Source organism: Mytilus californianus, unplaced genomic scaffold (assembly GCF_021869535.1).
Source record: "Mytilus californianus isolate M0D057914Y unplaced genomic scaffold, xbMytCali1.0.p SCAF_11, whole genome shotgun sequence".
Taxonomy (NCBI): Eukaryota; Metazoa; Mollusca; class Bivalvia; order Mytilida; family Mytilidae; genus Mytilus; species Mytilus californianus.
The window spans coordinates 30056836-30162589 of record NW_026262593.1 but is presented as its reverse complement, the minus strand read 5'-3'; the positions used below and the strand labels follow the sequence as shown (position 1 = coordinate 30162589).

Genomic DNA, 105754 nt, shown 5'->3' with positions numbered 1-105754 from the left:
GATATGGGCATATAACTTATTCTTTTATTTATTTCTAAATTATTTTTGAAACGTGATATGCATTTTTTAGCTCACCTGGCCCAATGGGCCATGTGAGCTTTTCTCATCACTTGGCATCCGTCGTCGGTTGTCGTCATTAGCTTTTTACAAAAATCTTCTCCTCTGAAACCACTGGGCCAAATTTCACCAAACTTGGCCACAATCATCATTAGGGTATCTAGTTTAAAAAATGTGTCTGATGACCCTGCCAACCAACCAAGATGGCCGCAATGGATAAAAATAGAACATAGGGGTAAAATGTAGATTTTGGCTTATATCTCTGAAACCAAAGCATTTAGAGTAAATCTGACAAGGGTAAAACTGATATTAGAGTTTATGATAAGTCATTGCATTATAGGTTTATTTTATCATATTTTGTCAGATTCAGTGTTATCCATTTTATAATTATTTGCATTGTTGATCATTGTTTATTTTATTTAAATTGTTTATTTTGTGTTATTGTTGATAAAAAGTGTCTTGCATTGATTATAAATCAATAAAACATTTGAATTTGTAACACAGGTCTTTCTTTGGCTCTAAACATTAAGGTATTACAATTTTTAAAATTTTAAAACTATTTTCAAATATAATGTCTATTCCACAAGCACTTGTTTCTGTCAATGGGGGGGATTTTTTTGAAAAATCATGATATTTCGTACAAGTGTGCCTGTGAGTCAACTTTGGATTTGACAGTTGAAAATGCACTATGCAGTCTGGGGTCGGTGAATACTGGTAATTGCCACAAACAAATCCAATATTGACTGTGAAAACTCTTTGATACATGTATTACAATATTGAAAAATGTTCACCCATGAAACTGCATATGCCATCCAATCAAAAGTTGCATCACATGTCATTCCGCTTTAAAATTGGGATTTTATACATGTATGCATAATGTAAAAATAAGAAGATGTGATCTGATTGCTCATGAGGCAACTCTCCACCAGAGACCAAATGACTTAGAAGTAAGATACTATAGGCCAATATTATGCAATTATGGACTTTAGATCAGGTTGATACAATGGTTTATCATCCCCAGAGATATGATATTCACCGAGGCCAATGGCCGAGGTTAATGTCTTATCTAAGGGGTTGATAGATCACTGTATCAACTTATATCAAAAGTCAAAAATTATTTTATTACATTTTGTATATTGCTTTTTATCCATGCTCCTTTTACTAAATGTATTGTCTGCTTTGAATTGGCAGTTCCTAAAATTTTATAAGTTGAAATGGTCAATAAGACTGATTAAAAAAAACCTAAACAAAAATGGAGAAGAAAAATGAGAATGTGCATGCCATAATTAGCCTCATTATTGACGTTCAGCAAAGTAAGATCTACAAATAAGTTCTGATGACCAAAATTGTCAGTTGACCCCTATAGGAGTTATTGCCCTTAATAGTCAATTTTTAACAATTTTTCGTAAATTTTTGTAATCTTTTACAAAAATCTTCTTCTCTGAAACTACTGAGACAAATTTAACCATACTTGGCCATAATCATTATTAGGGTATCTAGTTTAAAAAATTTGTCCGAAGAACCCGCCTTCCAACCATCATGGGTTGATGGGTTACTACCCCTGAGTTAGTAATTTTACAAAAATTTTGCAGTTTTTATACGACCGCAAAAATTAAAAAATTTTTGGTTGTATATTGTATGACGTTGGCGTCGTCGTCATCGTCGTCGTCGTCGTCCGAAGACACATTGGTTTTCGCACTCTAACTTTAGTTTAAGTGAATGGATCTCCATGAAATTTTACCATAAGGTTCAATACCACAAACGGAAGGTTGGGATTGATTTTGGGGGTTATGGTACCAACAGTTAAGGGGCCAAAAAGGGGCCAGAAATAAGCATTTTTGTAACTTCCAGACATAACTTGTGTGTTAGTGTATGGATCTCTCTGACATTGTACCACAAGGTTCCATATCGCAAAGGGAATGCTGGGATTGATTTTGGGGGTAATTGCCTCAAAATTTTAGGAATTAGGGGCCAAAAAAGGGGCAAAAAACAAGCATTTTTCTAGTTTCATGATAATAACTTGTGTCTAAGTGTATGGATCTTTCTGAAATTGAACTACAAGGTTCCATATCACAAAGGGAAAGCTGGAATTGAGTTTGGGGGTAATTGCCCAAAACTTTTAGGAAAAAGGGGCCAAAAATAGCATTTTTCTAGTTTCCAGACAATAACTTGTGTTCAAGTGTATGGATCTCTCTGAAATTGTACTGCAAGGTACCATAGCACAAAGGGAAGGCTGGGATTGATTTTGGGGGTAATTGCCTCAAAATTTTAGGAATTAGGGGCCAAAAAGGGGCAAAAAACAAGTATTTTTCTAGTTTCAGGACAATAACTTGTGTGTAAGTGTATGGATCTTTATGAAATTGTACTACAAGGTTCCATATCACAAAAGGGAAGCTGGGTTTGAGTTTGGGGGTAATTGCCTTAAACGTTTGGGAATTTGGGGCCAAAAAGGGGCCTAAAAACAGCCTTTTTTTAGTTTCCAGACAATAACTTGTGTTCAAGTGTATGAATCTCTCTGAAATTGTACTGCAAGGTACCATACCAAAAAGGGAAGGCTGGGATTGAGTTTGGGGTTGATGAATCATAAGGGGGTTCAAAAAATTTAGGGGAGGGATTTTTTTTTCTTTAAAATTTTCCATTTTTAATTGGTTATTTCTGATTTATATATAAAGCAAATAATAATGATATGGTTTGAATAGGTAAATTAAAAAATTTTAAGTTCTTAGTCCACATTCATTCTGTGTCAGAAACCTATGCTGTGTCAAATATTTAATCACAATCCAAATTCAGTGCTGTATCAAGCTTGAATGTTGTGTCCATACTTGCCCCAACTGTTCAGGGTTCGACCTCTGCGGTCGTATCAAGCTGCGCCCAGCGGAGCATTTTATTTGTTATTATCTTAGATATCATTATAATATCTAATATCTAATAATATTAATTATGATTTTAACCTTATTTTACAAGATTTCCAAAGCATCAGTTAACACAGGTGAGCGACACAGGCTCTTTAGAGCCTCTAGTTTAAATAGGAATCAAGTGACTTTTTCTCAGATTTCTCCCATTACACCCTTTTTTACAATGGGATGAAAGAGTATCTTTAATAACCTAACGACACTTTTCCCAATCTATTTTCGACGATGGACGGTCCTTTTTTTCAAAAGTTTATAACCTCTTGGTCTTGAACGATGTTGAGGTCCCCTTATTTATAGGGATCATATCTAAACTTTGATGTTTCACAGTCTCATGTCGAAAGAGCATTATTTTCTTCACTGAAGTCTTATGTAACTGATGTATAATTAAAAATCAAACTTCTACTGTGTTTTTTATATGAATAAGAAATTATAGGTGGCTCTATGTTATCAAAATATGGAGGTATAAAGTTTTGAATGGTAGAGTTATGTAAAATACTAGACAAATTGATAAAATCAATACCTCTATAATAATGTATTTTGTTTCTATGAAATACTTTTTTATGAATTTTAGGTTTGTCAATTTGAGGGAACAGTCTTATTATGGTGACAAAAAGCTATAATAATACGTGTACACTCATATTTTTGGACTGAAAAACGATATTGTATCACATTTGTTATAAATATTATTTGACCCAGTTTGTATGATAAATGATGTCTACCATTGTTTTCAAATATACACATGTAGATAAAAAATCATCAAATGTTAAATTAGAACGATGTTTTTTATGATGATTGCGGTTAATGCGATTGCCATGCAACCTATGATTGTGTTGTCTTTTATCAACAATAGTCATGATATCAATAAAGGAAGTTTTTAATATGTTCCCTTGGTCCATAATATTATCATTTAGAACTAGGGGATACACTGTGTGTTTTCGTTTAATCCAAGAAAGTTCGCAAAGTTTACAGGAATTTTCAAACTGTTTATGTGATTGTCCTGGTTGTTACTGGATGGATTAAAGTGGTTGGAATTTTATAAATTTGATAATGTGTTTGTGTTTTTCTTAATGTTGGTAAATTAATTTTTTGAATTTCTTAGGTCTGTAGAAGCAGTATAGATGTTCTTGTGTTTTTTTGAAAAATTCATGTACAGTTTGCCCTACATATTGAATACTACATTTCTGTTTTGTTCATATTACAAGATATATGAAGCTTTGGGTTTTTAAAGTCATGTTATATGAAAAGGAGAGAGAAAAAGTTCTACCTTTCACTGATGACCCAACAGTATCATCTGAAGATAATTATAGCTTTTTTTGTGAGCGGGGTCATTCCAACACATTTAGTAATTTTTAAGTTTCTCTCTATTATAGTTTTTAAGATAACAGGCATTATTTGAGGCAATAACTCCTATAAGGAATAGTCTGACAATTTTTGTCAAAGTGCAGAGAGTTTTTGGACCTCAGTGGCTGAGTGGTCTAAGTAGTCAAACTACTGTATAACTAGCTCGTCAACACTAAGGTTGTGATTTGAATCCTGTCTTAATGAATAAGGATTGTTAGTTTTCCTACCAAAGGTCAGTTGTTCTCTTCTGTTAATCCTGCTTCCTCCACCAATAATAAAATGCTTCGCTGAGCGCAGCTGGATATGACCGCAGAGGTCCAACCCTGAACAGTTGGGTCGAAAATGGACACAATATTCGTGCTTGATACAGGTCTGAATTTGGATTGTAATTAAATATTTGACACATAATAGGTTTCTGACACAGAAGAACTTAGAATTGGTTATATGATTTGAATTTATATTCAATTTTTTGCTTTTGTGCAATACACTATGCTGTTATGAATTGACCCCCCACCCACCCCCACAACAACAAAAAAAAAAAAAAAATTATCCCCCTTTTTTTTTGCTTTTGTGAAATACACTATGCTGTTGCGTATTGACTCCCCCCCCCCCCCCCTCCCCCAAAATGTTTTTTTTACCAAGGGAGGTAATCCAAACATAACATTTTACTTTTCTTAATTGTCCATTAACCAGGAAACCCTTGTTTTTCCCCCTTTTTTGCCCCTAATTCCTAAACGGTTTGAGACATAACCCCTCAAAGCCAATCCTTACCATCCCTTTGTGGTATAATTTCAGAGAGATCCATACACTTAAACACAAGTTATTGTCTGGAAGTTACAAAAATGCTTATTTTTGGCCCCTAATTCGGTACCATAACCCCCAAAATCAATCCCAACCTTCCTTTTGTGGTATTGAACCTTATGGTAAAATTTCATAGAGATCCATCCATTTAAACTAAAGTTATTGTGCGAAAACCAATGTGTCTTTGGACGACGACGACACCAACGTCATACCAATATATGACCGCAAAACATTTATTGCGGTCGTATAAAAACTGAGTGCCACAAAATAGCACAACAGTGCTGAAAGTGGTGTTAAACACCAATCAATCAATCAGTCAATCAATCAAAGTGCAGAGTAGTTAATTTTTACATTCTGAATACTTATCTTTTCAGATTTTCTCTATTATGACATCTTTCAAAATAATAGTAAAAACTTGCATTTTATTATTTTTACTTCAATGTTCTATAGTTCCTTAGGTGATGAAATTAAAATCAATCATTCAAAAATTTTACAAAGCAATTATGAGTTGGTTGACTCTTATAGAATATCTATTTCACTGATGACGACTTGTATGTTCCAGTTGTCATAACCACAATCTCGTCCTCTTTTCCTTGGATGTGACTTACCCAATTGGACCATAGATATAATAGGCTATTATATCTATGATTAGACTTATCACTGGGTTTGTACTTACATTAGCAACACGACGGATCAGGTGGAGCCTGATCTGCTTTCCCTTCAGGAGCTCCTGTGGTCACCCTGTTTTTTTGGTGGGGTTCGTGTTGCTCAGTCTTTAGTTTCCTATGTTTCCTTTTGAATACTGTTGTTTTGTCTTTTGATTGTTTACCATTTTTTGCCATAACATTGACAATTTGTTTTTGACTTTGAGTTTGAATGTCTCATTTTGCATTGGTGGCATCATTAAATTATATTCCCCAAGTACGATTGTGACCAAGTATAATCCAAACTGGCATTTAGCCAGAAGTTTCAGAGAAGATTTTCATAAAAGTTTATGGACAATGGACGACAGACAACAACAACTGATGAGAATATAGCTTCACTGGGCCAGGTTAGCTTCTTAAAACAAGCATTCTGAGAGTATTGCATGGCAATACATAGTCCCCTACCGGGTAAAAAATTACATTATACTGGAACAAAATGCTAACTTGTTCTATAACTTGTCATGGTAAACAAAAAGTAAATATCAAGTCATTATATTTAAGCATGACTAAAAACAGTGTGAATAACTGATTATATGAGTGAATTTTTCAAGTCCAAGGACCATAACATGCAGAAAATTATCGGATCAAAACAAAAATTTGAACTTGATCTGGAACTTGTCATGATAAAACTATATACCAATTATCAATCAATATCTTCAAGCATGATGAAAAAAAGTGTGGAAAACACTCTTAACATTGGATATGATTAATAGTTCTCTAAATTAGATATGATGTAATACAATGTATATCTATTTTCAAATTATAATCAAATATAATTAATAGTTCCAAATATTTTTTCTTTCATTTGTCACAAACTAATATAGATTTGTAACTTATCTATAAAGTGTCAACAACTTTTATCTTAACAATGTTATGTAATGAAGTATATACCTTAATAAAAGTAGATTATTATCTAATTAAAGGATTTCACTTAATAATAACATATTTTTATATATATATAGCATTCAGAAAATTAGTTAATACAAAATAACAAACAAACAAACTGGCACAAATTTTTCAAACAATTTACTAAGAATTTCTTTAAAAAAATGAGTTATCTCTCTTTGTATAGAAATATGGTTTAACATAGTATACTCTAACATAAGATATGGATTTTTTTATGGACCATAACTCTGGACTAAATCATCAGAATGGAACAAAATTTGAACTTGATCTATAACTTGTCATGATAAAACCATATAACAAATATTAAATCAATATCTTTAAGAGCGAAGAAAAAAAGTGTGGAAAGCTGATTTGCCGGACTGACAGACGGACAGACAGACAGACAGACAGACAGACAGACAGACAGAGTGCAAACCTAAAGTCCCCTTCGACTTCATCAGCTAGGGGACTAACAAAAATACTACAGATTACTTTATGACAATAATTTATTTTTTAATGCAATTAGTATTTACAATTTAAAAAATCATGTATTTTATACAATCATATTCAACAATATCTTTTAACAGCTATTTAAACATTAAAAATAAATGTAAGCACATGTTAAACTTTCGTGTGAAGCAGATTTAAAATCCTCCTTTTCATGAAATTTTTTTTCACATTTCTGTTTCTAACCAAACAAAAGGATTATAGGGTAGGCAATACTAAAAAACCTCTTTTTAGTTTCCTGATTATAATTTGGAGTTTAGTATGACGTCCATTATCACTGAACTAGTATACATATTTGTTTAGGGGCCAGCTGAAGGACGCCTCTGGGTGCGGGAGTTTCTCGCTGCATTGAAGACCCATTGGTGGCCTTCAGCTGTTGTCTGCTCTATGGTCGGGTCGTTGTCTCTTTGACACATTCCCCATTTCCATTCTCAATTTTATACTCTATAATATAAACAATTCATCAACAAGCTTCCTCTCTATATAAAATATCACCAAATTGTATTTATTAAGTAATGACCCAACTATTTACCCTTCTTAAACGCATAATAAAGAGAGCATTTTTTACAATTACATTGCATTTTCATCTTTATTTTTCACTTGTGAAAAGATTGAAAATTTAAACTAGAAAAATCAATCAAAGCTAAGCTTAAAATATAACTTTTTTAAATTTGCATATACGTGTGTATACTTCAAACAGTCCATATTGTGCCAGTCAGGTTTACATTCTGAGGTTATAAATTATGTTAATTTCCCAAATGAATTTAATTAACACTATGTGTATCATTCACACAAAGTGTGTATATAACAAGTATAATAAAAAGCATCCAAATTAATCTATTTCCTTTAGTTTTCAAATAATTTTTTCAATGAAATATCCTTTTATTCTGTGATCATTTTACATACAACAAGCATGATGAAAAAAAGTGTGGAAAACACTTTAACATTAGATATGATTAATAGTTCTCTAAAATTAGATATGATGTAATACAGTGTATATCTATTTTCATATTATAATCAAATATAATTAATAGTTCCAAATATTTTTTCTTTTATTTATCACAAACTAATATAGATTTGTAACTTATCTATAAAATGTCAACAATTTTTATCTACACAATGTAATGTAATATATACATTAATAAAAATAGATTATTATCTAATTAAAGGATTTCCCTTCATAATTTTTTTATATATATATATAGCATTCAGAAAATTAGTTTATACAAAAAACAAACAAACAAACCTGCCAAAAAATTCTTCAAATAATTTACCAAAGAATGTCATTTAAAAAATTAATTATCTCCCTTTGTACAGAAATATGGTTTAACATAGTACTCTTACATTAGATATGGTCCAGAGTCCATAACTCTGGACTAAATCATCAGACCGGAACAAAATTTCAACTTGATCTATAACTTGTCATGGCAAAACTATATACCAAATATCAAATCAATATCTTCAAGAACGAAGAAAAAAAGTGTGGAAATCTGATTTGCTGGACTGACGGATGGACAGACGGACGGACAGACAGACGGACAGAGTGCAAACCTCAAGTCCCCTTCGACTTCGTCGGTAGGGGACTAATAAGATACATTTCAAGAAAACCATATTTTTTTCAAAAGCTTTTTATTTTTAGTATTGGGGATTTAACTTTTATTTATTGCTCTAAAATCGATAGGTGTCTGCTTCTATCCTATAGCTTTCTCTACCTATCCTTCATCTTTCTTCTGCACAATTATTATTCAAATTAAACAAGGGAAACTCAGATATAATATGCTTTCTGGAAAATATTTTTTTTCCCATTCCCTATATCTTTTATCTATATAAGTTTCAATTCAATCAGGCAAGGGACACTCAAATTACCACCTGGAAACCATTTTTCCATCATTTCATTCTTTTAGTGACAGTGACCTTGAACTAAATGAGAGAGTTCACAGCAATTTAAATATAACAAGCTCCCAAAGACCAAATGAGAGGGTTCAAATAACTTAAATATAACTAGATTAAAAAGACTAAATGAGAATGATTAAACGTGCAATTACTAGTTAAGTTCATGAAAAGATCAGAAATTTCTTGTTTTCAAAGAGTAATCAGGTTATTGACAATTGGTACTTCCAAAATGGACTGCACAGAAGCTGCTGCTTAATTTGATGAAAAGCTACAACTCTATCTAGCTACTGAGAAGTGCTACAATGTTTATATATAAGCAGCACATAAACAGTAACAAGAAAGGCTGTTAACCTGTGAACTTTTAGATGGCAGCAATTTCAATATTCAAAGTTATCAGATTAATGCAGAAAACAGAAACTACATGAGACTAAACAGATTACTGCACTTCCATTAGACCAGTACATCCTGCCCTTACTATGAAATCACATTCTCTCACACGTTCTCTCCCTCTCTACATTCCACTTACAATCATATACCCTAACCCTCTCCATCATTCTATTTTTCTCCCTCCCTTTCTTACCCTTTCACCCTTTCATAACACCCTTAACCACCTACCACCTATACCCCTTCTGCCCGGTGTTAAGTCCCTATGCGAAAATTGGGTTAGTAAATGAATACGATATTATAAGATGTACCAGATATGGAAGAACTTACATTTTAGAAATAAGAATGAAATTCAGAACTAATTGACATTAAACATAAATATATGATACTGAGCCACTTTTAGAAATGAAGTCTTATTTTCTACACATAATGGTCATCATAGCATTCGTACAAAAGATTAACAGCCAACGTTACAGAAAGCCAAATTGTGAAATGTAAATTTGAAAATAGAATGCTATTTTGATTGATATACATTATGAATGCCAAAAGTGTATATTTAACTCTTAATTTTGAAGTGTTTTGGGTGTGTTGATGAAAAAATATGTTGCAAAAAATGAAAAAAACAAATAAAAAATGCCAAATGGTATAAAAATCCAAATAGTTAAAAACATAGAAAGCAAAAAGCCAAATGAAAAATTGCCAAAGTTTAAAAATGCCAAATGGTATTAAAAATACCTGTCTGCTTGTACTAGCCAGCAGGCCTGTGGGTCAGCTGGACTTTAAGGTGCTAGTTCACCAAGACAAATGCCCACAGTAAGACACCTATCTTTTCCTTTTGGAGTACCAGTTTTTAAGTCTCCGATTTGACTTGGGGGCTTAAATTTAACTGAGATAAAATTGGAAAATACATAAAAATAGTCATATGTACAATTTAAAAATTTTGTCATATTTTAAAAAAGTTAAATTTTCCCCATTGACCCCCATTCCCAAATGGATAAAAAAATAGATAAAATATCCCTTTTTTCCCAAATAAAATGTAGGCAAATATTTTTTTTTCACCTAGCTTGAACAGAGCCTCCAAGCTAGGCTAAGACTGAGCCACCAAGCTTAGGCTCAGTCAGACTGAGCTTCCTCACTCAGTTCAGATACTTGATACGTATGACAGGGGACGTTACTATACCTAAAAGGGAGGTATAGCATCTTTGAACCCTAAACACAGAGAGCGGCTTAACTTCGCCATACGTATCATGAATAGTATCCAACTACTTCTTGTACTTGACTTTTAAGTCAATAGTTTATCCTGTGCATTATGTGTCATATTGCATACAACTTTAAAATATACAGATTGTACTTACATAGTTTACACTTCTTATCCTACCACGTACTCGTCTTTCTTCTCTTTAAGCTAATCAATGAGACAAAAACAAATAGATCTTCTCTGCACTACAGACAATCTTTGATATCAAAATCTTATTACATGTGTCACAAAAACTATGTTGAATAAAGGAACAGTTAATATGGGGTTAAGGTCAGGTAATTCCTATCTGATATATATGGTTTATCAACCAAATATAGCTGACCTATTCCCTGAATGACAAGAGTGGTAGACCTCACAACATCTTAGTAATACAATTTGTTTATTGAATCATGAAAATAAGGTCAAAAGAGTGGTAGACCGCACAATATCTTAGTAATACAATTGGTTTATTGAATCATGAAAATAAGGTCAAAAGAGTGGTAGACCTCACAACACCTTAGTGATACAATTTGTTAATTGAACCATGAAAATAAGGTTATAATCAATAAGACTATTTCAGCTCATTAGACATCTGTATATACAAAACTGGATTACTTATATCTATCTTCTGAAAATAAAACTTTAGACAAAATTGTTAACATTACCAAAGGTTAAGCATGTCTCGTCTTCAGTGACTTGAAAGAACTGAAAGAGAGGGTTCATAGTAATCTTAATATAACCAATATATTAGTATACTATTCCAAGATAAAACCAGCTTGAAAAGAAGAAATGAGAGAGTTCACAATAACCAGTTTCAAAAGACTAGATGAGAAACTAACAGCTAACTCATGTGCAATTACTATTTGAGTTCATGGAACGATAAGCCATTTTCACATATTCAAAGAAAAACTCAGAAATTGCAGGCTATCAGCACTTGGCATCATTCCAAAATGGACTGTACAGATGCTGCTGCTAAATTTGATGAAAAGCTACAACTCTATCTAGTCACTGAGAAGTGCTACAATGTTTATATATAAGCAGCACATAAACAGTAACAAGAAAGGCTATTATCCTGTGAAATTTTAGACAGCAGCACATTCAATATTTAAAGTTATCAGATAACTGTAGAAAGCCAAATTGTTTAAGGTAAATTTGAAAATAGAATATAGAATGGAAATGAGGAATCAAAAGAGAGAACAACTGGAACTGGGAGTGATCAGAACTAAATATCGCACGGTTTCTTTATTCATTTTTCTCTATCAAACAGACAAATATATAAAGAAGTCAATCATACCAAAGTAAGAAGGTATATTTTCAAGTTTTCACAGTTTGAATAAAACAAGATATCATGGAAATGGTTTTACTGAGAGAAAAGGTTGATCTTGTATTATGTTCATAATATATAAATTTCTATCTTACAGCTGCCTACCTGTATAGGGTGTGATTTCTTTCTGCAGTATGAGCTCTCTTCCTTTCTGCAGTATGAGCTCTCTTCCTTTCTGCAGTATGAGCTCTCTTCAGTATGGACTTACTTAATTTCTTCTCAATATAAGATATCAATTTGCTGTCTTCAAATGTCTGACACCTGTTGATTTAAACTTGAGTAGCCAATACATACTTTCTACAGACGATTTTAAAGAAAATGAAAATTGAAAGATTATAAAAATCAAAAATTATATTGGTTACTAATCACTTGAGATCAGAAAAATCTTGCGGAAAGATGTTAACCTATGAGCTTTCAAATTATCAGCCATTCAAGCCTTAAATTCAAATTGTGACTGTTGCTTTTTTCCAAATGAACTGACAGAGGCCCCTTTTTTCATTTAATTCATTTCTCAGGTTGGGCCCAGATTTTCAAATCATGGTCTCAATTACGGCAAAGGTGAATGGTTTGTGTTTTTTATTGAAACCCCACCAAGGTTGTCTCTGGGCTTCCTTATGGCTGAAACTGTAAAATTGAGAATGGAAATGGGGAATATGTCAAAGAGACAACAACCCGACCAAAGAGCACACAACAGCCGAAGGTGACTTTAAGTGTAATTTTATTGGCCTGCCTATATATATCTGCCATTGGAGGTGATATATCTTGAACTGACCATAACAGCTCAATAGCCTTAAAATTATAATTTAGTGAAATGTAATTTCCTCTCTTATGCTTTACAAACACAATCTAATAAATTTTTTTACTTTGCAAACATACTATCAAAGCACTGATTCATTTAAACCGTGAAAGAATTACCCCCCAAATAATCATAAAATTTTAATTTTGTACACAGAAATTATATAAATTTAAAAAGTGTCAAATGGAGATATTTTTATAGTACATTCAAGTTGTATAAGCTCAAACTGTAGAATTTATACTGAACCTTATCTGATCAAGCATAAAAAATACAAAGAATTTATACTTCTATATCCAAATACCAGCAACATGAAAATGAGAAGTACATCACAGCTCATTCAAATGTAACAAACATCAGCAATGGTACTTACTTTAATGTTGAAAGTAAAACTGGCTGTTTAAAAATGTTGAAACCAAACATGACTCACTCCAGTATAAAATATCAATTAACTTTGTCTATCTAAATACAAGTTATATAAAATTAGAAGTGAAACAATTCATCAATTTGTATTATAAAACGTTCATATCCTAACCATATTTGGTAAATCATGAATATTTACAAAGTCTAACATATGTACATATATTATAAAACTTGCTGACCCTAGCCATATTTGGTAACTCATGAATATTAATGACCTAAAAAATATGCTCATATTATTTTGAATTATAGCTTTAAGGAAAAAACTGTTCACACTGAATGATCTCCAGTGGACTGTAACTAAGTCATTTTTATAGTTTTTGAAAATTCTTTAGTAAATATAGATATAATTTTAATTATTAATTCTTCAAACTGAAAACACATTTATTCATATTCATAAAACAGTCTGCAATTTAGATTTAAAAATAATTCAAATTAAATTAGAATCTTTAAAAAAATCAAACTCAAGAACTTTATTCCAAAAGTCACAAAGAAGATTTTTAATGCATTTTATTGGTAACTTTCCAGCTAGCATTGCCTGGTCCATTTGGCTTGTGATTTCTAGTTATGTTACAATATTTACAACAGAATGTTAACCCACATTTCAGTCGTATGAAAGATATACTGTTTCATATTGTACGTATGATTTATTAAAATAAGTCGACAAACATTACACAGTAAGTGTTTGTAATTTCACATGAAATATAGCAAAAGACTGATGAAAATATTCTAGCACATTATGAAAGAGCTTAATTTGCAGAGAAAAAAGAAAAAAGAAAAATGAACGTTCAGAATGATTTCTGAAATTTAATCAAGATAGTTTAAATCAGGTCTAACAAAAACTTATGTATATATTCATGCACATTTACAAGTTTATTATTCAACATACTGTATATCATTTATATAGGATCCAAAATATTTGTAGCTGAATCATGTGGTGGAATGGGGGAACAGCATCTGGACAGAAAAATGTTATATTCCCAAACAAATGAACACATAACAAATTTAATATATATATTTTCATAACCCGTTTTTCAATCTCCTCAAATATATCATTTATCAAAACTCAACTCATTTAATTTTAAATCTTAAGTAAACTTTTATTTGTGTTAAGAATTTAATTTTATATAGAAACAAATCTGAGTTATCTCCCATTGTATGTAAACCAGCTGGTCCAAGGACACAGTTATCTTCCTTTGGTTTTCGTTGTCTAATATAGTCCCTAGTGTGAACAGTGTATAACTTGCATTTTTTTTTGATACACTTTCCCATTTTATTTCTTGATGTTTTATGCATGAAATATTAAGTAAGGGGATGACATTACACGTTAAAAAAATTTGGGTGCTAAATCTTTATGTTAAGTAGTGATTTGGTCCAGTTAAAAAAGGTCAAAAATTAGAATGTCTGAAGCTGTCAAACTGAATTTTAGCCCCCCTTAACACAGAATTGTCAATATTTTGAGTTAGAGCTGGTAGAAGTTTCTATAACTTTGATATTATTTGTATCAATAGTAGTACACTACACTGTAAAAATCTTTTTGAGATAGAGCAGGTGTGATTTTTTTAATTTGAATTTATTGTCTAAAAGAAATGCACTACAAAATAACTGTGTTCTCGGGCCTAAGAGATGAATTCCGTAAATGTAGATTCTGTACTTTGGCAACTTTCCTGAATGGTTTGCTGGTTTCAATTTGTCAAACTCAATAAAAGTAAAGGATTTACATCTTTGTTTGACAGAAATTCTGTAAAAATGTCCAATTTTGGCATTATATGGCTAAAATAAGCATTTTAAAGCAGTTTTCATTTTATGCCTAAGAACCATGCTGACTTTCTATCTGACAGCTTTTTATGTTCCTGATATTCATGTTTCTATGCTTAAATCAAATTTAATTAACCATTTGTGAACTCTGAATCTAGAGAAAAGTAGATTATCACAGAAAAAATGTGCAGAATATTTGTATTTATGTCCCTGGTTAAACAGCCTGTTTGATGTATGTGAAATGTGAAGAGCTTTGTACATAAAATCTGTAGTCCATCACAAATATTTCACTAACTCTGTAAAAAAAAAACACTTTACAATGATCAGTACACCCTATTCATTTCATATGCTACCATAATTTTCTTCTTTAGGATAGTAAGTGGTTCAAATATATGCCAATTGAGACTAAAACTACATACAAGTTTTCCATTGAAAAGTGAAAAACTGGTCATCAGACCATACTGTCTGCAAAAAAAAGTTGAATTCAAGAGTCTTTTTGCAATTAGACTTCTTGTATCATGACATCTTAGCATAGAAATGAGCAAAAAGTAACAAATTTCCATTTCTTATAGCCTCTGTGTGCATTTTTATATGTAAATATGGGCTACGGCCTAAATCGACTCTAAATAATTCTCAGTCTTACATGGCCTTAGACCATTTTATACTCATGTGGTATGCTTTTTGTAACTTTTCTTTACATTTAAAGTACATTTAATATATATGGAAGAATAATGTATGGTTAAAAAACTTCAAAAACTTCAAATTGGTTGAAAAAAATGCATGTTTATGTAAGGCTTCCCTTAACTCGAAAATCTCTATTTTCAGGCACAGGCTTATATAAATTTGACTTTTGAATAACTGTAATAAATCTGATAAATCAAATGAGTGTTCTGTTGCTTTTAATACTTATTATATTATATATTCAAGAGTATTTAAAAAGCAAATTTTTGCAATATTAAAATTTTTTAGGCCAAAATCTTGACAGTTGAAAATATTTGATTTAAACGTCAAAAATAAACATCCAAATATCAATATTAAAATGGCCCTAGTTTCTATAATATATATCCTATGGCCATGAAACTTAGCCAACCATCTTATAATTTCCTATGCTTAGGTCATGCAAAGTTTTATTAAAATTGGTCAAGTCTTTCTATCCTATTAGGTCCAAGGACACAGTTATCGTCCTTTGGTTTTCGTTGTCTACGAATATAGTCCCTAGTGTGAACAGTGTATAATTGGCATTTTTTTTTATACACTTTCCCATTTTATTTCTTGATGTTTTATGCATGAAATATTAAGTAAGGGGATGACATTACATGTTAAAAAAATTTGGGTGCTGAATCTTTATGTTAAGTAGTGATTTGGTCCAGTTAAAAAAGGTCAAAAATTAGAATGTCTGAAGCTGTCAAACTGAATTTTAGCCCCCCCTTAACACAGAATTGTCAATATTTTGAGTTAGAGCTGGTAGAAGTTTCTATAACTTTGATATTATTTATATCAATAGTAGTACACTACACTGTAAAAATCTTATTGAGATAGAGCAGGTGCGATTTTTTTAATTTGAATTTATTGTCTAAAAGAAATGCACTACGAAATAACTGTGTTCTCGGGCCTAAGAGATGAATTCCGTAAATGTAGATTCTGTACTTTGGCAACTTTCCTGAATGGTTTGCTGGTTTCAATTTGTCAAACTCAATAAAAGTAAAGGATTTACATCTTTGTTTGACAGAAATTCTGTTAAAATGTCCCATTTTGGCATTATACGGCTATAATAAGCATTTTAAAGCAGTTTCCATTTTATGCCTAAGAACCATGCTGACTTTCTATCTGACAGCTTTTTATGTTCCTGATATTCGTGTTTCTATGCTTAAATCAAATTTAATTAACCATTTGTGAACTCTGAATCTAGAGAAAAGTAGATTATCACAGAATAAAATGCTCCGCAGGACGCAGCTTGATACAACCGCAGAGGTTGAACCCTGAACAGTTGGGGCAAGTATGGACACAACATTCAAGCTTGATACAGCTTTGCATTTGGATTGTGATTAAATATTTGACACAGCATAGGTTTCTGACACAGAATGAATGTGGTCTAAGAACTTAAAAATTTTAAATTGGACATTCACCTATTATGGTCCAATATCCAAAATCTAAATACATGGTTTGATTCAGCATATCAAAGAACCCCAAGAATTAAATTTTTGATGAAATCAACCAAGGTTAAATTTTAGACCCTTTTGACCTCAATGTGGACAAAGTTGATAACGGGGCCCAAAATTCAAAAATCTACATACATGGTTAGATTCAGCATACATGTATCAAAGAACCCCATATATTCAATTATTGTTGAAATCAAACAAAGTTTAATTTTGGACCCCGATTTGGACCAACTTGAAAACTGGGCCCATAATCAAAAATCTAAATACATGTTTAGATTCAGCATATCAAAGAACCCTAAGAATTCAATTTTTGTTAAAATCAAACTAACTTTAATTTAGGACCTTAATGTAGACCAATTTGAAAACGGAACCAAAAATTAAGAATCTAAATACAACGTTAGAATCGGCATATCAAAGAACCCCAATAATTCAATTTTTGATGAAATCAAACAAAGTTTAATTTTGGACCCTTTGGACCTCAATGCGGACCAATTTAAAAACGGGGCCCAAAATCCAAAAACTAAATACACGGTTAGATTCAGCATATTAAAGAATCCCAAGAATTCAAGAATAAAACCCCATTGAAATTGGTCAAGAAATAAGCAATTTATACGAAGTATCTTCTTTTGCACAATACTGTGCAATTAAATATTTCTTGCTATTGCGCAATACTGTACAATTGACAATTTCTTGCTATTGCGCAATATTGTGCTATTGGATATTTCTTGCTATTGCGCAATACAAGATTTCTTGCTATTGCGCAATACTGTACAATTGAAGATTTCTTGCTATTGTGCAATACTGTGCAATTGAAAATTTCTTGCTATTGCACAATACTTATTATATAATAATTTACACATCCTGTTTGGTGTGTATCTCCTACCATATCATTATTATTTGCTTTTAAATATAAATCAGAAATAACCAACTTAAAATCGAAAATTTTAAAAGAAACCCCCCCCCCCCCCAAATTTTTTGAACCCCCTTATGATTCATCACCCCCAAACTCAATCCCAGCCTTCCCTTTGTGGTATGGTACCTTGCAGTACAATTTCAGAGAGTTTCATACACTTGAACACAAGTTATTGTCTGGAAACTAGAAAAATGTGTTTTTTGGCCTATTTTTGACCCCCAATTCCTAAACGTTTAGGGCAATTACCCCCAAACTCAAACCCAGCTTTCCCTTTGTAATATGGAACCTTGTAGTACAATTTCAGAAAGATCCATACACTTACACACAAGTTATTGTCCTGAAACTAGAAAAATGCTTGTTTTTTGCCCCTTTTTGGCCCCTAATTCCTAAAATATTGAGGCAATTACCCCCATCTTCAATCCCAGCCTTCCCTTTGTGGTATGGTACCTTGCAGTACAATTTCAGAGAGATCCATACACTTGAACACAAGTTATTGTCTGGAAACTAGAAAAATGCTTATTTTTGGCCCCTTTTTGGCCCCCAATTCCTAAACGTTTCGGCAATTACCCCCAAACTCAATTCCAGCTTTCCCTTTGTGATATGGAACCTTGTAGTACAATTTCAGAAAGATCCATACACTTACACACAAGTTATTGTCATGAAACTAGAAAAATGCTTGTTTTTTGCTCCTTTTTTGGCCCCTAATTCCTAAAATTTTGAGGCAATTACCCCCAAAATCAATCCCAGCATTCCTTTTGTGATATGGAACCTTGTGGTACAATGTCAGAGAGATCCATACACTAACACACAAGTTATGTCTGGAAGTTACAAAAATGCTTATTTTTAGCCCCTTTTTGGCCCCTAATTCCTTTACTGTTGGTACCATAACCCCCAAAATCAATCCCAACCTTCCTTTTGTGGTATTGAACCTTGTGGTAAAATTTCAAAGAGATCCATTCACTTAAACTAAAGTTAGAGTGCGAAAACTAATGTGTCTTCGGACGACGACGACGCCAACGTCATACCAATATATGACCACAAAAATTTGTTTGCGGTCGTATAAAAAATGTGCAGAATATTTGTATTTATGTCCCTGGTTAAACGGCCTGTTTGATTTATGTGAAATGTGAAGAGCTTTGTAAATAAAATCTGTAGTCCATCACAAATATTTCACTAACTCTGTAAAAAAAAAAACACTTTACAATGATCAGTACACCCTATTCATTTCATATGCTACCATAATTTTCTTCTTTAGGATAGTAAGTGGTTCAAATATATGCCAATTGAGACTAAAACTACATACAAGTTTTCCATTGAAAAGTGAAAAACTGGTCATCAGACCATACTGTCTGCAAAAAAAAGTTGAATTCAAGAGTCTTTTTGCAATTAGACTTCTTGTATCATGACATCTTAGCATAGAAATGAGCAAAAAGTAACAAATTTCCATTTCTTATAGCCTCTGTGTGCATTTTTATATGTAAATATGGGCTACGGCCTAAATCGACTCTAAATAATTCTCTGTCTTACATGGCCTAAGACCATTTTATACTCATGTGGTATGCTTTTTATAACTTTTCTTTACATTTAAAGTACATTTAATATATATGGAAGAATAATGTATGGTTAAAAAACTTCAAAAACTTCAAATTGGTTGAAAAAAATGCATGTTTATGTAAGGCTTCCCTTAACTCAAAAATCTCTATTTTCAGGCACAGGCTTATATAAATTTGACTTTTGAATAACTATAATAAATCTGATAAATCAAATGAGTGTTCCGTTGCTTTTAATACTTATTATATTATATATTCAAGAGTATTTAAAAAGCAAATTTTTGCAATATTTAAATTTTTTTGGCCAAAATCTTGACAGTTGAAAATATTTGATTTAAACGTCAAAAATAAACATCCAAATTTCAATATTAAAATGGCCCTAGTTTCTATAATATATATCCTATGGCCATGAAACTTAGCCAACCATCTTATAATTTCCTATGCTTAGGTCATGCAAAGTTTTATTAAAATTGGTCAAGTCTTTCTATCCTATTAGGTCCAAGGACACAGTTATCGTCCTTTGGTTTTTGTTGTCTACGAATAAAGTCCCTGGGAACAGTATATCTAACGGGAAATGAATCTGATACGCTTTTCAGTATAAATTGATAAAATCTCGGACTCCCCGAGACTTCCCGAGATTTACGGATTTTGGTAGCGTCTGACTGAAAAACAATCAGAACTGCTCAACAAATAAACCACATAACTCTAATTGTAAATAAACACAAGTTTTATCATTTAGTAGATATATTTTGTCATATAAAATTACCAAAATAAGTTTGATTTATTTGATGTGAAGTGTTTTATAATAGTTTGGGAATTTGTAAATCATCGCGGCAATGGCCGCCATTTTTTTATTACCTGGTTTGCATTCTGCACAATTCTGTGATGAAATGCTTTCGATTTTAACAAATTTGAAGTGACAGAATACAAGTTTGATACACTAGCTTCACTGTAAAACTAGTTTGAATGACATTTTATTGATAATATCAAAAATTATTAGGATAATAGCGAGTCCGTTTTTAACACATGTCCGTTTCTGTATCGTATCTTTATTAACTATGGCACGACGATAAAATCGACTACAATCAGGTAGTGTCAAGTCCCGTCAATATATATGTTCCTGATAGTCCCTAGTGTGAACAGTGTATAATTGGCATTTTTTTTTTATACACTTTCCCATTTTATTTCTTGATGTTTTATGCATGAAATATTAAGTAAGGGGATGACATTACATGTTAAAAAAATTTGGGTGCTGAATCTTTATGTTAAGTAGCGATTTGGTCCAGTTAAAAAAGGTCAAAAATTAGAATGTCTGAAGCTGTCAAACTGAATTTTAGCCCCCCTTAACACAGAATTGTCAATATTTTGAGTTAGAGCTGGTAGAAGTTTCTATAACTTTGATATTATTTGTATCAATAGTAGTACACTACACTGTAAAAATCTTTTTGAGATAGAGCAGGTGCAATTTTTTTAATTTGAATTTATTGTCTAAAAGAAATGCACTACGAAATAACTGTGTTCTTGGGCCAGTTGCTCTTATTTGTGGATTCATTACATGTTACAAGTCCCAATTATTTACATCTCGTATAAATTTTTTTTTATAAATATGAATAAGCTTTGGTTTTTCTTTCAATATTTAGCTTTATTTCTTTTTATGTTCATGATGTTATGTCATATAAAAGAAGTTTACATATATCATGTATATCTTGTTGATATATTAATGCTGAATACAACAAATACAGTGATCCCAGGTTCATCAAAGAATTGAATAGTAAATATACTTTTTGGTTAACAGGAAACACATTGCTCCCTAGAGGATTGACTATCATTATCTGGCTTTAAAATGATTCATTTAATCGACAAAGATCAATATGCACTAATGAAAGATCATGGGGTTTGTCTGTTAAATATGAACAAAAACTATGGTTAAAGTTGAGTTGCTCCTTTTTTAATCTTCCTGAAGATATATACTTGTGTTTTGTTTATGATCCCCCTGAAAATTCATCTTACACTCATTCTTTAAATAATGCTATATTAGAACTAATCGGAAAAAAGATATTACAAAATTTTCAGCCGTGGGGAAAATTGTGTTTAAATATAGCAGTAGATCTGAACGCCAGAACCGGTTCAGAAGAATCTGATTTTATCGATAATGATTCCAAAGAAAATCTTCTGCTCATATATGAAAATTAATGATATAAAAGTCCGTTGTAGCAAAGACATATATCTACTCGTGGAAAATTATTAAATGATATTGTGAGATGACAGGTCTCCTATAGTCCTTAATGGCAGAACTAGAGGATACTTTATAGGTCAATTAACCGGTCATAATCCTTGTGGGAGCAGTTTAGTTGACTTTTTTTACAGTTTCATTGTAATTAATGAACAAAGTTGTCTTCTTCAATATATGCATAACTTTTTAGCTGATCTTTCTGATAAAAGTCAGGTCTCTGTAATGTTAAATATTGATATGAAAATTCCTGTTTTAGATGCTTTGATGCTAGATACATGTATGTTTGGAATGAGGAATCAGCATTAACATTTCAAACAGTTTAGGCTTCAATTGGAATGCAAGAGAAAATATTCAACTTTTCGTCAATTCAAACTCTGATTCCCAAAATATGATGTCAAAACTAAACGTGAGGCAGAAGATAAATTAGTCAAAAAAATATGCTCTAGATTTATCTCCTCCAATATAAATACTAAACATAAAAAGAAACAACCCAAATGTTTTGATTTCTCTTTACTTAAAATAGACGAAGGATACCAAAGGGACATTCATACTCATAAGTCGAAAAATAAAACAGACAACGCCATGGCTAAAAAAGACAAACATTTGGTTGAGGCAAACTAAAGAAAGAGAACGGAAATAAAAAATATGGTGGGGGCATAAAAATACTACAATGACCCTATTGTGAGAGGAAATTTCTTGAGCTTTTCAAAATCCTACAGAAAAACAAGGAAAAAGAAAAATAAAGAGTTCCAAAAAGAACTTGTTCAACAATTGGACAATATGAGAGAAGATAACCCATACCAATATTGGGCCTTATTACTTCTACAGTCTCTTAGTAATGAATTCTCCACAAAAGGAGATACTTCTTATATATCGGACTCAGAATGGTTACAATAGTTTTGAAAGCTTAATTAAAGCTCCTTAACTATAAATAAAGAATTAATTGATTCACCGAATAACTTTGAAAAAGATCAAAATTTCAACTCGATAATAATGAATTGCTCAAATGCAGCAAACTATATTTACTCAAATGTTTCGTAAAGCTGTTTACCAAAGAGTTGACAACAGGAAAATTTCCTGAAGTAGGGGTCAAAGGATTTATTGTTCTAATTCTTATAAGTGGTCCTAAAGATGATCCCTCCAATTTTAGAGCCATCAGAATAGGTAGTTGTATTGGAAACTCTTCATAATAGATTACAAAGGTTTATCACTAAAAGAAATATAGTTGGTCCTGACAGGCGATCACATATTGGTACTTACACCTAGATTGATAAATACAAATCAGGGGCAAAAACATCTCTATACCTGTGTTTTGTTGGCAATTTAAGAAAGCCTTTGACAAGGTTTTGCATCTAGCATTATTTTTCAAGTTGAGGTGATTCATTTTATGATGTTATTAAAGATATGTAAAAAAATAACTCTTTGTTAGTCAAAACTTCTTATAACACATAGTCATTTACTGAAAATTTTCCCTCCGATAATATTCGTGTCTGTCAACGGTATAAATTAAGTCCTACTTTGTTTTAACTTTTTATAAATGATTTACCAGGTATCTTTGATTCTAAATGTTGCCCAGTTTTGTTAAATAACAGTACTCTTAACTGTTTATAAATTAATGTACAAATGTATGCAGATGACCACATTATGATTTCTCAAACCTCATCTGGTCTAAAAATTGTTTGAAACTTTTAAGTTGATTATTGCAATAAGTTGGGATAAGAAATTATAATGAAAAAGTCAGTGTTTATTTTGTAATTACACAGGAAGAATATCCAAAGAAAAAATTACATTCAATGGCCAATTTACAAATAACAGCGGTCGCTGATATATTATATAGAGACTTATAAATTATATCAGTGACCGCTGTGGATAGTAAACTTGGAATTAATAGTAAATAGCAAATACAAGTTATTTCTAGCATATATTCATGTTCGCATAATACAGAATAAAATGCTCCACTGGGCGCAGCTTGATACGACCGCAGAGGTCGAACCCTGAACAGTTGGGGTAAGTATGGACACAACATTCAAGCTTGATACTGCTCTGAATTTGGATTGTGATTAAATATTTGACACAGCATAGGTTTCTGACACAGAATGAATGTGGTCTAAGAACTTAAAAAAATTTAATTTACCTATTATGGTCCAATATCCAAAATCTAAATACATGGTTAGATTCAGCATATCAAAGAATCCAAAGAATTAAATTTTCGATGAAATCAAACAAAGTTTAATTTTGGACCCTTTTGACCTCAATGTGGACCAATTTGATAACGGGGCCCAAAAATCAGAATACATGGTTAGATTCAGATTATCAAAGAACCCCATATATTCAATTATTGTTGAAATCAAACAAAGTTTAATTTTGGACCCAAACTTGGACCAACTTGAAAACTGGGCCCATAATCAAAAATCTAAACAAATGTTTAGATTCAGCATATCAAAGAACCCCAAGAATTCAATTTTTGTCAAAATCAAACTAAGTTTAATTTTGGACCCTTTGGACCTTAGTGTAGACCAATTTAAAAAACGGGACCCAAAATTAAAAATCTAAATACATGGTTACATTTGGCATATCAAAGAACCCCAATAATTCAATTTTTGATGAAATCTAACAAAGTTTAATTTTGAACCCTTTTGACCTCAATATGAACCAATTTGATAGCGGGGCCCACAAATAAAAAATCTAAATACATGGTTAGATTCAGCATATCAAAGAACCCCATATATTCAATTTTTGTTGAAATCAAACAAAGTTTAATTTTGGACCCCAATTTGGACCAACTTGAAAACTGGGCCCAAAATCAAAAATCTAAATACATGTTTAGATTCAGCATATCAAAGAACCCCATATATTCAATTTTTGTTACAATCAAACTAAGTTTAATTTTGGACCCTTTGGACCTTAATGTAGACCAATTTGAAAACTGGACCCAAAATTAAAAATCTAAATACACGGTCAGATTCAGCATAACAAATAAATAAATGTGGTGAAAGATTTTACAAATCTAATGTGCCATACTGTGCTTTTTACAACCCCCCCCACCTTTTTCCCCAAAAAAATTCTTTCCCTCAAGATATGGTCATAATCTCAATTCAAATTTCCAATGGAGTTTGCAAACATAATTACCCATTTAAATTTACCATAGTGCTAACTTAATCTATAATAGAATTTAAAATATGGTGTCAAATCTTTCATATGGATTTTTTTGTAAAAAAAAGAAGATGCAACATTTGCAGATATTTTTACTGGTCTTCCTTTATAAATATGCATTTCTTTAAACATAATTTAAAAGCATATAGGGAAGTAATCAAATTGTTGTATTTGGATTATCTCCCTTACACTGTTTTAAATTGTCTTAATTGTTCATTAACCATTACTTTATACATAATTAAATTTAAAAGCAGTGTAAGGGAGGTAATTCAAATGATGTATTTGATTTATCTTCCTTACACTGCTTTAAATTATGTTTTGTACTAAAGTATTTGTCCATTAACCAGGACAACCTTGTTTTTCCCCCTTTTTTGCCCCTAATTCCTAAACGGTTTGAGCCATAACCCCCCAAAGCAAATCCTAACTATCCCTTTGTGGTAAGGAAACTTGTGGTATAATTTCAGAGAGATCCATACACCGTTCCACAAGTTATTGTCTGGAAACTAGAAAATGCTTATTTTTGGCTCCTAATTCCTTAACTGTTGGTACCATAACCACCAAAATCAATCCCAACCTTCTTTTTGTGGTATTTAACCTTATGGTAAAATTTCATAGAGATCCATTCACTTAAACTAAAGTTATAGTGCGAAAACCAATGTGTCTTCGGACGACGAAGACGACGACGATGACGCCAACATCATACCAATATACGACCGCAAAAATTTTGAGGTCGTATAAAAACGTGAAAAAATAATCGAAATCAATAGAAAACAAAAAAATAACATATTTTGGAAAAAAGGGGGGTGATTGTCCTGTCCCCAAGTACCTATGATCACCTAAGCCCCAGTATACTTGGTTATAATTTATCATATTAAAAGAGACTATAAATATAATGAATGATAAACCTGATATGATGCAAGGAAATAAATTAAGAATTTACAGACTTTTAACAGAGACATATAATACAATTGTATTAATCATAGATGTATAAACCTGGGTTTATACATCTATGTATTAATTTATCTTGTCTGTTTTTAAGGATAGGCTTTGAAAATTATTTACTTTTTCTAGAAAATTGTACTGTATGACACTTTAAATGTCATAATTATTTCGAATTAGTGTTCATGACAGGGAAAACACAAAAGTATACTTTCAGACCAAAGATTTGGTATACTATGTACAAATGTATTAATGAAGGTTGTAAGTCTTACGAATGCCTGGCATTTTCATGACAGTGACTCAGTTGTTGCAGCCTGTAAGGTGCCTCATGACTGATATTTGTAACATAAAATTTGATTGAGTGAAAAATAGTCAATTGACCAATCAAATTGAACGTCACATTAAGTTTTTTATGATAATATGAATACAGAGCCTGGTAAGAATCAAGCTAAATTTTTACAATATTTACCATGTTTACTATGATATCTTCGGGTCTGAGATGGCATTAGCTTGACTGTCATTTTATTTTCTGTTTATGCTTCTTTTGACATATTTAATTGACGCGCATTTATTATGAAAAATCATGAAATGAATAATCTTAAAAATATTCCTTTGCGTTACTTCCCTTTGACCTGTCTATAATTTGATTAAATCTGAATTAGTTAGATATTTCTATCCTCAACCACTCAGCGGTCGGGCCATATAGTGACCCTGGATAGACTGTATGGTTGTCACTCAATCGACAATGCCTTCTTTAATGCAACATTCAACAACGTTTGTAATGCCAGCAGATCGTCTTCTCAATCCTTTTCAAGTTAAAATGACACATAATCTGATAATGACATACATGTACATTGTATGAAATAAAGTTATCTCGTACCATTGTAAACTCGTACCAATGTCAACTCGTACCACTGAAAAAAAACTTGTACCAATGCAAACTCGTACCACTGCTAACTCGTACCACGGTAAATTCATACCATTGTAAACTCGTCCCATCTTATTTAAATGCATTCAAATGGTGTTTAATGATGAATATATACTTTAATTTCACTCAATACCTCTTAAGTCTGTAAAATGTTTATAATTTGAAATTACAATGACCAAGTTTACAATGGTACAAGATAACTATTAATCGAGAAAACCGTGGCAGATTGGCTTTGTTGTCTCCCTTGAATAGACTCTTTTTTAAACTTTTACTGACAACTATTTGATTTAATTTTTAATCATTCCAAATCAGTTACATTGAATAGATTTATGTATTTTGGTAGTGTTGGCAGAATAACAAAGAATATGTTTCATTTTGATGCTTTATTTACCACAATTTCAAGAACATTCATGTATAAAAAATTGGGCTTTGAGACAACTCATGTCAGCTTGTGTTTTGATAATCAGGAATTTCATTTAATGATAAACATTATACATTTAATTCCAAGCTGTTAAATTATATAACAACAATCAAAATTTAATAACATGATTAAACAAGTTGATTAGTTTATTATCAACCAATAATCACACAATCAAAGGAATTTAATATATTAATTAGCATGGTGATTAAGAAATTACATTCGTATTTTTGTCTAAGTTTTCATTAAAATCTGGTATAAATTCAAAGATATTTTAATTTTTTATATAAAGCTTAAAAAAATAATCATAAAACATTCATATTTTTGTCTAAGTTTTCATTAAAATCTAGTATAAACTCCCAAGTAATTCAATTTTTTTTATTAAGTTTACCCAAAAAAAAATCTTAAAACATTCGTATTTTTGAATATATTTTTAATGGTACGAGTTTGCAGTGGTATGAATTCTGATTGGTACAACTTCCCAGTGGTACGAGTTTACGTTGGTATGAGTATAAACTTTTTCGGTACGAGTTTACGTAGTACGAGTTTACAATGGTACGAGTTAACTTGCTTCCCATTGTATGAATTGCCAATGTGTACAGGGCTCGACAATAACGCTTGTCCGATTGTCAGGTACCAGAGGAAAAAAAGGTCGGACAAGTAAAAGCTATATCAAGCTTGTCCGATGGGACAAGTTAAATTATTAAGCAGAAAATAAATTTAATCCAACTTTGATGAACAAAGTAATTATAAACAAAAAACAAGAAAAGAAGATAAACACAAGTATTAATTTGACATGTTTACTTGCAATCGATAATTTAAAACTTGTTCTTTGTCAGGTACTTTTTAACAGGTAAAAGGCATACTATTCTCGGAAACCAGTCTTACTGATCCAAATCAGCGTCGTGCTTTGTAGATAAGGAAGGTAACTTTACAAGACAGTTCGTCACCAGCTCGGAAACGATTCGGCTCCAATTTTAATAGACAGTTTGGCACCGTAGGAGACATATTTAATAAACATGATTAATAGACAGTCTGGCAACGCAGGAGACAGGAGACATTTCGGGACCAAGACAAATCAGTACCTCGTTTTCCTACCTTATTCTGTTGCTTTATAATAAATACCATACCGTATTTTTTTTTAACAAAAATATTTTTTAAATAAAAATGAAGAAATTATTTACCATAAAATTCCCAAATCATATTTGATCATATATAGAAGAAAAAACAATACTTGCAATACAGTGACCTATATTTATTAATTTCTGTGTCATTTGGTCTCTTGCAGAGAGTACTCTCATTGGCAATCATTCCTCATCTTATTTTTTTTTTATTGATTGAATTTGAAAAAACTTTTTTCAAATTAATAAACGAGGATACAAATCCAATGAGTGGAAATTGACAGTCCTATCAGACGGTGCCTCATGTGTAGAGTCTGATGAGACTTTGGCATTGATGAAAACTAGAACTTAAGTCCTGTGACATGACTAGATTCAGTTGTTCTGACTCATATTTTTAAAAGGTATTTCAAAAGATATAAATCAAAGTCTGTTCTATTGTTTTAATTCATTTTGTTCCTTGAATCAACTTAAAATGCAAAAAAGGTTATTATTAAGATTTTTGTTGGACAAGTTACAATTTCATTCGGACAAGTAAGTTTTGGTATGTACTTGTCCTACTGGACAAGTTGGAAAAAAAGTTATTGTAGAGGCCTGGTGTAAAGTGTCTAAATTGAGTTTGTCTTTGGGCTATATCAGTGACAGTTGATGAGGAGATGTCTTTTGATAACTTGCAGATTTTTCCAAAATAAGGTGGTCCAAAATATTGCCAGTATTGACCTTCTTACTTGACTTTTTTCTTTAAGTCTTCCCTATACTTAACTTTAGGGTCGGACTTCATTTATGGTTATGATAAGGTAGAGTGATGTTCCAGGTTAGGGTAAAGGATAGTTTAGTATAGCTCTATATGGGTTGGGACCTTTAAAGTAGAAGAAGGCCAAAATATTCTACCAATCTGTATCACTATGTGCCTGTCCAAAGTCAGGAGCCTGTAATTCATTTTTTGTTGTTGGTTTCTGTATAGCATATTTGTTTTCCTTTATTGTTTTGTACAGAAATCATTCCGTATAATATATTCTTGTTTAGTTAATAAAATTAATAAAATTGTTTTACACTTGTCATGTCCAGGCATTTTTATTCATTGTAGCTTGTGGTATCCTCAAAAATGGATATAATCCCATTTATGATTGAAAACTAAGATATGATTTGAAACTATGCAAGAAACTCTTCCAGTCTTTCAAACATTTTGGTCACATCAACATAAAACTCATAAGGCCTTGCAAAAAGGATTGTTGGTTTCCCTTAACCCTGCCTAGTCTACTATAACATTTTTATACACCCGTTTACGGGACATATTATGGCATACAGTGTCCGTCTGTCCGTCCATCCGCCTGTCCGTCGTCAACATGTCGGAAATTAACTCAAAAACACTTTAACCAATTTGCATAAAACTTTGGTGAATTGTTTATATCTATTGACGTGAGCTCCCTTTCGTTTTTTTATAAATTTTAGATTTTACGTTTCCGAGTTATGGGGTTTAATTCATTAAAAAAAGGGGGATTTTCCAGTTTTCGGACAATAACTTAAGAATGCTTTCACCAACTTGCGAGAAATTGTGGTGAATTGTTTATATCTATTGACATGAGCTCCCTTTTGATTTTTATATAGTTTAGATTTTACGTTTCCGAGTTACAGGGTTTTTTTTCATAAAAAAAGGGGGATTTCCAGTTTTCCAACAAAAAATCAAAAATGCTTTCAGCAGTTCTTATGAAACTTTAGTGAATTGTTTATATCTATTGATGTAAGCTCCGTTTAGAATTTTATAAATTTTACATTTTACATTTCTGAGTTATGGGGTTTAATTCATTAAAAAAGGGGGGATTTTCCAGTTTTCGGACAATAACTCAAAAATGCTGTCAGCAATTCTCATGAAACTTTGGTGTGAATTGTTTATAGCTATTGATGTAAGCTCCCTTTACATTTTCATAAATTTCTAATATGACATTGAGAATTAATTGAACTTTAATTGTTTATAGCTATATAGTCTGACAACAGATTTACTAAGTATTGCGCAACAGCACAGTGTATTGCACAACAGCAAGAAATCTTTAATTGAATATAAATTCAATTCATATAACCAATTTCAAGTTCTTTGACTACATTTAGTCAGAAGCCTATAATATGTCAAATATTTAATACAATCCAAATTCAGACCTGAATCAAGCTTGAATATTGTGTCCATTTTTGCCCCAACTGTTCAGGGTTGGACCTCTGCGGACGTATTCAGCTGCGCTCAGCTAAGCAGTTTATTAATCCTGCAGCTCAATTCTTTTTTCTTAAACAGATGGAGAAAAAAAAAGAGTCTTCATACAATTATCAATGATGCTTTAATTGTCTGATAATTTCTTTAAAAATGTTTCATTTATCATTCTTAAAGTTTAAAATAGCTATACCACAATATAGATCACATGTTAAACTCTTTATTTTCAAGAATTTCCTGTCAGTGGTTTAAGAAAAATATCTCTATAGAACGAAACTATATATATATGCCTCATCTGATTTTTCGCAAAAAAAATAATACATAAAAGTTTTTCCTACCTGCCGACCCTTTAAAATTTTCTTGTGTTAGGGGAAACCAACATTCAATTTCATTAGCCTTACACGTGGTTACATTATTATGATGTGAACTTTTAGAATAATTGGACAAATTAGGGTTTTGACCATGTTGACCCAGATTTGTCAATTTCACTGAACATGGAAAAAAAAGTTTTAGGTTAAGGTAGTTTACCTGAAGTTGTGAACATACCGTAACATACCGTATCAACTTAAAACTTATTAAAAATATGTCCATTTAAATGTGAACTTGCTGTTTGCTGTGAACCAAGGCTCTGTGTTGAAGGCCATACTTTCATATTTTATACATTGTGACTTGGATGGAGAGTTGTCTCATTGGCACTCATACCACATCTTCTTATTTATATTTTAACTGTTAAACATTTCTGCAAAACTAAGGTTTTAACCTAGATTTCATGGTTCACCAAACATGAAAATGTGATAATAGTGCTAGCTAAATCTGGGACATAAAGGTCTATGAACACATATTTTTGTTTCATTATTAAATTTTTTCTTTGTCACATATTTTTGCATGGGAGCATCTGCATTGTAGTCTTTCCTGAAATGTCCTTTTTGAATAAGATACATTTTATTTGTGAAAACCTTCCGATTTAGAACTGTAAACAGAACATATAGTTCTCAGTCTCTGTTTTTGTTACATTTTTAGACATGTTAGATACAAAGATGCATCAAGATTGAAAAATGATGTGTAAACTGAGCACATACATGTATCATATCATCATTTTGTAAGACAACAACAATAAAATTATTTTTTTTTATTTCCTTGCTCTGTTTTGTCATAGAGACTGAAATACTAAATTATATAGCAATAAAATTTCATCTGCTCTGTCTTTGATGGGCTCGTCATGGAAAAAATGATGAGTCCCTGGACTCGCCTTAAAAAATCCTTAGTGAGAACTCTGGTCTAAGACCAATTTTATTAAATTAAGGTAAGCAGTCATGACCCAAGGCTCCGTGTTGAAAGCAGTACTTTGACCTATAATTGTTTACTTTTTGCACATTGTGACTTGGATGGAGTGTTGCCTCTAGGCACTCGTACCACATCTTATTTCTAATAAACATTTGGAATGGCCATCATTTTAGTCTGAATATGATGTTAGAAAGGACATTTGGAAATAATTTTCTTTTCCAAGCTATTCCCTAGAAAATTCTAACTTATTATTATTAAATCATGAAAAGTGATGACGAAAACTACATGTATTCTGTTCATGCTAGATTCATACTGATTAATTTTATATGAAAGTTAGAGTTGCAAAACTCAAAAACATGATTAGTTTTATTTTCCCCTTGTAATCGTATGGATGAAACAATTCCAAAAAATGATAAAAAGTCTATGTCTGCCATCAATCATGTATCAAATACATGTACAGATATAATGGACATGTATCTACTTTGAATGACTTCTTATCAATTTCATACAAAAATCTTGCATTGAAAATGAGGTCAAAGTATCAATTCATTGTATACATTGATAGTGTTTAGAGTGTTTTTGCATTGAAGAATAGGTTATAAGTTCAAAAATAGCATATACTCAATAAAACTCGATTGACAACAAAAAAGTAAAAATATGCACTTTGAGATAAAAACTTTCTGCTGTCCAACCCAGCAACTTAACTATTTTCCATATACAAAATTAAATTATTTTATGATTAATTGTAATTTTTGGAATTCAAGATAGTAACTTTTATGTTCTATCTACATGTCATGTATAATAATTGAATACTCAAAGAATGGTTATATGTCAATATTTACTCCCACACTGTACAAAATGTACCTGAAAATAATTATAGTGTCATTGATTTATTATAATGCACAACTCATGGTTTCTAGAATATTTATATATTGATTGATTGTTTGAGTTTTTTTCACATCATTTTCAACACCCTTGTCTATATGATGGCGACCAGTTGCTGAAAGAATAGCTTCCTCTTCTTTAAGTTATTTCCATTCATTTTTATACGCCAGTTTACGGGACGCATTATGGTATACCGTTGACCGTCTGTCCGTCTGTCTGTCCGTCCGTCGTCAACATGTCGGACATTAACTCAAAAAAGCTTTAACCAATATGCATGAAACTTTGGTGAATTGTTTATATCTATTGACCTGACCTCCTTTTCGTTTTTTATATATTTCAGATATACCGTTTCTGAGTTTTGGGGTTTTTTTCATTAAAAAAGGGGGGATTTTTCCAGTTTTCCGACAATAATTCAAGAATGCTTTCACCAACTTGCAAGAAATTTTGGTGAATTGTTTATATCTATTGACATGAGCTCCCTTTAGATTTTTATAAATTTTAGATTTTACATTTCTGAGTTGTGGGGTTTTATTCATTAAAAAAGGGGGGATTTTCCAGTTTTTGGACAATAACTCAAAAATTCTTTCAGCAGTTTTCATGAAACTTTGGTGAATTATTTATAGCTATTGATGTAATCTCCCTATTGATTTTCATAAATTTCAAATATGACATTGAGAAGAAATTGAACTTTATTTGTTTATAGTCTGAAAACAGTGTATTGCACAACAGCAAGAAATCTTTAATTGAATATAAATTCAATTCATATAACCAATTTCAAGTTCTTTGACTACATTTATTCAGAAACCTATAATATGTCAAATATTCAATTGCAATCCAAATTCAGACCTGTATCAAGCTTGAATATTGTGTCCATTTTTGCCCCAACTGTTCAGGGTTGGACCTCTGCGGGCGTATCCAGCTGCACTCAGCGAAGCAGTTTATTAAAAGTTCTTATTCTTGTTTACCACCTACATTTACAAAGATCAAAATTGAAATCTTTTTATTTTTTGAAGCAACATACATTTTTTAACACAATAAGTAAGTAACCTGGTTATGTTGTAGGTGTTTGTTAACATGCAAAAAGAGTAAAGATTTTTTTTGTTATATCTCAAATCCATCTTAAATTAAAGAAAAACAGCTTGGCATGATAATTAGCTATTCAATTGAACATGAGTTGACTCTTGAACTTTTTTTTATACATGTTCTTTGTGCTAAGTCTGCTACGAATTCAATCAATTACTACAGTCATGACTGTCCTATTATTGCGAACCCAATGAAAGTTTTCCACAGTGCCATCTCTATCTTGACCAGGTATTTAAAATTTTGTAAGTTCACCTGTCCTATTGAATGAATACAATAGCTATTGTTCTCCATGTAGTTTTTTCACTGGGACCTTTAAATTTCTTCTAAGAGAAATCTATCACTTATTGATTAATTTACCTCAGTAAAAAAAAAAAATTGTAAATAGAGGAAAATACATATATACTCAAAACTGCATGTGATGTTATATTTATTCAAAATGATAATATATTTTCAATCTGTTGAATGTAAACAGTGATGCAAAGTTGAAACATTAATAAAATATAAAAAATAAGATTTGGTATGATTGCCAATGAGACAACTCTCCACAAGGGACAAAATGACACAGAAATTAACAACTATAGGTGACCGTATGGCATTCAACAATGAGCAAAGCCCATACCGCACAGTCAGCTATAAAAGGCCCGGAAATGACAATGTAAAACAATTCAAACGAGAAAACTAATGGCCTAATTTATGTACAAAAAATGAACGAAAAACAAATATGTAACACATAAACAAACGACAACCACTGAATTACAGGCTCCTGACTTGGGACAGGCGCATACATACAGAATGTGGCGGGGTTAAACATGTTAGCGTTGATTTATGTTATATTAATAATATATTAATAATATATTTTCATTCAGTTTAATATAAACATTGATTCAATCATAAAAAGTTGATTTCCGACAAAACTTTCAACATTGTTCCTTTTAAAAAAAAATTTGTCTGACATGAATAAAAACTTAAAAATTATAATGTTCAAATTAGGATCTTCTTAAATGTTCTCTATAACTAGACAAAAAAAAATCAAATTTCAATAGGAACATTGATAAAACTTTTGATTGAAATCCACTTTTTATGATTGAATCAATGTTTATATTAAACTGAATGAAAATATATTATTAATATTGAATAATACATCATCACACGCAGTTAACGAGTATAAAAAAAGTATTTTTGTCTATATATAAGAAATTTTTTTTACTCAGGTAAATTAATCAATGAGTGATAGATTTCTCTTAGAAGATATTTAAAGGTCCCAGTGAATAAACTACACAGAGAAAAATAGCTATTGTATTCATTCAATAGGACAGGTGAACTTACAAAAGTTTAAATACCTTGTCAAGATAGAGATGGCACTGTGGAAAACTTTCATTGGGTTCGCAATAATTAGGTAAACAATTAAAATTTGGTCCACTTATTTTGGCAATGTCAGAAAGAAAACTGAAATGATTATTTGAATATTAGATATTAGAGTATAGGAAAGGGAATGGAAATAAGTATTCATGGGAATTACTTTTTTAATGTTTTTGCCTGAAATTCCTTCTTTGTGTTTACAAGTATATTCATATCACTCACTGAAATATTTTTCTATAATATGTATTGATGTAAATCTATGTATGTGTAATGATGTATGATGTTTCCCTTCCTAATGATGTCGTACTTGTATGATTACGCACTTGCGTACATGTAGTTGGCAAGTGACACAGGTTGACACAAGTTAACATTAGTAGTCATTAGGGATAGATGTCTTTCTAAGCTAGGTAAGAAATTAATATGTTGATCAATATCAATTCATCTGTTTTGTTATGATGTACAAAAAGTTTATATTATTTGACTAGTGGGAAAAATGCCTTCATTTTGTTTTTAAAATCAGAATTGAAAATTATAAATTAATATATAATAATGTCAAATTTTACAGTATTAGAAAGACTGTCTCGTCATTATAATGATTAAAGGTATCTTGTCTCCTCCCTGTAGCTATGTCTCAAATATTTTCATATGCTTAAAGTGATAACACCATACATATACATTGAAACCGTACACACAGTTTAAAAATCCAGATATACATCTACATGTATGGTAAATCTGAGTGGGACCTACAGGTTATTAGAATTTAAAGGTAAACATGTATGTCGGTCATAATTTAGAGTTGTTGGAATGTCACTTTTCTTCAGTGTTGTTTTTTTTTTTTTTTTTGATTGATCATGGTCATTTACCCAATATGAGCAAGATCTTGGACCTTCAGTCTTAAATGTTCAAAACACAATTAACCACTACATAGTAACATACTACCATTATATAGCCCACATTGATCATACGAGTTATGTCATAGTCAGTACGACTTAGAACTCACAAACATGTTTAACCCCTGCCACATTCTTTTAGGCCTATCCCTATTCAGGAGCTTGTAATCCAGTTGATTGGTTGCTGTCTGCCATATTTGTTTTTCGTGTATTGTTTTGTCATATATCAGGCAATTGGTTTTCTGGTTTGAATTGTTTCACATTTTGACATTTCTGGGCTTTTTTTTCCGCTTACTACATGTATACAGTATTGGTTTTGCTCATTATTTTAAGCCCTATAATTTCTTACAGTTACATCCACATGGTTTGGTCTCGGGTAGATAGTTGTCTAATATATTGCCAATCATATACCACATCTCCTTAATTTTATATAGTGAAAGAAAAGAAAGGAAATCGTAAGGCACATGTGGTGAAAGGCTAAAACCTGTTGTTTTAGTCAGGAAACACATTGTCTATAAAACTGTAATCTAAATTTGATTAAAAACTGTAAATGAACCAGCTGTTGTCATGGTAGTATAAAATGCATTATATTCACCTTGTACAGTTTAATCTTGTGATATAATCATTCTCATCAATACTCAAGGATTTTTAGCAGATTTTTGACATTTAAAAGAGATTATGCAATAAGAAATTTATTATATTTTGGTCCTGTTTTAAAAAAAAAATTTATGTTTCTTATTTTCTTATTTTAGTTTTATTTTTTACATGTAGATTTTTTCATTTTGGGAATTAAAATAAGTGCGGAAAGGTAGTCGTTTTTTTTAATTGTGCATGGTGTTGAAATTATTCTCAATTGGATTTATTACTCTTACAAAACGCTCAGGAATGCTTCAACACCTACCTTTCATAAACCGATTTGTTTTGACTTGGTAAGTTGTATTGTTAAGATTTTAATGTACAGGTGATTTTTCTGTGTGAAAAAGGCTGCAGGTTTGGGAGGGATCAGAGTTTGAGTCTGTTTGTTGACAAGAAATTGATCAACATATATATTAGACCTAATATTTATGGTGTACAAGTTAAAAATTAAAAGATATATATAGAAGTTTATTTTATACATTGTAATTTAACAGTTATAGTGCTGGGATTGTACATACACAGTTTTATGTACATACATGAAAGTTCTTAACATGTTTTTATGTAACACATTGTTATACAATGTGTATTGCCTTTATGACTATGAAGAGGTTGGATAAGGTCCAACACATTTCTCTCTAGTCTGATTAAGATGATGTGCACATTTCACCTTTGAATAACATGATCAACCTGTCATATTAATGATGTCTTAAAGATTGATTAAAACTTTCAACTTATCTATCAACAAAATATGCTGCATGTTTGAAGCATGGGCATGTACTTTATATTGACACACTTTATAGGTTTCATAGTCCAGTCCTTTTTTGTTATCGCCAGTGTTCTCCCCAGGGCCTTTTAGCATCATGGTAATGTGATGCTATATTTCTTAAATGTGATGCTATCTGAAATGATTTTCTTCTAGATAGTGTAATGGATGCTATAATTTTTAGAAACAAGATGGTATTTCAAATTACCCTGTTTACCTTGATGCTATATGGAATATCTGGGGAGAACACTGATCGCTACTACCACACTTTATATAGTTCAGTCCTATTTTGTTATATCCTTTTTACGTGCAGATTGTTTTAGCGGTAGACCTGTTGAGGTCAATTTCTTCTCTTATGTACTTATTTTCATTCCATTGTCTATCCCCTCTAGATCTGTTTTTAGACATGGTGGCCTTGGGCTGTTTTCTGCTCTTTGTTAGGTTGTTGTCTCTTTGACACATTCCCCGTTTCCATGCTCAATTTTATGATTGACATGATAAAGTCTTGCACAATACTACATCTATTTTAAAAAAATATTGATTTTATTGTGGAACTGAAAATTATTACATTAGAATTAAGTGTTACAATTGATATGCACTTGTTTAAATATTTTCACCACCTTAGTATAATAGCAACAAGAGATTTTTTGTCTATCCAGAACAGTGGTTCATAAATTTTGAACAAGTCCTTCATACTCTAAATATATATACTTATACAATGATGTAGGTTACTTTAGTATCACATATCTCTACATATTGAGCCAACATTAAGAGTTGGAGTGTTTCCTCCTTTATACATGTACTTACATATGTACCTTTTAAAAGTTGGCACTTAACTACCTCAGGAATAGATTACCTTAGCTCTATTTGGCAAAACTTTTAGGAATTTTGGCCCTCAATGCTCTTCAACATCGTACTTTATCTGGCCTTTTTAAATTTTTTGGATTCAAGCGTCACTGATGAGTTTTTTGTGGACGAAACGCGCCTCTGGCGTATACACAAAATTTAGTCCTGGTATCTATGATGAGTTTATTTACCAAATAAATGTAACTGCTTTTCTGAAATTATGTTTATAATTAACCCAGTATGGTGAATTATTAGTTCTTGAACTTAGAAGTGGGCCATTTAATGTTCATGAACTGTTCTAGAACATAGTTCTGGAACAGTTCTTGAACAATTTTAAGAACAGTTCTTGAATTCCTCGCAGGGGCAGTATACCCACAGACTCAAAATTTTACTTGTTGTATCTAAAGTAAAACTAATGGGGAAAATAAAAAACAGGGAAAGCAATACTAAGTGAAAAGAAACTTTTTTTTGATGATTTGTGTAGGAGTATTGAGATGGTCAAAGCTAAAAAAAAATGGTCATTTTGAATTTCAAGTACAAATTGAAGGATAGTCTATTACTTTTTTTTATATATATGTAAGTACAATCATGCATACATGTAGAAAGATGTCAATTTGTCATTTGCAAATTGATAGAAAATCATTGTTGATTTGACATTAATTTTAAGGGATGGGGTTAGCAAGTAGGTTACTAGTTCTTCTGGATCCATTGAATTCTGGCCTAATTTATACATAGTTCGGCAATGAATTACAAACTGAAATATTTAAAATTCTGAATGTACATTCATTATTAAACCAGAACTAACACTTTTAAGTCACAGTGTACACAGGGTTATCTATGTTAATGTTCAACTTTAAAGGCCAGTTGTATGATAAAATCAAGGTGTGGTTGTAGATATCATGGGTACTTAGTTGGACAAAAATGTTGCTACTGTGGGTAGTAGAGTCATAGAGAAAAAATTACCAAATATTGTTAAGGTGTTGTCGATATTGTTCTATAAAGTGGAAATAAGTTATTTTTAGTTAGGATTTATAACACAATGATTATTTGAAGGAAGTGCATTTGAGGTATTTATGTTACATCATGCTCATATTGTAGTTTTTGTATTGATTTTGATTTTATTTGCATGTAGGGATGATTTAATAAATATTTTTTTGGTAAAAACAAAAACAATATAAAATCAGTGTAAATTTTAATCTTGAAACCTATAAATGATTCTTGTTGATGCATGTTAAAAAATTGAAAAAAAGTATCCTCCTATTGAAGAAATTTTTGCATAGTAAGTTATAAGCTAATTTTTATGCTTGTGGCATTCAGGGAAAACTGAAATTATGATTAAACATCAGGAATTTGTTTCAGAATAGATTAGGTAAAAATGTACCCTGATGATGTTACATTTTCTTTGGCAGAAAAAAGTTTACCTGTTTACTAAAAATCATGGCCACCAGCATGAGAATGTGGGAAATGTTTACAATTGTTTTTAAACTCAGTTATTTTATAAGATAGAACAATTAACATGATTAAAATAATAATTTTGCAGCATGAAAAGAAGTTCAAATTTGACAAATATAAAAAAAAAAAGAAAGAGAAAATGTTAGAAATTCTATAAAAAATTGGAAAAAAATGCTTAATGATTTTAAAAAAGTGAAAAAAAGCACAAATTTCCTTCAAGATTTTTTAAGTGATGCTATATGCATCTTTCATTTTTGCAATTATTTAAAATACTAAATTCACATCTATAAAGCAGATTGTATTATTAAAGATTGTTAAAGCATGTTCACAACATTGAGACCTCAAAGAATTTCTAACATTTTCCTCTCTTTCTCTCTTCAGGTTGACTACATTTTGGTGATTGGTTGTAGCAGTGTTATCTTTAGTTTTCGGCTGAACCTTTCTCTGTTGGAGTAGTTTTTAAGTTATCCTGACTTTCTGGAGCTTTAATCTTTGCACTTTCTATCGAAAATGAGTGTTAACGGTGATTCTCTTCCCACAAATCATGTGGAGTTGTATGTTCGAGCTGGGAAAGATGGAGAAAGTTACGGAGCTTGTCCTTTCTGTCAGAGGTTCTATATGATTCTAGATCTCAAGTCTGGAGAGTTGAATTATGACGTGATAACGATCAATATGGCTCGTCCACCTTTGGATTTTAAGAAGTTAGCTAATCGCTTGCCTGTTCTTAAGCATGGAGATGAAATCAGATCTGACAACGATGAGATTGTTCAGTACGTTGATGAAACATTCCCGTATCCATCTCTACAATACAGCAACATGCAAGCCCATTCCGTTTGTTTAGACATTTTCTCAAAGTTCTCGTATTTTATCAAGCAAGTAAGCCACTCCGCAGATCATTTACTGAAGGAACTACAAGCCATTAATGACTATCTGGAAACAGCAGATACACGCTTTCTGTGTGGAGACAAGCTTACTCATCTGGATTGCCTTATGTTGCCAAAACTTCAGCACATCAGAGTAGCTGCCAAGGCTTTCAAAGATTTTGAAATTCCTGATGATATGGTTGGATTGTGGAAGTACTTAGCTGCAGCATACAAAAACGAGACCTTCCGAAAGACGTGTCCATCAGACCAGGAAATTGTTTACCACTGGGAGTCAAAACCAGAAACTCCATCACTGTCTGAAGAAAAGATGAAGTTGTACAGCACTGATGGCTACAACAAGCCAAAATTCTCCTTTGACACTCCAATAAAATGTTAAAAAATGGGAGATAACTCTATTGTCAGTTAAGAAAATCCAAAAATAAGGAATATAACTCTGAACTGTGGAAAATTGGCAAGATTTGTTAAAGGTATTATTATATGACTTGATCAGCATTATGAGTTGTTTTATTAAGTATGTCAGAAAAATATAATGTTATATTATTATTAAGAATTCAAAGAAATTTCATTTATAAAGCAAAGACATATGTTCATACTACATACTATTAGTATTCCTCTTGTAGAAAACTTGATAAAAACAAGTCATTTACCTCCTGAATTTATTACATGAAGTGGTTGGTGTGACATTTCAATTTTATTGTACAGTTATAACATCAACACTTAAACTGAAATTCAAATTTCACACTTTTAAGAATTGTGTATATTCACACAATTATATTCTTTTGTTGAATTCATTTTGTTAAGATTTGCTTTGCAAGAACAATGGAATGTTTTTGATTAGATAAGGAATATCCTTTATTGTCAAGCCAATTTTTCGGTAGTGTCAGATTAATCTTAAGATTATTGTCATTCATCTCATATTTTTGAGCTAACAATGAAAAATTTTATTGTCACAAAATTTTGATAAAAGTTTACTAGTAATGGTCATGAACTCGAGGGCTTCCCATTCCCATCCTCTTCAGTTAATGATGTTGTCAATTGTGACATGGATACCTTAACCTTAGAGTTCCTGATTTCAAATCAAACACTGTAATAAACAAAGTTTGTAGCTTTTGAGTTTTTAGAAAAATATTGCCTTGAGCAGAGAGATAATTTTATTTTCCATTAAACATATTAGCAACAATAACGACTTAGTATATTTGAAAAATCCAATCTAGAAATCCTTTCTGAAAAAAAATTACATGTACATACAGGTAAAATAAGGAAAAATGTCTCTTATGCAGTTTTGTTACAAATATTTTTAAGAAGTGTCCTTTTCCAGATTTTTAAATGTTTAATAGATGAGACTTTAGAAATATGATTTTTATGTTGTAAAAGTGTAGTAACTCACAGTTTGTCCTAGCTAAAGTATGAAGCCATATTATGTAAATGACATACCAGTAAATAAGCTGTACTAATATGTGTATATGTAAAACAGTAATATTCTTATAAATGTTGCTTTGTCTACATATGTATCATATATATTTTTGTTGTAGTAAATAGTCATATTCAGCATTATTTTACAGTAGAACAGCATTGTACATAAAACCCACAGGCACTTGTCTCTGAATGTTTTTTTTATCTATATACAGTGTTATATTGAAGTATATGTATTTTTTTTCAGAGACAAGTGCCTGTGCTTGAACCCTTTATGTGTGTGTTGTCAACAAAAATATTGTTTTCAACACAGGGTTATCAAAATGAAAATTAGTTATATGATCTAAGGGAGATAACTTTAAATTTTCAGATTAGAATGGAAGACGTCTCTAAAAAGTTTGCTATCCCTATTTTGTTTCATAGTCCACAACAATGGGTGTTTTTCTTATTTAGCTTCTAGTAGTATGTCAAATAAGAACATTCATGGAGAAAATAAATTATTGCTTTCTAATTTTTAAATTCTTTCTAAAAATCTATAAAATTTACATTTAATGGCTCTTTGTCCAGTTTTAAATTGCTTCATTAGAACATTGACAAGTCTTAAACATATACATGCATGTGCATTTATACATTTTATTAAACTTGGGTTTAAAAGTGCACATATATGTTTTACACAAGGATTATGGTGCTATATCTTGCTATTTATACATTTGTTGTTATTATGTATTGTTGTTATTTACCTATAATTGGTGTGCTAGGTGTTTCATCATGTATTATATATATACTTTAACTCTTTATGTGCAACTTTTAGCTTTTATATACAAGTACTAATTATACAGTTTTGTCTCATTCTTATCAATATTATACATAATGAAGCTGTTTAAGAATTCCAAAGAACAATTGACTCACTCCTGACGGGAAAAGAGTTTCTAATATTTAAATGAAAACAAATTTGTGAAGTCAGTTTATGGTTGTATTGTTGGTATTGTCAATCGGTTAAGTTTAACACAATGTATTTTTTCACAATATATTTTAAGAATAGTTATAGTTGTCAAATCCCTCAATATAGTCAAATGGTACTTAGCTCATTATGGTGATTATATCTTAATGTTCTCTGCAACTTAGATTGATATTAATTTTGAAAATTCTTAAAAATTAAAAAAATTATGAAAGCACCATAATCAGTGTTTTCACTTGTTTTGATGATCACTACAACATTTCATGTGATGAAGTTTTTTCTTTATTAAAACCCTAATTATATTACCATGGTGTATTTGAACAGAGAAGATGTTGCTTTTACAATTCTAGCTACATGTACCAACTTATGGTCAAAAGATGGCTGACTTAAAGCCATTGCAAGATTTTCTGATTAGTTTCTACTGTTACAACTGTTAAAACACTGTATAGTATATGCTTGTATCATGTTTGGTTTATAGTGTGAATTTTGTTTGTTATTAATTAGGGTTTTGTTTTTGCTAGTCAGGGCTATTCCATTAAAATGTATGTGGGAGGGTAGGAAGGGAAGTTTAATTATTGAATGTGGGTCATGGGTCTTTTTTCAGTATGCATCTATTACCATTATACAAAATTATCTAAAAAATGGTTCTTGGTTTTAGGGATATTTTGAAAGTCCCTTCCTGTAACCCTCCCACATACATTTTAATGGAATAGCCCTCAGATATTTTAGATTTATGTAATATATGCTAGTCAGATATTTTAGATTTATGTAACAATTGCTAGTCAGATATATATCTTTGTTTTTAAATTATCTACCTTTACTTACATGAATTTACTTTTTTTTTATTAATTTTAGTTTGTTTAGTTACAATTTTGCCATTTTTTACTTGCCTTAGTTATGTATTTTATCTTGTTCTGTAGATATTTTTTCCTACAGGCCATTCAAAGTTCATGTTGTGTTTACATTATATGTTCACGTGTTACTATTGAATCTACATTGAGGACAGCGATTATTCCCTTTAAAAAGAAAAGGGCCTAAAAAACACAATTAGTTTGAATGGCTTATCTTATTTTATAGCCACAAAATTGACGGAATTTTTTGCTACAGAATGTGAACTTTTTTTGGCTTTACTAACACACTAACATTGAACACTTTCAATTAAGATCAGGGCTCTTTTCCCAAAAAATCTTAAGACAAAAATTCATGGTAAATTATACTGAAATGTTCAAGACTTATGAGTATTTTTTCTCAAAAGATGAGTTGTAGGAGTTTAAAATATAATTTGACCAGGTTGTAACTTGATTAGTGTCGTAACATATCTGTGTTTATATTCTAATCTATATATAGATCTGTTGTTTGCACTATGCAGATATTTGTCTTTTTAAAATTCAGGTGCTTGATTTTTGTTTTATATACAATAAAATTATACAAACTGTTGCCTTCTTTTTATTCATGTTATTGTAAAGTAAAAACATGCACTTTCCCAAAAAATGAAACACATTTATTTTTCCTCAAAGTGACAGTTAAATGTAAGCAGCATATATTTGTTTATTTCAAAAACAATTACCATTTGAGCATTCAATCTAGATATGTCATGAATTACTTTACCGATATTAGAATTCAATTCAGAAAAATATAATCGAAGAAAAGTTGTTACAGAGATATCTCATAAAGCATAGTTGTGAACTGGAAAATTAAAAGTGGACTCAAAACATATAAGAACAGGATGTGTGTACAACAAACTTTTGAAATAGTTAATTATTTTAACTGCACTAGTAATGGTACATGTTTATAACGAATTACTTATATGATTGATTGATTGTCGGTGTTTAACTCCTCTATCATCACTCTTGGGTATATTATGGGGACCAGTTTATATTGGTTGAAGAAGCCAGAGTGCCAAGAATGAACTACCTACCTTAGATAGGGAAAATGCTAGTCCCCTATAAATAAGATTGGAGACAAACACACCTGCCAACTTGCATGGTTCAAACTCACAACCACAGTGTTGAAAGGCTGTGTGATACTGCAGATGAACTACTTTGACCAGTCGACCACAAAGGCCCTTAAATTACTTATAAACTCTCATGATGGAAGTTTTATATCAAGGTCAATCTTTTTAAAACAAGTTTGTCTGACTTCTGCAATCTTCACATGAAACAAGTCAACCATAGGATTGGATGGTTTTAATATTTTCATTACCATGCACTTGATTTGAAGTTGATTCAGGACTACATACAACCTTTCTCTCTCTCTAACATGTCTACAGATGGGTTGAAAGTTTTAATCAGTTGATCATTTTAAAACAATAATTTCAAATTGTAACTTGAAAAAAAATTATTTACTAGTATTGGTATTGTGGAATGGATAAGCATATGAAGTAGATATGTATGAGATGCATGGTTGATTCATATATCTTGAAATGTATAGGTCTAAAAAATGTAAGAACTTACAGAATTGATTGTATGATTTATCTGTAACCAAGGTAATCTTGTATGCATGTATCAACACTGATACATGTACATAAGGAAAACAATAGAAAGAACAAAGACATTCCTTGAAGGTTTGATAGTAGAAAGTCACTGATTAATGTAAATATGATTACTGCAGTTTGTGACAGCTGCCTTTTAACCTGTTCTTTCCTTAGAAGGCCTCTGACTGTGTTCCTTCCTTGTTTGCACGAGGTCGTGGATTCAAATCAGGCCAGGTCAAACTAAAAACTTTAAATTGGTGTTTGCTGATTTTTTTTTTTTGTAAGAATATTATGTCTGGATATGGTTACATTTCTTCCTGCAGAGTAACCTTGTGATCAGCAGACTTGTAGCACATTTTATTATTATATCCAGAGTTTTGAGCCTTTCCAGAACAAACATCAAGTCGACCTACTTTCCAGAATGAAACCTCAAGTTGACCTACTTTCCAGAACAAACATCAAGTTGACCTACTTTCCAGAACGAACCTCAAGTTGACCTACTTTCCAGAACCTACCAGTTGTATTATTTGTTAATTTGTTCTTGTTCTGAATAAGCATGAAATATTTGCCACTGGACACAAAGCAAGCAAAAGTTAATCAATCTTGCATACTTTATGGTATCTACTTTGTAAGATATTCCGCTGTAGATGAGAACAGAATGTTGTGGTTGTTTGTTTTTCTAGGGTTGTTCATTTAACTTGGAGGTTTAAGTATTGTTCATTCCATCTGGTCACTGCAACTTAAGCATATCCACCATTCTGATTAAGATACAGATCTTGCGTCCAAGCTTTGCTTACAAGGATCTTAAAATCCTCTGTTCTACTTTCTGTTTTAAAGACTTTCAGAATCCTCTGGTTTTGTCAGATTAATACACGCCATCAAAAATTTGAAGGCTGAAATTTCATTGGCTGATTTTATAATTACCAGAACAGAAAGTAAAACGAATTGTGATCCTTGTTAGCAAAGCTTGGATAGAGGATCTGTATTTTAATCACATTGGCATATCCACATGAGCGAACCTGATTTATTGTCATATACTGATAAAATATGTAGACATGTAAACAGTAATAGCAAAGTATATAACAAATATACACAAATACTCATTGACGTTAACGTTTGCATATAAATAGATACTGTGGATTTAGTTATTTTTATAGGTAACCATTTTCAATTATGAAATTAGTGCCTAGCCTAAAGATTATTTTTGGTTATTTTTGAACTATTAAAGTCAGATTGTTTCCCTTCAGTCAAAAAAAATTTGAAAAAAAGAAATTGTTTGCCTACCTACCTAGCCTTATTTTTTTGGCAGCATGTTAGCAGAAACACACATATTTTATTAAGGCCTTAATATACAGTCTGGAGTTGAAAAGGATAAACCAATTTTATTTTATTGACCCATAAAAATCTACTTTTATGGGAAAGGAATTCAATCATTATGTATGTGACATGAATATTAACAAGGAATTTGAAAAGAAGGATAAAAAATGATTTTGAGGGATTTCTTTGGCAATGAACCCTGATCAGAATTGAGTTTTTCTCAGAAACTTCACCACATAAATGCCATTGTGCACCATTTATTCAGGTTTTTATACGGCCGCAAACAAATTTTTGTGGTCGTATATTGGTATGACGTTGGCGTCGTCGTCGTCCGGCGTCGTCGTCGTCGTCGTCGTCCGGCGTCGTCCGAAGACACATTGGTTTTCGCACTCTAACTTTAGTTTAAGTGAATGGATCTTTATGAAATTTTACCACAAGGTTCAATACCACAAAAGGAAGGTTGGGATTGATTTTGGGGGTTATGGTAATAACAGTAAAGGAATTAGGGGCCAAAAAGGGGCCAAAAATAAGCATTTTTGTAACTTCCAGACATAACTTGTGTGTTAGTGTATGGATCTCTCTGACATTGTACCACAAGGTTCCATATCACTAAAGGAATGCTGGGATTGATTTTGTGGGTAATTGCCTCCAAATTTTAGGAATTAGGGGCCAAAAAAGGGGCAAAAAACAAGCATTTTTCTAGTTTCATGACAATAACTTGTGTGTAAGTGTATGGATCTTTCTGAAATTGTACTACAAGGTTCCATATCACAAAGGGAAAGCTGGGTTTGAGTTTGGGGGTAATTGCCCTTAACGTTTAGGAATTTGGGGCCAAAAAGGGGCCAAAAAACACATTTTTTTCTAGTTTCCAGACAATAACTTGTGTTCAAGTGTATGGATCTCTCTGAAATTGTACTGCAAGGTACCATACCACAAAGGGAAGGCTGGGATTGAGTTTGGGGGTGATGAATCATAATGGGGGTTCAAAAAATTTTGGGGGGGGATTTATTTTTTTTTCCTTTTTTTTCTTTTTTTCCTTTTTTGTTTCTTTTAAAATTTTCCATTTTAAGTTGGTTATTTCTGATTTATATTTAAAATCAAATAATAATGATATGGTAGGAGATACACACCAAACAGGATGTGTAAATTATTATATAATAAGTATTGTGCAATAGCAAGAAATTTTCAATTGCACAGTATTGCACAATAGCAAGAAATCTTCAATTGCACAGTATTGCGCAATAGCAAGAAATCTTCAATTGCACAGTATTGCGCAATAGCAAGAAATATCCAATAGCACAATATTGCGCAATAGCAAGAAATTGTCAATTGTACAGTATTGCGCAATAGCAAGAAATATTTAATAGCACAGGATTGTGCAAAAGAAGATACTTCCTATAAATTGCTTATTTCTTGACCAATTTCAATGGGGTTTTATTCTTGATTTCATGGGGTTCTTTAATATGCTGAATATAACCGTGTATTTAGTTTTTGGATTTTGGGCCCCGTTTTTAAATTGGTCCACATTGAGGTCCAAAGGGTCCAAAATTAAACTTTGTTTGATTTCATCAAAAATTGAATTATTGGGGTTCTTTGATATGCCGAATCTAACTGTGTATTTAGATTCTTAAATTTTGGTTCCGTTTTCAAATTGGTCTACATTAAGGTCCAAAGGGTCCAAAATTAAACTTAGTTTGATTTTAACAAAAATTGAATTCTTAGGGTTCTTTGATATGCTGAATCTAAACATGTATTTAGATTTTTGATTATGGGCCCAGTTTTCAAGTTGGTCCAAATCGGGGTCCAAAATTAAACTTTGTTTGATTTCAACAAAAATTGAATATATGGGGTTCTTTGATATGCTGAATCTAACCATGTATTTAGATTTTTGATTTTTGGGCCCCGTTATCAACTTTGTCCACATTGAGGTCAAAAGGGTCCAAAATTAAACTTTGTTTGATTTCATCAAAAATTGAATTATTGGGGTTCTTTGATATGCCGAATCTAACCGTGTATTTAGATTCTTAATTTTTGGTTCCGTTTTCAAATTGGTCTACATTAAGGTCCAAAGGGTCCAAAATTAAACTTAGTTTGATTTTAACAAAAATTGAATTCTTAGGGTTCTTTGATATGCTGAATCTAAACATGTATTTAGATTTTTGATTATGGGCCCAGTTTTCAAGTTGGTCCAAATCGGGGTCCAAAATTAAACTGTTTGATTTCAACAAAAATTGAATATATGTGGTTCTTTGATATGCTGAATCTAACCATGTATTTAGATTTTTGATTTTTGGGCCCCGTTATCAACTTTGTCCACATTGAGGTCAAAAGGGTCCGAAATTAAACTTTGTTTGATTTCATCAAAAATTGAATTCTTGGGGTTCTTTGATATGCTGAATCTAACCATGTATTTAGATTTTGGATATTTGGACCATAATAGGTGAATGTCCAATTTAAAATTTTTAAGTTCTTAGACCACATTCAATCTGTGTTAGAAACCTATGCTGTGTCAAATATTTAATCACAATCCAAATCCAAAGCTGTATCAAGCTTGAATGTTGTGTCCATACTTCCCCGAACTGTTCAGGGTTCGACCTCTGCGGTCGTATCAAGCTGCGCCCTGCGGAGCATTTTATTTTTAATCCAAATTATTCTTAGGTTTTCTCTTTGCAAAATATAGATTTTACTAGAGACATAAAATACAATATTGCATTATATGTCACTGATTTACCAATGATTTAAATGGGGTACCAATTTTCTATTAGCAACTTCTTCACCCCTCAAAATTTATATTAACTTTTTCAGAAATTGCAATCATATTATGTCATTATACATACATCTAATTTGTTCTTTTAACCGAACTTCCTAAACAAATTGTATACTTTGATACAGTGTGTGATATTGAAAAACCATATCATACACTTTATTATATACATGTACCTCAAGTACAACTAATTTCTCTACTTATGTATTTTTCACGACACATGACGTAATACATATAAGGGGTTTGATAAAGCTTTTGTAACTGTGACTGATATCGATTACGTGACGTCATACAGATTAGGGGTTTGATAAAGCCTTTGCAACCGTGACTGATATCGATATCATCACGGATGGCTGATACAGCACGATTGTCATCAATTGTATTACACATACAATTTACCTGTATTTACTACAAAGTATATAATAAATCATATTATTTTATCATATAAGCTTTTGTTCTTTTAACATATAATCTTTTGTTCTTTTATCTTATAAGCTTTAATGTCTTGCTGTAATTTGAGGAAGGACAAAGAAAAAAGACATGGAGAACTTTTAACACATATTTTATATTAAAAAAAAATACATGAAGCTTAAGTTTTTGTTTATAGATGATATTTTTTCTATAGCAGATGAGAGTCCACAGCAGGGTAACCTGATCCCTAGTGGTGGGGCATCAGACAACAGAGCTGGGGGACCACTCACAGATTTTGTACAGCAGCTGGAAGATTATGCACCAACTGTAAGTAGTAAGAAGTACTATCAAACTATCAATAAACACCATTGGGTTTTATAATTCTCACACACAACAAAAGAAGCTGTCTAGGATACTCTCTTTATTCAATAGAAAATTTTGGATTGGAAAAATAATGTGAAGTAAAATAACTTGAGAGTTGCTTCTAAAAATATTTTATGAATTGATATAGCAAGTAAAAGCTGTTTCTGCTTATAATGTACAAGGTCAAATGAAGGTGTAACAAACATTCTTAGGACTAAAATGTTACATAATTCTTATCCACAAAATATGACTATTGACTTTGTATTAATATAGAGTTAAGATATTGTTATACAGAAATCAATTTGTATATATATTGTTAACCATGTATATTCTCTATTGATTTCTGTAGTTATTTACATGGATCTGATTGGTGCATTTAAGGATGCTTGCTGCTGAAATTAAGAATAATGTAATATTTTTATAAAAAAAAAAGAGATTATTGGGACCAAATTTGTTAATGCATAGTTTATGAAAAAACAGAGGGTTCCAAAATATGAAGGACATCCTTTAGATATTTATTTACTTAAGCATAAGATTGGCTAACATTACATGCCATATAATTTATTTAGTAAGCAAAATACATGTATGGTATAAAATCACAATCAACATTTGTTCCATACTAATGAAAAATTATAACCTTTATCTTTACAATTTATGGTACTTAGGAGTTTTTATACGACCGCTCGTATATTGGTGTCGTCATCCGAAGACAGTTGGTTTCTGGACAATAACTTTAGTATTATTAAATAGAAATCTATGAAATTTAAACACAAGGTTTATAACCACAAAAGGAAGGTTGGGATTGATTTTGGAGGTTATGGTCTTAACAGTTTAGGAATTAAGGGCCAAAAAGGGGCATATAAGCATTTTTCTAGTTTCCAGACAATAACTTGTGGAACGGTGTATGGATCTCTCTGAAATTATACCACAAGTTTCCATACCACAAAGGGATGGTTAGGATTTGCTGTGGGGGGGTTATGGCTCAAACCGTTTAGGAATTAGGGGCAAAAAAGGGGGAAAAACAAGGGTGTCCTGGTTAATGGACAATAACTTTAGTACAAAACATAATTTAAAGCAGTGTAAGGGAGGTAATTCAAACTTATCATTTGAATTACCTCCCTTACACTGCTTTTAAATTATGTATAAAGTAATGCTTAATGAACAATTAAGCCAAAAAAAAGTGGGGGGGGGGGGGGGGGGTTTATACGTAACAGCATAGTGTATTGCACAAAAGCAAAAAATTGAATATAGATTCAAATCATATAACCAACTCTAAGTTCTTTGACTACAGTTATTCTGTGTCAGAAACCTTTTATGTGTCAAATATTTAATTACAATCCAAATTCAGACCTGTATCAAGCGCGAATATTGTGTCCATTTTTGCCCCAACTGTTCAGGGTTGGACCTCTGCTGTCATATCCAGCTGTGCTCGGCGAAGCAATTTATCTTAATTGCTTAGACAGGAAAGTCAACTAGTCAACACAAAAATGTACACAGCTATGAGTTATCAATGTATGTAGTATGAGACCATCTTTAATGGTGCAGGTTTTTCTTAATTACAAAGACCAGTCACACTAAGATCAACACAAAATGTGTGCACAACTACATGTGGTATAAGATAACTCTTGTCACATTTTTTTTCATTCAAGAGAGAGACATAAACAAAGTGAAACCCAGACTAGGACAGAATTTAATGTCAATAAATTATCTTTATTATCTCCCTTTAATTATGAAATTTAATTCACAGCAGTTTTATTTTATATCATCCTAGATACCAGATTCAGTAACAGCCTTTTACTTAAACAGAGCAGGATTTGAAGCTACAGATCCCAGAATGTAAGTTGTCTATTGTAGCATCATTATAGAATTAAAAGTGCTTTTCCTGTATTGATTTATATTGTATTGCTATATGTTCCTTTTATTAATCCACTGATCCTGATTTATAAACTACAGTATGTGGACAAAAGTCTTTCCTTTTTTTTCCTTTTTCCCTGGTGTATTTAATATAAATCAATAAATCTCAAAAATATTGCAGTTTATTATGGCTTACTGTCAAATAATTTTTGAAAATTTAACTTCCAAGAGTTCTTGATTTTATTGAAAACTTTGATTTTGATGTCACAGTAATACTCATTACTATAAAAAAAAATATAGTAACTCTGACATATTCTTGAAATCCTTTACCAGTAACTATTGTAGTAGTAGAAGATTTTTAACTGGGTTTTCCGAAGTTTATAATACATACCAGTTAGTAGTCAACGCTAGTGTATATACCTTGGGGTTCCAACTTACTATGGAGGGATATAGTTTTGAGGAGTAAAATGAAAACAATACCGGGTTTCTTAGAGGGTATTAATCATAAACAAACAAATGTGCAACTAACTTCTGGTAAACCAGCAAACTTATTTTTTTCCTTTTATAGAACAAGATTGGTATCCATAGCTGCCCAGAAGTTTGTGTCAGACATAGCAAATGAAGCATTACAGCATTGTAAAATGAAGTCATCATCTGGACAGACCAAAAGTAAAGGAAAGGTAATTCCTCATATTTAGATTTCTAGAACACAATTGTCCGCTGAATATATTTCTATTTTGCCTTTACACTAAATGTGTGGTTACAGCAACAGGCCTGTTAAACAAAAAAACATTAAAACTAATATTTCAGCATCTCCATGAAACAATTATGAGGGTCTTCATGACACCTCCCTGTTAATGTAAGAAATATCTTAAAACATTCATAAAATATCTATTTCTTAAATATACACACTTTTTTGGTGTTCAGTACATTGCATTTAGACATCTGTATCTTTTGGTAATTTTACTTCAATACTGATTATTACACAATTATTACATAAGGAAAAGACTGTTTCTATATTCCTACATTATTTGCAATTAAAAATACGATAATAATCGAAAGTTGAACCAAAACATACTGTCCGATTATTCTGATTCATCCTTAATGGATATTCTTCCACAAAAGCAGGTACAGTAGCCTAGTATAATTTACACTATATTTATAAAAAAAAACAAGAATAACTAATGCTAAATTGTGCCACAAATAACAATAAAACTGTACAGACAAAATTATATAATAATTCCAAGAAAAGAAAAAAAAACACTTACAAAAATTGTTTGTTATTTCAAAGACAATACCCAATAACAATTGATAAATTTTTAAATTCTTTCTTTGAAACTTCAGAAATTTCATACCCTTAATATATCTGTCCTACAAGCCATGGTGAACATACCTTAGTTTTATCTGTGTCACCAATAGTGAAAGCAGGCCTAGTAACCACTTGACTCCGTCTGTCATTCTGTCTTTCCATCATTTCCCCGTCCTAAAGACCTTGGTTAGAAAACTTTTGTCAAAGTTTTCATGGCATCTATAAAAGGGAATGATTTTATATTTAGTCTGCAGCTTGATAATGTTGAGTTGTAGCATGTAAGCAATTTTTATATCTGCCGTGTAGCCACTTTGTGTTTTCTTTATAGTTTGAAATTTTACAACACCCATTGTATATGGAAATTTTTTGTCAAAACTTAGTGTACATTTTACTTCAATCAATTGCATGCAGCCACGCAGGTCAAAACCCTGTATTAGTCTTGTTCAAAATTTTCTTGCTTTCCTTTTAGTGTACCCTCTTTGCAGAACAACCCAATTGATATATTGTTTGATTTGATATCCTTATGAATATGCATGAAGTTATTGCCACTGAACATGAAGCAAACAATAATAAGTCAATCAATTGAACCTTAAAGTTTTGTTAGAATGTGTATCTCAACCATATGCAACTATATGAGGGTCTGGATGGGGTCTACAGAATAGAGAATAACGGGCAAAATGTGCAGAAAAAAGAGCTGAAAATATAAAGAATAGAGAAAAATAGGGCAAAAAAATAAAGAATAGAGAATAATGGGGTGCTAAAATATACATTATAGAGAATAACAGGCAAAATTTATAAAGAATAGAGAAAAATGGTCTAAAAAATTTAAGAATACAAAAATGAAGGAACCCCATCCACACCCTCGTATATGTATTTTCTATTGTGGTCAGAGTGTATTGCTAGAAGGAAATAAGCCTTAAAAAATACAGAAAAACTTCAAATATGTCTATAACTTTTTATTTCTTTCTTAAGGACAAGAGATTGACCTTGACAATGGATGATTTAACTCCTGCTCTAGCTGAATATGGAATAAATGTGAAGAAGCCAGCATACTTTGTATAAACACATACTATTAATATTGTAGAAAAATATTGTTAAACATGTGGAATAGTGTTAACTATTGAAATTTTTTTACAGTGAATGTTAACTTTGATAACAACTTTAAGATGGTTTTGTTAGTTTTTATATCAACATCATTTTGTAGTAGATAAACAATTAAACATGTTTCCATTTTATCTTGAGTTGATCCCATTGAGAAAAGAGAACTTGTGTCATTGTATACAATCATTGATAAAAATGTTATGTAATTTTAAATTTCAAGTGTGTTTGTATCAGTTCAAACAGTTTGTAAAGAGAAGGTATGATACAGTCACATTTTTAGCCCTTCGAATTTGAAAATCAACAAGTATTTTAACCTACCGATTATCAAATAACATCCCTTAGATGTTCATAACACATAACTCTAATAGATGTCTATATAAAAAATACAAAGATGTGGCATGATTGTCAATGAGACAGCTTTCCACCAGAGACCAAGTTATATAGATGTAAGCAACTAAAGCTCGTTGTAAAGCCTTCAACAATGAGCACAACCCATAGTATATGGTAAGCTATTAAAGGCCTTGACATGACAAAATGTCACACAATTCAAATAAAAAAAAATGGCCTGATTCATGTACAAAACAATAAATGAAAACAAAAAAATAGACGGGGGCACATACAAAAAGTTAAGGTTTTATACATGTTTGCCATTGATCAACCCATACCTGAGATAGTAGTGTTAAAGCATAAAAACAAATAGTCAAGAATTGTAACAAACACATTGTTTTAGTGATTTTGAAGCCTCCAGTATAGGAAATTTCTAAGAAAAAGTCAATGATACAGATCACTGTTTTTATTAGTCCCCTACTGACGAGGGCGAAGCTTTCCACACTTTTTTTCTTCGTTCTTGAAGATATTGATTTGATATTTGGTATATAGTTTTATAATGACAAGTTATAGATCAAGTTCGAATTTTGTTCCAGTCTGATGATTTAGTCCAGAGTTATGGTCTATAAAAAAAATCCATAACTAACGTTAGAGTACTATGTTAAACCATATAATCTGTACAATGGGAGATAACTCATTTTTTAAAAGACATTCTTTGGTAAATTGTTTGAGTAATTTTGTTGCAGGTTAATATGTTATTTTGTATAAACTAATTTTCTGAATGCTACATGTATATATATATATTTTTTTTTATTAAGTGAAATCCTTTAATTAGATAATAATCTATTTTTATTAAAGTATATATTTCAATACATTACATTGTGTAGATAAAAGTTGTTGACATTTTATAGATAAGTTACAAATCTATATTAGTTTGTGACAAATGAAAGAAAAAAATATTTGGAACTATTAATTATATTTGATTGTAATTCGAAAATAGATATACATTGTATTACATCATATCTAATTTTAGAGTGTTAGATCAAGTTCAAATTTTTGTTTCAGTCTGATAATTTTGTGCAGAGTTATGGTCCTTGGACTTGAAAAAATTCTCTCATATATTCAGTTTTCCACACTGTTTTTAGTCATGCTTGAAGATATTGACTTGATATTTTCTATTTGTTTACACCATGACAAGTTATAGAACAAGTTAGCATTTTGTTCCAGTAAAATGAATTTTTAACCAGTAGGGGACTATGTATTGCCATGCAATACTCTCAGAATGCTTGTTTAAATTATCATTAATGCCTATTATACAACAATCCTTTTTCTTGCTGTATGAAATGTATTCTGGTATTTTTTTAAGGAGTCAGTTGTTGGTGGTCAATGTGGTATTTTATGTCCAGTATTTTTGGTGATTCTTGTTATACCTTTAATGTATTTTTGAACCCAAAAGATCATACCATTTAAACCGTAGTCAAAGTTCATAGTACACTCAGCTACCAATCAGTTTTTAAAAAGTCCTACATCATAACTGAGTTTGTACAAAGAAAAGTACTTGGGTTAGAAACTAATGAAAGAGCAACCCAGCAACAATGAGTGAAATCCATACTATATCAAAGTAAGCTATAAAAGACCCTGGTTTGACAAAATGTAAAACTATTTAAAAGTGAAAACCAATGGATCTATCAACAACAACCACTACATTACAGACTCCTAGCTTTTCTATGAGCAAGCAAATTAAACTTATGAAGTGGTTTTAACATGTTTGTGATTGTTAAAGCAACCTGAACCTGGGGAATTTAAAAACAAAACTATAAAAATCCTTTTTAATGAGATGTATTGGCACAAGCTTGTTTAGCAAAAAAACTGACCACAGCAAAGTTCACAATTATATTTCAAGTCCGGACACAAATCTTGTTCCTTCAGTGTAGAAACATTTGGGAATTGTCAAAAAATGTAAATAAAATGATTGTATTGTATTTTTTTCTCTGTTCAGATTATGCTGAATATGCATTTGGTACTTGCACATTAAGAAAGTAGCCTAAAGTTATCTCGCATTAAAATTTTTGTAAAGCACTGACAATAACCTTGTTCAAGAGTCCACATGAATCTCTCCTAAAAAGATAAGACTTGTTTTGTAAAAACTCTATTCCTGTAAGGCCAGTTGGGACATAAACATTTCAGTTTCAAGAGGAAATCATAAGAGCCCTTATGAATATCTTCACCAAACTTGGCTCGATAATGTTCCTATCAACTGTAATAGACTGACAATTTGACAACAATTTGATTTCTGGATGTTATGTTTTGAACCAGGTCTCTATCTTGCAACATACTTTCCTTGAATAATGCTCAATGAATGGAAGAAAACTCCTTTTAATTTTGGGGTCAATAGATCAAACATTAAGGTCATAATGGCTGATTGCAACCTCTCCTTTTGATTTGAGGTCACTTTGTCAAAAGTCTAGGATTCAGCACGATTGTTCGACTGAAACTTTGGCAAATATTAGGGTTTTGCATGTTATCTGTTTTGAATCATATGCCTAACCTTCAAAGTAAGCTTTTCTGGCGAATTCCAAGAAGACCTTATTGATTTTGCAGTCGAAGGTCAAGGTTACATTATATTTGAACAAACTGAAATTTTGCAAAATGTTTTGCTTCCGGAAAATATCTTTTGAGCCATAAGTTGTACCTTTGCCAATCTGTCGTGGATAATGCATATATTGGGTTGAACAAGATTCCTTTCGATTTTGAAGTCAAAGTTTAAAGGTTACAATAGCAATTAGTAGTACACTGAAATTTTGGCACATTTTAACACATTTTGGTTTACCACCATCTGACATTAATTGTCCGCCGATTTAATAGTTTTCAGTATCTGACTATAGGCATGTTAACCATATGGTAGATAATTTAATGAAGACTTTTTACCACATGACACTAATAAAGCCTTTGACAAGGCAAAAAAAGGACATCAAAGAGATGTATGAAATTAAGTAACAGAGAGTGATAGGAAGATTTCAACGTGCAAAATATTAATCATTATTTCTTAAACAATCTTTCTAAAGAGTTGTCTCCATGGGTGACACAACTCTCCATTAATTCAGTGATTGATTCTGGTAAAATTTCAACAGATTGATATCAGGCTAATGCTGTACTTATCTTTATGAAAGATGACTAGCACAACGCTATTATTTATAGCTATAGACCAGTCGCATTTACTGCAATATATTGTAAACAATTTTAAAAATCAACAAGAAATTTGCGAAAACATCTTACAAAAAATTATATATAAAATGACAGTCAGTCTTTCAAATCATTGGCAAATGGGTGCTATGATACCTTCAGATTTTTCAAAAGCCTTTGATAAAGTCCCATATGAAATATTAACTTGTACATTGTATTATATAGATTTGGAAATCCAAACGTGGAGCAGGATCTGCTTGCCCTTCCAGAGCACCTGAGATCACCTCCAGTTTTTGGTGGGGTTCGTGTTGCTCAGTCTTTGGTTTTCTATGTTGTGTATTGTGTACTGTTGTTTGTTTGTCTTTTTCTTTTTTAGCCATGGCGTTGTCAGTTAATTTTCAACTTTGTGTTTACACGTCCGTTTGGTATCCTTTACCTCTCTTTTAAATTGGATAACAGACTTTACAGCTGGCATGCAACAACAGGTGCTTTCAAATGTTGCTGTATCTTTTGAATAGGCTGTCGGTTCTGTTATCCTTCGAGGAACTCATTATTTTTACTATCTATCATTAGACAAAATTCAACTAATAAAAACTTTGTTTTATCATAAAATGATTCTTTTTTCCCTAAGACCATCTCTGACTGGAATTACCTACCTGAATCAATTGGTATGTTTCAAACCCTAGAATCCTTCAAAAGTGGCATCTTATCTCTAACATTTGAAGGAATTACATAAAAATTCCGTTTATATTATTAATTTTAATGTTTAAACTGGTAAGTTCGTGTACATAGCACACAAGTTCCGGATGTTTTTCTCTCTGACCTAGGAGCCTACTCTCGTATATAGTATGGCTGTTGTTATCATTGTTAAGGGGACATTGCACAACTAAGTTTTCTTTATTGTTGTTTTTTTTTTTCGCTTGTGTTTTTGTTATCTATTACACTGTTATTTAATTTTTATTAATATCCTTATACGTTCAGTCAGAGACATATATACACATATGTGTATATATGTCTCTGGTTTAGCTTTATAGAAGATGTCTTCTCACTATATAATTCAAAGTTTGGTTAATATGTTAATTGAACGCAAATATCCATCGAACTTGAAAAAATGATACTGCAGATACAGTTAAGTCTGCCTTATATCTTTACTTATATCTCGAAATTAACAATAAGGGTCAGTTGAGAACAAAAGAGACGATTTTAGCTTCCCAATTGTCAACTTTTTATTTATGTGTAGCAACATTTAAGCAGCGCCTGCATTTACAGTATATATTTCCAAGTTGATACGATATTCCTGCATGAGAATTAATGCTTTTCCTTGGAAGATGCTTGCTACTTACAAAAAAACTATTGAACCAAGGATTCCAAGTGACGTCATCCCTTCGAACGTGTTGCGGACACCATCACGCGTTGGTCGACCGTTATGGAATTTATCATTGTCACAGATGCCCAGGAATATATCGGATATGTTCCAATTGTCGTTACCACAGTCAATCCCGTCCTCTTTTTCTCGAATGAGACTTTTTAGACGAATTTGTACTTACCATGAGGCAACATGACGGGTGCTATTGTGGAAAAGAATTTAGAATTTTCTAACCTTTCCGGAGCACACGATATCCCCTCCCCAAGTTTTGTAGGAATCGCGTTTCTTTAGACTTCTATGTTGCTTTGTGGACCTATTTTTTGGCTTTCCGTGGTCTTTCTATATTTGCCATGGCGTTGTCCGTTTAACTTCGACTAATGAGTTTTGCATGTCCGCCTCTTTTTTTATGCAAGGTTTATTAAGTGCTTGTCATATTCTGATCGGTATATTATATTCTTTTTTGTATTTTTTTTTTTAAGTCCGCTGATCAAAACTGTAAGGGGAGGGAGTATTTTTTTTTACTATTTTAACCCGCCTCATGTTCATGTGCTTGTCTCACCTGAATTGAACATTTTTAAAGTGACATCCTAATCAAAGGATGAGGAAAATGTACTTGATTAAATTCAAATTACACTATTTGCAAAAATTACCACGGTCACAAGTTAAATGGGCTATTTGAGTAAAACTTTTAATTAAAGAAATACAAAAAATATTCTGACAACAGTCTACTAGTACTTAATATCTTAATTGTCACCGGTGTCTTGATAGGACCCGGAATGTAAATGGTAGAGGACTATGTGTAGTTCCATATATACCCTCTAATGAAGGCGGGTCCTTTCCCTCTGGAGGTAGCAGTTCAAATCTCTGGACAAGAGAAGTTAAATAGAGGAAAAGTTCCATTCTAGCCAAGGACTCTCCAAGACAATTTCTCTTGCCTGAATGCAAAATAAAATGAACCTCATGAGTAACAGTTTCTGAACATTACATCTAAATCATGTACAACTAAAGTCATGGATAATTCATTGTTGCAGAATGAAATAAGTTTAAAATTCTGTAATTGTCGTTGGTTGTTGTTTGTTATATCTGTTTTTCGTTTATTATTTTGTCACAAATAAGGCCGTTGGTTTATTTTATTCATATGCTTTTTTCATATTTTCCGTCATGTTATGGCCTTTAAAACTATACAGTATTGGCTTTGCTCATTGTTGAAGGCAATACGGTTATCTATAATTGCTTCAATTCACGTCATTTTGACTCCGTTGGATAGTTGTCCCATTGACAATTATAAAACATCTCCTTATTTCATATTAGCTCGATCTTGTCTGAAATTGACACATTAAATGTGAGAACAATACACTGACGTAACATGGTAAGTCATCAAGTGGCAAGTAAAAAAAAACTTATGTGAAAATATAATTACAATGTATTGTTTTCATTATTTATCTCTTGTTTTACATTGTTAAAATAAGAGACAAATCATGAGAACAATACATTGACACAGGAACATATATATTGTTAGATATACTGTTCCCAGATTGACATAAGTCATCAAGTGGCGAGTAAAAACAACTTATGTGAAAATATAAATACTATAATTACCTATAGAGAATGCCATAACTTTATCCACATCCACTAAGTTGCCATCTTTATCGATAAATCGTTCTGGTATGAAGTCATGGCTGTTTGGAAAGTTGCTTTCATCGAACAAGATAGAATCTAGCATCGGCATAACGATAGCTTCTTTGGGGATTTTATATCCTTTGTAGAAGACATCTTCGGAAACACTATGAGGCAGGGAAGTTGGAGAAATATTTCCTAGCCTAAGAACTTCATGAATAACCGCAACACAATAATTAAGTTTTTTCTGGTCAGATAACTGCGGTGGTCTTCCGCTTCCGATCACATCTTCAATCTCTTTTCTCATTTTAGTTTGAACTTTAGGGTTATTTAATAAAAACACCACAGCCCATCTGATTGTAGTTGAAGTTGTCTCAGTACCCGCTGTAAAAAAGTCCGAAATCAGCCACATCAGTTGTTTTTCTGAAACGGAAAGGGCATGTCATGTTTTTTCATAATTTTTAACTATACATTTGCATTTTGTGTTTCTGTATTTTGGGAATTCACTATAAGGTTTTAAAAAAACGTATAACTAGTGAAAATAATTGGTTTATTAGCTTTTTATCCGAATTCTATACAGGTAAGGATAAATTTATTAAGTAACGGATAATTAAGGGTTCTCCTGTATGTGAATTACATTCGAGGAACAGGCAAAAACCACGTTCTTCTCTATATGTTAATTGTTCTAATTATCAGTAATGCAATCGATTTCTGCATTTACGTAAGGAAAACATTGTGTTAATACTTCAACCAGAATCAAACGCGGGGATTTTCTTTATTCTTCGGAGATCGAATTAAGGTTTTTGTAAAAGTCTAGAACTATTTTGCGCTACTTGTTATAATTTATTTTCCAGTACTTGCCGTGAAATGCTGGGACTCTATTTAATTTTTCCCTTTTATGCTCATATGCGTTGTTCTTTCTTGTTGATTTCAATATATATATATATATAGTAAACATTAAGAGATACGATTTATTTTTCTTCGGAAAACAAACCCACATGTTCTTTTATTCACACAAAAATCGCTTAATGTGCTTTCCGAAAGAGAAACATAATCTTGTCATAATTCCTAGACAGGAAACCAGACGTCCCGCCATCTGATCATAGTTAGGGTCCCATTGAGTGATATTCTCTCGAATTAAAACAAGTATATCATTGGACTGTTCAGTATACCAGTAACTGGGGACAGGGGATATGAGTGAGTCATTTAATCTATATTTTTATAATTGAAAGGCGGAGTTCACTGATATTCGGGATATATCCCATTTATCCAATGAAGTTCCATTCGGTATATGAGCTTATTGAATCGTCATAACCACAACTCATTTTCTTTCCTCTTTACCGTGACTTATTACTGGATTTCTTCCCAGCTTCAAAGTTGGCCTAACATTGTATTCTGAATATTTTTTAATTTCATATAATTTGAATTAAAAAATACGATTGCTATTGTTCTGTGTTAAATTAGTGGAAAAAAGGCGTGGTAACTTTAATTTTATACCTGTAAACGTTGTGTCCTTTTCATTTTTATGAAGAGCCATCTCCTTCAAATAGGCGTCTGTAAAGTCCCTTATGTTGTTGTCGTCAAATGAAGCCTTGTGTTCTTCTATTTCATCCTTATAAAATTGTCTAAGCTTAATCGAAATATCAATGATCTTTTTAGCGCCAAACAAATCACCAGGAAGCTTGGCAAGTATTGGAAAAAAATACAGTGGACCTGCGAGAGCTGCATTCTTGAAATTTTTAGTTAGTAAACCAATAAAGTATTTAAATTTTGGGTTATCGTAATCAAATCTACGTCCAATAATTATTGACATAACGTTGTTTGATATACTGATATATAATTTTTCGGAGATATCAAACGGCTTTCCTTTGAAATCTTCAAGGTATTTCAAGAATATATCAACCTCTTCTGAAATTCTTGATTCAAAACTGCGTCTTCCAAATCCAAAATCTCTAAGTTTTAAATGTGTAAATGTGCGTTGTTGTTTCCATGTTGAGCCGTTTGATGCTATAATGCCTGAAATAAGTCAAAACATGTACATCAAAATCATCACGGTACATTTCTGTAAACAAAACATTGGTTGGCTTGCACTCGCAAGTGTTTTAATAGACGTAAAAGTGTTAACTTTCTTAACATTATACAAAATTCATATATATTCACAAAATGAACAAAGATATTTCGTTAACATTTATACTGTGGAAGAGGAATTTGATAAAATATTGAAAATTAGATATATCTATCTATCTAAAATAAGGAGAAGTGACAATGAGACATCTATATACCAGACTATAGGTATAAAAGGACCCGACATAACAAAACTTAAAACAATTCAAACGAGTAAATTATCGGCCTGATTAATGTACATAGAACATACGAAACAGTGGTGGATTCCGTTTTCTTGAATTGTGGTCACCTTTCAAAAATCCTGTTTTCATTTTTTATTTTTTAAACGAATATAAGGGATTTAAGTGCACACCGGACACATTTTTCTGAAATTACATTTTTCCGGGAAAAGGCTTCAGACGTCATGTTTGGGATATGATTGGTTGAGAGTTGTTTGCTTAACGGAATGCCTCGCGATTGCTGTCAGCAAATCAAACTAGTGATTCCTATAAAAAAAATACATGTAATGTAATTATATTTGGTTAAAGTATTCTTACCATGGTTTTCCCTGAGTTTTAAAATGAAAATTTGTGGCCTGTCGGATATACAGTCGCCTCTTTTAAGCAACAATTCACGTAAATCATCGGCCCCATTAACAACTATCACCCAAGATGACCCAATTGAAAGGCTGAAAATATCGCCATATTCCTTTCTAAGTCTGCGAAAACCTTTCACAATATTTCCTCCTGAAAGCTGATGTACGTTTCCAATGAGTGGTAGTGGTATTGGTCCAGGAGGGAAATCGGCAGGTCTCCGTGATCTCATCCAAAGCCAGCATATTAGCCCGACAGTTACTCCAATTAATACTTCAGTAATCGAAACATTTAACAAATACGCCATCATGTGTCTAATCTTTATGTTACGTTCACAGTGTTGACATATATAATCTAACCTTAATATTGGGAAATTTATCTTTTTTGCTTTATACTTGATAGGCTAGCTTAGTTATTATCTAATAATCGGCATATTCAATTAAATTCAAGGTTTTTGTCGTGCTTGAATTATGCCAATTTTCCTTTAGTACAAAGTTAATTTGTTTGCAGCAACATGCATCGGAATATTCGACTGCATGTTCATATGAATAATTACAGTGTCACTTTTTTATATTCAAGGACTTACTAGAAAAAAGTCAAATAACAAAAATACCGAACCCCAAGGAAAATTCAAACGGAAAATCCTTTATCAATAGGCAGAATCAAAAGCTCAAACACATCAAACGAATGGAAAACAACTGTCATATTCCTGACTTGGTACAGGCATTTTCTTATATAGCGATATGTAGAAAAAGTCGCTTACAAAGTTCTTTGGAAGCATCTACTTAAAGGGGCATCAGTTTTCTCGGTTCACTTGAGAAAAAAACCTGTGATCACGAAAGTTTAAAATTTGTCTGCTGAACAATATGAGGCGCGAATTTAGTCAAAAGTATTGTGTCTAATGAGCTCCTGGAACATTTCAAGACCGCCATATTTCGAATTCAGTATATCTATAAATCGTTGAGGACCTCCTTCAGGACCTACACAATTTGATTTATGGATATCCTGAAGTATTTTAGGACCTCAATAATTCGTTTGCAGGATATCCTGGAATATTCCAGGATCTCAACAAATAATCGGTCAGAATTGCTTTATTTCAGGGTATGTTAGGAGGTCCTGAAATATATAATTTTAGAACTCAATAAGTACTAGGGATATCCTGAAATATTTAAGGTCCTGAAATAACGCAATGTTGATCGATTTATATTTGTGGAGGTCCTAAACTATTTCAGAATATCCTGTAGTCGAATTATATATGCAGTCCTGAAATATTTTTGGGATATCCTTCAATCGAATTATGGAGGTCCTTAAATATTTCAGAAGGTGTTCATGCTTTATGGATATTCCGGCTGAATTCAAATTATGGAGGTCCTGGAATATTACTGTAATTTTCACTAAATCTAATTATCTAACGGTAATCAAAGGGGTAAGAACTGAAATTCGACTGGTGACCTGCAGCAATTTTATTTGACCTTGAAATCTGTTAGTTCAGTCAGTTATTGTTATTTAAGTTACAAGTTACGGTTAAACTTTTTTAATGATATCTTTTTCATTTTGGTATAAATTGGGTTGCAATAAACCTTGCAGAGCTTGCAGAATTAGGAATCTACCCTGCATCTATGCAAGACTTACAGCTGTCAACAACTTTTCCAAGGTGAAAAAAATTTTGGTTTTACATGTGAAATAAAAAAAAATTACTTCTTTGAAATAACATCATTAAAACAGAATGAGATAGTTATAACGCGGCGATGAAAAGGGTGGCATCATCAAATAGACAAAGTTGCAAACGATATAGATGTTGCTGATATTGTTCATAACGCCACTCTCAGTGTTAAAACGGCGATGCGCCTCATAAGTGAAAAACTTTCGAACATTGACCAGGCTGATTTCGAGAAAGATTTACATGACGACAGAAACAATGCTAACGGGAACAAGCTAAGGACTTACCGTATTTACAAGACAAGTGTTAAAACAGAACAGTATATTCTTTCGCTTTTACCAAGAAACGTAACTCGAACTATGGCATTATTTCGCAGTGGATCGCTCAGTACCCCTAGCTGTAGAGACAGGAAGATACTCCAGACCGCAGATTCCGCTGAATAATAGACTATGTAAATTTTGTAAACACGAAACTCATTTTTTAGTGGTTTGCCCTTTGTATGAAGACATTAGATATGATTTGTTTCAAAAGGCACGTCAATTTATTGAAAATTTTGAAAACATGAGTACAGAGTTCAAGTTCAATGCTTTAATGACTTGTAATGACATTCAAGTACATTGTAACACTGTCCTACTCTATTCACTAATTCTATGTCAGGAGGAAAAGATTTTTATAACATATAATTGTTCATAAAGCCTGTTCTTTTTATCATGATAAAAGATAATTTAAAGAAAATGGATATTTCAGGAAAAACGTTTGGTACATGAATAATGAAAGTATATTTGTTGTAATAGTTTATGTTATATGTTGATAGAATTTTTTTTAATATTTATTTTTTTAGGAAATTGATGAAAGTGGTTTGAATTAATTTTTTATTCTATTTTCTTTCTCTTTTTTATTTTACTTTTATTAATTTTAAATTAGAATAGTAATGTTTTATTTTTATCGCAGCTCAATCTAATTAAAATATAGAACTCGGATTTCGTTATACTACGAAATCCGAGTTCTATATTTTAATTAGATTGACCCCCAAGGAATAAACTGTAATATGTTATTGTTTTCATTTAGTATGATGGGGTGTTATGTGGTACTCTTGTTCCAAAACGTAGAGCAAAAACAGGAGGAACCCCTTGACAACAAATATATAATGATTATTTTTGACGGATATAAATGGAAATTAACGTTTACAAAGACTAATAAATGAGGCCGGGTACGTATGATGAAAATCAAGAGGTTTGATATTTTTATGAAAAATGGCCTGGATATGGTCAAAAAGAAATATATGTACTACGGAAATGTGAAAAATATCAAATAAAATAATTATGTTATTAATTTATTGACGGATAAAAATGGAAATTTACGTTTACAAAGACAAATAAATGAGGCCGGGTATGATGAAAATTTAATGATCGATTTCTTATCATGTGCCTATGTTGTATGGTCAAGTCATTTTGTGACAAAAAACTCCATGCAAGGGGCGGATTTAGGGGGGAGTGGACCCGGCCATCCTTATGTTGCTACATATATGGTTGATACATAGAATTTTTACTTGTTCCACTCCAAACGTTGCTTAGTTTGCCACCCCCCCCCCCCCCACCCCTTTTTCAAAATCATGAATCCGCATCTGACTTCAATGTAAAGTTTAATCAAGATACCTACACTTGAAAATCTTACAAATATTTGGGACATGACGTTCAATGATGGATACAATTTACGCTCGTTTAAGTTAGGAAGATCGCGAAATTCTTTCCTTTTCAGGTTACAAACAACAAGATTGGAGAATATAAGCAGAAATGACAATACCATCGATCTGAATAACATGAAACTTTGTTTTAGACCATAAGGCATATAAAATTAATATGTCAGATTCCCATCTCCGTCTGTCATGATTTATGTTATTTCACGTTTATCCCATATAAGAGGGAAAAAACATGTTTACTAAAATGTGAATGCAAAGTGATGCCAATAGTTTATACTAGTTTGAGTTAAAGATAAGCTAAATGTGTCTTAGTTTCGGATATTGTATTGTAAGAACATAAATGTCGTAATAATTCATGTTCACGCGCTGTATATAGTGCATGGAATGCAATGAGCACATCTGGATAAAAAAAAAAAAAAAAAAAAAAAAAAAAAAAAAAAAAACGGAACAAGATAATCTAGAGTTTGGGCGTATGCTAATATGTTTAACCTCTCCACATTCAGTAGGTGCCCGTCTCAAGTCAGGAGCCTGTAATTCAGTGTTTGTCGTTTGTTGCTTATATCATATTTGTTTTTCGTTTATTTTTTGTACATAAATCAGGCCGTTAGTTTTCTCGTTTGAATTGTTTTACATATTTGTCATTTCGATGCCTTTTATACAGTAAGCGTTTTGCTCATTGTTGAATACCGTACAGTGACCTTTATTTCCCAACCTTCTACTTCATTTTGGTCTCTGATGGAGAGTTGTGTTATTGGCAATCATACTACATCTTTTTATATTACCAGTAAGTTACAGATTAGACATTTCACATATTTGTCCGATTTCGATCCTTTTATACGGTAAGCGTTTTGCTCATTGTTGAAGACCGTACAGTGACCTTTGTTGCTAACCTTCTACTTCGTTTTGGTCTCTGATGGAGAGTTGTTCATTGGAAATCATACTACATCTTCTTATTTTTAAATTTTCAGTAAGTTACAGATTATATATATTTTACCGGGGTTCATAAGACTTAGCGAGTTCTACTGAAACCAAAGGCAATTTGCATTACAAAGATGCGAGACAACAAACAGCAACCGTGCACTGGGATAGCGAGCACCACAAAGGCATATTAACGGGACCGGTTAGAACTGTATGTTAGACAAAGAGACTATAAAATGCCAAAGTTGCTATTTGGTTCGCGAGTATACCTTACAAAGGTAAAACAAGAGGCAGAAGACACTTCAAAACTCATAAGTCGAAGAGAAACTTACAATACCATGGCAATAAACGAAAAACAACGAAAAAACAAACAAGTTCACAAAACACTACATAGTAAACTTAAGACTGAGCATCGCGAATTCTACCAAAAAAAAAAATCATGCTTGATCCTATGTGCTCCGGAAGGGTCAACAGATCCTGCTTCACATGTGTAAATATTTACAAATCGGACAATTGTGCAAACATGTTTGACCCTGCCGCATTTTGCATGTGTTTGTCCCTAATCAGGAGCTTTTAAATCAGTTGTTGTCGATCGTAGCTGTCTGTCATATTTGTTTTTCGTTTATTGTTTTAGCATATATATGTATGTCCGGTCCTGCATTTCTGGGCCTTTGACAACTTACTATACAGTCTTGGTTTTACTCATTGTTGAAGGCCGAACAATTACCTTCATTGACCTTTGAAATCTAGTGGATAGTCTCAGTTGCAACAATACTACATCTCTTTATTTTTATTAGTGGGGTGACGAACTTTAGTAACTTAAACGTAAATTAATACGGATGCTGAATACGGTTATTATTGAAATATCCGGTCACCTCGTTCTGCAAATTCATTATTTAGTTATTCTGGCCAGAGACATATAATACTTGTATTATATGTCTCTGTTCTGGCCTACTTAATATAAACGCCATCACCCCTACCCTGTCATCTGTCTCATTCTACTGGTATGCATATCGTAGCAGAACAGAACAAAAGTAAAAGTGTTATAGTAGTCTCAGTTATAATGAATAACTGATAAAGGTCGAAGGGAATCTAAATCTAAATATTCACGACCTAAGAAAAGAAAATAATTTGATTCAAATCATTAGTTGTCATATCATATAGCTTATATTAACTTGACCTGTGACATAATATATAGAACGGCTCTTCTAATATTCTTGATACATGTACAAGTTATCTGATGATTGGATATAGAGAATAAAAACGATTATTGTCTAAATTTCGTATACGTGACTGGCCATGTTCATTAGGAATAGAAACAGCCGGTGGATACAATGGAGTAGAGGCAAACAAAAGGCCGGTATTTGTAAGTTATTCCACAATGCTCATGATAGAGGATGAATTACACTTCCTTTTGAAATGTCCATCTTATGATGGGAAGCCGCTTACCATTACTTAAATAAAATAAAATATAAATATAAATATAAAAATTTTGATGCTTTGAATTATGAAAACAAATCCATCTTGTTAATGATGAATGAGAATATGTATGCCATTGGGATCCTTCCGCTGAGCAGCTGCTTACATTACTATTCAAAACAAAAACAAGAACTTATAGATAATATTTTAAAATGACAATGATAATCATAACACATGGATTCATGACTGATTTGGTCTAAGTTGCAGTGTGTTCCTTACCGTGAATATGTTGTCAATTTTATCATCACATTAATATATTTTTTTTTCTACATTCAGTTTGTATTAAACCTTATTTTATAACAATCAAACTAATCATTAATAACCAATTATTTTGTTATTTTATTTAGTTCAAGATATTGCATTGTATATTGTTTTGTAATAACGATGCTTATTCTGCTCAGTAATGGGCGCCGTGATTGGCACAATAAAGTATATTATCTTGTAGTAGTCCGGATGTGTGTGTTTCGTATTAAAGCATTATAAATATTTGGAAATATTCTGTTGTGAACATTTACATGTAACTGTTTAGAACTACTATACTAGATGAACAGGAAGGAGAGGCAGGTGATATGCTACAAAGTCAGTTTTGTTTTAATTTTTTTCTAAAGCCCGTATTTTAAACGTATCGATTCCGTTACTGTTTCCCCTGTTATTATAACACATGTTTCCTGATTTCTCTCCCCTACTAGTTTTCTTTCCAAACTTATCGTTTTTGTAATAAATATTTCACTCAGAAAGCATTTAGAAGGTATTTTAAAGTTTAAAAAAAAACATTTTGATTCGGCATATTGACAAACATTTGAACATAAGCTCTGATGAGATCACCGAAAAGGTATTGAAAAAAAAAATTAAACATATCACATTTTTATGTCTATTTATAAATATTACGTATTTTTTTAACTGTTTTAAAATTACTGATTTGCTATGTTGAATCTAGATAAATCTTGTTCAATCTAGCTAATGCCTGTAATGCCTGAAATTACAGTTGTGCAATCGAAGTCATTTTAAAGACATACTGTTGAAGCACCACAACAGCAACAGAAAATATAAGAGGTAAGATGTGCAATATTCAAGGAGTAATACAATTAAGGTTCATAACCATTTTATAGAAATGGCTGTTTTCACCACAAATTTCTGACACTACAATATATAGATTTTTTCAGTGCCTTTTGGGGGTTAGCAAAGCTATTTTTTGCCAAATGGTGTTGATCGGAAACAAATAATTGATACTAATCCTTTTTGGGATTCTGTGTCAGGGTCAATGTTCTGCCAGCTAAATAATAAAAATCTCTCCTGACACAGAATCCCAATAGGGATTCAAATAATAAATAAAAATGGCAACTAGATAAAATCTCATGATATTACATGGCCCTCATGATTTCATCGAAAATGTTGAAGTACAAATTAAATCTTATTTTCTCAAAAATGATAATTGATCATGTTGATATTTTAATAATACTATCTATCTATCTTCGAATTTCTGCACTCAGTCACAACTTTGACTATTACGTGCCATTGCATGCATACCTTATTAAACAGAAAGTGTATCATGGTCCTAAACCCTCGGAAAGATCTGAATCCTGGGGAGCAATTAATGAAAATTTTGTAACAGTAGGTAAGTAAAATCTGGGTCAGATTAATCCCACAGAGGAATTAAGCTCCATAGGGATTGGATCCAGATTTTACCTACCCACCATTACAAACTTTTCATTAATTATAATTGCTCCATGGATTTCGTATCTGGATACCCTTGTGATCAAGATACAGGTATCATTTCGATTTCCTTGAATGATTTATAACATTAAATTTGAACTGATTACAACAAAAAAAGTAGTATCAAGGAAACCAATACCACCACTAGGCCTCTTTCTACGACTTTGAATTTTCGATATCTTTATGTCAATTTTTTACTTTAATTGATCAATCTTAATTGCTTATAAAATCTTATTTTTATAGATACATTTTTCAAACCTTTTAAACCATATCTGGAAAAATTCTAAAAATGAGAAAAAATTAAAAGAGAAGGAAAATGTAGCTTGAAAAATGATGAGAGAGATGTAAAATGTATTCCAAATATATCATATGGCCATCAAATTGAGTTGCCCATCTCTTGTATCAAAATAGACAATTGTGAATAATAGACCAGAACTATAACCCTCACTGAATGAAGCAGTTGAGGGATATCTTATCGTATCTAAGTATTGACGAGGACTAATCTATGATGTACTTAAAACCATATGTATGGTAACGTCACAGACTATAGACTCATTCAAAAGTGAAATCTTCTCTTTATGAATTGATGGATTTACATGTATACATCAAATTCCATATAGCTACTGTTCATATTGCTTTCAAATGAAAATACTGTTACATATTTCTTATAAACATGATAAATGGTCCCTGCAGTTATATTTTACATTTGTTGACACCATCATTTTCCATGGACTTAAAAATTACATACATAAAACACATAGAAATGTTATTGCAGAAGTTTGGTATACATTTGTAGTTTATATATTTCTTACATATGCCATCTGACTATTATGACAGTGAACCTGACCTATTTGATATGAACATGTATTTGTCTCAACTCTTTTGTGTATTCTGATTGCAAAACAGACTTTGTTATAAATTATAACCACAAAAAGGGGCTTAAGTTCTTGTATCAATAGCTCATACAAACTCTGCAAGAAGATTTCAAAGGACCTTTGAAAGTCTCATAAAAAACAGCATTTACAGTAAAGGAGTTTTCAAATTTCAAGGAAACTATAATATTGATTGTGCTTAATAATGTATGTATTTTTTTTTACTTATTTAGATGCCAGAAAAAGAGTTGTTTGGTGGTGCCTTTTCAGCATTTCTTCCTGATGGAGCTAAAGATGTCAGGTAATAAGAATAAGAATCTCTGAAATAAGACTGAAGTACATGTACATATACAATATATGTACTTTGTTGGAAAAGATGAAATTTATTTATTCAAGGTTTAGAAACAAGACAAAAAGAAAGGCTTGCATGGCTTTTCTCCCGCTTTGTAGCATGTGAACAAATTTTGTTATTCCCCAACAATGTATATATATATTGTATTTTAATATCCGGCAATTAATGATGGAACATTTATGTTCAGTGTTTTTAATTCCAAATCATTTTCTTTTGTTTTCTAGAAATTGAGAAATTGACATACATGCAGTTAATTTTGATTTGATAACAATAAAATCTTTGAACTCTGAACTGTTATATTGAAAATAGATCCCAAAAATATTTTGGTTTACAGTATAGTATTCAAAAACTTTTTTCTTCCTGGATGTCTTTCAGTAGCCATGGAAATAAATTAAGTTGGTTATCACACTTGTTTATGCCACTTCATGTCCTTATTGTCCCCCGCGCAACACGTTATAGGGGACATAGAAATACCAGGCGTCCGTCTGTCTGGTCTTGTTAGCGCTCTCACATGTACAATTCTTGTCATATTTTTTTGAAACATATATCATAGGTTTATGTTAGCAATGTCTTGGATGAGTTCGAAAATCAGTGCAGATCAATTATTTTTAAAAAGATTTATGGCCCTTGGAAACATTAATTTTATGGAAAATTGCATTGTTAGCGCTCTCATGTGTTCAATTCTTGCCAGAATTTTATGAAACTTAAATCATAGGTTTATATCAGCAATGTCTTTGACATTTTCGAAAATAAGTGCTGATCAAATATTTTTAAAGAGTTATGCCCCTTGGAAATATTAATTATAATGGAAATCACATTGCTCTGGAGCCTTCATTTCTCTAAGATATTAATGAAAAGTTTTAAAGAACCAAAAAAAGGTGCTTTTTTTAAGTTATTGCCCTTGTACCTTGGATAGAAAAAATATACGCAATGCAGGGGACATTGGACCACTGTTCTTTTATTATATTTGAAAGACCCAAACACATCACATTAGTCTCAGAGTTCCAACAAAAAACATAATTACTTCCAATTGGATTATGGCATCATAGGTAGGACCTAAAATTATTATAAAGGCAAAGAACCAAACTAGTATTTGTTATAATTGCATATATATCCAGTATATTATAATTATCTCCCTTTGGAGAGCTGTGATTTATGGTTTTCCCTCTGAATATTTCAGTGAATATTCAAACCAGTTTTATTATCCCCCTTGTATAATATAATGATTTTTACACATACTAGACAACATTTACATGTATCTCCAATGACTTATTTCATTCCCCCCTGTCGTAGACAGATTCTAGACAATCAGGAATTACACATACTGAATCAGACCAGAGTGTTATTATCTCCCTTTGTTTATTTTACAGTGACTTCAGACAAATTCCAGACAATCAAGAAGTATTTACACATGCTGAAACAGACCAGAGTGTAATTATAGAGATTATGGAACATGTAGAAGGAGGAGATGATGTAGCCATTAAGTAAGATATATTAGTAATAAATGAGTAGATTGAGAGGGTAAATAAAAAGAAGACACAAAGTGATTGTGCTAAAAATTACTTATTTTGTCCTAGTAAGACAGGTTTACTTTGGATGATATACATATTGCACTGAGATTTACCATATTATTAGGTTAGAACTACCGGTATTAGAAATCATTACTTAAAAAAATGAGCAGATTTAGGGGGTAAATAAGTAGATAATGTCAAAATTAGTAGGTAATTTTTAAGAGGACACACAAAATGATTTTGCTAAAAAACGAATCCTTGTGTCCTTGTTAGACAGGTGTATTGTGGATGTATTGGAAGGTATGGATTTACAACATTATTGTGTATAAAGGTAGCGAGTACAAAACAATAACATATTCACTATAGAAATTCACAATCAAAATATTTTTTTTTTTCAAAATGAATCTTTATGTGCATATTATACACCCTACCAAAACAAAATACATATTTAAAAAGTATTAATACACATAAGTCAAGCATGGTTTTCAAAAGTTCAACCCCTTTTCGAATTAAGACTGATGAAAATTGGAAAATTACAGTTTAAAAATTTTCTTCTCCTCACCTCACTTTAAAATATGTTTACAAATTTATAACACTATTTGTACATAAAAAAATCTAAGGCTTCTTTTTTTTGCAAGTCATAGGAAAACCCAAAATCTTTTTCACCAATCACCAATTGCAAGACATTGGTAAAATATTAGATGATGATCATCATCAGATAGATGGCTGCTTAACATCCAGCTGCAAATTAATATGCATATTCAGGACGAGAACATGTTAATGTAATATGAATATTAACCCTGTTTTGTACTAGACCGAGCCGAATTTATAACGAGCAAGTTCACAAGGTAAAAGTCTGCAAGAAGACATGTCACCTTACCCCGACACATTATTCTGACCACTAGCCAGCCAGTCTTTGCTCTTACTCCTTAATTGTGCGTGCTTAGCGGAGAAGCAGCAAATACTCATTTTAAAGTCTTTGGTTTGACCAGGCTAGGGTTCTAATCCATGACCTCCCGCACTGGAGGCTACCTCAAGACCACCAAGGCGGTCGCAAAATATTAGATAAAATTTGAATTAGAATATCTGCATAGCGATACTCTTTGATAAACAGCATTAAATAAACGCACTTAATTGAGCCTTAAATTTTACATTGTTGTAATTGTTCCCTTCATTTTTAGAACCCATTTTGAAGATTTAGCCCAAGGCAATGATGTATCACCACAAGATAGTGAGATAATACATACAGAACAGATATCAGATGACAAGTTGTCCAGTGAACAGTAAGATTTATACCATTTGTTTTTGAGTTAATCACATGAATCATGAACAAATTTAGTTTTTTCCTGGGTAGTGCAGTGTTGCCAATTTTCACTAGTATACAATAAAAACTGAATTTGTTATGAAAAAAAATCTTATTGCAAACAAATTCATGGTTAATATCAGGTATTACCAGAATGTCTAAAGTAGCTGTAAGATGTTAAATCTTGGCAGCTGTCAAAGTATTTTTTCTTCCTAATGCATGTTTTCTAAAACATGACTTGTATCATATACCATCTTTACTTCTCAATCAAGACACAAAATATTTATATTGTCTTTGTAATTTTTCATTGTGATAAAAAGATCCAATCTTATTTATTTATTCAACTACTACTAGGGTGGTTTTTAATGACCTTGACAGGGTGGTAAGCCCTTGCATGGTCGGTATTCATTAAAAATAAACTCAAATATTGTTGTATAGATGCACACAGCTCCAGTCAGTCCTTGAAAAATCCATTGTAATGCCTTCAATTATATATGCCCTCTTTATTCATTTACTTATGTGTAATCAAGGGGAGATAATCAGGGAAACTTGATGATCTCATTATTGAATGTTTCAAAATCTGAATTTTATTCATTGCTTTCAAAATATTTTTATGTCCCCGGTGTAGCGAAGGGCTATTTAAGTTTTACCCTTGTCCGTCTGTCTGTTCGTACATCTGTATGTCCCAAATTGGTTTCTGTTCTCTAACTTTAGTTTGCCTCAACCAAATGTTACTTATACACAATGATTATTACCACAAAACACAGATCAGGTTTGAATTTGGGTGGCGTCACTTTTACCTTTCTAGAGTTATGCCCTTTACAAATGGAAAAATTCAGCGTTTCCGTTCTCTAACTTAAGTTTGCCTCAACCAAATGTTAGGAAACTTATACACAATGCTTATTACCACAAAACTCAGATCAAGTTAGAATTTGGGTGGCATCATTTTTACCTTTCTAGAGTTATGCCCCTTTACAAATGGAAAAATTGGCTGAATTTTTCGTTTCCATTCTCTACCTTAAGTTTGCCTCAACCAAATGTTTTGAAACTTATACATAACGCTTATTACCACAAAACTCAGATCAAGTACGAATTTGGGTAGCGTCACTTTTACCGTTCTTGAGTAATGTCCCTTTATAATATTATTTGCAAGCAGGGGCATCATCTGTGTCCTATGGACACATTCCCCATTTATTTAGGAATTGAAATAACTGTGAATTTTTATACGACCGCAAAAACATTTTGCGGTCGTATATTGGTATGACGTTGGCGTCATCGTCATCGGAAGACACATTGGTTTTCGCACTCTAACTTAAGTTTAAGTGAATTGAAATTTTACCATAAGGTTCAATACCACAAAAGGAAGGTTTGGATTGATTTTGGGGGTTATGGTACCAACAGTTAAGGAATAAGGGGCCAAAAATAAGCATTTTTATACGACCGCAAAAAAATTTTGCAGTCGTATATTGGTATGACGTTGGCGTCGTTGTCGTTGTCGTTGTCGTCCGAAGACACATTGGTTTTCACACTTTAACTTTAGTTTAAGTAAATGGATCTCTTTGAAATTTTACCATAAGGTTAAATACCACAAAAGGAAGGTTGGGATTGATTTTGGGGGTTATGGTACCAACAGTTAAGGAATTAGGGGCCAAAAAGGGGCCAAAAATAAGCATTTTCTAGTTTCCAGACAATAACTGTGGAATGGTGTATGGATCTCTCTGAAATTATACTACAAGTTTCCATACCACAAAGGGATGGTTAGGATTTGCTTTGGGGGGTTATGGCTCAAACCGTTTAAGAATTAGGGGTCAAAAAGGGGGAAAAACAAGGTTGTCCTGGTTAATGGACAAATACTTTAGTACAAAAAATAATTTAAAGCAGTGTAAGGGAGATAAATCAAATACATCAATGAAATTATGTATAAAGTAATGGTTAATGAACAATTAAGATAATTTAAAACAGTGTAAGGGAGGTAATCCAAATACAACGTTTTGGTTACTTCCCTTACACTGCTTTTAAATTATGTTTAAAGAAATGCATATTTATAAAGGAAGACCAGTAAAAATATCTGCAAATGTTGCATCTTTTTTTTTACCAAAAAATCCATATGAAAGATCTGACACTATATTTCAAATTCTATTATAAAATAGATTAAGTTAGCACTATGGTAAATTTAAATGGGTAGTTATGGTTGTAAACTCCATTGGAAATTTGAATTGAGATCATGACCATATCTTGAGGGAAAGAATATTTTGGGGGAAAAAAAGGGGGGGGGGTGAAAAGAAATTGTGGGGGGTCAGTTTTTTCTCATTTCAGATTTCAGAAATTAAAAAGAATTATTCTTCAAATATTATTTTTTTTTCAAATTTCAAATATTGAAAAATTTCAAGAAGTAATCTTTAATTGCACAGTATGGCGCATTAGATTTGTAAATTCTTTGACCACATTTATTTATTTGTTATGCCGAATCTAACCGTGTATTGAGATTTTTTATTTTGGGTCCAGTTTTCAAATTGGTCTACATTAAGGTCCAAAGGGTCCAAAATTAAACTTTAGTTTGATTTTGACAAAAAATGAATATACGGGGTTCTTAGATATGCTGAATCTAAACAGGTATTTAGATTTTTGATTTTTGGCCCAGTTTTCAAGTTGGTCCAAATTGGGGTCCAAAATTAAACTTTGTTTGATTTCAACAAAAATTGAATATATGGGGTTCTTTGATATGCTGAATCTAACCATGTATTTAGATTTTTTATTTGTGGACCCCGTTGTCAAATTGGTTCATATTGAGGTCAAAAGGGTCCAAAATTAAACTTTGTTTGATTTCATCAAAAATTGAATTATTGGGGTTCTTTGATATGCCAAATCTAACCGTGTATTTAGATTTTTAATTTTGGGTCCTGTTTTTATACGACCGCAAAAATTAAAAAAATTTTGGTCGTATATTGGTATGACGTTGGCGTCGTCGTCGGCGTCGTCTGGCGTCGTCCGAAGACACATTGGTTTTCGCACTCTAACTTTAGTTTAAGTGAATGGATCTCCGTGAAATTTTACCATAAGGTTCAATACCACAAAAGGAAGGTTGGGATTGGTTTTGGGGGTTATGGTACCAACAGTTAAGGAATTAGGGGCCAAAAATAAGCATTTTTGTAACTTCCAGACATAACTTGTGTGTTAGTGTATGGATCTCTCTGACATTGTACCACAAGGTTCCATATCACAAAGGGAATGCTGGGATTGATTTTGGGGGTAATTGCCTCAAAATTTTAGGAATTAGGGGCCAAAAAAGGGGCAAAAAACAAGCATTTTTCTAGTTTCATGATAATAACTTGTCTGTAAGTGTATGGATCTTTCTGAAATTGAACTACAAGGTTCCATATCACAAAGGGAAAGCTGGAATTGAGTTTGGGGGTAATTGCCCAAAACGTTTAGGAATAAGGGGCCAAAAAGGGGCCAAAAATAGCATTTTTCTAGTTTCCAGACAATTACTTGTGTTCAAGTGTATGGATCTCTCTGAAATTGTACTGCAAGGTACCATACCAAAAAGGGAAGGCTGGGATTGATATTAGGGGTAATTGCCTCAAAATTTTAGGAATTAGGGGCCAAAAAGGGGAAAAAAACAAGCATTTCTCTAGTTTCAGGACAATAACTTGTGTGTAAGTGTATGGATCTCTCTGAAATTGTACTGCAAGGTTCCATACCACAAAGGGAAGGCTGGGATAGAGTTTGGGGGTGATGAATCATAAGGGGTTTCAAAAAATTTGGGGGGGGGGGGATTTTTTTTTTTCATTTTTTTTCTTTTTTTCATTTTTTTTTTCTTTTAAAATTTTCCATTTTAAGTTGGTTATTTCTGATTTATATTTAAAAGCAAATAATAATGATATGGTAGGAGATACACACCAAACAGGATGTGTAAATTATTATATAATAAGTATTGTGCAATAGCAAGAAATTTTCAATTGCACAGTATTGCACAATAGCAAGAAATCTTCCAATGCACAGTATTGCACAATAGCAAGAAATCTTCAATTGCACAGTATTGCGCAATAGCAAGAAATATCCAATAGCACAATATTGCGCAATAGCAAGAAATTGTCAATTGTACAGTATTGTGCAATAGCAAGAAATATTCAATTGCACAGTATTGTGCAAAAGAAGATACTTCGTATAAATTGCTTATTTCTTGACCAATTTCAATGGGGTTTTATTCTTGAATTCTTGGGGTTCTTTAATGCGCTGAATCTAACCGTGTATTAAGTTTTTGGATTTTGGGCCCCGTTTTTTAATTGGTCCACATTGAGGTCCAAAGGGTCCAAAATTAAACTTTGTTTGATTTCATCAAAAATTGAATTATTGGGGTACTTTGATATGCCGAATCTAACCGTGTATTTAGATTCTTAATTTTTGGTTCCGTTTTCAAATTGGTCTACATTAAGGTCCAAAGGGTCCAAAATTAAACTAAGTTTGATTTTAACAAAAATTGAATTCTTAGGGTTCTTTCATATGCTGAATCTAAACATGTATTTAGATTTTTATACGACCGCAAAAAAATTTTGAGGTCGTATATTGGTATGACGTTGGCGTCGTCGTCGTCGTCGTCCGGCGTCGTCGTCCGAATACACAATGGTTTTCGCACTCTAACTTTAGTTTAAGTGAATGGATCTCTATGAAATTTTACCATAAGGTTCAATACCACAATAGGAAGGTGGGGATTGATTTTGGGGGTTATGGTACCAACAGTTAAGGAATTAGGGGCCAAAAAGGGGCCGAAAATAAGCATTTTTGTAACTTCCAGACATAACTTGTGTGTTAGCATATGGATCTCTTTGACATTGTACCACAAGATTCCATATCACAAAGGGTCAATGCTGGGATTGATTTTGGGGTTAATTGCCTCAAAATTTTAGGAATAAGGGGCCAAAAGGGGGCAAAAAACAAGCATTTTTCTAGTTTCATGACAATAACTTGTGTGTAAGTGTATGGATCTTTCTGAAATTTTACTACAAGGTTCCATTTCACAAAGGGAAAGCTGGAATTGAGTGTTGTGGTAATTGCCCAAAACGTTTAGTAATAAGGGGCCTAAAAAGGGGTTTAGAATAAGCATTTTTTAGTTTCTAGACAATAACTTGTGTTCAAGTGTATGGATCTCTCTAAAATTGTATTACAAGGTACCATACCACAAAGGCAAGGCTGTTATTGAGCTTGGTTTGGGGGGAAAGGGGGGTGGGGGTGATGAATCATAAGGGGGGCGGGGGTCAAAAAAGGGGTAATTTTTTTTTTTCCTTTTTTTTTTGTTTAAAATTTACATTTTAAGTTAGTTATTTTTTATCACGAAGAGAAAGTAGGAATTGAGTTTTGGGGTTAATTGCTCAAACATTTATGAATAAGGGGCCAAATATTGGTCGAAAATAAGGATTTTTTTAGTTTGCAACAAAAACTTGTGTTCAAGTGTATGGATCTCTGTGAAATTGTATTGCAATGTACCATACCACAAATTGAAGGTTGTGATTGAGGTGGGGGATGATGAATCAAAAGGGGGTTGAAAAAATGTGTGGGGGGTAGGATTTTTTTTTTTCCTTTTTTTTTCTTTAAAATTTTCCATTTAAAGATGGTTGTTTCAGATTTATATATGAAAGAAAATAATAATGATATGGTTATATATCATGAGGAATTGAAATTAAAAAATTATGTATATTGGAAATTTAGGTTACATTTGAAAGTAATAATTGGCTTTGGGGGGGGTGGGGGTGGTTATGGCTCTAATGTTTAAGGAATAAGGGGAAAAAAGGTTAAAAAACAAGGGTTTCCATTTTAATAGACAAATAATTGAGTAAAGAACATTATTTAAAAGCAGTGTAAGGTTGGTAATTCAAACTCATTTAAATATCTCATCTACACTGCTTTTAAATTATGTAAATTGGAAATTTGCCAATAACTTTATTGTTAATAAATGCATTGGAAATTTGCCAACAATTTTAGTGTAATAAACTTCATTGGAAATTTGCCAATATAAAATTTTGCTGATGAAGGTTTTTTGTTTACCTTTAGCCTTGACTATGAAGTCATTTTCTATTTTTATAGCCTTATGATGTAGTTGAATTATTTAATACTTTTATGATGTGTTTAAATGGGGTTTTATCATGTTTATGGTTGCAAATTTATTGTTTTAGTATAATAAACTCCATTTAAAATTTGCCAATAAAAAAAATTTTTGTTTATTTTTAGCTAAAATTATGATGTCATTTTCTATTTTACTTTTATGGTTGCAAAGAAATTTTTATTTTTAGATATTACTGTTAAATGATGCTGATTAAGGTTTTTGCTATGTTTAGCCATGACTATGATGTCATTTTCTATTTTAATATCTGTTATGATGTATTTAAATGGGCTTTTATGGTTACAAAGGAATTTTATTTTTAGATATTACTATAAAATGTTGCTGATGCTGATTAAGGATTTTGTTTATTTTTAGCCATGACTATGATGTCATTTTCTATTTTAATACCTTTATGATGTAATTTCCATTTTTATACGCCCGTTTACGGGACGTATTATGGTATACCTCTGTCCGTCCGTCCGTCCGTCCGTCTGTCCGTCGTCAACATGTCGGACATTAACTCAAAATTGCTTAAACCAATTTGCATAAAACTTTGGTGAATTGTTTATATCTATTGACGTGAGCTCCCTTTCGTTTTTTATAAAATTTAGATTTTACGTTTCCGAGTTATGGGGTTTTATTCATTAAAAAAAGGGGGATTTTCCAGTTTTTGGACAATAAGTCAAGAATGCTTTCACCAACTTGCAAGAAATTGTGGTGAATTGTTTATATCTATTGACATGAGCTCCCTTTTGATTTTTATAAATTTTAGATTTTACGTTTCCGAGTTACGTGGTTTTATTCATAAAAAAAGGGGGGACTTTCCAGTTATCAGACAAAAACTCACAAATGCTTTCAGCAATTCTTATGAAACTTTGGTGAATTGTTTGTATGTATTGATGTAAGCTCCATTTAGAATTTTATAAATTTTACATTTTACATTTCTGAGTTATGGGGTTTTATTCATTAAAAAGGGGTGATTTTCCAGTTTTCTGACAATAACTCAAAAATGCTGTCACCAATTCTCATGAAACTTTGGTGAATTGTTTATATCTATTGATGTAAGCTCCCTTTTTATTTTCATAAATTTCTAATATGACATTGAGAATTAATTATACTTTATTTGTTTATAGTCTGACAACAGATTTACTAAGTATTGCACAACAGCAAGAAATCTTTAATTGAACATAAATTCAATTCATATAACCAATTACAAGTTCTTTGAATACATTTATTCAGACACCTATAATATGTCAAATATTTAATTACAATCCAAATTCAGACCTGAATCAAGCTTGAATATTGTGTCCATTTTTGCCCCAACTGTTCAGGGTTGGACCTCTGCGGGCGTATCTAGCTGCGCTCAGCGAAGCAGTTTATTGATTATGGGCCCAGTTTTCAAGTTGGTCCAAATCGGGGTCCAAAATTAAACTTTGTTTGATTTCAACAAAAATTGAATATATGGGGTTGTTTGATATGCTGAATCTAACCATGTATTTAGATTTTTGATTTTTGGGCCCCGTTATCAACTTTGTCCACATTGAGGTCAAAAGGGTCCTAAATTAAACTTTGTTTGATTTCATCAAAAATTGAATTCTTGGGGTTCTTTGATATGCTGAATCTAACCATGTATTTAGATTTTAGATATTGGACCATAATAGGTGAATGTCCAATTTAAAATTTTTAAGTTCTTAGACCACATTCATTCTGGGTCTGTAACCTATGCTGTGTCAAATATTTAATTACAATCCAAATTCAGAGCTGTATCAAGCTTGAATGTTGTGTCCATACTTGCCCCAACTGTTCAGGGTTCGACCTCTGCAGTCGTATCAAGCTGCGCCCTGCGGAGCATTTTATTTAAATTGGTCTACATTAAGGTCAAAAGGGTCCAAAATTAAACTTAGTTTGATTATAACAAAAATTGAATTCTTGGGGTTCTTTGATATGGCTGAATCTAAACATGTGTTTAGATTTTTGATTATGGGCCCAGTTTTCAAGTTGGTCTAAGTTGGGGTCCAAAATTAAACTTTGTTTGATTTCAACAAAAATTGAATATATGGGGTTCTTTGATATGCTGAATCTAAACATGTATTTAGATTTTAGATTTTTGGCCCAATTTTCAAGTTGGTCCAAATTGGGGTCCAAAATTAAACTTTGTTTGATTTCAACAAAAATTGAATTATTGGGGTTCTTTGATATGCCCGATCTAACCGTATATTTAGATTTTTAATTTTGAGTCCCGTTTTTTAAATTGGTCTACATTGAGGTCAAAAGGGTCCAAAATTAAACTTAGTTTGATTTTAACAAAAATTGAATTCTTGGGGTTCTTTGATATGCTGACTCTAAACATGTGTTTAGATTTTTGATTATGGGCCCAATTTTCAAGTTTGTCCAAGTTGGGGTCCAAAATTAAACTTTTTTGATTTCAACAAAAATTGAATATATGGGGTTCTTTGATATGCTGAATCTAACCATGTATTTAGATTTTTTATTTGTGGGCCCGGCTATCAAATTGGTTCATATTGAGGTCAAAAGGGTCCAAAATTAAACTTTGTTTGATTTCATCAAAAATTGAATTATTGGGGTTCTTTGATATGCCAAATCTAACCGTGTATTTAGATTTTTAATTTTGGGTCCCGTTTTTTAAATTGGTCTACATTAAGGTCAAAAGGGTCCAAAATTAAACTTAGTTTGATTTTAACAAAAATTGAATTCTTGGGGTTCTTTGATATGCTGACTCTAAACATGTGTTTAGATTTTTGATTTTTTGGCCCAATTTTCAAGTTTGTCCAAGTTGGGGTCCAAAATTAAACTTTGTTTGATTTCAACAAAAATTGAATATATGGGGTTCTTTGATATGCTGAATCTAACCATGTATTTAGATTTTTTATTTGTGGGCCCCGCTATCAAATTGGTTCATATTGATTTTGGACATTGAACCATAATAGGTAAATTAAAAAAATTCAAGTTCTTAGACCACATTCTTTCTGTGTCAGAAACCTATGCTGTGTCAAATATTTAATCAAAATCCAAATTCAGAGCTGTATCAAACTTGAATGTTGTTTCCATACTTGCCCCAACTGTTCAGGGTTCGACCTCTGCGGTCGTATCAAGCTGTGCCCAGCAAAGCATTTTATTGTAACTTCCAGACATAACATTTTTCTAGTTTTCAGACAATAACTTGTGTTCAAGTGTATGGATCTCGCTGAAATTGTACTGCAAGGTACCATTCCACAAAGGGAAAGCTAGGATTGAATTTGGGGGTAATTGCCTCAAAATTTTAGGAATTAGGGGCAAAAAAGGGGCAAAAAACAAGCATTGTTCTAGTTTCAGGACAATAACTTGTGTGTAAGTGTATGGATCTTTATGAAATTGTACTACAAGGTTCCATATCACAAAGGGAAAGCTGGGTTTGAGGTTGGGGTAATTGCCTTAAACGTTTAGGAATTTGGGGCCAAAAAGGGGCCAAAAAACAAGAATTTTTCTAGTTTCCAGTCAATATATAACTTGTGTTCAAGTGTATGGATATCTCTGAAATTGTACTGCAAGGTACCATACCACAAAGGGAAGGCTGGGATTGAGTTTGGGGGTATTGAATCATAAGGGGGTTCAAAAAATTTGGGGAGGGGATTTTTTTTTCCTTTTTTCCCTTTTTTTTTCTTTAAAATTTTCCATTTTAAATTGGTTATTTCTGATTTATATTTAAAAGCAAATAATAATGATATGGTTTCAATAGGTATAATTAAAAAATTTTAAGTTCTTAACCCACATTCATTCTGTGTCTGAAACCTATGCTGTGTCAAATATTTAATCACAATCCAAATTCAGTGCTGTATCAAGCTTAAATGTTGTGTCCATACTTGCCCCAACTGTTCAGGGTTTGACCTCTGCGGTGGTATCAAGCTGCACCCAGCGGAGCATTTTATTACTCAATCTAATTCTATTTACTGAAATTTAGTGCACATTAAAAGTGATTAAAGTCATCATGGCACAAACTGGCCAACACTTAATTATAGCTAAAATAGAAAATTTGACAAATAAGAAAATACAAAAATCCTGAAAGAATCATGTCAAGGATTGATTACTACCAACCTTTGGTTAAATTAAGATCTCTTTGATATTATGGTTCATTAAAAACCCTATTGTCCATAAAACATGATTTTCACTGTGACTAAAAATAGTCAGGAGCCTGTTGTTCAGTGGTTGTCGTTTAGTGGTGTGGTTCATAGGTGTTTCTCGTTTCTCGTTTTTTATATAGATTACACCGTTGGTTTTCCTGTTTGAATTGTTTTACACTAGTCATTTTGGGGCCCTTTATAGCTTGCTGTTTGGTGTGAGCCAAGGCTCTGTGTTGAAGGCCGTACTTTTACTTATAATTTTTAACTTTTTATACATTGTGACTTGGATGGAGAGTTGTCTCATTGGCACTCATACCACATCTTCTTATTTATATAGACAAGTTCAATACAACAAATTATCAAAAAGTATGTAAAAGACCAAACTTGTAGAACTTGTGGTTGATGAAAATATGTGCTAACCACTTTTATTAAAAATAGAAAATTGGACACAAAAAAAAAATAGAAAAATAATTTGAAAAAATCATGTATAAATAAAAAAAATAAGAAGATGTGGTATGATTGCCCATGAAACAACTCTCTACCAGAGACAAAATGACATAGAAGTTAACAACTATAGGTCACTGGTCACCATACAGCCTTCAACAATGAGCAAATCCCATACTGTATAGTCCCTTATAACTACCAAACTAAATCCATTGATGACAATACAGGTTTTACAGTCTTTGGTCTTGTTTGTTACAATCTGTTTTTTATACGACCGCAAAAAAATTTTGTGGTCGTATATTGGTATGACGTTGGCGTCGTCGTCGTCGTCGTCGTCGTCCGGCGTCGTCGTCCGAATACATATTGGTTTTCGCGCTCTAACTTTAGTTTAAGTGAATGGATCTTTTTGAAATTTGACCATAAGGTTAAATACCACAAAAGGAAGGTTGGGATTGATTTTGGGGGTTATGGTACCAATAGTTAAGAAATTAGGGGCCAAAAAGGGGCCAAAAATGAGCATTTTCTAGTTTCCAGACAATAACTGTGGAACGGTGTATGGATCTCTCTGAAATTATACTACAAGTTTCCATACCACAAAGGGATGGTTAGGATTTGCTTTGGGGGGTTATGGCTCAAACCGTTTAGGAATTAGGGGCAAAAAAGGGGGAAAAACAAGGTTGTCCTGGTTAATGGACAAATACTTTAGTACAAAACATAATTTAAAGCAGTGTAAGGGAGATAAATCAAATACATCATTGAAATTATCTCCCTTACACTGCTTTTAAATTATGTATAAAGTAATGGTTAATGAACAATAAAGATAATCTAAAACAGTGTAAGGGAGGTAATCCAAATACAACGTTTTGGTTACTTCCCTTATACTGCTTTTAAATTATGTTTAAAGAAATGCATATTTATAAAGGAAGACCAGTAAAAATATCTGCAAATGTTTTCATCTTTTTTTTTTACAAAAAAATCCATATGAAAGATTTGACACTATATTTTTATTAATTCTATTATAAAATAGATTAAGTTAGCACTATGGTAAATTTAAATGGGTAATTATGGTTGCCAACTCCATTGGAAATTTGAATTGAGATTATGACCATATCTTGAGGGAAAGAATTTTTTTGGGGGAAAAAGGGGGGGGGATAAAGAGAAATTGTGGGGGGCCAATTTTTTCTCATTTCAGATTTCAGAAATTAAAAAGAATTATTCTTCAAATATTTTTTTTTTTTCAAATTTCAAATATTGAAAAATTTCAAGAAGTAATCTTTAATTGCACAGTATGGCGCATTAGATTTGTAAAATCTTTGATCACATTTATTTATTTGTTATGCCGAATCTAACAGTGTATTTAGATTTTTAATTTTGGGTCCAGTTTTCAAATTGGTCTACATTAATGTCCAAAGGGTCCAAAATTAATCTTTGTTTGATTTTAGCAAAAATTGAATATATGAGGTTCTTTGATATGCTGAATCTAAACATGTATTTAGATTTTTGATTTTTGGCCCAGTTTTCAAGTTGGTCCAAATTGGGGTCCAAAATTAAACTTTGTTTGATTTCAACAAAAATTGAATATATGGGGTTCTTTGATATGCTGAATCTAACCATGTATTTAGATTTTTTATTTGTGGACCCCATTATCTAATTGGTTCATATTGAGGTCAAAAGGGTCCAAAATTAAACTTTGTTTGATTTCATCTAAAATTGAATTCTTGGGGTTCTTTGATATTCCAAATCTAACCGTGTATTTAGGTTTTTAGTTTTGGGTCCTGTTTTTTAAATTGGTCTGCATTGAGGTCCAAAGGGTCCAAATTAAACTTAGTTTGATTTTAACAAAAATTGAATTCTTGGGGTTCTTTGATTTGCTGAATCTAAATTTGTGTTTAGATTTTTGATTATGGGCCCAGTTTTCAAGTTGGTCCAAGATAGGGTCCAGTATTTAAACTTTGTTTGATTTCAACAAAAATTGAATATATGGGGTTCTTTGATATGCTGAATCTAAACATGTATTTAGATTTTTGATTATGGGCCCAGTTTTCAAGTTGGTCCAAATTGGGGTCCAAAATTAAACTTTGTTTGATTTCAACAAAAATTGAATATATGAGGTTCTTTGATATGCTGAATCTAACCATGTATTTAGATTTTTTATTTGTAGGCCCCGCTTTCAAATTGGTTCATATTGAGGTCAAAAGGGTCCAAAATTAAACTTTGTTTGATTTCATCGAAAATTGAATTATTGGGGTTCTTTGATATGCCAAATCTAACCGTGTTTTTAGATTTTTAATTTGGGTCCCGTTTTTTAAATTGGTCTTCATTGAGGTCCAAAGGGTCCAAAATTAAACTTAGTTTGATTTTAACAAAAATTGAATTCTTGGGGTTCTTTGATATGCTGAATCTAAACATGTGTTTAGATTTTTGATTATGGGCCCAGTTTTCAAGTTGGTCCAAGTTGGGGTCCAAAATTATACTTTTTTTGATTTCAACAAAAATTGAATATATGGGGTTCTTTGATATGCTGAATCTAACCATGAATTTAGATTTTTTATTTGTGGGCCCCGCTATCAAATTGGTTCATATTGAGGTCAAAAGGGTCCAAAATTAAACTTTGTTTGATTTCATCAAAAATTGAATTATTGGGGTTCTTTGATATTCCAAATCTAACCGTGTATTTAGATTTTTAATTTTAAGTCCCGTTTTTTAAATTGGTCTACATTAAGGTCCAAAGGGTCCAAAATTAAACTTAGTTTGATTTTAGCAAAAATTGAATTCTTGGGGTTCTTTGATATGCTGAATCTAAACATGTGTTTAGATTTTTGATTATGGGCCCAGTTTTCAAGTTTGTCCAAGTTGGGGTCCAAAATTAAACTTTGTTTGATTTTAACAAAAATTGAATATATGGGGTTCTTTGATATGCTGAATTTAACCATGTATTTTGATTTTGGACACTGGACCATAATAGGTAAATTAAAAAAATTCAAGTTCTTAGACCACATTCTTTCTGTGTCAGAAACCTATGCTGTGTCAAATATTTAATAACAATCCAAATTCAGAGCTGTATCAAGCTTGAATGTTGTGTCCATACTTGCCCCAACTGTTCAGGGTTCGACCTCTGCGGTCGTATCAAGCTGCGCCCCAGCGAAGCATTTTATTTTCTATTGGAGAATGGGTTACAAAGAAGGGAATGGAGCCCCAGGTTACCCTTGCTGCTTTAGTTAAATTATCCTGATTTCATTTTATTAAAAAAGGATATACTATAAGTAAATGAATGTTGTGTAGACTGTATTTATTGAATAACATATTTTGTTGACAGTTTTGATAGTGCCTGGTACATCTTAGGACAACAGAATGTGGCCAAGTTTAATGAGGTTGCAAAGAACACTATAAGCATCCACATGGGACTTATCAGATTATCAGAGTTTGAATCGGATGTACTGATAACATTCAATGATCCTGTCAATATAGAGTAGGTACTATCGAGGAGAGGGGAGAGTTTGAATCGGATGTACTGATAACATTCAATGATCCTGTCAATATAGAGTAGGTACCTTAGGGGAGAGTTTGAATCGGATGTACTGATAACATTCAATGATCCTGTCAATATAGAGTAGGTACCATCGGGGAGAGGGGAGAGTTTGAATCAGATGTGCTGATAACATTCAATAATCCTGTCAATATAGAGTAGGTACCATCGGGGAGAGGGGAGAGTTTGAATCGGATGTACTGATAACATTCAATGATCCTGTCAATATAGAGTAGGTATCATCAGGGAGAGGGGAGAGTTTGAATCAGATGTACTGATAACATTCAATGATCCTGTCAATATAGAGTAGGTACCATCGGGGAGAGGGGAGAGTTTGAATCAGATGTACTGATAACATTCAATGATCCTGTCAATATAGAGAAGTTACTTTAGGGGAGAGTTTGAATCGGATGTACTGATAACATTCAATGATCCTGTCAATATAGAGAAGGTACCATCAGGGAGAGGGGAGAGTTTGAATCAGATGTACTGATAACATTCAATGATCCTGTCAATATAGAGTAGGTACCATCGGGGAGAGGGGAGAGTTTGAATCGGATGTACTGATAACATTCAATGATCCTGTCAATATAGAGTAGGTACCATTGGAGAGAGGGGAGAGTTTGAATCGGATGTACTGATAACATTCAATGATCCTGTCAATATAGAGTAGGTACTATAGGGGAGTGGGGAGAGTTTGAATTGGATGTACTGATAACATTCAATGATCCTGTCAATATAGAGTAGGTACCATAGGGGAGAGTTTGAATCAGATGTACTGATAACATTCAATGATCCTGTCAATATAGAGTAGGTACCATCGGGGAGAGGGGAGAGTTTGAATCGGATGTACTGATAACATTCAATGATCCTGTCAATATAGAGTAGGTACCGATGGAGAGAGGGGAGAGTTTGAATCGGATGTACTGATAACATTCAATGATCCTGTCAATATAGAGTAGGTACTATAGGGGAGTGGGGAGAGTTTGAATTGGATGTACTGATAACATTCAATGATCCTGTCAATATAGAGTAGGTATCATAGGGGAGAGGGAAGAGTTTGAATCGGATGTACTGATAACATTCAATGATCCGGTCAATATAAAGTACATACCATAGGGGAGAGTTTGAATCAGATGTACTGATAACATTCAATGATCCTGTCAATATAGAGTAGGTACCATCGGGAGAGGGGAGAGTTTAAATTGGATGTACTGATAACATTCAATGATCCTGTCAATATAGAGTAGGTACCATCAGGGAGAGGGGAGAGTTTGAATCAGATGTACTGATAACGTTCAATGATACTGTCAATATAGAGTAGGTACTATAGGGGAGAGAGGAGAGTTTGAATGGGATGTACTGATAACATTCAATGATCCTGTCAATATAGAGTAGGTACCATCAGGGAGAGGGGAGAGTTTGAATCAGATGTACTGATAACATTCAATGATCCTGTCAATATAGAGTAGGTACCATCGGGGAGAGGGGAGAGTTTATATAGGATGTACTGATAACATTCAATGATCCTGTCAATATAGAGTAGGTACCATAGGAGAGAGGGGAGAGTTTGAATCAGATGTACTGATAACATTCAATGATCCTGTCAATATAGAGTAGGTACCATCGGGGAGAGGGGAGAGTTTGAATCAGATGTACTGATAACATTCAATGATCTTGTCAATATAGAGTAGGTACTTTAGGGGAGAGGGGAATGACATGTGTGATATTAAGTTGTAAGTAAGGATGATTGAAAGATATTACTACATTTAGAAAACATGCTTTCTATTGAAGAAAAAAGGTTACTGGACAGAACATAAGTTTACAAAACTTCAAAACACTGATATTACATGAAAACAAAATCAGACATGAATGCTTCTTGTTTGCAAGTAACATAGGAAAACTTAAAAAGATTTACACCTTGGCAAAATGTTGGAGAAATAAAATCTATTGTTTTTTTTCTGACTTGTAAAACTAAACATGCTGATGGGTAAGAAATTATATTGTTCATTTGTTTTGTGAACCTGAGTATCTCTATCACTTATTGACAGATTTCTGTTTAAAAAACTTTTTCAAATATAATCAACACAAATGTTGTTGTTTTCTCAATTTTGTTCTAAAACAGTTGCTAAAAATATAAAAAGTTTTTCCCATGTACCTCATATGACAGTCTTAATTTAATATCAAACCTTTTCTTTCAGCCCATCCAGTAGTAGTCACCATGCTGTACCTACACATTGTATCAGATGGTCCGTAGAAGATTTTAAACAGCTGCTGATGTCATTCAAGCTTCATGATACAGGGATATTTGGTGTATAATGACAGCTGATATGATATAATATCCACCCCCATGGATAATAAATAGTTCATAAACATCAATAAGAATTGTAATATCGTATGACAGATTATTTAGTGGGTGTGAAAATTTAGCAATTTATCGCAATAGTTGTGGAATTTGCATGGAAAAATTGCTAATGTGAATTTAGATTTAGTAAAAAAATTGGCACATTTAAAAAGAATGCCAACAATGCCAAAATTTGCACCCTGCTAAGATAATCTGTGATGTGGTAGCATGTAGAAACTATTGTAATGTGAAGGGCCATTCCAGAAAAATGACCATACAGGGAAAGGGAGGGTCTGAAGTATTGTTACTTTATAAAAATGTTAGCAGTGATTGGTAGTATCATGCAACTATGGTATAATCAGGGAAAAAAATTCCAAGGTTAAGGTTTGTAAAATGTCACAGAACCGATTATGTGTTTATTTCTGGAATAGCTCTAGGTATAAAGTGTGTTTTTTAAACTCTGGAATCATTTATAACATTTAAAGCTTATCTGATTAACCACACAGTTTTAATATGGTGAAATAGCACATATGATATCTAAATTTAATATATAGATCATAATAACTATGATTTTTTCTTTTTATAGAGTTATCTCCAATGATGAAAAATGAAATGTTTTTGTCTATTTTGCCAAAATCTTTTAAGAACATATCAATATTATACATTTTGATGGATGTTTTATTTCATCCATGATTTACTTAATGCTTGTATGTAGACTTTGGTAAAACCATGAAATCAAATATCAAATATTCATGAACAAAAAAACAATTTTTATACAATCCACAAAATTTGTTACCCAAAAAAAATTAAGTGTATTATCAGAAAAAGTGATTGATTTTTGATTTTTTGAAATAAGTTTGATAAAGAAGACATTTAGATTTTGAAACATAAGTATTTTGTTTTAAACTTACTCCTCTAATGTTGACATAAATTTTTAAACCATTGAATGCATGATGACCTATTTTTTAATGCAAAAAATTTCTTACAAATTTTCATGTTCATAATATTTGTAAAAGATTTAAGTCATTAGGGACCAGTATTGATATTAAAAGACCAACTGAAGAACTCTGAGATAAAATCAGATAGCTTATGAAATTATTGTATAAAAATTGGTGTATCAACTAATGTTTTACTTGTATCAAGTTTCTTCCATATTACTTTATTTTTAGATTAAAAAAGTAAACAAATATTTTATGTTATTTGCACTGTAAAATAGTATATAAAATACTATAAGCCATTATTTTTACATGAACAATATGTTTCTTTATAAGTTATTGATGATATTATGCAGAAATAAAAGTTCACAAAATTGTTTGCCTTATCTGCTTCATGTCCAAATTCTTGATTTTCACCCAAAAAAAACATTTTTGTCTTTTATATGAAGTATATTTGTACTATGAGGGGGGGGGGGGGGGGGGGGGGGGGGGGGGTAGGAGGGGTCCTGATCCCGAAATCCCGGGCTTAATATCATGGACTCTTGAGGTCCCGAATTTAAAAAAAAATTTAAATCCAGACATCCCGAAATTCGAAAAAAGAATTCCCGGATCCCGAAAGGATCAATCCTGAAATCTGAGCTTAAAAACACCCGATCCCGCAATCCTGATAAAGGTCCTACCCCCCCCCCCCCACCACCACCACTATGCACAAAAAAGGAAAGGAATGATTGGCAAGTCTTATATGTCTACCTGTTTCTAAAACTTCTAAAAATAAATTATTTGTTTGCAGTTTGCAAGCAATTTATGGTTATTCTGTATTTAGATATTGATTGTTTAAATAAATTGAGATGAGTATAGTTTGTTTTTTATATGAAATATATTTGTAATCTGTACATTAAAACAGGAAAGAAATGATCGTCAAACTTCTTATTTTTACCTGTTTCTAAGACTTTTTCAAATATATATATTCATAGACTATTTATGCTTATTCAGTATTAAGACATTGATTGATTTTAACTGAGACAAGTACAAAAATGTACTATGATTTTGAAATGTGTGATTTAAAGACTTATGAATGTAAATTGTCTTGGAAAACATGATTTATCTTTATGAGGTTTAGAAGGTGGTAAAAAAACTTGTTGTCCAATCATTTCTTGGCAGCTGTATGTTTATTACAAATATAAACATTTATATCTGAAGAAATATGTACTGTGGATTAATTTATTAAGACTTAACTAAAATCTTTAGATTAGTATATCGATTGTTAGATGTTAAAATTTAATGCATGACTGTATATTTTTGTAAGAAATAAACTATTCTCAGAAGACCAATTTATTTCAATAAGTTATCATTTGATGTCTAAACACCAAGTAGCCAGTGCATAATGTGTTAATTAGTCCCCTACCAAGGAAGTCGAAGGGGACTTTAGGTTTGCACTCTGTCCGTCTGTCCATCCGTCAGTCCGGCAACTCAGTTTTCCACACTTTTTTTCTTCGTTCTTGAAGATATTGATTTGATATTTGGTATATAGTTTTATCATGACAAGTTATAAATCAAGTTCGAATTTTGTTCCGGTCTGATGATTTAGTCCAGAGTAATGGTCCATAAAAAAACTCCATAACTAATGTTAGAGTACTATGTTAAACCATATATCTGTACAAAGGGAGATAACTCATTTTTAAAAGACATTTTTGTGCCTGTCCCAAGTCAGGAGCCTCTGGCCTTTGTTAGTCTTGTATCATTTTTATACGACCGCAAAAAAATTTTGTGGTCGTATATTGGTATGACGTTGGCGTCGTCGTCGTCGTCTGGCGTCGTCGTCGTCGTCGTCGTCGTCGTCCGGCGTCGTCGTCCGAATACATATTGGTTTTCGCACTCTTTGTTTGATTTCAACAAAAATTGAATATATGAGGTTCTTTGATATGCTGAATCTAACCATGTATTTAGATTTTTTATTTGTAGGCCCCGCTATCATATTGAGGTCAAAAGGGTCCAAAATTAAACTTTGTTTGATTTCATCGAAAATTGAATTATTGGGGTTCTTTGATATGTCAAATCTAACCGTGTTTTTAGATTTTTAATTTGGGTCCCGTTTTTATACGACCGCAAAAAAATTTTTGTGGTCGTATATTGGTATGACGTTGGCGTCGTCGTCGTCCGGCGTCGTCGTCGTCATCCGGCGTCGGCGTCGTCCGGCGTCGTCCGAAGACACATTGGTTTTCGCACTCTAACTTTAGTTTAAGTGAATGGATCTTTTTGAAATTTGACCATAAGGTTAAATACCACAAAAGGAAGGTGGGGATTGATTTTGGGGGTTATGGTACCAACAGTTAAGGAATTAGGGGCCAAAAAGGGGCCAAAAATAAGCATTTTCTAGTTTCCAGACAGTAACTGTGGAACGGTGTATGGATCTCTCTGAAATTATACTACAAGTTTCCATACCACAAAGGGATGGTTAGGATTTGCTTTGGGGGTTATGGCTCAAACCGTTTAGGAATTAGGGGCAAAAAAGGGGGAAAAACAAGGTTGTCCTGGTTAATGGACAAATACTTTAGTACAAAACATAATTTAAAGCAGTGTAAGGGAGATAAATCAAATACATCATTGAAATTATCTCCCTTACACTGCTTTTAAATTATGTATAAAGTAATGGTTAATGAACAATAAAGATAATCTAAAACAGTGTAAGGGAGGTAATCCAAATACAACGTTTTGGTTACTTCCCTTACACTGCTTTTAAATTATGTTTAAAGAAATGCATATTTATAAAGGAAGACCAGTAAAAATATCTGCAAATGTTTTCATCTTTTTTTTTTTACAAAAAAAATCCATATGAAAGATTTGACACTATATTTTTATTAATTCTATTATAAAAAAGATTAAGTTAGCACTATGGTAAATTTAAATGGGTAATTATGGTTGCCAACTCCATTGGAAATTTGAATTGAGATTATGACCATATCTTGAGGGAAAGAATTTTTTTGGGGGAAAAAGGGGGGATGGGGGATAAAAAGAAATTGTGGGGGGCCAATTTTTTCTCATTTCAGATTTCAGAAATTAAAAAGAATTATTCTTCAAATATTATTTTTTTTTCAAATTTCAAATTTTGAAAAATTTCAAGAAGTAATCTTTAATTGCACAGTATGGCGCATTAGATTTGTAAAATCTTTGATCACATTTATTTATTTGTTATGCCAAATCTAACAGTGTATTTAGATTTTTAATTTTGGGTCCAGTTTTCAAATTGGTCTACATTAATGTCCAAAGGGTCCAAAATTAAACTTTGTTTGATTTTAGCAAAAATTGAATATATGAGGTTCTTTGATATGCTGAATCTAAACATGTATTTAGATTTTTGATTTTTGGCCCAGTTTTCAAGTTGGTCCAAATTGGGGTCCAAAATTAAACTTTGTTTGATTTCAACAAAAATTGAATATATGGGGTTCTTTGATATGCTGAATCTAACCATGTATTTAGATTTTTTATTTGTGGACCCCGTTATCTAATTGGTTCATATTGAGGTCAAAAGGGTCCAAAATTAAACTTTGTTTGATTTCATCTAAAATTGAATTATTGGGGTTCTTTGATATTCCAAATCTAACCGTGTATTTAGGTTTTTTATTTTGGGTCCTGTTTTTTAAATTGGTCTACATTGAGGTCCAAAGGGTCCAAAATTAAACTTAGTTTGATTTTGACAAAAATTGAATTCTTGGGGTTCTTTGATTTGCTGAATCTAAACATGTGTTTAGATTTTTGATTATGGGCCCAGTTTTCAAGTTGGTCCAAGATAGGGTCCAGTATTTAAACTTTGTTTGATTTCAACAAAAATTGAATATATGGGGTTCTTTGATATGCTGAATCTAAACATGTATTTAGATTTTTGATTATGGGCCCAGTTTTCAAGTTGGTCCAAATTGGGGTCCAAAATTAAACTTTGTTTGATTTCAACAAAAATTGAATATATGAGGTTCTTTGATATGCTGAATCTAACCATGTATTTAGATTTTTTATTTGTAGGCCCCGCTATCATATTGAGGTCAAAAGGGTCCAAAATTAAACTTTGTTTGATTTCATCGAAAATTGAATTATTGGGGTTCTTTGATATGTCAAATCTAACCGTGTTTTTAGATTTTTAATTTGGGTCCCGTTTTTATACGACCGCAAAAAAATTTTTGTGGTCGTATATTGGTATGACGTTGGCGTCGTCGTCGTCCGGCGTCGTCGTCGTCATCCGGCGTCGGCGTCGTCCGGCGTCGTCCGAAGACACATTGGTTTTCGCACTCTAACTTTAGTTTAAGTGAATGGATCTTTATGAAATTTTACCACAAGGTTCAATACCACAAAAGGAAGGTTGGGATTGATTTTGGGGGTTATGGTAATAACAGTAAAGGAATTAGGGGCCAAAAAGGGGCCAAAAATTAGCATTTTTGTAACTTCCAGACATAACTTGTGTGTTAGTGTATGGATATCTCTGACATTGTACCACAAGGTTCCATATCACTGAAGGAATGCTGGGATTGATTTTGGGGGTAATTGCCTCCAAATTTTAGGAATTAGGGGCCAAAAAAGGGGCAAAAAACAAGCATTTTTCTAGTTTCATGACAATAACTTGTGTGTAAGTGTATGGATCTTTCTGAAAGTGTACTACAAGGTTCCATATCACAAAGGGAAAGCTGGGTTTGAGTTTGGGGGTAATTGCCCTAAACGTTTAGGAATTTGGGGCCAAAAAGGGGCCAAAAAACACATTTTTTCTAGTTTCCAGACAATAACTTGTGTTCAAGTGTATGGATCTCTCTGAAATTGTACTGCAAGGTACCATACCACAAAGGGAAGGCTGGGATTGAGTTTGGGGGTGATGAATCATAATGGGGGTTCAAAAAATTTTGGGGGGGGATTTATTTTTTTTTCCTTTTTTTTATTTTTTTCCTTTTTTGTTTCTTTTAAAATTTTCCATTTTAAGTTGGTTATTTCTGATTTATATTTAAAATCAAATAATAATGATATGGTAGGAGATACACACCAAACAGGATGTGTAAATTATTATATAATAAGTATTGTGCAATAGCAAGAAATTTTCAATTGCACAGTATTGCACAATAGCAAGAAATCTTCAATTGCACAGTATTGCACAATAGCAAGAAATCTTCAATTGCACAGTATTGCGCAATAGCAAGAAATATCCAATAGCACAATATTGCGCAATAGCAAGAAATTGTCAATTGTACAGTATTGCGCAATAGCAAGAAATATTTAATAGCACAGGATTGTGCAAAAGAAGATACTTCCTATAAATTGCTTATTTCTTGACCAATTTCAATGGGGTTTTATTCTTGATTTCATGGGGTTCTTTAATATGCTGAATCTAACCGTGTATTTAGTTTTTGGATTTTGGGCCCCGTTTTTAAATTGGTCCACATTGAGGTCCAAAGGGTCCAAAATTAAACTTTGTTTGATTTCATCAAAAATTGAATTATTGGGGTTCTTTGATATGCCGAATCTAACTGTGTATTTAGATTCTTAAATTTTGGTTCCGTTTTCAAATTGGTCTACATTAAGGTCCAAAGGGTCCAAAATTAAACTTAGTTTGATTTTAACAAAAATTGAATTCTTAGGGTTCTTTGATATGCTGAATCTAAACATGTATTTAGATTTTTGATTATGGGCCCAGTTTTCAAGTTGGTCCAAATCGGGGTCCAAAATTAAACTTTGTTTGATTTCAACAAAAATTGAATATATGGGGTTCTTTGATATGCTGAATCTAACCATGTATTTAGATTTTTGATTTTTGGGCCCCGTTATCAACTTTGTCCACATTGAGGTCAAAAGGGTCCAAAATTAAACTTTGTTTGATTTCATCAAAAATTGAATTATTGGGGTTCTTTGATATGCCGAATCTAACCGTGTATTTAGATTCTTAATTTTTGGTTCCGTTTTCAAATTGGTCTACATTAAGGTCCAAAGGGTCCAAAATTAAACTTAGTTTGATTTTAACAAAAATTGAATTCTTGGGGTTCTTTGATATGCTGAATTTAAACATGTATTTAGATTTTTGATTATGGGCCCAGTTTTCAAGTTGGTCCAAATCGGGGTCCAAAATTAAACTTTGTTTGATTTCAACAAAAATTGAATATATGGGGTTCTTTGATATACTGAATCTAACCATGTATTTTGATTTTTGATTTTTGGGCCCCGTTATCAACTTCGTCCAGATTGAGGTCAAAAGGGTCCAAAATTAAACTTTGTTTGATTTCATCAAAAATTGAATTCTTGGGGTTCTTTGATATGCTGAATCTAACCATGTATTTAGATTTTGGATATTGGACCATAATAGGTGAATGTCCAATTTAAAATTTTTAAGTTCTTAGACCACATTCAATCTGTGTTAGAAACCTATGCTGTGTCAAATATTTAATCACAATCCAAATCCAAAGCTGTATCAAGCTTGAATGTTGTGTCCATACTTCCCCCAACTGTTCAGGGTTCGACCTCTGCGGTCGTATCAAGCTGCGCCCTGCGGAGCATTTTATTTAAATTGGTCTTCATTGAGGTCCAAAGGGTCCAAAATTAAACTTAGTTTGATTTTAACAAAAATTGAATTCTTGGGGTTCTTTGATATGCTGAATCTCAACATGTGTTTTGATTTTTGATTATGGGCCCAGTTTTCAAGTTGGTCCAAGTTGGGGTCCAAAATTAAACTTTTTTTGATTTCAACAAAAATTGAATATATGGGGTTCTTTGATATGCTGAATCTAACCATGAATTTAGATTTTTTATTTGTGGGCCCCACTATCAAATTGGTTCATATTGAGGTCAAAAGGGTCCAAAATGAAACTTTGTTTGATTTCATCAAAAATTGAATTATTGGGGTTCTTTGATATTCCAAATCTAACCGTGTATTTAGATTTTTAATTTTAAGTCCCGTTTTTTAAATTGGTCCACATTAAGGTCCAAAGGGTCCAAAATTAAACTTAGTTTGATTTTAGCAAAAATTGAATTCTTGGGGTTCTTTGATATGCTGAATCTAAACATGTGTTTAGATTTCTAGAGTTATGCCCCTTTACAAATGGAAAATTGCTGAATTTATCGTTTCCGTTCTCTAACTTTAGTTTGCCTCAACCAAATGTTTTGAAACTTATACACAATGCTTATTTCCACAAAACACAGATCAAGTTTGAATTTTGGTGGCGTCACTTTTACCGTTCTAGAGTTATGCCCCTTTACAAATGGAAAAATTGCTGAATTTTTCGTTTCTGTTCTCTAACTTTAGTTTGCCTCAACCAAATGTTTTGAAACCTATACACAATGCTTATTACCACAAAACACAGATCAAGTTTGAATTTTGGTGGCATCACTTTAACCATTCTAGAGTTATGCCCCTTTAGAAATGGAAAAATTGCAAAATTTTTATTTTCCCCTAAATATCAAGTAATTTTTTTACTTTTAAACTTTAGTTTAAGTGAATGGATCTCTATGAAATTTTACCATAACGTTCAATACCACAAAAGGAAGGTTGGGATTGATTTTGGGGGTTATGGTACCAACAGTTAAGGAATTAGGGGCCAAAAATAAGCATTTTTGTAACTTCCAGACACAACTTGTGTGTTAGTGTATGGATCTTTCTGAAATTGTACTACAAGGTTTCCATTACACAAAGGGAAAGCTGGAATTGAGTTTGGGGGTAATTGCCCAAAACTTTTAGGAATAAGGGGCCAAAAATAAGCATTTTTCTAGTTTCCAGACAATAACTTGTGTTCAAGTGTATGGATCTCTCTGAAATTGTACTGCAAGGTACGATACCACAAAGGAAAGGCTGGGGTTGATTTTGGAGGTAATTGCTTTAACATTTTAGGAATAAGGGGGCCAACAAGGGGCAAAAAACAAGCAATTTTCTAGTTTCAGGACAATAACTTGTGTGTTAGTGTATGGATCTTTATGAAATTGTACTACAAGGTTCCATATCACAAAGGGAAAGCTGGATTTGAATTTGGGGGTAATTTCCCTAAACGTTTAGGAATTTGGGGCCAAAAAGGGGCCTAAAAACAAGCATTTCTCTAGTTTCCAGACAATAACTTGTGTTCAAGTGTATGGATCTCTCTGAAATTGTACTGCAATTGTACCATACCTGGGATTGAGTTTGGGGGTGATGAATCATAAGGGAGTTCAAAAAATTTGGGGGAGGGATATTTTTTCCCTTTTTTTTCTTTGAAATTTTCCATTTTAAATTGGTTATTTCTTATTTATATATAAAAGCAAATAATAATGATATGGTTTGAATAGGAAAATTGAAAAATTTTAAGTTCTTAGACCACATTCATTCTGTGTCAGAAACCTATGCTGTGTCAAATATTTAATCACAATCCAAATTCAGTGCTGTATCAAATTTGAATGTTGTGTCCATACTTGCCCCAACTGTTCAGGGTTCAATCTCTGCGGTCGTATCAAGCTGCGCCCGGCGGAGCATATTATTAAAATTGGAGTTATCTTCCTTTGTCCATGATTATAGTTGAATCAACTACAATCAATGCTTTATACAATGCAATGTTTAATTTTGACTTCCACTGATAAAACACTGATCAAGTTGAATTTGGGTAGTGTCACTTTAATCATTATTGAGTTATGCCCCTTTATAAATCGAAAGGTTGCAAAATTTTAAGTTTCCATTCTGTAACTTAAGTTTGCCCCAACCAAACATTATGAAACCTATACACAATACTAATTACCACAAAACTAAGATCAAGTACACATTTTTATACGACTGCAAAAAATTTTGCGGTCGTATATTGGTATGACGTTGGCGTCGGCGTCATCCGGCGTCGTCCGAAGACACATTGGTTTTTGCACTCTAACTTTAGTTTAAGTGAATGGATCTCTATGAAATTTTACCATAAGGTTCAATACCACAAAAGGAAGGTTGGGATTGATTTTGGGGGTTATGGTACCAACAGTTAAGGAATTAGGGGCCAAAAATTAGCATTTTTGTAACTTCCAGACATAACTTGTGTGTTAGTGTATGGATCTCTCTGACATTGTACCACAAGGTTCCATATCACACAGGGAATGCTGGGATTGATTTTGGGGGTAATTGCCTCAAAATATTAGGAATTAGGGGCCAAAAAAGGGGCAAAAAACAAGCATTTTTCTAGTTTCATGACAATAACTTGTGTGTAAGTGTATGGATCTTTCTGAAATTATACTACAAGGTTCCATATCACAAAGGGAAGCTGGAATTGAGTTTGGGGGTAATTGCCCAAAACATTTAGGAATAAGGGGCCAAAAAGGGGCCAAAAATAAGCATTTTTCTAGTTTCCAGACAATAACTTGTGTTCAAGTGTATGGATCTCTCTGAAATTGTACCACAAGGTTCCATATCACACAGGGAATGCTGGGATTGATATTAAGGGTAATTGCCTCAAAATATTAGGAATTAGGGGCCAAAAAAGGGGCAAAAAACAAGCATTTTTCTAGTTTCATGATAATAACTTGTGCGTAAGTGTATGGATCTTTCTGAAATTGTACTACAAGGTTCCATATCACAAAGGGAAAGCAGGAATTGAGTTTGGGGGTAATTGCCCAAAACGTTTAGGAATAAGGGGCCAAAAAGGGGCCAAAAATAAGCATTTTTCTAGTTTCCAGACAATAACTTGTGTTCAAGTGTATGGATCTCTCTGAAATTGTACTGCAAGGTACCATACCACAAAGGGAAGGCTGGGATTGAGTTTGGGGGTGATGAATCATAAGGGGGTTCAAAAAATTTGGGGGGGGATTTTTTTTTTTCATTTTTTTTCTTTTTTTCCTTTTTTTTTCTTTTAAAATTTTCCATTTTAAGTTGGTTATTTCTGTTTTATATTTAAAAGCAAATAATAATGATATGGTAGGAGATACACACCAAACAGGATGTGTAAATTATTATATAATAAGTATTGTGCAATAGCAAGAAATTTTCAATTGCACAGTATTGCACAATAGCAAGAAATCTTAAATTGCACAGTATTGCGCAATAGCAAGAAATCTTCAATTGCACAGTATTGTGCAATAGCAAGAAATATCCAATAGCACAATATTGCGCAATAGCAAGAAATTGTCAATTGTACAGTATTGCGCAATAGCAAGAAATATTCAATTGCACAGTATAAATTGCTTATTTCTTGACCAATTTCAATGGGGTTTTATTCTTGAATTCTTGGGGTTCTTTAATATGCTGATTCTAACCGTGTATTAAGTTTTTGGATTTTGGGCCCCGTTTTTAAATTGGTCCACATTGAGGTCCAAAGGGTCCAAAATTAAACTTTGTTTGATTTCATCAAAAATTGAATTAATGGGGTTCTTTGATATACCGAATCTAACCGTGTATTTAGATTCTTAATTTTTGGTTCCCTTTTCAAATGGGTCTACATTACGGTCCAAAGAGTCCAAAATTAAACTTAGTTTGATTTTAACAAAAATTGAATTCTTAGGGTTCTTTGATATGCTGAATCTAAACATGTATTTAGATTTTTGATTATGGGCCCAGTTTTCAAGTTGGTCCAAATCGGGGTCCAAAATTAAAATTTGTTTGATTTCAACAAAAATTGAATATATGGGGTTCTTTGATATGCTGAATCTAACCATGTATTTAGATTTTTGATTTTTGGGCCCCTATATCAACTTTGTCCACATTGAGGTCAAAAGGGTCCAAAATTAAATTTTGTTTGATTTCATCAAAAATTGAATTCTTGGGGTTCTTTGATATGCTGAATCTAACCATGTATTTAGATTTTGGATATTGGACCATAATAGGTGAATGTCCAATTTAAAATTTATAAGTTCTTAGACCACATTGATTCTGTGTCAGAAACCTATGCTGTGTCAAATATTTAATCACAATCCAAATTCAGAGCTGTATCAAGCTTGAATGTTGTGTCCATACTTGCCCCAACTGTTCAGGGTTCGACCTCTGCGGTCGTATCAAGCTGCGCCCTGCGGAGCATTTTATTTGTTTCTGTTTTCTAACTTTAGTTTGCCTCAATCAAATGTTATGAAACTTATACACAATGCTTATTACTACATAATACAGATTAAGAACGAAATTTCTTTATAAACATAAAATTGCTGAATTTTTCGTTTCGTTTCCGTTCTCTACCTTTAGTTTGTCTCAACCAAATGTTATAAAACTTATACACAACCGTTCTAGAGTTATGCGTGTTTACAAATAGAAAAATTGCTGAATTTTTAGTTTCTGTTCTCTGTCACTGTTACCGATCTAAAGTTATGCCCCTTTTCAAATGGAAAAATTGCTAAATTTTTCGTTTCTGTTCTCTAACTTTAGTTTGCCTCAAGGAAATTTTACTAAACTTATACACAATGCTTATTACCACAAAACATAGATCAAATTTTAATTTTGGTGGCGTTACTTTTACCGTTCTAGAGTTATGCCCTTTACAGTTTCTGTTTTCTAACTTTAGTTTGCCTCAACCAAATGTTATGACACTAATACACAATGCTTATTACCACAAAACACAGATCAAGTTTGAATTTTGATGGCGTCACTAACTTTTACCGTTCTAGAGTTATGCCCCTTTACAAATGGAAAAATTGCGAATTTTTTTCAAAAATATCAAGTCATTATTCAAGTAATTTTTATACGCCCGTTTACGGGACGTATTATGGTATACCCTTGTCCGTCTGTCCGTCCGTCCGTCCATCCGTCCGTCCGTAGTCAACATGTCGGACATTAACTCAAAAACTCTTTAACCATTTGCATAAAACTTTGGTGAATTGTTTATATCTATTGACGTGAGCTCCCTTTCGTTTGTTATAAATTTAAGATTTTACGTTTTGTGAGTCATGGGGTTTTATTCATTAAAAAAAGGGGGGTTTTCCAGTTTTTGGACAATAACTCAAGAATGCTTTCGCCAACTTGCAAGAAATTGTGGTGAATTGTTTATATCTATTAACATGAGCTCCGTTTCGATTTTTATATATTTTAGACTTTACGTTTCCGAGTTACAGGGTTTTATTTATAAAAAAAGGGGGATTTTCGAGTTTTCGGACAAAAAATCAAAAATGCTTTCAGCAGTTCGTATGAAACTTTGGTGAATCTTTATATCTATTGATGTAAGCTCCGTTTAGAATTTTATAAATTCTACATTTTACATTTCTGAGTTATGGGGTTTTATTCATTAAAAAAGGGGGGATGTTCCAGTTTTCAGACAACAACTCAAAAATGCTGTCAGCAATTCTCATGAAACTTTAGTGAATTGTTTATATCTATTGATGTAAACTCCCTTTACATTTTCATAAATTTCTAATATGACATTGAGAATTAATTGAACTTTATTTGTTTGTAGTCTGACAACAGATTTACTAAGTATTGCGCAACAGCACAGTGTATTGCACAACAGCAAGAAATCTTTAGTTGAATATAAATTCAATTCATATAACCAATTTCAAGTTCTTTGACTACATTTATTCAGAAACCTATAATATGTCATAAAATATTTAATACAATCCAAATTCAGACCTGTATCAAGCTTGAATATTGTGTCCATTTTTGCCCCAACTGTTCAGGGTTGGACCTCTGCGGGCATATCCAGCTGCGCTCAGTGAAGCAGTTTATTAAAATTGGAGTTATCTTCCTTTGTCCATGATTATAGTTAAATCAACTACACTCAATGCTTTATACAATGCAATGTTTAATTTTGCCTTCCAATGATAAAACACAGATCAAGTTGAATTTGGGTAGTGTCACTTTAACCATTATTGAGTTATGCCCCTTTATAAATCGAAAAATTGCAAAAAATTTTGTTTCCATTCTGTAACATAAGTTTGCCCCAACCAAACATTATGAAACCTATACACAATACTCATTACCACAAAACTAAGATCAAGTACAAATATTGTTTCCGTACTCTAACTTTAGTTTGCCTCAACCAAATGTTATGAA

General features: G+C 32.1%; 3 protein-coding genes and 1 long non-coding RNA gene across 13 annotated transcripts; 3 read left to right on the top strand and 1 right to left on the bottom strand.

The window, feature by feature from the left end:
* Window positions 1-26246: 26246 nt before the first annotated feature.
* LOC127719874 (transcription initiation factor TFIID subunit 10-like) lies at window positions 26247-54806 on the top strand. 3 transcript variants are annotated; one of them, XM_052226221.1, is made up of 5 exons: window positions 26247-26399; window positions 50260-50372; window positions 52180-52244; window positions 52831-52942; window positions 54544-54806. In XM_052226221.1, the coding sequence occupies exons 1-5, from the start codon at window positions 26384-26386 to the stop codon at window positions 54631-54633; spliced, it is 396 nt and encodes a 131-aa protein (XP_052082181.1). In that variant the 5' UTR covers window positions 26247-26383; the 3' UTR covers window positions 54634-54806. The 3 variants fall into 3 exon arrangements, with proteins under 3 accessions (XP_052082181.1, XP_052082182.1, XP_052082180.1); XM_052226222.1 differs by having other exon boundaries at window positions 26277-26399; window positions 50263-50372; XM_052226220.1 differs by lacking the exons at window positions 50260-50372; window positions 52180-52244; window positions 52831-52942; window positions 54544-54806 and adding an exon at window positions 40207-44516 and having other exon boundaries at window positions 26364-26399.
* A 5416-nt stretch (window positions 54807-60222) lies between these two features.
* LOC127720862 (cytochrome P450 2D27-like) lies at window positions 60223-64168 on the bottom strand. Its single transcript, XM_052227609.1, has 3 exons — window positions 64031-64168; window positions 61148-61592; window positions 60223-60483 (listed from the first exon to the last, which is right to left on the bottom strand). Exons 1-3 carry the CDS (start codon window positions 64166-64168, stop codon window positions 60299-60301), a joined length of 768 nt encoding a protein of 255 aa, XP_052083569.1. The 3' UTR covers window positions 60223-60298.
* A 6115-nt stretch (window positions 64169-70283) lies between these two features.
* Window positions 70284-94167, top strand: LOC127719877 (ran guanine nucleotide release factor-like). Of its 7 annotated transcripts, none has more exons than XM_052226230.1 (7): window positions 70284-70365; window positions 70603-70670; window positions 72436-72503; window positions 73925-74038; window positions 75247-75348; window positions 89344-89496; window positions 91755-94167. In XM_052226230.1, the coding sequence occupies exons 3-7, from the start codon at window positions 72436-72438 to the stop codon at window positions 91870-91872; spliced, it is 555 nt and encodes a 184-aa protein (XP_052082190.1). In that variant the 5' UTR covers window positions 70284-70365; window positions 70603-70670; the 3' UTR covers window positions 91873-94167. The 7 variants fall into 7 exon arrangements, 3 of the variants coding, with proteins under 3 accessions (XP_052082190.1, XP_052082189.1, XP_052082191.1); XM_052226229.1 differs by having other exon boundaries at window positions 70575-70670; XR_007990526.1 differs by lacking the exon at window positions 70284-70365 and adding an exon at window positions 90368-90437 and having other exon boundaries at window positions 70378-70670; window positions 89344-89500.
* A 641-nt stretch (window positions 94168-94808) lies between these two features.
* On the top strand, window positions 94809-103930 carry LOC127719882 (uncharacterized). Of its 2 annotated transcripts, XR_007990529.1 has the most exons (3): window positions 94809-95127; window positions 100342-100469; window positions 102033-103930. It is a non-coding gene; the product is annotated as an uncharacterized LOC127719882 (long non-coding RNA). The 2 variants fall into 2 exon arrangements; XR_007990528.1 differs by lacking the exon at window positions 100342-100469 and having other exon boundaries at window positions 101743-103930.
* The last annotated feature ends 1824 nt before the right edge of the window (window positions 103931-105754 follow it).

Bases quoted from the DNA above. Each gene is read 5' to 3' on its own strand.
- LOC127719874 (XM_052226220.1), top strand. From the start codon at position 40,336: ATGAGTGTTAACGGTGATTCTCTTCCCACAAATCATGTGGAGTTGTAT.
- LOC127720862 (XM_052227609.1), bottom strand. From the start codon at position 64,168: ATGGCGTATTTGTTAAATGTTTCGATTACTGAAGTATTAATTGGAGTA. The intron at 61,593-64,030 runs GTACATCAGCTT...GCCCTTTCCGTT, and splicing joins CACTACCACTCATTGGAAAC to TCAGAAAAACAACTGATGTG. The intron at 60,484-61,147 runs GTAATTATAGTA...TTTTGCATTCAG, and splicing joins AGTTATGGCATTCTCTATAG to GCAAGAGAAATTGTCTTGGA.
- LOC127719877 (XM_052226230.1), top strand. From the start codon at position 72,436: ATGCCAGAAAAAGAGTTGTTTGGTGGTGCCTTTTCAGCATTTCTTCCT. The intron at 74,039-75,246 runs GTAAGATATATT...CTTCATTTTTAG, and splicing joins GGAGATGATGTAGCCATTAA to AACCCATTTTGAAGATTTAG. The intron at 75,349-89,343 runs GTAAGATTTATA...TTTTGTTGACAG, and splicing joins GACAAGTTGTCCAGTGAACA to TTTTGATAGTGCCTGGTACA.